We start from the raw sequence: 140,323 nt of genomic DNA on the forward strand, positions 1-140,323 counted from the left end.
AGAATGACAGAATGGTAGTATGTGAAAAACAAAACAAGGAGGTTGATTGGTTTTGCATTATGATTTTACTTGTAATTAAATAATGATGAATATCATTCAATCACGTTAAAGCACACACATACACAACTTTCTCAAAAGTGACTACCGTATTAGAGGTCAAGAGTTGAATAAAAGCTTATTTTCAAGAAATATATCAATACTAAACCTCAGGCTAATAAATGCTCTCTCACTCTCTCTCTCGCTCTCTCTCTCTCCCTCTCTCCCAGATACTCACATGCCTGCACACACACACACACACACACACACACACACACACACACACACAATATTGAATTGGCTCTTGACCTGAGCAGTCATTGCCTTACAGTAGATCAATGTGGACTGGAGCTCTGCAGCAACGGGGACATGACACTCCTATCTGGCTCTCAATGTCATCCACTGAAGAGGACATAAACTGCTTACACATGACAGCACATCAATATTAGCCCTTGTTCCAGCCCATCTGACCCCCCAGCACCACTCCCCCCTCTCATCTTCTCATGTATAGCACTTGTATCTCAAAGCCGGGCGCACCTCGTAACACTGATGTCATCAAACGAGAGCTGTTCCACTCCGATTTCAACCAGAGCCACGGTGAAAGATCCGGTGTCCACAGATCGTCTTGCACTTTCGGCTATATTACTGTTTCTTTTGCATGACGTTGCACAAATCCTCTTCAAACATCAACATAGCAATGAAAAATATTACATCTACAATTTCTATGACCAATATGACCCTTGTTGAAACCTATTAAGCCTTTCCATAAAATATCTAAGACGATCATTTAAGATGTTACAACCAAGGTGATATACAGACACCTTGAAGAAACCTCAAGCGAGGCAGCGAGGGTCAGCAACCCAACCTGCATCTTTTCAGAGGGAGAACACACAATCAGCTTTGGAAAGACCCATGGAAATACTGTATATCCCCAGTAGAGCCGTCAGGCCACCAGGGAATGACCCATATAAATGTAATACGATCAGAAAGTCTTTGGGGTATAAAGACCCACCTGGCCAGGATGCTTATATTGGCTTCCATTTGATTTTAGAATTGATTTTGGGATTTTATTGATTGCTTTTAAACCAATTAATAGAGAGAACAAATATGAGTCCATCAATACTTGACCACAGGTGTGTAAATTCCAACAGGAAAAATAGGAAAAAGGTCCTTTTCACTGAGGCGTTGGAAATATATATTTTTAATGATCCATGATGCTCTTCAAGGGTTAGGGTTAGGGTTAGTCTGTGTCAAACGTTTAGAACTTTTAAACCAATAAATTAGTTCGTCCCAGTTTATATATTAAGGAGTTTTGGTCAGAAGTGTAATCTGACGGTTTCTTAGCATAGAAGAAGGTCAAAGGTGACCAAATATTTGCAGCCTGGAGCCCTGACCTTTGGGACAACTTTCCTGAAGGAATATGATCAGTAAACTGCACTTTCTTTACAGACCCTAAAAAAATATTTTTATGAACTTGCATTTAACTGCTGGCATATTTTTGCTCTCATTGTGCGATAGTAGTACTGTTAATTTTTTTGTTGATAGACCAATTATTACAGTTTTTTACAATTGGTTACAAGCATGTCTCAATGCTAGACTCACTTTTTCAAAACTCTTCACACTGTTAGCACAACAGAAGTCTCTGCGGACCAAACTGTGACTGACTCTTGCCTTGCTTTAACACAAAATGCATTGGTTTAACACAAAAGACACTCAGTGACCACAGCTTTCAAAATTCTTGAATTCTTTTCTCACTCAAAGTCAACCACCAGCAAAACCATGTGTATCTACAGCCCATTTTGCAAATGCTTACATATTCTTTTCAAAACTTAAATTTAAGTTCAAAACCTAACATACATTCAAGTGGACAGCAATTTGCCATCCCATTCCATTGAAATACATTCAAAATCCTAAAAAAAAGATGGTTATGGAGACAAATAGTGAAAAATTATTGATTGAAATTATGTAAATGAGACCAACCACAGGTGATTCCCATCTCAGTCCCATCTCATTACCACCTATAAAAGGAGACATCTTTGGAATGTTTTTTTTACACCTCAACTTCAAAATGGAGCCTGCAAGAGACAGAGGAGAAAGAGGGAGAGGAGAGGGAGAGGAGTCCGCAGAGAAGACCAAGAGCTGTAGTCCCTGATGAGATTAGGGCTACTGTAATTGACCATGCAACAAAAAATATATATACACACAACTAAAAACTAGAGAGCACAAATTTATTTACTACATCAAAGATTGCCATAAAATGACGCATCTACTGTGATGCTACCTGTTGTTAGTGTTTTTTAGGTAATTGTGTTATGAGTGACAAAGTGTTGCTGTTGGAGAAAACTAGTGCTGGTGTTTTGGTAGAATTATTTGATTTTGACACAAGTATGCAGTGTTTTGGTAGTTTTGGTGTATTTTGGGTGTGAAAACAAAAAAAAAGTGGACTCAGTATTGAGAAAAGTTTGTAACCAATTGTAAAAAACTGTAAATTTCACTGAGCAGCCCTATCAAACCAAGCAGCTGTCCTTTTTGCTTAAATTTGATGTCGACCTCAGGCGGCTGATATGGTGAACTGATAAGCCTATAGCAACAACCAAATTCAGCACAGGGAATACAAAGCAGATCGAGTGAACACTACTGTGAACGGCATCTTGCAGTCTTGTGTTAGTGCTGAGAGAGATGATGGAGTGCTGTGATGTGGTTTCCTGATTAAGAAGGCATCCGCTGAGCAGGCCGAGCTGAGAGGACGCCTCCTCCCTGACCCGCACCAAGGACAGCTGTCACTGCACACCGCCCGGCTTGATTTACACCTGTCTTATAGCATGACTTGACTAGGGGGGTGGAACGACCTCCACAGAGTAGGTGTGCTTATGTGTGTGTGATTATAGTCGATAACATGTGAGGTGAACCAGGTACTGAACTGGAAGAGAAGAATATCACAGTGCAAATTTCACCTATGCGCTCACAGTTGTTAGTTGTTTTAAAGACATCAAAAGGATCACAGCCTCGCTGCCGTCCTCACAGACCGATGCTAGGCAGGAGTTAGATTAGAGATACTTAGAGAGAGGGAATGAAAGATGTATAGGAGTAAGGGGAATTAGCATTGATTGCCCAAAAAAATAAAAACATTCACTTCTGTCCGAGGTCAGATTAGGAGAATTTGAAGAGCAAGGTGGTTAAAGGGATCTATAAAAGTCTGTGCATTTATCTGTCTGCCTTCATGTCTATCTGTTTGTCTGCTCGTCTCTCCTTGTCTCTTTCACTCAGACTGTCTGTCCCCCAGCTGGCGAGCGCAGGAAAGTAGGTCTATTGTAGTAAAGACCTTAAAAGACCTGTTATTAACATTAATACAGATTGACATACAAAAAAATGTGCACATACACTGACACTTTTTCCCTCGCACTCTCTCTCTCTCTCTCACACACACACACACACACACACATACACGCGCACGTGCACTCAGGCTCAGTGTGCTGAGAGAGAGGACCTGTCACAGACGGTCAGTGGCCCAGGGAAAAGCATTGCAAATTGACGTGAAGTAAAAGGAAACCAAGGCATTTTAGCTCCATGAGACTATGTGGGCTGACTAAGAGCTGCAGGGCCACACACACACACACACACACAAACACAAGCATTTCATGTCAGCACACAAGCAAACACACACTGGGAGAGTGTGTATATGCGCTGCGGGGAGGCAAACTCTGACAGATTGCGTCATTCTCCCGTGTTTCCTCTGATGCCGAGAGGCCTTCCTTCTTCAGTCTGTTTTTGCTTCTTTTTTTTTTCAAATCATGAGAAATTATGAAATTCATATTTGAGGAGCAAGGGGGAAAATCTGTGCTCACTTTGAATAAAAATAGGCACAGCGTCCATACTATCAGCTATATGGAATAACACATCTAACATGATCCATCATTTAATTGTATGGATAATTCATGGAGGAATGACAAGAAAAAGCTTTTGGTCATTTTTCTAGGTCAGGGTTGTATCATAATTTAAACACAGAGTCAGAATGTATGGGATAGCGGAAATGCCTCTACTTGGTTGATCACACTCTTTTCAACTATATGGCCACTGGTCATGAGCTCCAGGGCATCGGACCAGTGTTTGGACCTCAGATGAAGTTAGTCATCTCAGGGAAAGCTCAGGCAAACCTCGTCCACTACAACAGAAACATCCCAGTTATTTACGGTACACAGAACATTCCCTAAGGAGTCCGAACCCTCCCATCTGAATTAGCCTGGAACATTTCAGCACACCCACTCGCCCTCATCTATTCTCCGTCCCTTCCCTCCTTTTATCATCCCGTCTTTCCCTCACTCTCCCACCCACACAGCTGTCACTTCTCAAACCCGTCCCAGCGTCAATCCTCCAACTTCCCCGCCATCAATCTCCACAAAAAGCTGCACGTATTCACCCGTCCACCCATTCATCACGCGCGCTCATCCATCTATCCGTTCTCCCTGCTCTCTATCTCGCCTCCTTTGCATCTTTGCATCTTTCCACTCCTCCAATAAGGTTTGTCAGAGAGTAGTGAGGAAGCAGCTTATGTGGCTTAGCGCTGCACTCGCCGAGACCCATCACCACCTACTTTATCCCCTGTCTGATGACTCTCTGGGGACCCTTAACCCTTGCATACACACACACACACACACACACAAGCCCCTGTTTGATGATTCCTGTGTAATGCCAGGCATGGATACAAGAGAAATCTTAAGTCTCCAATCCCCAACATGGACAGCTGAAAGCCTTGACGTCACTGTGTTTTCAGGAGAAATACCTCCACAGTGTCCTAGAGGAGGTGGCAGGGCAACAAGCGTGTTCAGAGGGAAAAGACTAAATGGCTTTCAGAACACATTAGACACAAGTAGGTTGAGGGGATGGAGGGAGAGGGAGAGCACTCAGATGCCACATATGTGCACGCGCGTACATGTGCGCAGACGTCCATTACAATTTGCAATCAAGCCCGGGTGTCCAACAATTTAAATACATATTACAATTTCTCATATTTTCCACTGCATATTTGTCTATTATTTTTCCCGAAATAAAGCATAAAAAGAGCAATAGATGTAACGACAGAGAGGGAGGCGACTTCAGCCGTACACCGCTACTTTGACGCTCAAAGGAGGTGAGAAAGAGAGGAAAATTAGCAGTTGTCTGTTTGCTGCAGCCATCTGTATTTGTGCGTGCATGTGTGCGTGTGTGTGTGTGTGTGTGTGTACCACGGTGAGTGGTAATTGAGAATCACAGTGTCTCTCTCATATGCACCAGGGGCAGCACTGAGGCCACTACACCGGGCAAAACAGCACACAAACCTCCGGCTAATGAATGCTCCTCTCTCTCTCTCTCTCTCTCTCTCTCTCTCTCTCTCTCTCTCTGTGCGTGTGTGAGAGGGCAAGGCGAGGGGGGGGGGGTTGCGCATTGTTTGACTATATAATGAGGAGGTTGATTGCATGAGGGGAGAGCAGTAGAGGAAAGTAGAGGAAAAGCCAGAGATAGAAAGACGAAGGAGAGAAACGAGGTCAGAGGTGGGCGGACATCACCCCCCGTGAGACGAGTCATCACACACACGACATGCTGATTGGTCCACCTTCACTCTTGCACCTACACCGTGTCTCCCCTCCGTGCCTCCTCTCCGCCCTCGACTCCCTAAACACCGCCGTCTCCCTGTCAGTGACGGGCATCTCGCTCCCCTCTGACCACCGGTGATCTCAAACTGAATTTCAATGCATGTTTCAATGGAAATGCTCTCTTCACACAAAGGGATGTGCAACTTGGAATCAACGAAGCCGCCAACGCTTATTGAGTCACTGTTATTACTCAAGATGACTTTCAATGGCAGGGAAAACTCTTGTGGAAAAGCCTGTATTTCTTTTAATCCTGAACAAAAGAGTGGATGTCCGCTTTTGATCATTTCCATAAGTTTTTCCGGGGAGAGAAAGAAGAGTGTCATGCTGGTCTTCTGTTCTCAGCTCTCTTTCTCTGACACACACACACACACACACGCACACACATACATACCCTCGTAAACCCACACATATACACAACAATCTCACCACCCTTCACGGCTGGGAACACTCTAAGAGTACACATGATGTACCGCTAATCGATCGCCACTGGTCACCGTGGATTTCCAAAGCACATCTGCTATCCCTGCTGTGTTGTGTGTGAGAGAGAAATCCTGAGTGGGTGAACAATAATGCCTCAGCTGCAGAACTGAGGAGAAAGGGAAAGTCAATTACTGTACATTTCAGCCATCCAAATCGGAAAAACGCTGCTAATGAATGAAGCCGAGTGGAAAAGCCCTGACTGGAAGTAATGGGAAATGGCCCAATTGGTGAATTTCAATTGATTGCTTGAATGGATTAAGTTGAAATGGAGTTGACCCGGACCATGACACCGTTTTATGACGAGGGAGACGAGTTCACTCACTTCAACTTGACAGGTGCTCATATAACATGGATGAAGGATAGAAGGCAATTGTCTTTTATTCCCCTCAGCAGAGTATAATTGAATACAGTTGGTGTGTTTGTCCGTATGTGCATTTCTGTGTGTGTGTGGGTTGTAGTTATTAATTATACCATGGCTATACAACACAGAGCATCCCTCAGTCTCCCAGGTCACCAGGCACCAGCCGTCTTAATTATTTACTATTACAGAAGGATGACAGGGGTGACGGGGGAGGGGGCATTCACACACACACAATGGAAAACATGCAAATTAGTCCCTTTGCAACTTCTTCAGTTTGTCCCTATACAATCATTATAGATATATAGATTCCGTATTAATTTTTTTATTTATTTATTTTAATTATTTTTTTATAAAATCCTTTATGCGCAAGTAGTAAATAATATTACTAAATCAATGAAGTTCCCATTGTCAATTCTACACACTTAGAATCTTAGAAATCTTCCAATTTGTAGGGATTCATTGTAACTGATATAATGATATCTTATAACTTCAATATTTAGGTTGACATACTCTATATTTGAATCTAGGGCAACCCGACCTGCCATTGCATTGCCTGTATTAACTAACCGAGACACACAGGATATCTTGCACTCGGCAATTGTCTTATACATCCTGTAATGATGGTGAAGTTATCATAATGGCCCTATGTTTTTGTAAACTAATCAAATCAATCAATCAACCAAATTTCCCTGCAAGATTTTCCATTGATTAGCTGGTCTGGAGCTACACTGTTCCATAGAAGAATTTGAATATATTGTGAACATATTGTGAATCCCTGTACTATAATAGAGCACGAATTGTGGTTATATGAGCGTATGAGTCACATCACTTCTCACTAACAAAGTCAATATTTGTGAAAAGCAATATCTCAGAAGGAATAATAAAGAAAACGGTCGTAGTTCATCTAAATATATCTTCAAGCTCGAGAGCCCTATTATCTCTGCTCTCTGCAGATGAAAAGAAAAATCAAAGCAGCTGACCATTAGCCTTTTTTATTTCATAGTGTATTCATGCTCTCATAACAATACCTGAATTTAGCTCTTGTCTTTGCTATCCTACATACGCTGACATTGTGTCAGCAGATGTTTGTTTGTTGTTAATTAGACTTGAGTGGCAACATATAAAAAAAGCACAGGCATTTTCTTGCACTTTATAAAGACGGATCTGTCCATTAAGGCAAAAAAAACCCACAGTGGGAAGTATTTCCTTTGGGTTCAGCAAGCAGGGTGTTGAATAGGCGTGAACCGTGTCTGTCTCAGCACCTTACCCACACCAGTCAGCACCTGAGCACTCAGCAACCTGTATAATCCACCCACCCACACACACCCACCCACCCACACACACACACAGGATGCAGGCATGCATACACAAACTACAGTCAATAAGGCTGATTGGGGGTCAAAGGGATGATCAGTGGGGATTACAGGGAGCATGGGAAAGGAAAGATGATCAATAAGCTATAGGCATGTTTGGAGACCGTGGATGATAGAGCAAATAAAAAAAAGTGACAGAGTAATACGGTATTGCAAATCGATCACACACATACACACACACGTACGCGCACGCACACACGTGCACACGCTGACTCAGTCCATGCCTCTCTCTCTTTCTTCTCTCCTCCATCCCCTCCTCCTTAGCTTTGACTTCACTGCTGCCACTATGTGTTAGGCAGTGAGCTGCCATCCCCGCGTGCCCCTTCACTCTGTGTAATGAAGGTTTCTCTGGAGCCACACAGTGTCTGCAACAAGGAGATACAGGGGACCAGAGAACAGCCTTGATGTCTCCCTGCCTCTGCTGTGACACACACACACACACACACACACACACACTCTTTTGCAGTCGGGGGATATGTTAGATGGCAACTTTGTACAGCTAATATTCCCAAATCGTTCCTCTAGGCAAGGTGACAGAAAATACGACTTCACAAAATACTACTACTGCTACAAAAGTGCCTCATGTAAATAGGCCTCTGCTAATACAATGGGTTTGTCAATTATTAGCATATACATATCGATATTAATTTGCAGAATAGAGTTCACCCAATTTTTTAGGCTGACACAAATCTTTCTGAGGTAAATTCACTGTATGCATCATACTAAATAGCGTCAAACTGATTTCAGACATGAGGATATAGAGTCTTTTAAGGAAAAAGTATAAACTAATGCTCTTCTGAAGAGATTTACATTAGATGCAACAGATTTTTGATTTTATCACAGGTCATCGTCTTAGTTTACCAACCTTTTTATTTCTTTTTATGTACATCTATATCACTGATTAAGCCCAACTGGGTTGCTGGCTATGCATACTGCTGTAAACAGACATGAAATAAAGTGGGTGAAGCTAAAAGGCATGCATGTCAAATCAGTCATTTTTCAACATAATCACAATATCAGTTCAAACTCTAAACTATTTGATTAAGCCATACAGTTTTAACTATCATAACAACATAATAACTTCATTGTTTAATCAATAAAAAAGAGCATCTTGTCTTACCTGAGGCTTTCCAAACAGATGTATGTTTTTTTTTATGTCTCTCAGAATGACAGAAAGCGTTATTATGCCAGCAGCACTATCTCAGCATCCAGCATCCCCTCCCACTATCTCCTCAGTACCAACCTCCTCACCATACAGCGTAGTAAAACCCTCGCTCCGCCTCTCTCTCTCTCTCTCTCTCTCTCTCTCTCTCTCTCTCTCTCTCTCTCTCTCTCTCTCTCTCTCTCTCTCTCTCTCTCTCTCTCTCTCTCTCTCTCTCTCTCTCTCTCTCTCTCTCTCTCTCTCTCTCTCTCTCTCTCTCTCTCTCTCTCTCTCTGTAAATCCATATGAGAAAACTCATCAAGAAGAGGAGGCAAAATGATGATGCAATTACTGCCGGCAAAGCGGACCCTCTATGGCTATCGTTCAATCTAACAAGATGAGAAATAACCCATTTGCAGCACTTAACTACCGTTTACTGCCGCGCTGCTCGGCGCGCGGCGCTTATTAGTGATGAACACGAATAAACATTTCCTCTTGTAACCGCTTGATAGATGCAGCCCACTGCTGCCCATCTCAGTATGTCCCTCTGACTGTATGCATGTGCCTCAGAGGCTTGTATTCATGCACCATATGGGAATGCCTTCTAATAGATCTATTTTTGGCCCTTTATTTACCCTAAAGCAAAACAGCTGCACTTATTATGTGCGATACAATACAAATCCAATAGGCCTACTGCGCTGTGCCATTAAGGTCCATAATGATTACGTAATTCTATTATTCAGCAAACGTAGCCAAGAGTCAACGCTCAGCCGTTTTCGAGAATTATACGGTCACTGGAACAATAAAGCCAAGCACTATTACTGTCACACACATACAGGACATTACACTGACATGTTACATCCACCGCTGAAATACGTATCAGCTTCTATTTAGCCCTTTTGATTTATTGAATTCCTAGTGTGTCCCAGAAGAGCCCTCCTTGAGCACGAGAGGCTCTGCTATAATTAAGGCGCTGGTTGTCCAAGTGGTGCTGTGACAACACACAGTGGCCCGCTGTCGCCCTCTGGTGGCTGATAGACGGTAATGTCTAATAGTTCGCCACCAGCATCCCCCCTCTGCTGTGTGGTTACGGTACATTGAACACTTAATTGGCCAGACATTTCGCTGGCTACGAGATTTGCATGAAATTGAATGGTAACTCAACCTTGAAAGACCATGTGCCAAAACAAGCTGCATGATGGAGTGAGAGTATCAACTTCTGAAAGACTCCAAGGACTTGAGTTTGTGTCACCTTTATTAAAGACAAGTCAAACAAAGAGACACATATTCCAGTCTAAGGGTTGTTCTGTCACGCTCCAACGTGATCCCCTCTCAGTCGGAAAGCCACTCTGTAAGGTTTTGGTGACTGAATGCCCGCAAACACCGGTGTCAGGTCAGGGCTCGCCGCATCCTCGGGCCACGCGAACACGAAGTGACGTAGAAGAGTGACCAGGATGAGGAAGAGCTCCATGCGCGCCAAAAGCTCCCCGAGACAAACACGAGGACCTGGTGGTCAGGAGGAGAGGTACGACTGATTATCAGGGGCATCTCAGTAGCAACCCCCACCCTCTGTGTGTGTGTGTGTGTCCCGCCCTGATACCTTACACACACCACATGACTGGCTGCTAAATTAGTTGATGAGTAGACCTGGCCACAGATGTAGAAGTTTGCTTATTAAACGTCAACTGCTGGCCGGAGGTGTGTAACGTCTGACGCTTTCTACACACATTTACATAATTCAGCACTAGTTATGCAAACACATCATTACTTACATAAGCCCGGGAAGAGACCTGCATATCAGCTGAAGGAGTCTTAAGCCGTCTGAGGAGAGTACCTGACCGTTATATAACTAGAGGCCCGGCTGAGATAAAAGGTGAGGTAAACTAGTGCAGTGGTTCTCAACGTGGGGTCCGGGGACCACCAGGAGTCCTTGAGGGGGTTCCAGGATGTCGCCAGCAAACTGATGAATTATTAAACCTCACCATTATTTCATTTACCAGAAGTTAACACAATTAGAGAATGTAGAAGAAAAGACTATTTTGATCATAGTTTCTCTGTTATCTCTCTACCTACAATACAGATAGTCATGTAATTCTGGGCAAAATCATATCTAGCAATAAAAATATTCTCAGATTTGGGTCAGGGAGACAAAATGATGCATCAGTGCTTCAGGGACAAAACTAGAGCGGTGGTAATATAGTGGTTAGAGGAGCAGGCTTGTGACCGGAGGGCTTCCAGTCCAGATCCCCAGGCTGGCTTGGAAAATCTGGTCATCAAACCGCTGTTGAGGCGCCCATGAGCAAGTAACCGAACCTCCATTACTGCTGAGTGGGCAACAGCAGAGGACTGTGGCCGCACTGGGCAGCTCCCTGATACGAATGTGTGTAATTATAAGAGTGGGAGAAAGCATGGAGCTGCAGAGAGCATGCACGCTCAGGAAAATTCTTCTTCTTCTGGATAAATGAAAATCTTACCAGCAGAAAACGCCAGGAAGGCGTCAGGCTTCACAAACCGGCCATCCTCATCTAAGAAGTGGCCGGGGTAGAAGTCATTTGGCCGCTCCCAGTTGGTGCTCTCGAACAGCACAGAAGTAAGGTTGGTAATTATGAGGGTGCCCTGCGCCAAAAAGACATTTTGGAGAAGGAAAACGAAAAGCAACAAGGAACGAAAGACCAGCGGGATAAAATTAAGAAAGGAGAGAAGGGGAAATGACGAGGGGAAAAAGAGAATAAATGACAAATGAAGGATAAACGCCAAATTCATGAGCATGCATGTTGAGAGCTTAAGGTCAATGACATGTGCAGACTGTGTGTGTGTGTGTGTGTGTGTGTGTGTGTGTGTGTGTGTTCCTTTCTGCCCCGCATGCATACACATGTCTCTATTCAGTAATGTCATTAATAACCCTGGGTATGTACTGTAGACCTTCAGAGAAATTGTCCAGATGCTGCCTGTATGCTCTATATGCCTGAATGCCTGTGTGTGTGTGTGTGTAGTGTGTGTGTATGTGTGTGTCTACCTCAGGGATGTCATAACCCATCAACTCAGTATCCCTGGTGGTGGCATGAAACACCCCGAGTGGAGCGATGTTGGCGAGGCGCTGCGTCTCGTGAACGGTCGCCATCACAAAGGGCATCCTGTGGCGGTCCTCGAACGAGACGCTCAGACCCTGCCCCAGGACCCTGTCTATCTCTCTCTGACACTGGGCTGGAGGGATGGAAAGAAAGAGGCGGGAGCGAGAGAGGGAGGGAGGGGTGAGAGGAGACAGAGACAGGAGGAAAAAAACGGGAAAAGAGGGATTCACAGAGATATAGAGAGAGAGATACAGAGAGAAAAATGAAGTAGAAGAAGAGAGAGAGTTACGTTAATGTGATTTTTCCTTGAAGACCCTATCGCCATATAACTTACTAATACTAATTGCTATGATGTATTCTATGAATTTAGGTTAAAAAAAATCTGTCAGCCTAAAAATCTCCCTCTTCCACAAATAAAATGCTGTTTAGATGGGTTTACCCTCCTCTGCATCCCCGCCTGTATGTATGTATGAGAGTAATTTGCTTCTACGCACCGATTACTAGTGACAAGTGCTGCTGAGGTGGCAATAATCAGCTCACCCTGTTTGTGGCTGTGTGTGGCCAGGTAGAGTATGGCAAAGAGGATGCTGTTTGAACTGGTGTCAGTCCCGGCAAAGTGGAGGTCCAGCAGCAGCATCACCAGCCTGTCCTCCTCCAGCACACAGCCGTCCGGCCCCTTCTGGGACGGATAGTGACATGGAGTGGACAGGGTCACACTTATACATTCCATAGATGCTTAAACAAGATGGTTTAGGTAGGTATTGTTATTGTAAAATCAATAAAATAAATGAATCCTTCTCAAAAACATACACATCACATACATACACATACATACATCAGTCCTTGTCAAAAACACACACCACGTGCACACAAACACCTTCTCCATCTCGTCCAGATAGCAGTCTACGACGTCCCGGGGCAGTCCGGGAACGCGTGTGAGTTTGTGTTGGTCCACTATCGCCCGGGTGTGCATCTTCAAATTCCTGCAGTTCTTAAAAACCTTCTGGAAGGGCAGCGGCAAGCGTCTCAGGAGAGGAAACGTATCATAAATCTATGGAAGTCAATAGAGAGTGACGGTGTAAATACAAAATACAACCCTCATACAGTTTTCTAGCAGGTAGAGCGTCTTTTCCAGGTGAACTCACTGCAGTCCAGGGTCCGTTGGCGATCTGTGCGTTTTCCTTGAAGCTGCTGATGATGAAGGAAAGCACTTTGTCCTCGTAGTCATAGCGCTGTCCAAAAAGGACAGAGCAGATGATGTTGGACGCGGCGCTGTGGATCAGAGACAGAGGATCCACCGGTGTGCCTGACAAAAACAAGAAGAATTTCAACATGCTGCTCGGAGGACCTCACTTGGGATTCGATGGCTTATTTACCCAGACTCTTCTCCAGGCAGTGACAGATGTGAGCGGTCTCCTCCAGGATCCTCTCCTCCATGGATCTTTTCCCAAGACCAAAGTTTTTCATGGCGGTCAGGGCAAACCGTCTGTGCTCCCTCCACACCGCTCCATAGCTACCCATGATCAGCCCTGGGGAGGGGGGGAGGGGGGGGGTACAGTCAAGCTGAACCTCAGCACTGAGTTTTTTGTTCCTTCGCTGACACCTGCAATTACATTTCAGCCTTTAATACAAAGGAGGTGGTTTATTGCAAAAAAAAAAAAAGAAAAGTAAAATGCTGCATGAGTAGAATTGACCAGGAGTATTTTTGGCATGATCTCCATGGCTTGAAGGAAGCATGAGCATGTCTTGTCTGGAGCAGCTCCCCTCGGGACAGGCAGGTGACGGGGCAGTGTCTGGGTGGAGGGTGAACTGTTTGAATCAAGCACCAAGGCCTTTTTAAAAGAAGCGCAACTGAATTAGATTGGGTTGGAAACTGATGAGAAGGTGGAGAAAAGTTTAGACTCTTAGTTGAATTGTAATTACTTTTTTTGTGTGCTTGTACTTCTTGGGAGTATTTTTAAATCGGCAATTTGACTTTCATTTAAGCATGTTTTGACTCGAGCATTATGTTTTGTTCCGTTTTAAATTGCCTCTGTTCAGAGTACACAGTTTGTAGGTTCTCCATTGGCATCGCATCAGAAACCGGCCAGTGTAGGAGTGATGAGCGAGGGAAACACGGCTGGAGAAAGTCAGTGGAAGTCAGAGTATGTTGATGGAAAAAAAGAGGGATGGTCTGTGCAGAAACCTCCTCCAACATTACATTTCTGTGATCATGCACTTTATTTGTAATTTCTTTTTTTCTCCATTAAACAAATCTAGTTCTTTACGTTCCAACCTAACCTTGGCACTTTGTCCTCTCGTCCTTTTTGCATTACATGGGAAGGGCAGGAGACAATTTTTTTTATTTTGATTTAATATCATCCATTTGTTTGTCAGATAAAAAATATATTTTTCGTCATGGCAGGAAGGTCAAGCCATATCATCCTTTATTTCATGAATTCCTGGATGTTTCTTTATGATGTTGAATAAAGCATTAAAAAGGCAACTTCATAACTTCTGGACTGAATATACATCATTTCTGTAATGACCTCCATCTGTCAGACGCAACCCTTATTTGATAGACAATAGGTATTCTGATTGCACTTTTCTGTTTGTGTACTTTGTGGTGAAACAGTCTTAAGCCATGCTATTTCATAATCACTGTGGAAACCTGTTGCAAAAGTCCACAAACCCAGAAGCATGCGGTTGTACTTCAGCATGATTTCAATGGGAAGCTGCATGTAAAAATGTTACACACAACCTTTAATCATGCTACACTTTCTAAGGAGACGTACTAGAAAGTGTAGCCTACCTTTGTCCTCGGCCACATGGTTGAGCATCATGCCTTGTGGTCGTCCTGCAAAGTCCACCGCCCGGGTCACCAGAGCCTCCCTGACCGCCTGCAGGCCGTGGAGCACCACCGCTGGCCTCCAGCCCAGGAACAGGCTGTACACTTTCCCATAGCGCCTCGATAACTAGGAACCACAATATATCATAACAGTAAACCAGACTGTATATGAATGCTGATCATACCAGGATCACTGCCACGGACGCAGCACATACCAACAGCCTGTGACCCGACTCAGGAGTCGCCATAAACACACCGTACCTCATCCAGGTCTCTCACCGGGTTCTTCATGCTCAGCTGCAGCACATTCCCGAAGACTGGAAGAGGCTCCGGACCTGGTGGGAAATTCTTGGGCCTTTGTGGCTTCGGCAGAAGCATGAGGAGAACGCAGACGGCAACAATAAGAAGACAGATTGTTTCCATCATCGAGTGCACAGCTCCGCTCCGAGCAGCATCAAGCAGAGGCGATAAAAAAATGTGAATAAAATAGGAGTCCGAGGAATTATTATTTCTCTTCTTGCAAAATGTCATTATCCTCATTAAGCGCAGAGCTCAGGTCAGTTTCATTGTACCATGTCCCACGGGGTCGTGGTACAATTACAGTTGAAATGGGATTAGGATAAACTAATGCTGATCTCAGTTCAGTGCTTGAGGGCTTAATGGTGTCTAGACAAGGTCTAAGGTAATCCTGAAGAAAAGGCTGCACAATCAAGTTGCTCAACAAAACTGTGAAGGTTCCAGCGAGCTTTTAGTTTGAATTGAGAAGAAAAATAGAGAATCAGCAAAAAGGGATTCTTTTCTCATGAGATGTGAGCTTTTTCACAGGCTGTTAAAAAGATCACTCACATTGAAACCTCCTGGGACGTTTTGCCTTTTTGTCCATGGAGTCGGGCAGCTGGCCACGCATACCAAAGAATTTGTTTATGTGCATGAGAAACAGAGAACCACTTCTACAAATGTGCAAAACACACACAAAAAAAAAACAGCAAACGTAATATGAGGCATGAGCTAGCCATTTATTGTTATTGAGGAAGTTAACATGGTTAACTGCATTGAAAGTCATACAATACAATAAACCTCTTAAGCTTTTTGAGAGGTCCCCCTCTGTGTTACAGAGAGAAAGCTGTAGGAATATACATACAGTATATCTTATTGGCAAGTAGATATGTTTAGTAAGTACATTCTCCTCTACCAGGTATTCATGTACAATATACATGTTAAAAAATATAGTTTGTTTGCATTGCGATCACTGTTTTTCCTTTTTTGTTCAGGATGTTCAGGATGACAGAATTCACATTTAAGTGTTACAGGTTCTTGAATGGTGGTGGAACTAAAGAGCACTGGGTTTTTTTTTTAATAGCTATCACATACACATAGGCATATGCACAGAAGGCACATCTATGCATCTAAATTGCTTACATGATCAAATGGAAAGCAGTTTCATGATCTGGGAGGGAAAAATAAAAAAAAACAAGAAAAGACCAAGTATCCAGGAGCGCACGGCTGAAACGGCCGTATTCTCACAGCACACACACACACACACACACACACACACACACACACACACGTCCTCACACACACACACCACGAGACACAGAACACCACAAGCACTCCACGGAACGTTAGACGAGTACAAACAAAAACCATACGTTCTACAATAAATGGGGAAACTGCATACAGTACACCGCGCTGCAGAAGATCTCGTAACTCGGTCGGTGGATGGTCTTCACCCAGGAGGAAAAGAATCATTTCGAAGAACACTTATTAGCGGAGTCCTCTACTGAGCCAAGTGCACCGACAGTAGGAGGAGGCGGCCCTAAAACACTGATTTAAGGTCAATTTGTTTGTTCCCCGTGTGAAGCTCACAGAGGGGAGCAGAAAAGGCCGTTCGATCCTGGATCAGTGGTTGAAGAGAAGCTTGAGAGCTTTGTCCTCTCCTCGTCTCATAAATTCTGAGTTTGCGCTGTTACAACCGGTTCAATGGTAAGACTGCAGTTTCTCAAGGCGTTAACGACAGTGAGCGAATGTGCAGAGATAGGGAAAGGTTTGGCAAAATAAAATAGTTAGGCCACACATTTGAAATGAAGTCGGTGAGTGGAGTCTCACTAGAATAATGCATATACAAAACATCCGTTCTCCCTAAATACTGTAGTTGATGGTGAAGCATTTACTTCAGTATGAAGAAAAGTAGTTAAATGGTTTAGTGTGACAAACAGAAAGACAACATGAAAATACTTCTACCTAGTGGGTTTGGTAGTGAACCAGCCCCTGTGTAGAAGTGTGTGCACTTGTGTGTGCGCATGGGTGAGTGTGTGTGTATTCGTAAAGCTGGAGAGGGCAAACTATCGAGTCCAGCCGACCATCGTAGGGACTAAAATCTATAACAACCACAACAATGACTACTTATACTGCCAAAGCTCGGAGATGTGTGATTGCTTCTTAAAACAATGACTCTTAAAATTAAGTACATGTGGTGCTCACAATAGGCAATGGTACACAATAGGCAATTGTCTTTAAAAAAAGAACGAGAAAGAAAGAAAAATGGTAATATTATGCACTTGAAAAAAAAAAACTTAAAAAAAAAAAGTGTTTTTTTGGCAGCCGTGCGTCTGTGGCATTGCCTGCTAGGTCAACTGAGATACACAACAGAGACGCCCCTGAAACCATAACATGTCATCATAGTAACTTTGACACAGAAGTGCAGGAGTATAGGGGGTAAAACCAAACATGTGCCCCCCTCGAAAATCCTTTCTAACCCCTAGATTATATTATTACTTATATATCCATCAGGTGTATCAAGGCTTGACTGTAACTGCTATGCTGCTTAAAAAGTGCAGCATTAAGGACATTCGGCTTGAGCTCAGGAATGGTAACTAATAGATACTGAGTATCCCAAAAAAAACATAACCACGCAAATTAAACCCTCAGATGAACTTCAACAAAAAGTTAATTCATCCTCCTAACAACCTGAATGGGACTTTCTCTTCAAAGGCAGCTCTTGCGCAAAAAAAGAAAAAAAGAAAAAAGGAATTCATGTTTAGGGGTCAGTGGATTAGGAATCAACAGTAAATATGGAAATACACTACAATGCCAATAATTCTTCATTCAGTAACATTACACTATATAACACAGTGAAAACCTGACTTCGCATAATCACTGGGAAATTAGCCCCGTTTTTTGTCCGCAAATAAGGTCTCGTCCCCCGCCGCTTAGAAGGCTTAACGGGCCACAGGGAGACTTTTAATTGGCTGAGAAATGTGGATAAAATCATTTGTGGTTTTGGCACAGGCCTTTTTCTCAACAATCTCCTTACTTCCATCTAGAAACAATCTACATAGTTTTCCTTTGGTTAATAAAAAAACAACAAAAAAAACAGACAAAGTACATACAAAAATGAGAGATGAGCAAAAAGTTAGCTAGATTTTTCCCTCTGAGGAGAGCGCTTGCTAGTCGCAGCCCTTGTTGGGGTGAGTTTTAGAAAGGCTAAACCCAAACGGCGGTTTAGTAGGGGATTGTTAGGCTTCTCAAAGGCTCTTCTGACGATCACAGTGGTTTAGAATACAACTAGAGGGCAAATGTTCGTGTAGGATGAAGCGAGAGGAGGAGGACTCTAGTGTCCGGTCTCTCTCGCGTATTGTTTTTATGTGGTCTATTGTTCCATGTCATCGTCATGGTCAAGTCTCAGGCGTCAAGGTGTGGCTGGCAAAAAAACTATCAGGTATCAGGTTCCTAAAGGAGACAGAGGACAAAGAGTTGTTGTCACACGGAAAGTCCATATTAGCGTTTTTCTATGTGAGCGCCGTGTTGTCGCCTTTACCTGGAACTGGTGGAGCGCTGGGGTCAAAGTTGAATCTCATCTGTAGCTCTTCTGCTGTTGCATCAGACCCACGTTCTCATACACTCTAGAGCTGTCCTCCCTCATCCTGACACACAAACACACACATTGAGACACTTGAGAAACTACTGATACCGCTTTCTTGGGAAGGACACAAGAAAGCGATTTAAAATTGTTAAACGTCTGCGGTAGCATTACTCACTCTGTGCATGTGGGAGTAGGGATGGGAGTGCAAGGAGGCAAAGGGCTCTGCTCTCCTCCGGTCAAGTCCGACAAAGAGTACTTAATGTTGGTGTACTCGCGCCCTTTGATCTTACTCTTCTGCGGGGAGAGAGAATAAAGGAAGGTCAGGGGCGAGAGCAAGAACATGGGCGGGGGGGGGGAACAGACAAAGCGAGGCGCTGTCAGCTACACACCTGCTCCTCCTCTATGCGTCGCTGCAACGTTTCTATGTAGTGCTGCACGGCCATGTAGATGAATCTGTACTGGGCCTCGGTCTGCACCATCCCGGAGCGCTGAGAACGAACCATCTGGATGGTTTTTGGCACATCGATGTCACAGTCCACCCCTGCAACGGCAAACGTTATCATTTACATTGATATATCCTTAATATGTAGACATATTTGTGTGTATGAACCATGCAGGCTTACCTTTTTCTCTGATTACATCTATCAGGATGTCGATCACTATAAACGTTCCTGTTCGCCCGATCCCAGCACTGAAGGAAAGGAGAATGTCCTTGTGTTAACATGTTTACTACATGCCCACTGACAGTGACTCTGGTGAATGTGATGCCTGTGTGTGCGTACCTGCAGTGTACCGCTATAGGCCCGGCCTCCAGTATGCTCTCCTGTTTCAGATTAACCTCCTCCAAGAAGTCCAGCACACCGCCCGGGTCGGTGGGGACGCCATGGTCCGGCCAGGCCCTGAAGTGGTACTGCCAGACTGTGCGCTCTGTGTTCCCCTGCAATATGCAGATTAAAGACGCAGTATAACACACAGAGTATCCTACAAACTGCCAGAGAACTCCTAATACCATATGATCACCACCTCAATACATTAGTACTGTGATTCTTATGCGATGCTTTGTAACAATTGCAATTTAACACTGAGTTATACTGTGATTTCATGATATTTTTTTCCCATATGAATGCAGTAAAAAGCTTATAATTTGTGGATAAAAGATAAAATTAAAGGCTTTTCCACTCTTTTGAACATCTTTTCAAGGCTTCTATTTTTCTATTGTGGATTATCATTTGATAGAATATCATAAATTGGTTTTGAAACATGAAAAAAAATATTGATATCTTGTGTTGGTGTATCAATAGAATATTTTAGGGTATATTTTACAGTGTTCAGTTTGTAGAGCATATGGAAGCCCCATGGTGCTACAGTAATAAATATAGTTCTTTGATCAATTACTACTGAATAGTCAAAGATAAATTAAGCCATTCATAAAACAATTGAGTCAAAGTTTAAACGAGTCAATTAATAGTTCAAATTCAAAATACATTTCAAAGACCACATTCAGTGATAATCTGGATTTAGTTCATGAGCACAGCGCTTCTTTCATGCATCTGTTAAGTTCAGCTGGCAAAAAACAAGTCAGAGGCACAATGAGATGTCAGTCTACATGTTAAACTTAATTTCCATTAAGAGCGCCCACCAGTGGCCAAATGGTGAGACTGCATTCTGTCTATGAAGTAGTGCAGGGAGGAGCAAAGAATGGCAAAAAGAAAAGGCTAATGAAAACTTTACATCCACTGCAATCCTCTGCAGGAAAAAGCTCAGTTATAAGAGCGATCACTAACAAGACAGCATCATTACTCCCCCCCCCCCCCCCCCCCCCTTTTACTTAACAATTGAAAATAAATGCATTGGTTTAAAAATGTATTGATGAATGATGTGGGTCTGCCTGCCTATTTGCATATGAAATGCCCTGTCACGCTTATTTTGGATGGATTAAAAAAAAACAAACTCAAAAGGTTCTCAAATTTTAATTTCACCACTTTTTCAGGTCAAGAACCCCCAAACAGACATGCATTAGGTCACAGACACCCATATGATAAGGTTTTGTCCATTTAGATCCTACACACACTCTCACACTCGCACACACGTCTTACCTGTCCGACCTTGGACAGTTTGAGTTCTCTTAAGATGTAGTCATGCGCAGCCGTCTCTCTGACATTGCGAACACGCATGGCGCCGTACTCCTTCAGAGCCGACATCTCCGGCCAGTACTTCACACACTTACTCTAACGGAACACAAAAACATTTGTTGTGTATACATGACTTTCGCTTGTTGTATTTCAGGAAAAATCCACCCTCTCACACTGTTATATGTCATGAATCTGTGATGTTCAACACATTCCAGGAGTTATTTTGTGATGTAGTGTGGTAATTTGTCTTTTTGGTGTACATGCTTTCCCTCAACCCGCCTCACCTACTTCTACTTTAGTTAACGATTTCCTGCATTTCCCAGAATGCCTTGACAACTCCCAGAGAACAGCTGCATTGCATTCTGGTCTATTGAGCCTACTGTCAGTGGAGAAACTGGTCTCTCTGCCTCCTCTATGATGGATTTCTCCCTGTATGGCTGTTTAATGTCGGTGCAAAACGGAGAGTCTAGAAAGTAAGTTCTTGCTCTTTGATTTTGAAGGACTGACACCAAAACCTGATGTTTACTGTTGATGTTTTAGATAGATAATTTTTTTTTCTGCTATTAAGCTCCATTTCAGCTGCTGGAAGTATCTTGATATGTCGTCACATCGTCTACGTTTGGCCAGTTATCCACGGGAATAAGAAAAATACACCACCAAACAGCAAAATGGGTCCAGGAATGCAAGGTACATCGCCATTTCAACAGTGTTAAAGTGTTTAGGGTGGACTTTTACATCAACAAAATTACAATTCAGCACACTATTTAGCATTTCGGTTACCTTTCCCCTTTCCACCTCTTTGGTGGTCATGACAATAACCCGGGAGTTCTCCTGAAACACCATCCTCCAGAAGTCACTGATGGTGTTCTGCAAACAGCCCTGAGTGGCAATGTAGCACTTCTTCACCTTGGTGCTGTTACACTTTGACTCCAGCTCCGGCTACACACACACACACACACACACACACACACACACACACACACACACACACACACACACACACACACACACACACACACACACACACAGACCTGACAGTCAGTTGATCACTCATTATGAACAGAAAAGTGCAGCACAAGGACCACACATACTTGCCAGCTGCAGAATGGCTTTGAATACAATTATATGGCACAAGAACATCTGAGATAAGTCTGGAAACATTTCATTTACAGAAAAATTGTGTCCAATTTTGTGTGTGTGTGTGTGTGTCGCTTGAGGATGAAGTGAGTTTACCATGATGGCAGTTACTACCATGATGATATTGGCGTTGATGTAGTCGGAGCCCGGCTCGTTTGTGTCCCCGTCGTTCAGCACCACGCGCGTGTGGTCGACTGGAGAGAGAAACAAAAACAGTACAGACGGTTACAGAGAGAGAGATACTCATCAGTGCTTTGCCTTTACAAAATCCCCTCAGGTGATAACTGAACTGTCAGAATGAAAAGCGGTTATAGCGAAAGAGCAATCAAGGTTTCTCACAAGGCAGGATGTTCTTGTATCTGTTTTTGTTTTTGTTCTCCGCTCTCTGGCCCTCCTTGCGACTGTAGAGCAGCTTGCACTCCTGTTGCTGCAAGGTCTGGGTGAGAAACAAGAGTCAAATATCAGCATGCCGTTTCCAACCGACAACACTTAACACATCTTCTGTCTCGCCGCTTGATAATGTATTTAGTATGTTCGTGTTTACTAGTAACTAAGCGAGGATGTACGCGTCGAGGCTAAGTTGTTTCATCCGTCAGAGGTCAAGACGGATGAGCAGCGGAGAAGGAGAATGAAAATACTGTATCAAGGCCACAAAAGCTTGACCGCTCACCTCGAATTCTTCCCAGAAGCCCTGCTTGACCTTGTCTGTGGCCTCTGCTAGTTTGCTCAGCTCCCGCACTCGACTTTCAATCTCTGCAGCGTTAATACGAGTAGTGTTCAGGGGCTGGGGAGGAGAGCGGGAGTCAGCAAAGCCATCTTCATAGAAAAAAAAACATAGATCTGAGACGGCGTAGGACTTGCAGGTACCTGTTTGAGCTGAAGCACGGTGCCCAGGGTCTCCACCATAGGGTTCTTTTTGTAGTGCTCTACCAAGTCAGTGAGCGAGTCGAACTTCTCCCCTCCGCCCACGTCGTACTTCAAGTCATGCTAAAATAGAAACCACCACGTTAGCGACAGGCGAAACACACCGGTCTCATGCAGCTATCGCAACTTTCGCATGCTAAAAACGTCGCTGGCTGTCACTTTCCAAAATAAACCGTAGAACAGTAAGAAAGAACATCTTCTGGAGCGTTGTCAGAGTAACAAGCTGTTCAGCAAAGAGTCTGATTCCAAATATGCCACTGCCCAGCTTATTTATAAACCCAAGACCACACAAAGGTCTAATTATAGGCTAGTACATCCCATCATATAATCAGTATAAATCAGTGTCACACCATTCCAGAAAATGTAACAATCTCAAATTAGCGCTGAGGCATTTCAGACAGCCACAGGCATTAAATTAATACTTTTACCGTTCAACACCCATCTGTAACATTCTGAGGTGATGAAGACAGAAAGACAGAGGCAATGAGAACAGAGGAGCGGATGAGTGTATCACCTGGCAGCGGATCATGACGTGAGTGACTTTGGGTTTGCTGTCGCTGCTGTCCGTCTTGTCGTCCCCCGTACGGACGGACAGGACAAAATCCCCGGGATGGCTCTGGCTCTCCCTCACCAGGAAGCTGCCGTTCTTCCCTTTCTCTGTCAGCAGCTTCTCCGCCTCTCTGCCCGACAAGTGCCCATGGAACCACCTGCCAAGAGATACGCACTGGTGAAATATTGGCCTCAGCTCACTAAAGAGTATGTCACGTTACACAACATTTACTTGAAAGTTCCTTTTAGCAACAAGGAACTATTTTTTTTATTGTTGGAGGGACAAAAAAAGCAATGCAGCTTCCTCCCCACTGCTCCATTTTCAAACTAGATGAAGCCAAGGCTGACTCCTGCACCAATTGAGAAACTTTCTCAAGTTTGGCTTAGCTTTGCAAGAGTGTAAATTAACAATGCAATACCTGTAAAACAGTAATTTTCTACAACACAGGCAACAGTGAGTTGTAAAGTGAGAGTTTAGTTTTCTCCCAGTCCAACCAGTATGCCCCAAATGCATCGTATTCTCAAGTAGACTTCACAGCCTCAACACAAAACTCTAGCTAACAATGCAATCCTTTACTATGGCATACAAGTTAAAAAAAAAGGCAAAGTAATTGAAGTGAATTTAAGAAGTGGTAACAATAACTGATAATGGCATGAAATCAATAAGCAGAATCTGAAGTAGAATTGGTAACATCCAAACAACTGAATACATTCAACACTGAACAGACATTGAACATTTAAGCAGACAAACGTAACATCCAGCTTCACAGCTCACCTCTCTGAGGTGGGGTCCGCACAGTTGAGTGGATACTTGAGCTCAATAACATCTCCATTTTTCTCTTTCAGTTGCCCGTGATGCTCCATGTAATACTGCACCAGTTCTGCCAGAGTGGCAAACTTCTCCCCGCCATAAAGGTCATAGTAGTCCCCTGTGTTTTGTATCTTAATGTGGGTGACAGCTCCATTCCGCCTGCAGAAAAGCACATTTAGAAAAGCGTCATCATCATCAGCGGCAGGCAACACATCACAGACAGACTACAGTAGGTGGCTTATATTCCTGCATCAATGCTAAAATGCAGCGCTGAAGTGATACTTTTTTGATTGTGTGTTAGGGAACACTGTCGCTACACCAAATAATTGTCTTGGTGCAACTTCCTTAGTGCCAGTGATGATATCTTTGCTAATATGCACTAATCCAACCAATCAAACTTCAGACTCAGTATACTAACTACACTGCTGCTCCAAATGTATCGATGCGAGTCAGAATGAATCCACACCGAGTCAGAAAATGACTCAAAAATATCCAACTAAGCTGTCTAGAAGTCTAGATGATTTATCATTGCTTCATTATGCATGCATTGTATCCTCCTGGCCTTTCTGATACACGGTGCATGTATTATGAGTTAAATGAGACGAAAAGATAGTTTAGCTGTGAGTCACGTGTTCCACTAACAGCATGACAAAAACATAACAAATACTCAAAGGCAGTGCAACAGCACTTGAAAATATATTGAATATATATTTACCTTTTGCTTACAGAGATTTTATGTTGTCAAATATAGATCTTAAAGGAAAACACTAAGTTTCTGTTACACAGTCCCACTGTTCAACTTGCCCATTAAGTGAGAAGAACATACACACCAAAATCATCCACAGGTCCCTGGTGGATCATTTAACATACACTATGTTGAGTGTTAGTAAGTGAGTAGCATGATCTCAATTGAGCATGTGTGGGCCCGACAATGAGTTTCATCAATGGCACAGAAAAAAGTTGGTGCTACTTAAATTTAAGTGGGGGTTCCTACATTTTTACAGGCGCTCCTAACATTGAGTTTGGGAGCACCAGTGCTACCAAGTAAGAAAGTTCATTTGTAAGCCTGAAATGGCTGTTGACACAGATGCTGTATTGTATTGTAGACTACAATGTATACTATATTGTATTGAATACCACACTGAATGCCACCACTCACCGTACTGAGAGAGTGAAGTCCCCCGGGTTACTCTTACTGGGCCTGGCCAAGAAGCTCCCATCCACTCCACGAGTCAACAGGAGGTTTTCAGCCTCCACACCTGTGATGTTGGGGTGGAACCACCTGACAGAGGAAAACAACTTAGTGGGGTACATGTGTCGTTACAAGTCCAGCCTCTCCCCACAGTATCAGGACACATTGTGCTATACAATAGTCCATGTAATTCAAAGACAGAGATGACAGAGTAATGGCACGAAGTGAAAATATCAGTTAAAGTGAACGCACAGACCTAGTCCTTTTGGGGTTTGACAGCAGTTCATAACACAGCAAACATTTCCAATAGGCTTACAATGGCCACAGTCAGTGGGTAGCTAGCTTCAACTTCACTTTCTGCTAGTTCAAATCTGTGAATACTGTGTTAGATAGCCTTACTTGATTCACGGCTGTGGCACAGTGTTAACTGAACATCATCTGACTGGGCTGTAAGTTACCGGTATACTTGATGGACCCTTGGTGATGTAGTCACTGGCTAGTTATCCCATCCTTTAGTTAATTCCAGAAGTCCCGGGCATAGTCAATGCTTGTTTACCAACAGACTAGCTATCAAAACAGCCAAGCTTAATTAGCTAAGCTAACGTTATCACCAGACATTGTTTTCCAGCCCCCTTACCTCCGAGATGTCATTTTTTCGTTCCTCACTTCCTCGCCAGGAGTTAGCAATAGCTACAACTAGCTGGCTAACGTTTCCAACTGTTTCAGTTTTCTATCACAGGATAAAACGCCTCATCGGTCCACACCCGGTCAAAACGGGCACCGAAATCTAGGCATTGACGGCAAATTTTAATAACGAGAGCTACAAAAAGTCTCTAGGCCTCGGCCCCGGAGACTTCAGAGCAAGTCGATTATTGGACGTCACCAAACATGCGACAAAATACAGGGTGCGTAGGTTTTGTCACCCTGGGTAGCCGCCGTCCGCTGGCGCTTTTCCCTTTGTAATGAAACCAGAGAGCTTTGGCCATCCGGCAAACAGAGTGATATAAATTAAAGAGGCCTATCACTTTCACTCCGCGCATGCGTATTAAGGCACAGTCTTTGTGGACAACTCGCGGTGCGTTCGGGGTTTTATCGATTGTCGTAAATTGGTAAATTCCCGAGTTTACCACTGGGAAGTTGCAGGGAAACCTCTTTTAAGCTGTAAAGTGGTAATTATTCACCTCTATTTGCTACCAGTACGGTCCATATCCTAACAAAAGTCGGAAAAATACCTCTAAAATGTCACCTAACTGAGAGCTCAAAATCGGGGAGTCGGAATTTTCTTTGAGCCTCATTATTATTCATTAGGGTCAAGAGAGGAAGAAACAGACAAGAGGAAAATCCCGCACTCCGTCATTCCGTCGTTACTCGAAGACAGCGCAGACGGCTGCTGCTTTGGCTGAAAGTCAACTGGATTGTCAAAGATTTGGTGTAGTGTTTTTTTGTTGTTTTGGGGGGTTTTTCAGTTTCTTTTTTTTAAATTTTTTTTTACCTAAGATACCCTTCATCTCCAACATTTTATAGAATGTGGTATTAAAGCAACTCCTACAAGCAGAGAAAAGAAACTGCTTTAAAATTTGCAAACATCATTGAAACTGCTCCTCTCAGGAATACTAACGACCCGATGAATGCAGTGCTGCTTGAATTGTAACCTTCACCACCATCAATCATGCTATATTGAGAAATTCTGTTGGTGTTTCTGGGACTGCCTAGTCACTGGCTCTCATCTTAAACAGAAAATGTGAAACATTTCAGTGTCTTTTGGTCATTATGTTTCTACCGCTTCGTTGATTATGCGTGGTGTGCCTCACGAGGTCAAGGGTCAGTCCTTGGGCCAATAGTGTTTTCTTTATATATGTTAGGCATATGATCTATACTTTTGACTTGTCTTGGCAGAAAAAATGACTATTGAGACACATCACACATAATTAACACACAATTAAGATTTTTTTTTTTGACTGGTTAAGTGAGAAGCAGTTGGGCACACTATCAGCACTTTTCGTTGTTATGCTGATAATACTCAGCTGTATCTTTCAGTTACACCAAATGCCTCAGCCTCAGGAATTATGTCTTCATTCTCTCCTGTTGCACTTTGTCTTCGCTCTCTAAAACTCCTATTGCTACCCTATAGCTTAATGTCACTATTATTGTTATTTCATTGACCAAAAGGTAATACCTTGAAATAATGTATAAGAATTAATATTTTGATCGTAGGTTTCACTCTCTTCACTCTTCACCCCCAACTATAATAAAAATAGCTATGTAAATGTTCTAAATCAACAGTGTCTGGATGTCTGTCCCTAGCAACACTTACACCTGCATGTGGGAAACACTGTTTGTACTGTCTAGATTATTGCTGCATGTGTTCCTTAAAAAGTCTTTTGAGAAAAAAAATGTGCAGATTGATTTATAGCATTGATTTGATTTGAAACGTAAATGGGATTTTCAAACTGATTGATTTAATTGACTCATTTAAACTTTAACTTACTCCTTAATTACAGTATAACTATACATTGCTTGATTTATCTTTGGCTATTCAATAGTAATTGATCAAAGAACTAGAACTAATCCATATGATAGGGCGTCCGTGACATGAAAAAGAGTGTGAATTGCTGTGTAGTAGGTCTACTTTAACTGATGACGCTAAACAAGTGGGGAGCGTCATGGGTTGACAACAAGGAGGTTTTATGATCACAGGCTTTGCGCCACGCACTCACTAAGTTTGGCCCTCGTTGTTCGCCGTCTAAACCCGTACGTGGCAGTCAGAGAGCAGTGCAGCTCAGTGCGCTGATGCTGGTGCGGCAGCTATCCTGCAAGTACTCACACTGTCAACATTTAGCTCTATAAACTGCTGTCCTGGTACTTTGTATATGCATGCCGCTGGGATATACTGAAGCAAGGATACTCATTAACTCCACACATTGCGCGTAACACTAGCTAGTAAAAAACGAAACATGTTTACGGTGTCGGAGCTCGTTGTCCTGCTGGCCGTCTTGTCTGCCACTGCGTCCGGCTACTTCGTTAGCATAGACGCCCATGCCGAGGAGTGTTTCTACGAGCGGGTCAACTCCGGGACCAAGATGGGCCTTATGTTTGAAGTCGCTGAAGGGGGTTTCCTGGATATCGACGTTGAGGTGAGATATTACGCTGAGATGATAAACTAGCCAGCTAAGTTGGGCAAATAGGTGGGTTTTCCCTTTTTAACTGAAACTGCGGTGTGTACGGCCTGTTAGCCGGTGCTGTCTGCGCAATGTTAAGAGAGGCTAACCAACCAAACTAGCAACTGCCCGGGCTAATGACTTTCAACTCAGTGTCGGCTGTAAAACAGTTTAAACTACGGATTAAATTATTGGAATATCAACACATTAATAGATTTGCTTTCTGGTCAAAAGTAGATGTGACATTGTTCATTCAGTTATTTCTTGAAACGATACAGGAAGTGCAACGTTAGCGCTAGCTTAGTGTCTGGCTAAGTAATGCTAACTGAATCTTTAGCTAATCAGCTGTTTTACCAGTTCAGCTTGATCCTAAAACTGAAGAAGGCTGGGCCTCGTTTAACTAGCTATCTGGTTACATGCTGCTCTATTCTAAGGTGCATATTTGAATACGTTTTGTGTAGTCTGATGTTGCCATATGTTGCCAACAAGCCACCACTTCCTGCATGATATGTACTGCTGCATTGTTATTTAGTTGGATATGTTTCTGACACTCTTGTGTTCCTTGCAGATAACAGGTCCTGATGGTAAGCAGATTTACAAAGGCGACAGAGAGTCCAGTGGAAAGTACTCTGTGGCAGCACACATGGACGGAACCTACAAGTTCTGCTTCAGCAACAAGATGTCCACGATGACACCCAAGATCGTCATGTTCACCATCGATATTGGAGAGGCACCTAAAGGCCAAGACATGGAGACGGAAGGTAGACACAGGATGTGCTTATGTGTGTGTGTGTGAGAGAGAAAGAAACTCATGTCATATCCTTTTGTCTGTTTCAAGATTAATCGTACAGACCAGTTTACTTTTTGTACTCTGCTGTTTTATTGACCTTCTTTCACTGCTTGTGTTAGTCTCTTCCTTTTCTTGACTTTATTCTGGGCACTCTTCTCCTCTTTGTAGGTGGTGACAGCTGGGATGGTAGGGCACAGGGCAGGCCGCAGCAACACTACTGTTGTGAAATAGACTTTTGGCGTGTGATGCACTGCAGAGCTTTCTCTAACCAGTCTTGTTTCCCTCGTGTAAACTAATATTATGTACCGCTACTACACTTATTACATGTAGGCAGTAAACCCTTGTGTTTGTGAATGGTTTGAGGACTTTCACAGTGAGAAAAGATGGTCCTGTTTCCCCGGTGATGGGATGTTGCTCTTTCATAAAGCATGGGACTCTGCATAAATCACTAAGTGTGAGAATGTTATGCATGCATTCCATATGCATGTTTTTTTGCGCCAGGCTTGTGTTGTGACTTATTGTTGATGGGGTGTTGTTCGCCTGTTTCAGCCCACCAAAACAAGCTGGAGGAGATGATCAATGAGCTGGCAGTTGCCATGACAGCTGTCAAGCATGAGCAGGAGTACATGGAGGTCCGCGAGAGGATACACAGAGCAAGTGAGTCCCCCGGCCAATGAGAGCTGCTGCTGAGAGCCAGTTTGTCATGTTTGTTGTATCTGTGTGAATTTGCATGTTTACTCAGCCTGCCTGTTTTTCTCCTCCCAGTCAACGACAACACAAACAGCAGAGTGGTGCTCTGGTCATTCTTCGAAGCCCTCGTCTTGGTGGCGATGACACTCGGACAGATCTACTACCTGAAGAGGTTCTTTGAAGTACGGCGGGTGGTGTAGTGCGGTACATGATCCCTCTGTGTGCGCCGCCGTTTCTCCAACACCAAGACAGTTATTTACACTTTGGAAACGAGACTGTCAGTTTTCAGTAAAAGCCTAAATACAATTGGATCTCAAATATGTTTTTGTTCACCTGTTACCCATCTGGTCCCATCTTTATAAATGTGGTTATTATAGTTGTACATTTTGAATGAAAGGCCAAAACATTCTTGGATTGATGTCAGTTTTGATTAGCATTTTTCTCATTTAAATAAGTTGTTCAATTTGTTTTTCTACATTGTTTGCTAACAACAGTTAACCACCAATCACTTGCCAGTGCAGTTTTATGTATGTGTGAATGACTGTGGCTCATAATTTTAAGTAAAGTCAATGAGATGAATATGACTTATACATACACACTGATGGATAGGCATGTCAGGAGTCACCACAGGAGAATGTATCCCTTATTAACCTGTCTATGGGACCCTTTTCCAATCATAAAAATGGCAGACGCAGATACCGGGGTCCCAACCAAGTGAAACAATGCCCAGGTAGATATGTCAACGCTGTACACTGTGTAATGGTCTGCAACAACTAATTGCACTCCAGGCGAATAAGTCTCTAAATATCTGAAGGATTTTCATTGCAGCTGGTCTTAGAGGGAAACTGTACAGCTTCTAGCTCTTTTTGTTGTTGATTCATAGAAACCCATGCCACACAACGCTTCTGTGGATGTTTTTGTTAATAGGCAATGCGGGGGAAACTGTTTGACTCCCTCTGTAGTTCAGAAAGGTAACAATAGGCCAGTGGTTTGTCATCTTTGGCCTGCGAATTCACAAGTCGATTAAGTTTCAGCCACAGTTTAGTGTTCCAACTAGGCAACAAGCCCTTGAAGAGTTGAGGCAGTGTTGGTGTTGGGCTGGATTTTAAACTGAACTGTTCAGGTTGTAACTCCAAAGCCAGGGTAGAGAAATACTGAAACACATGTTACATGGTGATTGATGCTGGGTGGGGGGGGGTGGGGGGGGGTCTGAAACCTAATGACTGCTGTGTGCTTTAGTTGCTTCTACTATAGTAATTTTGTTTGGGTTGGGGATTTTAAGTTATGTGACGTTAAGCAGATTTGTACTGTTTATTTTTCCTGGAGCATATCCAGTGGGATGCAACATTTGGACATTGAGATGCCTTTCAAATTAATATCTTTTTTTCCCCCCCGAGCTAAAGAATTGTGTCCCAAGGCATTACCTACACATCCAGCACACATCTGCAACAACAGAAATGTTGCATGTTATTGAATATGCCCCAATTTTGTACTTAACAACTTCTGGTGAGCTCAGGCAGGTATAACTGCTCTGTACACAATCTCTCCTTTGTGTGATTAAAAACAATCTGATCAATGGATCTGTACAAATGTGGAATGTTTGTGGAAAATTCCCCAGGTTTCATAATAAATCCAATATTCTGTAAAATTCTTTGGGCGTGTTTCAAAATGGAAGGTATTCATGGTTTATTGTGAAATAAATAGACAGTTGAGGGCCAGGTGCTTAACAGGGTCACTCCGAATTGTTCATTGGCATTTACCACAGCCTTTCCAGCCCTTGGAAATTGGAATCATGGAAGGATTATCTCCCTCAAGCATTTATAATCGAAATCAAAATGAGTTGTAGGTGGGGTAGGGAAGCAGGGAGGAGCTTGCCTCCCACCTATCAGGACTGTGGATGGTACAACAACAATATAACTGCTCTTTGTACAAAAAGTCTGCTTGCCAAATTGAAAGATAATCTAGAACGGGCTGTCTAGGATGAGTCAGTAAACGCAAACCAAGAAGACAAAAGATCTGTTCTTCACCTGTTAGGGGAGAGAGCCCTATATGCTTCAAATTGGCTTTGCACATTAAGTAAAGCAAGAAAGTAAAGATTTTGTATAGAATAATCATAGGCTTTTGATTCAAAAATGCAAGCAGGCAGAGAAATGTACAGTCCCGCCTGAGTCAGCAGCACCACCTCAGTTCACTTGGGAAGCTGCAGATGAGGCAAATGAAAGAAAGATACACTGACCCAACCGCCAAGACGGAACAGCGAGGCTGGAAAGCTTTTGAATCGATAACGTCCCTGTTTCTCGTAGAGAGAACGGGACGCCAAAGGCCATTCAAAATCCTGTCAATTTAATGTTGCCTAGTTTATCAACAAAAGAATATACCTGGTAGATGTGGCTAAATACCTTTTACGAATCGGTAGGGTCTTCTGGTAAATACGGCATATAGATGATGCACCATGTAGTACGTTACTTCAATAAAATATCAACTTATATCAGTTGTTCCCACTGCTCGCTGCCGCCGCCCTTCACTGTCTACGCGGGTGGAAGTAGAATGAGAAGAGGAGACCTAATTCTTAAAGTGGTCATTTTTATTTGCATTAAGTGATGTTTGGTGTCTTTGATGCATGCCGAATTGAAGAGTGGCTTAGTACTGATTCGTTAAAGGTTTTCAGCCTTCTTCTAACCGGTATGTACCTTCGCCGATAAGCAAGGCAACATAAACTGTCAGATTTTTTAATAAAGTTTGGCATGATGACGTCTCATACCTGGCATCCATACTTGGAAGCAATCAGAATTTATAATTTATGGTCTTCGTTTATTTATTGTCTTACCGCTGGCAAAACGCGGCATAACGTGCTGTTTACTTACTCCTACTGTTACTATAAATTGTTTAGGGAAGTTAAAAAAGGAAACAATAAATACATGAGCGGAACCATACACATGTAGTGCTTCAGTTTCCACCCGGTTTGTAAACATCAATGTACCGGAAGAAGGAACAGCGTGGACAGTCTGTCTGTTTCCAACATGGATAATACAACAGAGGGGAAATGGGAGAGTTTACCTGTTAAACTCAACGAACATATTTTGCAAACGCTCGACGAATTGAAATTCACACACATGACACCAGTACAGGTAAAATAATCCTCAACCTAATACTTCTACTTGGTCTCCTCTGTACTTTTCACCAGTCCCCAGCAGGGGTTCGTTAGGCAGTAAACACATTATAATCAAATGTTTCCATTCTAGTCTGCTTGCATCCCGCTGTTCATGAGCAACAAAGATGTGGCTGCTGAGGCGGTAAGTGTACAAAATGCAATCCAGTTAAACTTGCTATGAGTTATTGTGACCAAGAGAAGAGGCTTAAGAAGATTGAATTTGCCCCCAAACAAATGTCTCATATCTCTGGAATATCCTATTCTAAAACAGACAAGATTAAGTTGCTTATCCAGTCATATGTTTACCTCCTCTGGACCATATAGCAGACCATATACCATACAGTGTTGTACACAAAAACATTTTTTTTCAGTCTGTTGTGTGCAACTTACCAAATATAATTGTTGCAGGTGACTGGAAGTGGAAAGACACTTGCCTTTGTCATTCCTATAATAGAAATTCTTCTGAAGCGGGAAGAAAAGCTAAAGAAAATGCAGGTATGGATTCTATCAATTGGACTGTTGTAAAAAAAAAAAAAAGTTATTTTCATGTGACACTGTGGAAATTTGGAGAACAGCTTAGGATGTACAAGGTAAAGGTCACTCTTTTGGCAGGTTGGTGCCTTGGTGGTCACTCCCACCAGAGAGCTGGCCCTTCAGATCAGTGAAGTGATGGAGCAGTTCATTCAGAAGTTTCCACAGTTCAGGTAGGTAGAGAGCCAGTGGAGACAGTCTGAATGTGGATCAGAGCCAACAGATCTTCAGCTGGTCAAACTATTTGAGAATACCTCGTAGTTTTCCCCGTTGCTATTCCAAGATTGTGATTCCATGTTTAAGATGGTACTGTATGTGTAGCATTTTTAAACATCTGTGTATCATTGGCAGTGTTACACAATGTAAAATGCAGTGTAGAGGCTGGTAGAGGCTGACAGTCTTCTAGTAATTATATTTACGTCTCAAAAAGAATTTGGTAACGATTTACTGATGTTAAAATGCTACGCGTTGCACCTTTTTAAGGTTATGATTAATTTTCAATGTGACATTTCTTTTGCAGGCAGATTTTACTGATTGGTGGAAGCAACCCAATAGAGGATGTGGAGAAATTTAAGGAGCATGGGTATGTAATGCGCTCAGTGAGTCACAAAGAAGGCTAAACTGAGACATTTTCTGTGACTATTAGAGTTAATGTGTTTAGTCCATTTAGTTTAACTTTAACTTGTGTTTCCCCGTTTCAGGGCGAACATCGTGATTGCAACACCGGGCCGCCTGGAGGACATGTTCAGGAGGAAGGCAGATGGCCTGGACTTGGCCAGCTCAGTCAAGAGTCTTGATGTGCTGGTTCTTGATGAGGCAGACAGATTACTAGACATGGGTTTTGAGGCCAGGTACAGCACACAGTTAAACCGATGAAACTTTATATGTGGCTGAAAACACAAGAACATTTTCAAACGTTATGAGACAATTTGCTTCAAATATTAGCATATTTTACCTTGTTGTCTCTCTGTGTCCAGTCTGAATACCATCCTGAGCTACCTGCCGAAGCAGAGGCGTACCGGCCTGTTCTCAGCCACTCAGACCCAGGAGCTGGAGAAGCTGGTGAGAGCCGGCCTCAGGAACCCCGTACGCATTACCGTCAAAGAGAAGGGCGTGGCTGCCACCTGCGCCCAGAAAACCCCCTCCAGGCTCTGCAACTACTATACTGTGAGTTAAGAGCGTCGCACACAACCTGGCAACCCAATCTGAAATCTCCTCTCACATAAATCTCTACAATCACTTCACAGTGAATACGAGGCAGACACAAAATGTAGTATGTAACCGTTACTTTTTGGCTTAATGGTTGTGTCATTTCAGATTTGTAGAACAGATGAGAAGTTCAACAACCTCGTGGCGTTTCTCAGACAGCACAAGCATGAGAAAAATCTGGTGTTTTTTAGGTATGTTACGCCATTAATTGCCCTGAAATTCAGTTGTCCGGTTTTAAGTGTGCCATTAGTGACTTAATGTTGTCTTGCTCTCAGTACATGTGCATCTGTGGAGTACTATGGTCGCGCTCTGGAGACCCTCATCAAGAACGTCACCATCCACTGCATTCACGGCAAGATGAAAAATAAGCGCAACAAGATCTTCGCCGACTTTCGGGCCCTGAAAAGGTGAGAGTTAGCTTACATATTTCTTGGCTCAAATGTAAAGATAATCTTTGTTTTTCTCCGTTTGAGTAACTTTAGTTTAATTCTGTCTTTATGTTACGTTGCAGTGGGATCTTGGTGTGTACAGATGTCATGGCCAGGGGGATTGATATCCCCGATGTTAACTGGGTGCTGCAGTATGATCCTCCCAGCAGTGCCAGGTGAGAATTGGATTTTGTGCAGTCCTTGGCCCGTCAAAAAGGTGCTGAGCTTACATTTTGAGAACGACTGATGAACTGTGGGTTCTCCCTTTGCTCAGCTGTAGCGTTCTGTCTTTCTCGCAGTGCCTTTGTCCATCGGTGTGGGCGCACAGCACGTATAGGTAATCACGGCAATGCCCTTGTCTTCCTGCTGCCAATGGAGGAATCCTACGTCAATTTCTTGTCCATCAACCAGAAAGTGAGTTCTGCTTTTTGTTTTGGAAAATTTCTCTGAAACCCGGATGCTAGTTACTCACCATATTCAGTCAGCTGTCCTTAAAATCAAAGGATCTTGCTGTTCTCTGCCAAAACTTGGTGCCAAGTTCTGCCTTGCCTAGAGCGACCTGGCCGTCACTCCACCTCCGCCTAGACCTTTTTACTCCAGTCTTCTTCAATTAAAGCCTTCTACCTTGAATTAGACTTTCTATCTTTTTTCTTGAGCTCTTATTTCTTAACCTAGGATAGCTCTAGCATACATACTTTCTAGACGGACATGAATATTTGCCACATGTATCTTCAAGGCACTGTGGCTTTGACTCTGGCAGTCCTTACTACTGCTTTCTTATAATACTGGTTATTGAAGCTTACTCAGTGTAATTTTAAATTGACATTGAATAAGAGGTTCAGCTAAGTGCCTGACAATCTGTAATGTTAACTTGTACACCCGGTATCTTTGTTTTTTTTTTTTGCCCTTTCTCCAGTGCCCGCTGCAGAAGATGCCCCCTGTCAGTGATGTCGTGGATGTCCTGCCCAAAGTGAAGGCCATGGCTCTGGCGGACCGTGCGATGTTTGACAGGGGCATGAGGGCCTTTGTCTCCTACGTCCAGGCCTATGCCAAACATGAGTGTAGTCTTATCTTCAGAGTGAAAGGTGAAAACCGTTACTTGAGGTCTTAACCCTAATGTATACAATTCTGTACTATGCACAGTTAAACCCCAGAAATGACTTTTGTTTTTTAAGATTTTGTGGTGCCTTTTTTTGTCTAGATCTGGACTTTGCTTCCTCGGCCCGAGGCTTTGCCCTCCTTCGCATGCCTAGGATGCCTGAACTAAAGGGCAAAACATTTCCTGAGTTTACCGAGGCAATAGTAGACACAGACACCATCCGCTACAAGGACAAGAACAGGGAGAGACAGAGACAGAAGTTGCTGGTTGAGCTGAGAGAGAAAGACAGGACCGCTCCACCCAGAAAGAACTTCGTGAAGAATAAAGCCTGGTCCAAACAGAAGACCAAGAAGGACCGCAGGAAAAAGACGGCCGCCAAGAGGAAGTTTGATGAGGTATTTGCATGAAGTGACTGACAATCCTATTGACACTTTGATAGAACCTGGTGTGTCCATGCACTACATTTATTTATGCCTCTCCTTAAACCATTATGTCTGCAGGGCTCCGATGTGGATGAGGAAGACATGAAGGAGCTTTTAAACGACACCCGGCTCCTGAAGAAACTAAAGAAAGGACAAATCAGTGAGGAGGACTTTGAGAAACAGATAACAGGTGAACCAAAGTCGAATCACAAAACAGAAGGACCATCACAAGCACGCAACAGCTCAGGTGATGAAGCCGTATGATAGAACAGCTGTAATCCATTTGGTCCATCTGACTGCAACACACCATTCTGCCTAGTTACTTTGATGTTGGAGATAAATCTGGAAAAGGAACCAAATGTATCAGTCAATCTTCTTGTAATATAATTGTCTACACAGAGTGAAGCTATACCTTTAACATTTGTGGCAAATAAACAGGTTTTTTTTCCCTTTTCAGTAATGGTTTTTATTTGGGAGTTGTGGGGCGCAGCAGTTATAAATAGAGTTTGATGAGTTCGTCGCTGACAGCAGACGGGGTGAGGACTCCCAGGTCAGTGAAGAGGAGGGTGATGAGGGAGGGAGGTGTATAATCAATCATGGGATGCTCCTCTGACAGGTTCTGTACAGTCTTCAGGGTGTCCGCCTTGTACTGCGGGGGAGAGAAGAAGAAATACGATGGAGCAATAGCAAATGAAAATACTGTGCCTTGGTACCGGCCACGACTGCTGGAAATTACATCGTACCTTAAATTTATCTGGCACATCCTGCTGGTTGAGCGGATAGAGACGGACGAACTTGAAACTCTCTGCCACAACGTAGAAGGGCTTGTTGTGAGCTTTAGAGCACACTGCCATCTGATACGTACCAATCTGCACAGGCAAAGAGATCAACATCGAGGGTTATGCTCATATCTTCATAAGCAACATCGATGGAGTAACAGACGCTTTACTGGAACACACCTTGTTGATGATCCCTCCGCTCTCCACAACTCCCTCCGCACCAACAATGACGAGGTCCACCTTCTCCAGGACGTACCTGTGGACAGTGACAAAACGAAAAATGTTCTGCATAAATACAGCTCAATTCTTGACATCTTTTTCCAAGAAAATCTCGTTACTAAATAATATTCACCCCACAGCTGCATCCAGGACTACTGTCACTGGAACATTGAGTTTCCTCAGGGCTTCTGCCATCTGTCGCCTAGGGGGAAAAAAAAAAATCAAGACTCAATGAGTGTGTGTCCCTTCAGAATAAATCTAGGACACAATTTAGTGACACTATTCACTCACCCAGCTGCGTCGGGCTGGGATTCAGTGACATACACAGAGAAGCGCTTCTTCTCGGCTGCAGCTTTTTCCAGCACCCTGAGCACTACTCTGGAGAAGGAGTGAGTCAGGATTTTCTGAGAGAGAGAAATATTAAACACAAAAGGAAATAAGGGAAATGGGAGCAAATATGACCGACAATCACTGGGTTGGCCAAACATGAACCAACAACAGTAAATACACAGTACCATAATATGTTAAATGAACCCATAATGACTGTGGCATCACTCACAGCGCCGTCTTTGATGAAGGTGTGACAGAGCTTGGCCACCTTAGTCCTGGACAGCGAGATCTTCTCTAGAAACAGTTCTCCTCTCTCCTCCATCACTTTCTTACAGCGTGACAGATCCTGGGACAGACAATATGGAGGTCAGTCTCCTGAACTACATGTGCATGTAGTGTGTATACTATAGTGTAAGTAGCATCCCATTCCAAAAGTGGCCTTGGAATTTCAGTTGAAGAGACGTTTCTCAGAGGCAGAAATACTCTCATTGGTTAAGTTAACCCTCAATGAGCAGAGCCAAAGAACCACAGATTTTGAGCTGGCAAACTGGCAAACTCGACTTGACAAAGAAGGAACGCTGGTCAAAAAATATACATGGAAATAACATTTCCATTTGACAATGGCATTCATGATCTGGTCAGCAGGCTAGCTGACTAGTTTACCTAGATAGCTGTGGGCTATAGGGTTTGAACTTGTAAGATAACTTAGTATGGTTAAATTGCATTTCTTTAGTTATTATCAAGAGCGCTAAGCTTCATAATATTAGCTTCCTCTTCTTTTATTCCTTGGTTTTTTCCCTGGGCTTCACCCTCACCCTTATCCATCTTTGGCTCCGCCCATTGAGGTTCAACTCAACCAATCAGGTTATTTCTGCCTCCAAGAAATGCTTGTACAACTAAAACTCCAGTCTGCTTCTTCTCAAAAGGTAAATACTTGGTATGTTGGTGTGATATTTCTCTTTCACAAAAATAAGCCAAGAAAGCATGTGAGGGACTCGTCCCATGCCACTGACCTGGTGCTCCAGTGATGTGAGACTGATGAAGCGCAGGAAGAGCTCTCCCCCCGAGGAGACGGCCACAGAGGAGTCCACTCCTGTCAGGCAGTCTGTGGCCCAGGTCAGGCTCTCCCTCAGGCCCAGGATCGTCTCTCCTGGAGGGGGACGGTACAAGTCATCAACCTGGCTGCTTCAGTCAAGTCAACCACTGCATTCATCACAGGTATGATAAATGAGCACTACCGTTATGTGTCATGTGTTTTATTATAGTGAGATGAGCACAGGGTGAACAAACCTTTGTCTCTCTTGAGGAACTCCAGCAGAGTGCGGATAGCGGCGACAGCAGAGGCCATGTCCGGGTCTTTCCTCATCTGGGTCCTGAAGTACTCCACCAGCTCTAGAGGGATGACAGTGGCCCACTGTTAGCTGAGTGATGTTTGTGATGCTAACGAGCTAACGTTAGAGGAGAGAGGAGACAAAAAAACTCACCGTCTTCGTTCATCTTCAGACTCACAGCACGGCCAAACGGCTTGGGCTTGCGTTAAATCAAACGGTAGTGAATGGCACTCGGCTGATGCTCAGTGAACTAAGTAAGCTAGAAGTGTTTGACACATGCCAGAGCTGGCTGTACTCCGGACTGCAGCCTTCGTTCAAATAAAACAAACTACAAGATTCAAACTAAACTGTCGCGTTTAAAATAAAGACTTTTAGCCAAACTCCTCAAAGTGTTTAATGTTACAACAACAAAGCACGTCAAGTACTGTCCACAAAGTTTTGCTCACACTATGATGTTACAACGCGTTAGCTCATCCTGCAAAGGTGGAGCTGCGGGTTGGCGTGTCGCGGATTGATGACGTTTTTTTGTCCTGAGTAGTGGTGTCTTCTGGTGCTGTCGGAAATATTGAGTTTACAATTTGAAAAGTAGCTCTGCACCACGCGATTTATAGAATAAAACAACAGCCACGATGTGTTATTATTTTACGCCAAAAGCGCCTTAATTTGTCGTATTGAGGACTTTCAAAATGGAAGGTAGGAGCTTATAGGAGAACCTGAAGGCAGCATCAATTACACACAAGCAAGCGATGGATATCAGCATGAAATAAATCTCCATTATTGCCGTTTTCCCGGGTTTTCCCAAAGCAGCAGAGATGGTTGCTATTATTATGCTTATTATTATTATTATGCTTGCAGTTTAGACTATTAAATAGCCTATGGACCTACAACAGATAACATTACAGTTAACATTATCTTAAGCACTGAAAGTGTGTTGATGACGAAAACCTCCTGTAGAGGAAGCCCTTCACCAGTACAACTTTTATGAGAAAATAACATGATCACTGTGCAGACAATGCAAAAGTTTGAAAAGTTCACTAAAGTTTCACTACATCCTGTGGCGAGGTAACAGTCACATCATCGAATATCGCTTACCATCAAAACTTCCAGTCCCGCCTTGAGAGACAGGGACTCGAGTCACATGACTTGGACTCGAGTCAGACTTGAGTCACAATTTTAGCTGCTTGAGACTTGACTTGATGCATGAAGAGAAGACTTGAGACTTGACTTGACTTGACTTGGGTTCTGGTGACTTGGGACTTGACTCTGACTTGTACTTTGATGACTTGAAAAGGTTTCTAAAGTCTTGACTTGAGATCTTGTGTTTGTGTAAATGACTTAGATTGAAAGTGATGAGATTTGTTCCAGCAGACGACTGAATTAAAATTCTGTTTTCTGAATTTGTATGGAATGATTGAATTTATTGAAGTTGAAACTGATTCTAGAAATCAAACTCATGATGCTCTTACCAAGTTTTTATCCTATTAAAACCATATTGCATTGAAAAGTCCTAGATATTTAGTTTTCTTTAAGATATTAAATTGATACTGGACTCTTGATTTGTTCTGACTTGACTTGCTGTTCTACATTTAGACTTGAGACTTGACAATGACATGGACTTGACTTGGTAATCTACATTTAGACTTGGGACTTGAATTGAGATTTGTGCGTCAAGACTTGAGACTGACTTGGGACTCGAGCAGAGTTGACTTGGCCACACCTCTGATATAGCCTAATCTCTGGGGACAAAGTGATGACTGATACTGACTGACAATATTGGCTATTATTTGGTCAGTGTGATAAATTATTAGATGTAGGTCACCAAACTATCAGTTGGTTGATGTGGGGTTTTTTTTGTTTTTTTTAGATATGGCTCCCAAATAAATTTCTAAAGGATTTTTGCTTGGTCTCTACTCTCCATTTTAATCATAACAACAATAACTAAGCTATAAATGTGGACTCACTTAGAGCAAGGTGTGTGATGACAGCCAGTACCACGCTGATTCCAGAGAAATGACCCATTCATTTCCCCATTGGCAACTACAAAATAAATGTCAAAATAAATGTCATGAACTGGAGATTTTATGTTCCCTTTAACAGACCGTGTGGGCTACAATCATGAACAAGGAGAGAGGATTCTTTTAGACAGAAATGGAGTCAGGCTCACGTTTCATCCACTGTTATGCAATATAATCTCATGTAATAGCCCATGACTTTTTTATCAAATCCCCCATAGAGGTCAAATCCTTTCTTACTGAGTTTTGAGCGACTACCAGAGGGCAATATGATAATTTTTCCAGTTTTATAAATGTGATTCAAGCTTCATTCATTCATTCTTAGTTCATTATCCCCCCCCCCCCCCAGAGCTTTAGGTACATGCAAGAGGAATATGAGCACAAACATTAGGCCCATGACAAGGATCACTTTCTTCATGAGCATAGGCAGGAAGGAGCCAACCAGGAGAACAGCATCAAAGACATCCAGTAATGTACGGGTTCCACATACACCTTCATGAGGAGCTCCATGGTGTATATTGCACCAAAAAATCCTCCCCAATCATGAAGATGCCCTGTTTTTTTTGTTTTGTGTTTTGTCCCCCTCCTTTCCTCTTCCCTTTAAACTGATATATTTCTGGCTAAACGAACCACTTCCATCCAGGCCTCATGGTTCCTCTGACTAGCATGGTTCATCCTTGCTGTGGAGAGTTCCATAGATACGTATAGTCCACTAGAGACTGGCACCATGGACGGGTTGATAATGAATTAGAAGGTAGCCATCTTACAGCAGTGAGCCCTAAAAGCCACCTCTGAGTTAAGCGTCAGACATGAGTCATCATCATGAAAAGTGGTGAACAGTCCAATTCTGCTCCTATTATATTATAGTGGACATATTTTGAGAGACCCTTTCCCAGAAAGCTTTAACCTCTCGGCACTCCAAAAACCATATGCATAAATGTAATATGGAGATAGGGATATTTTCATCAAATGTCTTTTATTTGTCATCAGATAAATGCACAAAGTTAAAGCTTGTAATTTGATTATTCAGGTTCTGTGTAATATTCTTCCATACTCTATCCCAGTTTATTGAAGAGCCACCATAATCAATGCATTTGTTCCTATATTCTTCTAATAGCAAGCGGGGATGTGATAGTGAGCAGCTATGGAGAGACTCATAAATGAACGATATACTTCCTTTTAAAACCTTTTTTTATCAACTCCATGAGTGGATGGCTGGTAGGTTGTATGTTGATGGGTATTCCCGCTGCCCGCATAGCTGAACCGCATAACTGCAAATACATGAAAAACTGTGATGTTGAAATAGCTGATTCAGCGGTAACAAGGAAGATTTTGCCCAGTTATAACTGGAAATATAGCAAAATATATCAAATATACTAAGGTCACTTGGAAGGGATTGCTTGATATTTGACAAAAACAACAAAACATCATCTGCAAATAAGGATAAATAAATGGAAATAATTCTAACTGGCTCAGCTGATTGTCATAGCCTGTGTAATTCTCATCCCAAACTGCACAGAATATTACAAGTACAAGTAATTCACAAGTTATTAAAATGTCATCAAGAAAAAAAAAGATTAAATTAAGTTTTGACACATTTGCATGATTTTAATATCAATCTACTCTGAATGAGTGAGACTCATTTGCTCACAGCAGATTTCTCTAACAGACTATGTTTTTAAACTATCTGCAGGCCGACCTGCTGACTTTTTTCCATTTTACTTTAACTGCTGGAGTCAGACAGGAGTGAATGAAACGTTTCCCAAAGTGCAGCATTCAAAAAATAAATTGGAAATTGTTTTAAAATACTGATTTATGATGGGAAAGACATGGATATAATTACTAAGATGGTGCGCTAGCTAAGATCAGTTCATCTCTGGAAACAAAGGTGTGTTCGTCGATCTTTTAGCTGTTAACATATCTGATTGGAAATTGGACTCCTTTATGAAAGTTGAATAAGTAGTTCCTCTTTTTTAGTCTGACTTTCCAAGATCCTTTAACAACAATCATCCTCAGAGTAGGTGTGGAGCAGGTTGGTCCTAGGATGGCAGGATTTACTGTTGATCCCTCTGGGGGAGTTGTGGGCCTAATTCAACCAAACATCTGTGATGGGAAGTTCCTACTTGATCACCCACTTGTCTTTTCATCTAACATCCAAGCCATTTTTCTAACAGAGGCACTCGCCCGCAAGGGATAGATCCATCCAAACCTGTGTATTGGCAAATTGGAAAAAGACGAAACCTCATTTGGATGAGCTAGTGCAGGGCTAACGCTGATCCTATATGGGTGTAACTACAATGAGGCTAGTCCTGACTCCTGACAGGGAGTGGGGTAGGGTCATGGATGGGTAGGATGCCTATTTGGGTGCCAGCATGCAGTGGACTGTGGGCTACTCAAATCCTAACAACCCACCTACAATGTGCATGTGACCAGTGGACTATGACCTTTGCCATTTTGTATTTGCATTATTTGAGGCATTTGTCACTGCAGTCTGTTGTTAACACTTGTTTCCAGGATCCCAGAACAATAAACAATCCTCACCTGACTGTTAACGTGGGCCTGGTCAGTGTCTGTCTTACGGTTCAGCCAATATCTACTGGTTGTGTCCACCCTACTTTCCTGGGAAAATTGGCAACAAATGTTGAGATAGCAGGACTGACAGATACATCAATCAGCACTTTCTTCTTTTCTCTTAACTAAAAATGACCTTGCATTTTCACTCCACTTTCCTCTTGATCTCACACATGAACCTCTGTCTTATTTATAGATATCTTCATTTTGATCCCACTGAAAATCAAACCACTCTGGTTCCCTAAATTGTGTATCAGTTGAATTCAGTGATTTGTTGTTGTTTTTTTTTCTTAATTTTGTCAATTCTACATCCCCTCCTTTGATATGCTTGTTGCCAATTTTTACTGTTAATCTCCTAATCTCATATATATTTCACAGTATTCACCAATATCAAATACCAGTACCAAATGCTTTCAGTTGTAGGACCAAGGTTCCCTGCCGAAGTGCCCCTGAGCAAAATATTGAGCCCCCACCCCACTACCTCCAGAGGCACTGTTCTGTGACTCAGTGGTTCTCAAAGTGAGATCCGGAGGCCTCCAGGGGTCCTTGATTGGGCTCTCAGTAAAATGAGGAATTATTTAATTTCACCACAAATGATCCCAATGAGAGAATGTATAAGAAAGACTATTCTAATCACAGATTTCATTGTCACTACTATTATCTCCCACACATGTAGACAGTTTTTAGGCTGACATGTTTTTTTTTGACACAAATACACAGTATACATCATACTAAGCAGTATCAAACGAATGGGAGTTATACAAGTATATGTTATTTTATGTTAAAAAATAAAAGCATAAATGAGTGTTTTCTGAAAATATAATTGACTTTTGTTCATATTGGTAGTTGCCCCAACTGGAGGTCATAGCTTAGCCTCCGTTATATTTACCAGTACATCGCTGTAAAAAGAGAAATTCCATAAAGGGATTATTAAAGTATCACATTATTATCATTATATACTATGACTTTACCTCTTTAAGATCTATGCTGAAAAGGTGGGTGAATTATTGTGCAGATAAAGCTGAGTTGAGGCGGGTTTACCCTCCGCTACATCCCCGCTGAATGTTACAGCGTGCAGGCGCTGAAGTTGCAAGCAAAACTTTTTATTGGATGAGTGCATATCCAGGCTTTTTGCAGGCTCTTTGTTCTCCCACCACACAGCAGGGAGACAGATCTCTCTCCATAGTGCAGCTGCAGGCTCCCCAACACCCCTCCCGTCCGCGCTCTCCGGTCTGCGCAGGCGCAGTGGCTCCTCTGTGCGCTCTACTGTTTGCATTGTGTCTGAACTGCCGGCGAGCTTTAAAAATATTATACCCACCGCGGCAATGTCGGGCAGGTCGGTCCGAGCTGAGACCCGGAGCAGGGCAAAAGATGACATCAAGAGGGTTATGGCCGCTATTGAGAAAGTACGAAAATGGTAAGAGAAAAGAGAGGCAAAAACACCCTTTCGTTATCTAACACGAGAAAGCCTTGCTTGTTGGGGGAGGAGAGGGAAGGAGCGAGAAGGAATACGGGATGAAATTGAAAGAAAGGGCAATTTTTGAACGGGATTTACAGCAGATGTACTTGCAACTCAGGTGCACCGGGGCGCACTAGTGCGATGCAGCATCCTGTAGTCCGGGTGCCAGTGAACACACAACCTGTGTCCTTTTTTTCCGCAGATTTTAACAGCTAGGGTTGAACCCAGAAGCCATTTCGTTGCAGTCACATGAAGCCATTGCTTTCTCCTAACCGCTGTTGTGCTTGTGTCTCCGGCGGCAGTTTAAAGGCAGCAGGATGAGTCAAAACGTCCAATAACTCCGACTTGGAAACAATTTGACGACGGCGCTCTTGAGTCGGAGTAGTTTAGTCCGTCTGGAGTTTTAAATTAAGCGCTTTGAGTCGCCCTTTAGGTCTGATAGAGACTAAGGCACGGTGGGGGTTGGGAGAGGGAAGTAGGCTACTGTAGTGCATGGCTGAACACGCAATGAGTCAGTCTTAACGTTTAACGGATAAAAGAGCCGGTTTTATCAACTTATAGCACGAGGAATCTCATTTCCAGAGGAGACATGACCGCGGATACCAGTTGTATAAGCCCGCTCGGCGGTGTAATTGAAGGATAGATATATAAATATATAAATGTGATATGTTTTATCTGGTGGGTTAATCAGACCTCCCCGGGTCCAAATCAGTGTACTAGTAGAAGTTGTGGTCTTCAGTTCTGAAAACTACTTTGCCTCAGGTGTTTTAGGTGAAGTCTCGTGCATGCTTTGGGGCATTTAGATGACGTAAAATTTGATGTATCTTTTTGGTTGCTTTTTTTTTTTTTATGTTTTGTTCTCTTATGAGTAACGAAAAATTAATATATATGCACATTGTTGTAGGGACTCACTGTGTGTCTGTGGTACTAAAGGTGACTTTAAAGTGACCCTGTCATCATTTATGGAATTTGTTTTATTTTATTTTTTATTTTATCTCTCATGATATTTAATATTGTAATTTTCCTCAAGTGACTTCTAGTGTGTCTACGGTGCTCAATAGTGAGTTTATAGTCACCTTAGCATTTATTTGTTCTGCTGTTGTCTCTATAATATTCCTATAGAGATTTAAAGTGTTGCTGTGATATTCAATAGTGAGTTTATAATGACCTTATTGAACTTTTTTAACTCCTATGGCATCACTATAATATTCCTACAGGGACTTAGTAGTTTTACTGTGGTAGTTATATAATATCCATTTAAAATGTATTTTAGGATTACAGTAGTCCTTTTTCACAAGGGAGCTGTTTGTGTTATTGCCTTTAGCTCTTGTTTTGAGTCAGTTCAGTACAGCTGGGTGTCTCTCTACACAGGGAGAAGAAATGGGTGACTGTGGGAGACACGTCCCTTCGCATCTACAAGTGGGTGCCGGTGACAGAGCCCAAATCAGATGATGTAAGTCCAGCTTACTTGCTGTCATGATGTGTTGTACCCACACATGTTGCACAAGTAGTTATATACAAACCCAAATGTCTTGAACAGATACTTTATGCTGACGATGTAGAAAATGAGTACGTACACTGATTGGTTTTGTATGTTTGTGTTCATGTCACTCTTTTGCATTTGAATTGGATTTTAGTGGAACTGTTTTCTTGATATCCTCACGCTCTTTTGTTGTGCTTGAACGCTGTTGCTTCCTCTCGTTTGTTTTAGAAGAACAAGAACAAGAAGAAGGGCAAAGATGAGAAGTACGGCTCAGAGGTGACCACTCCAGAGAACAGCTCTTCCCCAGGGATGATGGACATGCATGGTGGGTGTGACGCTCAACACACACCTACAGCCAGAGGGGTTGTTTAGGGTAGAGCTGAACAATTAATCGAAGAAGAAAAAAAATCTAATCTTTTGCAATTTCCAAATGGCAGAGGCAGCAGTTAATTTCTTAAGAGAGAGTTTCGTCCAAAATGGATTTCTAAACAAGGAGTTTTAGAGCTGCAGGTGATCTTTGGTCCATGAATCAAAACCTTTCATCAGACACAAACTCAGTAAATTCTGCACGCTGACATCTATTTTTTTTTTTTTTTCAACAAAATCACTTTTCTTTAATCAATTTCAAAGTTCTAAAAAATGATGACAAGAAAAACGTGTAATGATATGAATCGCAGTTTAAATCGCAACTGCAATATTCTGTCAAATAATCACAATTCGATTTTTTTTGTCAGTATCTTTCAGCTCTAATTCAGGGTATCCATGGATTCTTAGAGAGTCTGAAAAAGTCTTAAACTATTTAAGTTTAAGGCCTACAAGTATGGAAATATCTTAAATACAGATATTAGAGGACTTACTCTTTTTGTCTGCTCTTAGATTAATACATTGCATATTGTAGTACTAACAGAGCTAGTGGTACCATATGCAAAACATGTTTTTTATTTTTATTTATTTTTTTCATTGTATCTCTTGCTTTACTAACTGTAATTGTAGTGTTAGAATCCAAAACTCTTTAAAAAAGCATATATTTTCTGAGCGCTTTTCCTTTTTATGATGACCATGGGATTGTTTATAGGGAGTAGTGTGATTGTATACAATTTCACAATCAAAGTACAAACTCAAATCACTCGTCTTTCTGTCCATGCTAGATGACAACAGCAACCAGAGCTCCATCGCTGACTCGTCCCCGGTGAAACAGGAAAACAGTTGTAGCACCAGCCCCGCCCCGGAGCCCGCCACCGTGTCCCACCGCGACAACAGTGAGACCAAGAGTGACCAGAGCCCGGACAGCAAGAGGGGTGAGACATGTGCACACACACACACACACACACGCACACACACAAGCATACGATCTCAAATGCTGTAGTTAAACACACTTACAGCGGGACACAGACACAGTGCAGCTGTGGTTATGTTATTCCCCTCGGGACTTTAACTGTCACCCCTCCGTTGGGTTTCTCTGTCTCCCTCTCATTCTCTCTCTCTCGCTCTCAATTTGTCTTTTTTACTGTGTCCACTTTACTCTCCGTCTTTCCTGATCGGTCTTTTTCTCTCACATTGATTGGACAGAATTGACTTCTCATATAAACGTATAAAAGTAGTATATCTCCCCTGGCTTATATAGTTTTGTTCACATCTCCGTCCCTTTTCAGAAATTTCATCAGAGTGCAGTTACTCTGTGCGACCACACAGCGGCACTAATGTGTCTAAAATGGCTGTGTTTCTTGTTCTTCACTGATGAAAAACTACCTCAAAGTTTAAAATAACCTACTATATACAGTCTTTGGTCCCCTCTGAATCTGGTGCCGTGTGTTGTGTTCCTCAGGTAAGACCACCCCTTCTTCAGAGACCTCAGAGAGAGCACAAAGTGCCAAGAGAGACAGCCTGTCCTCAGGGGAGAAGGACTCCTCAGACAGCAAAGCCACTCAGGTATGGACATCTGTGCACATCTGTCTTCAAAGCCTAGCCTCACAAAGGGATCAGTCTGGTAGCCCATGTAGTAGTGATGGTTAATGGTAAAATGGCCACAGAATGCAGATCCATTAGCCTATTATCAACAGTTCTTGTGTTGCTCTAGATCAAAGTTATTGCTAACTTATTCCCTAAACCAGTGGTTCTCAACGTGGGGTTCGGGGACCACCGGGGGCCCTTGAGGGGGTTCCAGGGGGGTCCCCAGCAAATTGATGAATTGTTAAACTTCATCATTATTTAATTTACAAGAAGTTAACACAATTAGAGAATGTAGAAGAATGACTGTTGCAACCATATTGTGTGCTGCCTGAATGCACATAGTCAATGTTTGGATATTTGTAGAGTGACATAGATGGACTGTCTATTGTCTTGTCTGGTTTGCACTGTAGGTGGGGTCCTGCTGTCCTTGTCCAGCAGTGGTGGAGCCCACTGTTGAACCATGTGTGCCACCATGTACTGTTTCACTGTGCAAGTTGTCGATGTGTCTCTGCACCCAAACCACAGAGACTACCTCCTGTATATTCATTGTACTTGTTGTACAAAGCAATTCTGACCCTCTCTTTGCGTTTTTATCCGGTAGGACCTGGAGGAGGAGGCCCCACCCAGCAAGAAAAGCAAACAGGAGTCCTCATCTCAGGACTTTGAGGAGAGTTAAATGTTCTGGGCTGAGTCATTTCTCTCCTTCATCCTCCTCTCTTCCTCCCTCTGTACCTCCCTCCATTAACCCTAGATAATTTGGGGGTAATGGACTCACCAGTTCTCGTCCCTCTCCTCTTTTTCCTCCTTAGCCACCCCACCCCACCCCCACCCCCCTGCCCCACTTGTTAATACCAAAGGGAGAACGGACATCTCTCTTCCCCTCCTAACCCCTCCTAACCACCCCCCCCCCCCCCCCGATTTACCATATTTGCCCTAACACTCCTCTGCCACAGAGGGAGAATGGATATTACCTCTATTCGCTAATCCCCTCCGTGCTTCCTCACACTTCTCCACACTCTCTCTCACTAATGCCAAGAGAAGCTCTGAACCCAGGCTGCAATTCCCCTCCATGACCAGGGGGTGGCGCTGCCAGCCCAGCCCAGCCCAGCCCAGCCCAGCCCAGGCCAGGCCAGAAGAGAAACACTGACCTGCATCTGTGACTTAAAAAGAATAACACTGGGGATTTGATGCTGATGTCCACATCAGCGAGCGTAGGACGAGGTTGATCCTAGACTCTGGTCTGAGACCGTTTGAAATGTTTTACTCCCATCGGTTTAGCTCAGGACACGCAGAGGCTAACCTGGTCCTAGATCAGTGGCTACGGGAAACCTCCACCTAAAGACCACATCACTTCAATCCTCCCAACTCGCCTCCTGTTAGACTAATGTTCTATATTTGTTTAGGAAATGTTTAGGGTTTTTTTCTCAGGAGGGTCAATGCACTGTTATGGTATATCACAGTCGATCACAGATAGATTTGCTGCTGTAGTGGATGTGTCTTTTTTCTCTATCCATGAAAGTTCTCCATTCACTTGTTTTCAATGAGTTAGTTCTGGTATGTAGAGGAAGAAGACAACGGTACTGGTCAAGTTAAACTCTTTAGATGAATAGTGAAGACAGGCATAGGTAGCATAGGTCCTGAAGGTGTGCCTTGTGTTGCTATGATCAAACATACTTAGGTCAAACAGTTTTTTGAATTACACTTTTGGTGCCATGTTTTGTTTTGCCTTATAATTGTCACTAATGAGTTTTTTTCAATATTTATATTCAACCACAAAAGTTTCAGTTTGATTTTTAGTTGCAAACAATTGGAGACTGGAATTTAAACACTACCCAGAAGTAATATTGTCTCCTGTAAATTCAACATCTGCAAAACCTCATAAGTCCAAATTCATCTTGAGAATTTCAGCGGTTTCTCTCTACACCCTGGTTACTGGTCTGTTTCCGCTTGAGGCGACACTCTGTTGTTTTCTGGCTGTGTTTTTCCTCTAAAGTCGAAACAGACCGGTGCTGGTACTGGTTTCCTGTCTGGTCCGCCGTCATGACGTACATTTTCATCACTTCTCATCTCTGTAAATGTTCTGTGTATCACTACTTACCTATGACCTACAAAGTTTTGTGTAGCTCACAATAAGAGGGTCCAGTCTTTTAGCTCGAGCATTGGTTCTAATCCTCCTTCAAGGTGCTGTCTATTGGCTGAATCCATACACGTCTGGCATCAAGCTCTTGGTTTTGTGCAGATTTGTCATCGACATCAATGTGCGATTTACTTGAACTTAATGGTAAGGATTCAGACCTATGACCTCTAATGTACAACCTCACACATGTAAGATTTAGTTGCAGTAATTACTATTTACTGGTGAATATTGAATGAAATCAATTGAATCACAGTAAACCAAGGACTTCATATAACAGGGGCTAGATATGAGTACTTAATGAATTACTTGATCAGATGATCTCAGCAAATCAGCAGTCACATGGATGGAGAGAAAAGAAAATAATAAAAAAAAGAAAATTGTCTCAGTTTAGAGGATGGATTAGCATATACCTCATTCCCAGTCCAGCAGCGCTGGTACTTAAAATGCTATGTATTGACATTAACAGTTATAAACAGCATTATGTACACTCAGTTAAAAAAAAAATCTCACTTATGTTGTAGCTTTCACCTGATCGAGCCGATTGCTTATAGTTTGCTCATAACTGTGTGTAAAAAAAGAGCTGTGAGATATGTTGTTTTTCTTGGGACCATGTTGTTTCACTTTAGATCTTGTACAGATTTATGGTTTGGTTTGACTTATTTATTCCATCAGTAGTGCTTGGTTTTTATCATGTCCAATGGTTTTGTTTTCTTAATAAAAGTCACAAAACTTTTACCTTTTTCTGTGTGTTTTGGCGGACTGATCCGAGCATCAGACAATTGGAAGGGAGCTGGTGTTGATGATCTTCAGTACAAGCCTCAAAGAGGAACCTCTCATGTTCTTCTGCAGGTTATTTAACAGCACTCGTTTCCCAGATGTACGACAACTGAGAGCTCATGAAAAATGGAGCAGGCTCTTTCTGCTGCCCGAGCCTGTCGGGGGTAATGGATCCGGGGATGAAACAGTCATGAGCAGTGCCACCGCTAATCTGTATTGTCCTGTGGGATAATAAGTGGGCTTTAATGCTGTTTGAGAGGCAGTAGATCTGCTCGCATTGCCCTGTGGGTAGAAGGCAAAGGCCTACTTTGTGCTTCTGCCTTGGTTAAATAGTATCGCAGTAAAATGAAAGGCTGACAGGAAAAAAAAGTGCAAACGACAACCAGAGACTGTGTATTTTTCATAGTATTTCTATTGAACTGTTAGGAGTATACAGTACATAGAAAACAGTGACATGTTACAATACGTCCACATCTGTAAATGGTTTGAACACTTTGCGAAATGTTAAGAAACCATTTATAGACGTGCCTGAAAGTGTTACATATAAAACATTGCACTAGTTAGACGCATCACTTACTGAAGTAGAAAGTACACAATGTGTTAAAAGTCAATATCTATACAGGTGGGCTTTTCCCCGGAGTGGAAACATCCGTATCATACAATGTCAATCTTATCAACACGGCAGAAAAATAAAATACAGTACACAAAAGAGATATTTTTTGTTCCATGGCACTATGTGCACATTTATCAGAAGGAAACTTCTGATCGATATTTACAAAGAAAAGTGTCAATTAGTTAGTCACATATACTATACATTGTTATATCGGAAGATTCAATATGATCCAAACTTGTGCTTAAGAACATTAAGATAATTCAAATTGACGTCGCTATACAGGTAGAATTTTAAGAGGACAATATATGAAATCCACAGGTAATATAAAATGGGACAGTACATATTTTACTAATCTGTATTGACCTTTGATAAAATCCCAATGTTTTTTGCTTTAGAATAAGAGTTTTTAAGTGTCTTGGATGCTGAATCTTTAAAGTGGACAGTGCAATACAACGTTACTAGAGGCTTCTATAGTCTTCATCTGGGTGGGTTCCTCTAACATGTAGCAAGACGTGTTTTAAAATCCCATTTATAATACAGTAGTCCTAGTATAGACTATACACTAGAATCAGTGCTAGCTTATTTCCCTGTATGCATATCACTGTGGTTCGTGACAGATCTCGAATACACCAACCTCATAACCAGACAGAATAAATAACATAACACAACAACTTCATCGCCAGCTAAAACAAACCCTCAGTATCTACTTTACAGTGGCCTTATTCTAGTATGTTAACCTGTATATTAACCTATGGAAAAGGAGTGTAAGTACGCAATAACGCTGTATAGTTCCTTCATGAAAATCTCTCTAATACATAATGTGCTTAAGTATACGAACGCAATTGTTTGTAATTAAACTGTGTTGTTAGATATACTATCTATTAGGGGAATTTACGCTAAATACTTGCACAGTATTGTTGTGTCCTCCAATACTTTTCCACAGGTTAACACAGAAGGCCTTTGTAAAACATCTGACATGGCAGTATTGTTCTCTGATTGGTTTTCAGCCGTAAAGACAATGGAATGTCATACAGAAGACAGGAATGTCATGAGGCATTAAGCGTCAGTCCGGTGCTTCATTCTCCCTTCGTTTTTAACTGTGCTGAACTGTGTTCCCTCTTTTTTTGTTACTTAACAAATAAAGCCCGATAAGAGCGGATGTCGAACATCACCCATGCTATATTTAAAAACAAAATAAAATGCAAAAGAACACACATTAAAAACAAATAAGTGCAGAGGATGGATCCCTTTTCTTACAAAACATCGATATTGCACCAAAGCAGCATATTTGGACAAGCATTCTGCGTTATATTCAGAACAGTTTAGCTTTTTGAGTCTTTTAGTGGGATAGAGGATTTAGATCGGGACGGTGGATGACAGTGATATACATAAATACAATATAAAAATACATATGGAAAATCTGTTGTTTGGCTGTGCGAGGCCTAGTGTCAGGCATGAGCTGGACGGTAGGAGCTGTAATAAAGGGAGAGGACAACGGGTTAAAATGGAGTTAAAGAGTTCACCGTCGGTGTGGAAACCTCTAGAAGGTCTGATCGTCGTTGCAGGACTCGGTGGCGTGTCCGAAGGCCTCGCAGATGTCGCAGTAGGGCCTCTGGTCGGCCGGGTTGCCGTGGTAGGTGGAGTGGGGCACCGAGTCGGGGCTCTGGGCCTGGGTGGGACAGTCCTCCGTGTCGTGGAGGTCGAAGCAGTCGCAGATGTCGCAGAACAGGCGCGGAGGGGGGGGCTTCTTCTCCCGCTTCGACACGCCCTCGTCCAGCCTGGACCACGAGAGGGGAGGGAGAAGAGAGGAATAACGGGTGTCAGTCTGCTCAGTGCAATAGAGATGTCATCATTACAATTATGGGTGTCTGTGTGTCTCACCCGTCTGTCCCGTCGTTGCCGTTGAACTCAGCCAGAGCCATCTTCTTCAGCTTGATCTTCAGCTCCTCGTTCTTCCGCTGCAGGTCCACAATCACACTGTTCAGAAAGTTGATCTGCGGGAGACGACCGGACAACGGTCGCATAAACTCAAAATTAAAACTGGATTCTTGCACAGAAGCAAATCGTCCAAATCACTGTACAATCCACTATGGAGATATTCTGTATTATGCATTCTGCCCCTTCCGCTCTAAAGCCGCTAGATGCAGTTTATCAATACATTTCATACTCACCATTGTGAAATAATGAGTTGGTCTTCTTTAAGAACAAGAAGGGATTTGCACTGCATTATATTCATCTATAAAACTCTACTTTCAAATCTCCCACAACGTCTTTCCCCTCTGCTTGCTTTTAAATCCATTAACTACAGCACCAGATCACAGGACTGGTTCGATTAAGATACTGCACCCATGAATACAGAACTTGGCAAGGCTGGGTCCCATTACTATGCACCTTATAAACTGAATGATTTGCAAAGGGCTTTGAAGTGAGACTTTGTTGTTCCCCTGAGTGTTTTTAAAGCATTAATTTCTGGCATATTCTTGTTTCAATATAGACTGATTTTGAAGCTTTTATCTCTAACAACCTTGATTCATGTGATTGTCTCTTACAGTCTATCTCTGTTGTTCGAATGTTTTTGTGACTGAACTTGTCTGTCATTTTTGTAAAATACATGTTTTCTTGTCCTTTCTTGAAAAAGAGATTTTGATCTAAATCAGACTACCTGATTAAATAAAGGATTCAATCCATGAACCAAATCGCACTGATGTGAAGGTTTACATGGCGCAAATGAGAACATGATCAAGTTTGATATAGACATGAGATGCATTTGGATAAGCCGTACCTGTCCCTCAGCAAACTCCTTCTCTTCTCTCAGCCGGTCCAGAGCCGCGTCACCTGCAGAAGCGAAAGTGAAAACCAGAAAACAGGCTGAAACTCAAATATCTCTTTACCAGAACAGCGCGGACGCTCTGATCAAACCTCGGGTAATGCATCATTCGTGGAGTTGTGAAGAATCGCAGCTCATCTCCTCACCTGCGGACGGAGCTTCTCTGTCTTCTCCCTCTGAGGCCTGCGTTCCCATGAGCCTCTGCTCTAGGCTGTGAACGCGGCTCTGCAGCTGGGCTTTGTCTCTCTCCAGGGTCTCCACGGCAGACTGCAGGGTCTTGGCCACGGCGTTTTCTCCTCGCAGCACTGCAATCTACGGGGACGAAGCAGCAATAACCATCAAACAGATAAGTCCCTCGCACGGTTCAGTTTACATAAGATCAAAGTGGTGTTCTTAAGAAACAGGAAGACAGAGTGAAAGTGTGTGTGTGTGTGTGTGTGTGTTGTACCTCATTCCTCAGAGTTTCCAGCTCCTGGTCCTTGTCTGAGATTAAGGCTCCAGTGGATTTCTGGAAGTTTATTTCCCCCTCTGAATCTCTGTAGAAAGAGTGAGAGAATAATTTGATGCAGAAGTCCGCACTAAACCCCACTCTGGGACTGACAGAAACAGATCACTACTCTATAGGTGTGTGAGTGTGTGTATATGTGTGTGTGTGTGAGAGAGACAGAAAGAGAGAGAAAAGGAGCTTGCAAAAATAGACTTCAGTAGGTTTGGAGAAACTAGACTGCTCCCAAACTGCACTGAAGTCAAACTTGAGATAAATGCTGCACAGAAACAGCTGGGAAGGAACCCCAAATAATGAAGAACAAGGCTGTTTATCAAAGGTGAAATTCTAGGAGAGAAGGAGGGCTTTAGCGCCCACTTGGATTTTCTCATTTCATCTGTGCCAAGTCAACTCTAAATTTTATATGATACTTATGAAGATTTCCTTGGAAACAATATATAATATGGCACATACAGGTCCTGTGATTGTAGTCATCCAAGTCCAACTTGTTCCTGAATCGAACCAATGTTTATGGAGTTATAAAATCCAGCTTCTGTGAATAATTTGCTGTATTTACTTATGCATAAGTAAATAATAAAATGGCCAGAAACTTAAGTGCTTTGTTGATTCAACATAAATTTACTGCTTTAACAAATCAGACAGGTACAATATGACTTTGCTCGCAGCTAATATTACACAAGCAAAAATCAGCTTAGTTGTGGCTCAATGGATCAACAGTACTGTGGATCTTAATTCCATTATCAATTATAAAGGGCAATGGCTGAGCTTTCACATCTTTTTCTGAACCAATCTTATCAGATGACATACCTACAATACCTCAGTTAGACCCATCTTGATACATGTTATTGGATGTGAAGCAGGTAGTTGTGTTGAATCACAGCTCCTGTCTGTCTGCCTGTCTCTTCATCTTCTCTTCACCTGAGCAGGGAGGCACGCTCTCCCTCCGCAGCTGTTATTTCTGCTCTAATTGTCCATCACCTCTTAATTTCCCTCTGGCCAACACAACCGTCCTGTCAGCTCCTCTTCATAACCCTCTCTCTTCGCTTCTGTCTCTCCGAGCTTCTATCACAAATCTGTGATCCCTAACTGTCATCTTGCCTCATCTATCTATCATTGATCTATCATTTCACCAGTCGTTCAACATTCACTCTCCGCCTCCACCGCTGCTCTGGCATTAGCAGTGTTAGTGGTGGGATATTTTAAGGAGGGCTTAATCCTTTGATTACAGACCAGTCAGACTACACAAAGACTGAGTGTCCATTCTAATTGGCAGAAAATACAAGTGCAGACTTAAAATGGGCTTAAAAAAGGCGTTACAACAACAAAATGTAAAACTGTAGAAACTAAAGCCATATTTTTATTAAGCAAACTAATGGTTAGCATTAACTAGTATCAAACATATCTAGATACACAAGAGAGACATACATCTAAATGTCCTATCAGATGTCCAAAATTCTCAGAGGAAACACTGTTGTCCTTCAGATATGGCAAACTGTTTTTGTGATAAGCATTAATTAACATATAACATTGTAAATGTACATGGCAAATAAATTTGAGACCGACTGTAGTTTCTGGGGAATCTATCATCATTAATTACATGATAATGCCACATCCACATGGATTTCTAAAAAGGCACCAATATCCAATTTGTATACCTTGTGCCAGTAAAAGTCACATTAAAGTAAATCTGCAATGGAGTGCAAAAGCTGTGGCTTCCAGCACTAAATCATCAATCACAACATCAGAGCACATTAAAGGTCCATATTCTGCACTTTCCAGTGTTTTATTTTATGTCTTGAGGTCCATTAAAAGCTGTTTGTGTGGTGTCATGTACCAAAAACACTCTCAATCCATTTTTACACGACAAGAACAGGCTGTTTCTGTCGTTGTGTCTTTAAGGCTCATTAATATTAACGACCCTCTGTTCTGATTGGCTAACCGCTTCAAGAGTAAAACGTGAGACACCGCAGCCCGGCAGCTACAGGTAGGGAAAACTCTCTGGTAAAAAACAATGACAACCGCTCAACCGCTTTGAAAAAAACACTTTTGTTAGTCTATTATTTCTTACAAAAATGATAATGAGCGAACCTTTGTGACGCCACAAAGTTACGGAAGTCCAAACGGCTCATTTAGAGGCTCGCTTTTCTAATATGAATTGTGTGGATTTAGTTGCCGAACGTGCGTTTTAATACTTTCACCATGTTTAGATAGCACATCCAACTCCTTTATAATCACAGAGGCAAGGGGAATCCTGTTTTACATGATATGGGACCTTTAAAAGATCCAAAACAGTTGAGATAATAGAAACAGTGCATTTGGCAATGGCAGGATAATTCTGTGTAAAGATTGCATTGCTCATTGCTTGAGCATATAGGGCGCATTAATATAAGAAAGAATTTCAGTATTTGTCTTTCCTAGTTTCTTACCTGTTTCTCATGTCTGGCTGTTGGCTGTTACGGTCCACGTTGCGCTGAGACACAAACATACAATTATAGAGGCATTTAAAAACAGGCTAAAACCGTCTCAGCTTTAAGAGTTCAGCAGGTGGTCAATCCTCACTATGCCAAAACCTATTAATCAAAACAGGGTTTCTGGCTCAACAAACCATGATCTATTACAGGATGAAAGAAACATTGTTCCCATAATATGAATTTTTTATGAGATTTTAGGAAAGGTCAGTCAGTACCTCCTCAAGATGCTGAGACTTCTGCGAGGCCAGCTTCAGCTCCTCACTGAGTGGAGGAAGGAGAAAGGAGTAATGACATACTGTACTGCACTGAATGTACATTCAATTCTCTGTGATATCAATGTAACACATTCTCAGACTGAGAGCAAGTCTGCTCATCTGTTTAACTCTGATGTGGTGCCAGATGTTAACTGTCTGTTCACATCTGTTAAACACACACACACACACACACACACACACTTCAAGCTGAAACACTGAGGTCAGGATCCACAGAATGCTTGCTGTGGTGCTAATGCAGCTGCACCTGCTCAGATTTTTTGTGCATTTAACTTGGTCAGATTATATTCTGAAGTACGCATGTCAGGGTAATGTGCAAAAATGATGGGGGTTTTGACAAAACCCCCCAAATTAGGTAATAGAAACAGTAATTTTTTATATATGCATCTCTTTCTCCAAATGTTCCAGTGCCTTTTAAAGTTTCACATTTCATGCACATAAACATATTGCTGTAGAAATATTGCATCAAAGCAAACCAAGCCTATGGGAAAATGCATTGGCTTAGCAGTATATAATTTATTCTAGTCATTTATTTAAGTAAATAAGAAATTCAATTAAAGTCACGGGAAATAACAGTTTGGACTACAAACATCTTGAGTTGATTCTAACTTAATAGTAAATCTGTGTAGTTATCTCATCTTTGCTACTGCTATACCCACTGAAATAGCTTGGCTTTGCAATCTACAGACTAGTTCCCATCATTCAAAAAGCCATCTGTCTATCTATCTATCCCTGCTGCTCATGTAGCCTACTGTGCCATCTTATTTTAAACATCTTAAAGGATTTGACAACTGTAAAACCCAGGGTGGTTTACTCACTTCACAGTGCTAAGATCCAGTGGTGATATAGTACGTCTACTCCCCTGAATGCAAGATGCTATGATAGTAAGTCTGGTAATTTATGAATATGGATATTTTTGGATCGTGAAACCAAATGCTTTGCTAGAGAAATCCAGTTTAGCTCCATTCGGGTCATTCTTAGGATTTGTGTCATAGGGAGAACTCTGAAGCTGCGTGTGACAAATAGCCCAGTCTGAGCACCATCTGGGTGAAGAATTCAGCTGCCTGCTGTATAATTACATTCACCATGCCTCTGTAGCATCATCCCCTCAAATAGGGCAGGGAGGAGGCTGATTTAAAGGGGTATGCCGCCGAATTGCAGTGTACAAATATGTTTTCGTTTATACAGTTCAAATCTGTATAAATGAAAATTCCCTGCTGTTACTTTCTGTGAGGGTGAACAAGAAACTGATTTAGATGGATATTAAAAATTATTTTCTAATATAACAAGAGATGTAGTGGAGGGTAAACCAACTTGAACTCAGTTGCTCCACTATTTAGTTACATTTCCAAGCTAATCCAAAATTGTACAATGTAGATGAATGTATATTATAGCAAGTATCTTTTTATTCATGCAGTACATCGCTAACTGCAAAAGCCAAATGCAATTTCAGCAAATGGCTAAGATGGGTCACAATCATAATATAAAAAACACACTGAAAGACCATGGTCTCACTTCTCATCTAGGCTTTTTTATTGTCTCCAATAGATAAACAAATCTGCACTTCACACAGCACTAACAAATGCAAACACAAAAACACTCAGCTGTTCTCTCAGATGCCACAAAGCCACATTGACTCCACACAAACAAACACACACAAGCAGAGTCAAATAGAGACACACACACAGTCACACACACACACACACACTCTGAGGTCATAGTGAGAGTAGTGGCCATGTTGGAGCCAGGCGGTCCTAGGAGGAGAGACGGAGGGATTACATAACGCTCCCAGCAGGAGGCTGAGGAAGGACGCGCCTCAGATAGGATGGAGGAACACATTGTCAGGACGGGACGGGGAGGGGGGGGGGGAAATATAACCAAGCTACGTCTGTCATCATCAGACAGCCAAGGCATTTAACACCCTTATCTATATAGATTCATTTCTTATTGACATAGAAAAACAGACAAATGACAATCTAAACTGAGAGGATAATGGGCTATTCTGGAGGAAGATGAAATTGCTTTTTACTGTATGTAGTTACAAGCTATAGCTAACAGAAATGTGATGGCATCTCCATCTCCCGCTAGTCCTCCTTCAGGATGCTACATACTGATGACTACAATTCAGCCAATTATATCCATCTGGAGCTCTGACATCACCGCTCAGGGCCCTGATGACTCAGGGGAGGTGTGGCAGAATGACTGCTTAAAACACACACACACAAACACACACACACACTACATACCTCCACACGTGCACACAGAGAGGCACACATCCAGCTACACACCAGTCTATAAATAGACCTCCACATCAGGCTGGAAGATCCACCACAACCACAACAAAGCGAGGTAAAAAGCATGCGGTAAAAAGATGGAATATTTTTTACCCTGTACAAAAAACTGGTAATAAAGATAAGAATATGTTGCTTTTTATGATGCATCTGTTTTCTCTGTTGGTTTCCCATGAACCATCTCTAGAAACCACTTAAACACACCAAATCTAATGAACTGGCTGGCTGGCGTCACATTTGAAGGAGACACAAACGAGGAGAAAACACACTGGTTATCGTGAGCACTTACATTTCCTTGCAGAGAATTCCAATACGTTGGTTTTCCGAGCTGCTCCGCTCCTTAGAGAGACTGAGCTCTTCCTGGTATTTGGAGTTCTGCTGGTTCAGAGCCTTGAGCTGCAGAAGTCACAGAGACGGAGGAAAGGAAAGGGAGACAGAAAAAATACTGAAAAAAGAACAACAAAGCCCCTCACTGGAGGATGAATTGCTCTCTTCATGCTCCTCTTAATGCTTTGTCACATACATTAAGCATTCCTGCAGTTAGACTGATGTGGTTTACAGAAATAGATGCATCCTCATTTAACAGTCTCACACAGTCTCTGGAGGCTGTTTACCAAAGAAGACACTACAAGTATTTTTTATAGTTAACAACAGTATTTATCTTTCCATACACCACAAACAGAGTCAATCAACATCACATTCCCACATCTCATTTAAGACTTTTGCATCTTCCAAAAAGCTAGAGTTAGAACACAGATTATATTTAAAACAGATAATACCTTGAGACCCCATTCATAGGTTAAAATTAATATAAACCATATACCAGAGACATAACAGTTTCTTCTAGTGTATGAATACCTGGGGCAAACTTTTTTATTCTTCATTTTTCAAGTTTTACATTCTGTAGCTAAAACTCTTGCGTAATAGAGTCTGACTGTTCAAACTGCGTCTCAGACACGTGAAGTGCTGTGATCTCACCAGTTTTAAAATAGCACTGGTCAATAATTAATTTAAAAGACTAACAACAAGTATGGTTTCCGAATCAATGCCTTCACTGCGGCTGGCATCGGATAAAAATGAAATGAAATCCCTATGCATGACAAGCCAAACTGCAAGCCATCTGCAGTATGTTTCTCTTGCACATTAACACATTGTCAACGGTGTTATCCACACTGTTTCTGCCGCCTTCCATGTGAGTTTCTGATCAAAGTTGCTGCCTCTAACGTCAATATTTATGTGCATCTCAGAAGCAAGAACTAGTCTACAGAACACACACACACACGCACAGAGTTATCTGTACTGTCTGAGGTTGCTGTCAGTGCCAATCTGAGACTTCAGCGCTTGTTTATGGTACATGCCTGAATTAGGCATGACAACAGACTACAGTACACAATCCTATATAAAGTCCATCAACACCCACAATAGCACACTGATCGTATCAGCTCCACATTTACAAGAGCTCATTAGAGCAAGTGGAACAGCAGAGAGACTACACATAAACAAAGTGAATGCCTATGCCTGCTAACCGCCTCTTTCTACTCACACCGACAGTAAAATGTTGTCGTGGTGGAGAACTGCACAAAACATGTTTTCCTATCATGTGGATTCTTTCAAGTGTGGAACTTCAATAGAGTTGTCAGGTAAACCCAGTGGTATAAATATCAGGTTGAGTTTAATTCAGTAAAGGCACGTGTGGATCTCTATAGGAAAGGGATATTGAGGACAAAACATTAACCCTACCTGGTAGCGAGGGGAGTAGATGCTGCTGGAGTAGCCCTGATGCAGAGCAGCTATGTCCATACCTACAGAGCTGGCCCCAAGCTCACCACTGCCGCTTCTCACCCTCTGCTAAAGACAGCAGTGTTGTTGCTATCCCGCCACTCTCCCTCTACCTATAACATACACAGACTAGCACCAGCTAGGCATCAATAAACCATCAGCTCTCATCCCCCGTCGTGCACGCCTGAGAGGGAGAAAACGAGAGCGTGTCGCCTGAGCGCCCTCCCTCCCTCGCTCTCACACTCGCATTAAAGAGGCAAAGCACTGCCATTATGTAAGCCCTCATAAGCTCCTCCCACACTCACCCCCACCGTCTGCTGTTCACAATTTTGCTTCCTCTCCCTCCGACACCATACACGCTCCTCCAAAAGGTTCATTCATGGTCCCTAATCACAGATAGAGGCATCAGCTGCTATCTACTTGTCAACATTGCTATGCTTTACATTACAAGTGTACGACAAAACCGGCTGTCACTCATACCGTAGACTCCGATACTGTAATAATGATGCGCTGCAACATTGTGTTGTGGCATCTGTACACACATGTTCCAACAGAGGTCTGACAGCACGAGACAGGAGAAGCAGATCTTGGGTCAAACGTCCATTCACTAAAGCAATATTCTGCCCAACCAGGCATCACCCTCCCCCCCACCCACCCACCCACACACACACACACACACACACACACACACACACACACACACACACACACACACACACACACACACACACACACTACAGCTCACTCTGACATGTGCAGGATTACATCACAGCCTATGGGACCATGGATGCGCCAGGGAGAAAAGGGGGCAGACATAACAGCATCCCTGCACATCAAACGCTCTACAATGTGTGCCTTTGCGTCCATAAGTGTGTTTTTTACTCCACAGAGATAGAACTGCTGCTATCCAAGACTTTGTTAATGGTGATGTTATATTGATCCTTTTGGCGTCCTCTATGCATGTGCATCTTAAATATATTGAATTGTCATTCACTCCAACCTTTATGTATGTCATCCTTTGTCCCCGGACAGTTCAGTTGTGCCAATGAACACTCCTGCCTGTCTGTCAGAAATGAGTTAGCTTTATTTGTAAACTTAATTTGTAATGCCATATATATACACTCACCGAGCACTTTATTAGGAACACCATACTAATACTGGGTAGGTATCAGCTTTCAGCTCGATGTCAACCGGCTACCAAAGTGACATCCGCCTCAAGGTTCGATGTGTTGTGCATTCTGAAATGCTTTTCTGCTCACCACGGTTGTAAAGAGGTTATCTGAGTTACTGAAGCCTTTCTGTCAGCCTTTCAGTCAACCAGTCTGGTCATTCTCCTCTGACCTCTCTCATCAACAAGGCATTTCCGTCCGCAGAACTGCCGCTCACTGGATGTTTTTTGTTTTTCGCACCGTTCTGTGTAAACTCTAGAGACTGTTGTGTGTGAAAATCCCAGGAGATCAGCAGTTTCAGAAATACTCAACGGCACCAACAACCACGCCACGGTCAAAGTCACTGAGATCACATTTTTCCCCATTCTGATGTTTGATGTGAACATTAACTGAAGCTGCTGACCTGTATCTGCATGATCTTATGCATTGCACTGCTGCCACATGATTGGCTGATAGGATAATTGCATGAATAAGCAGGTGTACAGGTGTTCCTAATAAAGTGCTCGGTGAGTGATATATATAAATATATATATATATATATATATATATATATATATGTATGCCACTGTGACTGTGACAGTGCCCAAAAAACATTTTTTCTTGGAGGAAGAGGAATATTTTCTGTTAATTCTGATAACACTGTTATAACAGCTTGTAGGATTTACGCATCCAGATGTTGTACTACCTTGACGTACTGCAAGGGGCATCATTTCTAGGTGTAACTTAGAGCACTTTCTACATTGGAACTCGCCTTAAGACTAGGCAGAAAATTAAAGGATATTTCTGGTTATTTTCAACCTGGGCCTTATTTTCCTAGTTTTTGCTATCATGACGATTGATTGTGTTGAAGATTTCATCACTTAATTACAGTTGAATCCAAAAAACACTTAAAACACTTCCTTTCAACACAATAAAGCTCACACTGCAATGGGACCTTCCTACATCCAATGTCTGATTATCCAGTGCCTGAAACTTGTGTACACTGCGGTGTTAGATATGTTTTGTTAACTAGCATGAGCTCATTAGCAAGTAGACTGTTGATGCTCCGTTTATCGTTTGTTCTGTAAATACAAACTTGCTGACTGCTGTGAAAAGACGTCACGTCAATCTCCTAGTGGTAATTATAAGTGGAATATGTGGGACTTTTTGGTAGACTGTGATATCTCCCACCCGGCATTACAACTTTTGGAAGTGTGTCAACACAAGCAGTGAAAAATAGCTGTTGGCGGTCCAAGGTATGAAATCACAATTATCACTTATATTCACAGAACGGCAACAAGCAAAGTAAACAAGGAAGTGTTTGAGCAACGTTAGAAGTAGTAAATGGACTATTAGGCCCTATAACTGAAATATTGTGATAGATCGTAGCAAATTATTATTGTTTATATTAAGATTTATTTTCAGGCATTTTATGCTTTATTGGACAGAGATAGTGAGAGAGACAGGAAGGTATGGGAAAGAGAGAGAGGTAGGACATGCAGCAAATGACCGCGGCCACCGGGGCGCCCCAGATCGTAGCAAATTAAAGACATATGTAACTGTGTTATCTAAAAATCTGTTGAAATTCAAAGAAATTCCTCTTTAAATCATTACAGAAGCACAGCAGGAGAGTACTGTCGCGGTACTGACATGCGGTGTGAGAAAATGGTTAATGGAATGACAAAAATAGTACCAAACACAAAGCAGTCAGTAGAGGGAGGTAAAGCCTGAGGCTGATAGTGTGTGTCCCTCTACATTCTGTGTGTGTGTGTGTGTGTGTGCGTGCACTTATGGTCTGTCTCTATCTCCACTCTAATCTCCTATCCATTTCAACTGCTGTCATGAGACTGACCATCTGGAGCATACAGGCAGCTGGGGTCAGTATGTCCACACAATGGAGAGATGGAGGTAGGGTGGTTATGAGGGGGGGCGAGAGAGAGAGAGAGAGAGACAGAGAGACAGAGAGAGAGAGAGAGAGCAATAGAGAAATACACATATTATTGCGCAGACATTTAGAAAGGGGGCACTAGAGAGCACCAGATTGAATGAATTGAACATTTAGAAGAACAGTTTGGATTAAGTAGGAAATGATAAAAGGACCAAGGTACAGATAACAGTGAGGTTGGCTGAAAAGGACGCAAGAGGGTGAGAGGGAAGAGAGAGAGAGAGAAAAAGAGTGATGGCCCACAGCGTTTCATGCATGGCTGATTCAATGTGATGACCAGTGCTTGCACCGTCACACGCAGTCAATGTGGGAATCCTGATGTGAATATGAAATAAAAAGCCTGCAGGCCTGAGAAGCTTATCTTATGCATGTGCACATGCACATCCACTCACAGGGGTGCAAACACACATAAATACACATGCACACATACATACATACAAACATACACACACAACTTTACATAAGAAACATAGATAAAATGCCTGAACCGCCACTGCCATACAAACTAGAAGACCAAGGACTAAAATGGAACTTAATAAAAGGCTGATATTTGCATACGAATGACAACACGGTGACATCAGAGACAGTGGGATTCACAGTCTTCTATTGCAGCTACATGTCACCCCATACATTTCCATTTAGCTCCTGCTTACCTGAGTCTCCAGTGCCCTCTTCTCATTGGTCAGTTGCTCAAGTGACTGGTCTGTCCTCTCTGACTTCTCAGCAGCCTGAAAAACATAATGGATCATCAATAATAATAACTACTTTTAGCTTCACATCACCCTATAGTGGCCATTGCAAATTCTGAACCAAGTCTTTTTTATTTATTTAACTTTCATTTAACCAGATAGTCCCATTAAGATTTCAAATCTCTTTGCAAGGGATACCTGACTAGGAAAGCAATATCAAGACAATCCAAAAAGTTGCACATCAACAACATACAACAATGTACAAAAGCAAAAAACAATCAAACTCACACAGAAGTTAAGACCGAAGTCAAAATTTATAAAAATATAAACGGCTAAGAAAAGGAAAGACAGCTCCTCAAGATTCTTCAGCTATTTCACTTTTACATCCATTTGTAATGAATTCCATGAAGAGAGAGCAGAATACATGAAAGCTGTTTTGCCTGATTTTCTTCTGACCTTAGGGCAAAAGCCCCCACCCCCCGTCCCACCCCCCAGCTCCACTGCCTCTTTTCCCACTTCAGAAGTCCACTTCACAGTGGACTTACACTGGGCCCAAAGCACGCAGATTCATATAACAGACACTGAGAGAAGAAATGTCCCTCATTACTTAAACTTTGGAAGAATGTGCCTGAGGAAATACTTGTTGTTGGTAATGTTACTTTTAAATTGTCAACACACTTGCCATAATTTTATCCTTTTATATTACTTTGATTAATGGCTGATTCTGTAAATAACTTTGTTCATACCTTGCGAGTATTGCAAGCAACCATGTGAGAAATATACTTTTATATATTATATTAAACTCAAACAGGAGAGGGTAATGTGTGCATGTGTGTGTTCGTAATGTATTAACAGTGTTACACTAGCCTGAAGCCATAGTCAGCTTTAGAGTAGGAGTGCTTCAACAGGTCTGAATGAACGCACCCTGGAAGTGAAGATTATTTAAGGAAGGGAAAGATTACTTAAGGGTCCTTTGTTTTCAAACAAAATTTTATTTGTTTGTGAAATTTTCACATCTATGGCTAAAATAAACTTTCTAGAATGCCACCAATAATTGGTTGAAATCTGCTGACAGCCAGAAGCAGTTTAAGCTTGTCGAGTGGGTCTATCTTGGTGGGAGTCTGCAAATGCCAAAAAGCTGATTCATCAGCTACGGCATTCACAGACAGTTAGCTGTAGAGAGAGCCAGAAGTCTGACTCAATTCACAGACTGCAGAACAAGAAACATCCCCTCTCAGGCTCTTTTGTGTGCAGTGTACGCACGGCAATAAGGAGACCGATTAAATGAGGTTAAGGCGGATGGTATCATTGTGTGGCTTTTGTATGTTTCAGTGACTGTGTTTTTAATTAAGTCTTGTGTTGTACCAAAATCATGCTCTACTACATTCACTGAAAACTGCACACAAGAATGACTACACATGTAAACCTACCTGTGTCAGCTGGTCTTGGAGCTCTTTCTCTGTGCGATGGCTCTCCTCTTTCTGGGTTTGGTGGTCTTTATTCACCTGCTCCACACTCTTCTCTAGCTCTGACAGAAAACAAGGGGACAACATCAACTAACATGACTTAATCAGCACTTCTCCCAATGTAAGGGTGACTATAGGCCGTCATGACAAATAACAAAAAATGCATTTCGAATGTGCATAAAATAAGTCTCATGTGTTTACCTTGCATGGTCTTTGCTGTTCTTCTGCTCTCGTCCTCGGCTATGTCAAACTTTTGTCTCTGAAACGATGAAACGGCAGCTTCACTGCAAGCTAAACACGTGCATAGTAACATTCTTCCACCTGGAGCTAGCCAGGGAAAGATGACTATGTCCAGAAAACATGCGAGTTTTTGCGCATAAAACGCTGCCTCTCTCGACGGGGTCGCTTTCATGATGCCCGAGAGCAAACACTTTGACGTAAACATGGGAAAGGAATGCCTGGGCCACTCTACAGTTACAAGCATTATCCTCTTTTGAATGTCACATAACTGTCTCTGTACTGCAGAAACAATACATTATCAGATATTTCGATACTACACGCAATACTGAAGCAATAACTAATTTGTGTTAATGTGTGTGTGCATGTGTGTGTTTATGGGATTATTCATGATTATTATGTAGTGAATTTCTTGCCTTCTTATATCCTGTGTGTGTGTGTGTGTGTGTGTGTGTGTGCGTGTGTGTGTGTTCTCACCAGGCTAGTTAGCTGCTGTTCTAGAGAGCTCTTATCTTGCTGCACAGACTGAAGCTCTTTCTGTTTGCTCTCCAGGTCGACACTCAGCTCACTGATCTGTATGGGACATATAGAGCATACAGTAGGGGACAGGGAGACACATGCACACGTACATCCGAGCAGAGCTATACATTATGCATTATGGTGGTAGTTTAAACAAACCACACATATCAAGGACATTGTCCTAGTTACAATAATGGCTGAAAGGAGGGCTGTAAATAGAACTTGCTACAATCGTGCCATCATGGCATAAATTATATGACCATGACGCCGATGAGTAATGCATTTTACAAGCTAGCGTTATTGTGCAGTTGTGGTTCAGTACTGGCTCAGCAGAACATCAGTGTTGGAAAAATTTTCACTGTCTGTGATACCCTCCACCAACCTTTTTCTCCTGAGACTGTGCCTGGGCCTTGAGGTTGCCGAGCTGCTGCTGGGACAGAGACACGGCGTCCTCTGTCTGCTGGGACGCCCGGAGCCTGAGCTGGAGGTCCGCTACCTCCCTCTCCAACTCCATGATCCTGGAGCGCTCAGACACCGTGGCCACCTGCAGGCACGATGCAGAAAGGAAGCATGAGGGCAAGGCAGAGGGAGACGGACAGAGAGAAGAGAATAACAGACAGTAGAGCTGCAAATAAATATTTACAACTGCTTTAACCTGCTTGGAGTACGAGATGGGTGGGATTCACCAATAAAAAGACACAAGCAAAAAATTGGATGTCACTCACAAAGACTGCGAGTTTAAATTAACGAATTTGATAAAGAAACTGTTTCCTACTAATATGATACCCTAACATATTTAACAGCAAAGGGACACAATTTTATGCAGACAGAAACAGAAAAGTGCATTCATTATCAAACTGAATAATCTACACTGCATAGAGAATTAAAGAATCAAATAAATAGACATTCAGTGATGCCCTCGGTTTCTTGCCAAGCATTTTATTGACACATCAGGGTGGACCCTAATCATAGAAGGTATACTAAGTTTACTTTTTTTTTTCTTGTGAATGTTTAAACATTTTGGCATCCAAACCTGATGTCAAACTCCACCCATCTGGTACCCAGGAAGGCTAAAACAAACCATACTTTTTTTTTTAGACACTCTTGATCCCTGAGAAGGAAATTCAACTCTTTACCTGTCCCACTCCATAGGGAGACCAGAGCACAGGTTCAGCCACCAAAAAGAGAACCAGGTGCAACTAGGGGTCCAGTGACTTTCTCAAGAACACTTGTGCATGGCAGACACTTGACCTCACGGGAGTTCAAACCTTGGTCCTTCTGGTTAAAGGACAACCGTTTAGGCCACACTGCTGCAATTACAATTTGGTCCGAGTCTGATAAACAGATCAAATCTAATTTCACCAGAGGTTTGTTGTAGTGGAGGTTATTTCTTTACTGCCCTCTCCATTCAAGTGGAGCAATATTGGGGTGTTCAAGGCTTGCTAAATCTGTGAATTCTCTAATTTTAATATCCCTATGTCAAGGCTAATAATAGACTAGGCCATTAGGGGAGCAACTTGTGGTTCATCTGACAACTTGCATACTATATTGTGATGCCTTCAATATATGCTGCACATCATTACCATTTTTAAACCTACTGGGGAAAAGCGCATCACCCAGTCCTACTGTGGGACCGGGGCAGATTTCCAGCATTACCCTAGTGTCCTCTAAATCCCTCTGGAGTTTTTCAGCTTTGGTCTTTTCAAAGAGCAGGCTCTGCTCAAGCTCCTTTATGTGGGCATGCTCCAGTCTGGTCTGCGTCTGTTAGTAAGAGAGAGCAAGAGGAAGAGAAGGAGAACATACACCAATGCAACACTGACATGCCAGCTTTGTGCCACAGACAGAAAGAAGACAACAAGACGACTTAAAAGAGAAGACCGGTAAGTAAGAAAACACTGATGAGTCCCAGTGTTTCAATTGTATCAAAGGGTCGTGAACAATGGACTAGTGATGAGAATTGAGTCCAATAACAAACTTAATCCAAATCAGACTGATTCTTAAATAATTTGCTCAGTCTGTTCTGAAGACTCTCACTGAAGACTGACACCTGTTTGCTTCTATTCCAGTGTCCAGGGAGAGGCATAGATGTAAGTCTTCAGACATCGATTTCTCCAAAGAGTGAAGAGGATGCAGACAATACAGGCAAGAGAGCAAGATGAAAGCATGTGAAAAGACTCAAGGCAAGGCAGACACAAAGAGCTTTCGAGGACAGGCGAAAAGATGAAGTGAGAATGGGAATGCAAGCGCTGCAAATGGGTAGAAATGCGGGACAGGAAGATTATATGAATTAAGCACGAATGAATAATAGTAGTAAACGAGCAGGAAGAGAGACGAGTGTCCGAACAAGACATAGTGATTTAATGATTCAAAGAATGCAGGAAAAACAAACAGCTTGGCGAGAATGAGTGATTAAATCAGCAGTTCTTATCATTTAAAAGGAAATGCTCAGAGGTAATGCTAATCAGTGGCCAGTTATTTAGCATTTAGAGTCGTTTCATTTGGTATTAAACAACATTAGAACAGAGAGCAACAATAGTTGGGAATTAAAGTTAAACTGAAATAAATCCAAACTGAGGTTAAGTCATGTACACTAAGACTTGAGGTCGACCGATTTATGAGTTCGGCTGATTAAAGCTTGAATACATAATCAGTAGTAAGTGGATGTGAGCGCTGATTATGTGCTATGGCATTGAAAATCTATTCACTGGCACTGTTCGCTGGAGCTGTCTCTCAATAATATTTTTGTTTTTAGTGGGCTTAATCAGCGTAATCTTAATCTTATTTTGGGGTAAAAACAAATCGGTAAAGTACAATAAATTCAATGACTATATTCATCTAATTTGTCAAGCATTCACACAAAAATATTATATAAACAACTTGCTTGATAATTGTTTTAATTCCATTTAGACGTGGCTTGACAGTGTGCCGCTATATCTTATTCTATTTAATTCCAGAGGAGTATATTTAACATTTCATTCAGAGTAAACATAAACTCACAATTGTATTTTTTATTTAAAAAAGCTGATAAAGTATTATCAATTTTATTGTACTCAAAAAATCTGTAGCGGCCTTGAAAAACCCATAATCGGTCAACCTCTGCCTAACTCAGTTTTGAGAGAGAGACAGAGAGAGAGATAGAGAGATAGAGATAGAGATAGAGAGAGAGAGAGAAAGAGAGAGAGAGAGAGAGAGAGAGAGAGAGAGAGAGAGACTATTGGTTACCTCAAGGTCTCCTTTGGTGATGCATGCCTCTTCTACACGAAACTGTAGATCCTCCACTTTCCTGTCAAATGGGGATAGTAATATTCTGTCAATTTCGCCTCTATGAAAATAACAGTATCTGTACATATCTGATGGTGGCGCAGAGAAATGTGTTTTAAACCTAGTGTACCCATGTTAGTTGTAGTCCATTGTAGTTTAATGGTGTGACTGTACCGTGTTCAGACTGCAGGCTCACCCACACCACTCACCTCTTCTCCTCCTCCAGCTGGTTGAGCAGCTCTACCTTGTCTCGATCTGCTGCCTCCACCAGGGCTCGCAGCTGATCCAGCTTGGCCTCCATCTCCACCGCATACTAACACACACATAATACAATTCCATATGACATTAACATACATTCATAATATCATTATTATAATATTACAATTAATAAGTTCATATTTTAGTAGTAGTAGTTGCAGCAGAATTCATATAATTTGATATTAAACAGACTGACAGAGAACTTGAGCTGAGAATGAAATATACATAAATATATAATGCAGTCTAAAAGGAAAGATTCAAATTTAATTAATCTTGGATTGAAGTTTTCAGCTGTTCCACAAAGTGGAACAGGCATGGGTGTACCAATGAAGCCACTAATTAAAAGTCCTACTTTTCACATGATTATTACAGTGTGGTTCTACCTGCAACAGGCTGGGGACACTTTTACAATGACTTCCACTGTATTCTAATAATGCACTTTGTAGAAAACCTGACATTTATAGCATGATGACCTACTGACTCAGAGATAATATTTGCCAGGGCATAAATATTTCAAAGATGTAGCTCTAGCCTACCTCAGATATACCCTAAAACACAGTACACTGATATACTGTTGAAAGAAAGTAGTTTCACAAGTGAAAATTAGAGTTTGATTCTGTAGCTATAGCCATGTTTAGCCAAATAACAAAGTAGATAGACAGAATCTTTGAAATTGGCAAAGTGATTCTTCAAGCAATTCTTAGGATTGTGGTAGACATAAGCAATAAAAGACAAGGGTGAAAGTATCATGAATTGACAACTGCTTGATAATAGTTTTAGCATTATAAACAATTATTTATTTATCAAATAAATGGGGTACAAAATGTAAGTGAAATTCTTGCTAAACTGCATGTTTATGATTTAGTCATAATTGTTAGCCTTAATAAGCGCCATAATTGTTAGCCTCTTGTTTGACAGCAGCTGGCACACTGATGTGTACACGTATCGGACCTGATCCTGTCCCTTCCTCAGCAGGGCCAGCTCCTGCTGCACCTCTCCTGCGTGGCTAGTTGCCTTTGCGACCTCGCATCGCTCCAGGTCCCTCTCGGCCAGCAGCTGCTCAATGTGCTGCTGCTTCTCCTTCAGAGCCTCCTGCAGCGCCGTGGTGCCAGAAATCTTACGGGCGTACCGAGAGGACGTCTCTGTCAGCTGGACGGAGACAGACGCATTCACGTTTTACATTTCATGCATTTGGCTGATGCTGTTTTCCAGGAGCAACAAGAGATTTTTTAGAGTGCAAGTAGAGCGTTGCGTGCGTCTTACCAGTCCCGCTCGGCTGGGCTTGCCGCTGACAGAGGAGGTGACAGAGCTGAGCGAGCTTATGGAGGAGGCGCTGGGGCTCCTCTTGAGGGTAGACCTCCTCCGTGAGCTCTTACCCTTGGTAGGGGTGGTGCAGGGGAAGCCGATGCGTGTCACCTTGTGGACTGGAGCAAACAGGCCATACCTGGGCAAGCACTGAAAATATCTGAGAAGAAAAAGAAGAGGAGTTGCACCGTACAGCCAGGCACCGACCGAAACCACAACAGAACTGATATCTGCTGGTTTGGGAGGTTTTTCCGTAATAGTAATTACAGAATTGTCACAGGTTGCTACTTGACTTTATACATCTCAGTTCACGCTACCTGGTTCCTGCAACAGCTCCATCATTCTTGCCGAGCGGTTCGTCCAGTTCCACTCCACACCACTCTCCTTTGGCAAAGTCCGTCTCACCCAGAAACCGTACTACTCCTGCCTTGGTACCCCCCACCTACACACAAAGACACAAACCAGCAGAGACACAATGTTGAGAAAAAATTATAGTAAAACAGCATAATTGTTAAGCCTGGCTGAATTAGTAAATTGCTGCTCAAAAGCCAACTGTTAATCTTGGGTTCAAATACTGAGCGTCTCACCAGCACACGGTCTCCCAGCCTCAGCTCTCTTCTGTTCTTCTTGACCGAGTCTGTCTCTGAAAGGTTAGACACCGACTCGCTGGCGGTGAGCGTTCGGTTAAGTGTGCCACTTGTCTTTATGCCAGTGCCCTGAACTGAACCAAGAATACAATGTTTAGTGTGCTTACATGATGTAACAAAACAAGTACAAATCTTTGTTCATCTGCATTTTCACTAATAATTTTGCTTTACGTTACCGGTTGAGGTAGTGCCAGCAGGTGCAGGCTCGCTTGTTGCAGAGGCTGCTTGTGCTGGGCTGGCCTGCCCCCCGTTCGCCTCCTTCTCTGGAAGTGCAGTCCTGGATAGTTTTGAAGGCCGCGTGAATATCCCCCTCCCATCCTCACACTGGAAGTACCTGAACCCTGCCACCGACCCGTCGTTCTTCCCAATAGGCTCATCCAGCACAATGCCTGCCCACTGCCCGGGGGCAAACTGCGTGCCCCCAACAAACTGCACATACCCAGGCTTGTTGCCATTGACCCAGACCCTTTCGCCTAGCTGAAAGTCCCCAGCGCCATCCTGGGTTGGGGAGGTCCCGCCGCCAGGGGGCTTCTCTGGAGGAACCGGCTTTGGAGTACCTGAAATAGATTAAATAGATTCCTAGATGTTCCTATAAAATAAACTAGAATAGGTGAATGAACTAGGTCTACCTTAAGAATAAGGAGATACATACAGTCATCATTTGGACTGTCTAGATCAATCTCCCCCAACAAGTCTAGGCTCCATTAAGGATTTTGTACCCTCCCATCTAGATGCAGAATTCAAAAAGTGGTCTGACTACAGATTCTCCAACTTGTCCTGTGACAGAAGTCTGAAGTCATTTGAACAACTAAAAAACAAATTTCACCTCCCCAGGACTGATTTTTTTATTTACAGATGGAGACTTGAAATGGGTTTATTAATGCAATGAGTGAGAACTTTTATTATTTCTTTCACAATAATTACTGACCCCTTCAGTGTCTACAAGAATTTATTGTCAGATGCTCTCTCATACCCTCCCTTTTTATTTTATTTTATTTGTTTCTCTGTACTATATGAAGGCATGTTGATGAATGTGATAACACTGTTGCTACACTGTAAAAGTCTATATTGTACATGATATTACAACTGACAATAACAAGTAAAAACAAATACAGATAATCAAAGGTAACATGCCGCAAAGTATGACCACAAACCCATGCAACAGGAAATCACATTATGGTACAATAGAGGTGAAAAAGGAAGTCATCTTAAATAGAAAAAGCAGTATTTTCCTTTAAGTTTCCTGTTTAGGACTGTCTGTGGTTTATTGTGTGTGATAGGATTAGGCTGATTTGAATGTGATCATTACTCATTACATTCTGACATAACATTATGAAAGCTAAAATAATAGAGAATTACTCATCATGTCCTCCACGGTTACTGAACCTCATCTATTATTTGAATAATTTCTTGTGGTTCTCACCAGAGGAGGGGGATGTCCTCGTTGGCACCCCAGCTGGGCGGCTTATTTTGCTGGGAGGTTTGAGTCCACTAGGCTTCCCTGTACTCATGGCTCCTTGTCTGTCCAGGGGTGGGGAGCTGCGGGGCGTCTGGCCTGATCAAGGTGGGGGACTCGGCCTTCCCCACCATCCAACAATGCCCCAACTTGACGGAATAGAGCTGGAAAACCAAACAAAAATGTACACCGAATCAATTAAATAGGAAAAAACTACAGTCATCCTATAATAAAATGTTATATATAAATGTTTACTTTATAAAGTGTTTCTCTTTAATAACTACACATCTGTTAGAATAATCCATTTGTATGAATGCATCTGCATGGAATTAGAGTTGTCACATTACCAAAATTTTGACTTCTGTAAAAATACCAGTCCACGTACGACATAAATAATACAACTAAAAAAGTAATGAAATAAACTCAGAAAAACACAACATAGTAGAAATGCAACGAACCAACAAATAGAAATACCACCAAAGAAAACAACCATTTGGCATACTTTGAAAAGAGGGAACTGAAAATACAAAAAGTATTGCACCATAAGGTTTACTTTGTCACAAAGCTAGCTTGCGATGCTAATGTAACAAAGCAACACATTCATCAAAACTAAGCATATAACCGACATAAAGTATCTCACCTACTCATTTTAAAAAGCTATACAACTGGACACTTTCTAATGAAATATTTTGATGTGCATTCATTTGCAGAAGCAAATTGCAGAAATTTGAACCTGAAATGCTTATATTTATTCATGGAATCAAAAACATTGTTGTATATCGGTAGCAACTTCATGGTACCAATACCAGTATGAACACTGAAAACAACAGCCAGACAGAGCAACAACAATGCAGATTGCTTACTCACAAACACTACTCACACAACACAGAGAGGACACTGTGTACCAACACAAAGCAACAAGTAGAATTGCACTATACAACAAAAACACAGGACAAATTGGGCTCTGTATATGCATGTTATTGAGAAATTATTCCACATAAAAACCCTACCTAAATGCCTTTATGGAGGCCATAGTTGAGTGGAGTTTCAAAGACCTCTGTCTACTACTACCTATCAATAGGCAAAAAGTCACATATGATAATAATAATAATAATTTAAAACAAAAGAATTTGCAACCTATTACATCTGTGTCTGGGCATCTGGGAATGTGTATTCTCTCCCCTCTTTCACTCCATGTACACCACTGACTGTACATGCTGTCACTTGTCCATTACACTGCCATGTTTAAGGACAAAACCACCCGAGCGAGCCTAATGAGGAGTCCACACATAGGAGAAGGCTGGACCGTCTCACATCATAGGGCGCCAACAACAACCTGGGGATAAACTAGCTCAAAACTGTGGGGATGAAGACTGAGCTCTGAAGGAATCCACCTGCTCATCACCCACTGGAAGTCAGTGGCTCAACTGTGAACTTGAACTCTGAGTGAGCTGAATCATTCATGCTCCTAGTTTCCACTGTTACCAACACCCTCAAATGGGAGGAAAACACTTCCTGCTTAGAAGTCCAACAAAGTCAGTTCCTGCTGCTGCAAGCTCAATGTCTCACAGCAATTTTACAGGTCAACAATCAAAAGCATCTTCACAGACTGGTTCTCTTCTTCCTCCTACTATTCCAAGGACACGCTTAAATGTGTTGCCCGCACTGCTGTCAAATGCCATTACCAAGCTATTTATTATTACTCAAGACTGTTAGCACACTCATAAATGTCTGCATGTCTTTACATACTACACTACTTTTCTGTCTCTGGAATTCATCTCTTTGTTTCATAACGCTCATAACTTTTTAATGAATTTCATCCTATTCAGTGCTGTATAACCACCCCACTGTACACTGAGTGTCATGTATGGTTTACCACCTGTTGTATGTCTTGCACTGTCCCCTTGTAATGAATGTGAGGTCTTGCTGACTTTGTACCATGGGTGCCAGTATGTACAGTTTTACCCGTAACTGTAATGCCATACAGACAAATTCCTGCGGATTTATTGTACTTGTCTAATAAAGTGATTCTGATTGTGGCCTGCTACTTAATATAGAAGTGTGACTGTAATAACAGGTTGTCAGAGTTGTGTAATGTGTTCCAGTTCGTATTTTATTTGACAGCTGACAATGCACAAGTTTTTTTTAAGAAGAATGGCACAATGTCTGGAGCGCTGCCTGGGTTGAAAGAATGAGTAAAATAGTTGGAAGGTGCTCATTGGATGGGGCTCTGATGAGAAAAACATGAGGAAGGAAAACCAAGTCACTCTTCCTCTATTAATTAAAAATGCCTTTATCAGGGTGGCATACCAACAAGGAAATCTAAAAACATATTAGCCACACTTTAGCGTTTGGGATGAGTACCTTCATCATGGCTAATTTGTTATTAGATTTCCTTGTTGGTGTGCCACCCTAATAAAGACAGCTTTATTTTTTATTTTTTTGATAGAGGAAGAGTGCCTTGGTTTTTCCTACGTTTTTCTTTTGTTGTTAACATTACACGCGCTATAGCGTAATGATTACACAATAGCAGAATAATAACGGTAATGTCTCAGACTCTCAGACTGATCCAATGCAATGACCAGGTAAAATGAGATGGCTTGTCAGCTGTGTAGCTCAACGCTCCTCCCCCCGCCCAGCCAGCGCTGCCAGACCAAAACAACATGCACACCTACAGCTGTCAAAAATTGATGTCGTGCAGCCAGGGTCTGATAGCATCACAGACTAGTGTTCATTTGTCTCTAGCATTTGTGCTTTCCGATATTATCACAGATACGTGCATTGCTTTACATGACAAACAGATGATTCTGGCTCATGTTGTTTCTGTTTGGGCTCATTCTACTTGCTGCAATAAGGGCATCTCTGTAAAGGTGTAACTCATCCACAACACTCCTTTTCCCTCAACATACTGTAACTTTCATTTCACGGTGCTTACATTGATCGAACATGTCATTTGGTGGTGATTTACAATGCTTTCCAAGTGTTTAAGCCTCCCTCATGCCATATTTTGTTCCAGGTACTAGCCAGGGCCCCAGTCTGTAGCTCCCAGTCCCTGCTGGAATTCGCTCCTCGCTGCGAAAGCTAGCTAGCTAGAGATTAGCGAGATAGCATAACTGAGGTTAACGTTAGGCAACTAGCGAGCTACTCACAGAATATAAAAAGAAAATAAAAGCAGACGAGCATAAGAAAAGTTACTGTGATGGCTTACTTGGTCTTTCTGATGAAACGGGTTTCTGTTACGGACGCCGTAAATAAATGCAGCGTACCTTGTACCGCTAGGTTTAACGTTAATATCAAACCGCTCTTCCCTGCCCAGCCCAGCCTGACAGACCCTGACGTCACCTTGGAAACTTGTGCTGCCTTCGTGTGCTCATCGTAAACTGCGAAGTCGTATATAAGATTTGTCGCGCACTGAAGCGGTTTGTTTTTTGGTGGCTGTTCTTTTATGTTAGAAATCAGGCGACACAGAGCTGGTCTGTCCTGCAACGCCAGAATGAAGAGCAGAATCTGCACATCAGATAGTGATGGTTAATTGATTTATTAAATAAAAATAGTGACAATTAAGATTCAAACTAAGAGTGAAAATTGAAACATGCAAGAATAATAATTATGTAGACTCAATGACAAACAACAACATAGAATAATAAATTGCATCGCTTTCACATCACTTGACTCGACTTCCATGCGTTCCGTCCCTTAAAGCTGGCATCTCAGTAATTCATGTATCACAGAAATTTATCATTTTCCCATACTGTGTTGTGTGTTTCATGTGCGTTTAATCGGAATACCGATATTTCCTTCAGCACTTGAAGGCAGCCATCTGAACTTCACTCTGGCTGAGCCTGAGCCACAAGGCTGTATCTGTGACCAGCAGAAAAACACGGTCTCTGTTGTTGACAGTGGTTGTGAATAGTAGCCTAACTGAAGTGATTCTTTTAAAACCGTTTGACCTAGCGTGACAGGTGGATACCTACATTAAGTCACTTACATTTTGGGCATTTGATAGATGGAGAGCACATAATATTAAAAATAATTCAAGTTTATAAACATTTGCAGTGCATATAAATGAGACATCATCCTACAATTGCAGTGAAGATAATTTGAAGCCTAATTACTCATAGTCTTTAATTACAAACCACAAGATACACTAACAAATAATTATATTTGCTACATCAATACAAGTAGATAATGCTAAATTTTACAAAGTTGCACATTACCATTTTACATCCAAATATTTTTCTTGCTAATCCTACTTTCAACATTTTATTGTAGTTAATAATAATCTATGATTATATAGAAATTATGCCTGCAACAGCCAGGCCTCTAACATGCATTATGCATTCATCTAACAAGGTCAAACTTAAGGACCCTTCATCAGTGTATGAGGCACATGATACTTCAGCTTGCATGGTATACAACGCTACCTGGCTTCATATCCTTCTTGTTTCAATGGTGGAAACACCGTTCTCAGATGATGCCACCTGTTCCTTGTCTTGCTCCTGGTCTTCTTTCTTTCCCAGCAGTTTGTTAAGGACTTTATGGAAGCTGCCACTGAAGGCAGGGCTGGAGAAGTAATACACAATAGGGTTGAGGACACTGTTGAAGTATGTGAAACACACTGAGGTGTAGAAGGCCAGGTTGGCATCCCTGAAGTACTTGCACTCAGTGTACCATGCCTTGAGGATCCACACAGCGATGCGTGAGACCGTGCTAGGGAAGAAACAAGTAATGAAGATCAAAGCTACAGCTAAAACAAACTGGACGGCCCGTTTGATTTTCCCCCTTTTGTCCAGAGTCTTGTTTTTCAGCTGCCATGTGATGCTGATTGTGCAGAAGGCAACAATTGCAGTGGGCAGGAAGAACTGAACGACATAGAAAGTATTGTGCCAGGTGGAGAGGGGACTGAAGCCCATGCAGATGTTGAAACTCTCGCACTGTGTGCGGTTGTTGCGGTAGAAGAAATGCTCATCAGCGAGCAGGTATCCAGTGGCAAGAATGATGAGGCCCCACAGGCCGATGGAGACCCACAGAGCATAGCCCAGTCCCATGCGGTTGATGCGGTTCAGCGGGTGGACAATCTTGAGGTAGCGGTCAACAGCCACAGCGGTGAGGAAGAAGATCCCTGCTGCACGGTTGGCCGCCAGCAGGAACAGCAGGATCCGGCACGGCACATCGCCGTAGAGCCAGTTCTTTCCACGCCTGTAGTAGTCGGCCCTGAAGGGCAGGCAGAACAGCACGATGGAGTCCGCAACAGCCAGGTGGGTCAGGTACACAGAGTTGGGCTTCCAGGTGTCCATGTGAAAGATGAACATCCACAGGGCCACGAAGTTCCCCATCAGTCCACATATGAACTCCAGGACGAGGATTGGAGGCAAAAGCTGGTCCAGGATGGGAGACTCAAAGGCACAGCAGTGATCTGATGGAGTGAGGTTCATCTTGTGAACCAGCGGTGAAGCGTACACACAGCTGAGTACACCTCTGCTGCTCTTTATAGTGTCAACAGAGATATGCCGTACCAGGTGACTTCTTTAGTGGGGATATCGTGTTTGTGCTCATGCTAACGATTCTCTGACAAACATATAATTCATATAGTTACACACAAGTGGGCCGAGTATCCGTGCACTGTTCTCTTTAGGGAAGTGGTATTGACCCAGAGGAATACGGATACAACTGTAAACGCTATCTGCCTAGGGAGTGTGCCTTCATTATAAAACTATTATGCTTGGGAATAAGTTTACTCATGGGTACTGAGTGGGATGCAAGGGTCCCTGAAAAACAACTAACCCGCGGCCATATAAGTGACTCCAGTAGTCGATTTGAGGAGGGATGCGAGGGGATGCCATCCCCCTTGAAATAAAAATTGTCAAAAACCATCCCCTTTGTAACGCTGCCACCCCCCTTTCATCCCTCTTTATGGCACAAAGATATCATTTAATCAAGAAATGTGTGAGCCACTTGCATGTTTTTTTATTGGTTGATGGCACAGCAAAACCTGCAACGCGGCTATGACACCTTGAGGATATTATTTTGGCTACGGGCTGGTGGGCAGGTAGATCTGCGGGACTTCTTCAAAAAGAAGAAAACTACAGGTGTGGGAAACGTCAGGAGTCATAATGATTATTTTCTACAATTTAGCCTACACTGTTTGAAGCGGGGCAAAAGAGAAACAGAGATTAAACAGAGATTAGATAGCTAGTTGACATTTTAACACCAAAATTATATAAAATTATATAATTAAAAAAAACATTAGGCCATACATCAGGCTACATCATCCTCAACGGGATGTTGCCAGGCAACAAAATAAATGGTGAAGATTAAGCTAGTTTGAATTTTGTTGTTGACGTGGCAGGTAATAACCATCAAAGAGAGGAAGCCCTTTGTGTGTCGTTCTCAAGTAAGCCCAAATAAAATTTGACTAAGGACTTAGTGGACATAGAGCACAAGGGCGTTTACTGTAGTATGTGCTGAATTTTGTGCAGTGGCTCATAATTTACTGCTTAGGGTGATAATCTATGGTGGTCAAGGAAACGGATAACTGCTAAGGCTGAAACAAATGTAAACACACACACACATCATGTTCAGGTTGATGTGATGCAGCAGAGGCAAAGCAGGAGAGGATGACAAAGCGAGCATGAGTAGAGGTTTGATAACTATAAATTTAAAGTTTGGATAAGATAAAAGTGCCATGAGTATTAAGTTAAGTTACACTTGATTATTAAATATACAATGAGAGGATATACTGATAAGTTTTTTCATAGATGGCAACCTTTTTTTTATCATACTTTACAGACTTGCAGGTCCTGCCGGACTAAGGGCTGGTTTGCTAAATTCTGTTAAGTGTATGTGTACTCTTCACTCTTACTGAGCCAGGGTGGGGTGTGTAAATGTTGGTGTGTTTGGGTTCTTGGGGTTTTGTACCTTTGCTGTTTTTTCTTCCGTTCTTCTTTGTTTATAATGTGAGTGCTCCTTACTGTCATTTTTCTTTTCTATAGTAAAAAATGTAAAAATGTACACGCACATGCTCATTGTTATGTCGTTTAAAACTGTTTCCAATAAAAATATTTTGCAAAAAAAAAAAAAAAGTTACACTTGATTGTATTATCTGTATTTGACCCATCCTAACTACTTAAAAGCAGTGGGCAGCCACAGTGCAGCGCCCAGAGAACAGTGCCTTTAAGGGCATTGGCAGTATCTGATACCTAACATCCCTAACTTGCATGTCTGTTGAATATAGAATTACCTTTGTGTTGTTACAATATAAACAAAAAGGTAAACAGCTGGTCCCCCACCCTCCACGCTGTCTTCGCCACTATCAAATTGTTTGTCTTCATAAGACCCCACCATCCCTCTTGAAATTTGTGTAAAAATCGACTACTGAGTGACTCAGATAGAGGAGATAGCTGCAGCGATTCTGACTGACGAACAAACAAACCCTTAAATTCTTTGAAAAACAAAAGATACACTCATTCAAGAAGACTTGGAAAGACGACGTGAGTGTACAGGCGAATGAGACTGAAATTTATTAGCCTAGTTTGCTTGAGTGAAGAACATTTGGGAGGAATTCACATACCACACCTTTGGCAAATGAGAGAAAGCAGCTATCGATAACTAAAAATGCCAAGTGAGTGGCCAAGTCCACAGTTTTTATATACAGTAAATAAAATAGATATAAAATGACTTTTAATGTTAATGTGTACATTTGGCCAGGTTGTTGTTGTTACAGGTCACATCCATTTCAGTAAAAGTGCATATTGGGTCTTCACTTCTTGACTTCTCCCAGGTCATCAATGCTGTCATCATCCACCTGCAATGGAGAGATGCAGAGATTGATTACAATGAGTTCATATGTGAGTGTGTGTATTTAGAGTGGGTCTTTCTAATGACAGGAACATAAATCAAAATGGCTTGATAACTGAGGCTGTTCCACATTAAGCAGATTTTTAACAATTTCAAAAATTGTACACAGACAAAAACAAACACCCGAAACTCAGCGACAGGGAGCGGGATAACAACTAACCAATTATGGCAGAGCTTCAATAAAGCAGGATATATATCCGTGTCCCAATTTTTCCCTTTTGGTTTCCCCTTAGGGTGATCAGTATAATTCTGTAAATTATGGGCCGGAAATACCCCACACATCTAAATCAACTGTCCCAAAATCTGCTTATGACCAGTTCTGTCCCACTCAGACGATCAAAGTGAAGAGGAGGTAGAACAAAAAAAAAACAAACACTACACCAAAAAAGAAAAATCACTAGCCAAGATGAATTATTTTAAGATGCTTTTTCAGCAGTTGATACGACTTCTGACAGCTTACCTCAGGCCACTTCTCTTGAATGACATCAATTATGTCATCGGTAAAATCTCCCTGAATGATTATTTCATCCTCTGCTGTAACGGAGGCACCACAAGAGAACTTCTGGGCAAAGAATCGCTGAGCCTCTTTAAGATCAATGTCTGTAAGGTAAGAGTCAGAGAAGATTTGTGTTAGGAATAAAAACACATTGAGCATCTGATATTTTTCAGTATAATAATACACTAGACATTCAGCCTTACCAAATGTTGCCAAGCCACACACCCGTGTGACGTATTTCTTCTTGGCTCTTGGGATTTTTGCTATTGTAACTTTCTGAGGCACAGTCTTCTTTTTCTGTTTGATCTGGCCTCTCCCACCTATGAAACAGTAAAGTGAAAGATAACACTTTCCATTGCACTGCTATTGGAACAAGTCAGAATGTCACTCATTGACAAGGTTGGTACACGTGGAAACTGAAGATGGCATCATGTAATCATACAACAATTACACAAGCAGCTGCACCCAAAACTTGACATACAGACAGCAGTACAGAACTCCTTTCTCTACCAGGTAGCTACACCGGAATACAGGAATAATATTTGGGGGTATAATTAGCATCATAATACCTTACAATAAACCAACACAAAACTGATTCTGAATAGTTAAGACTCGACAACAAACCTCTCTTCTGTTTCTTCTTCTCCTCCTCCTCGCCTGTAGGGGGAGCCTCTCCAGGGCCGGTTTCCTGCTTGGGCGCGTTCCCTCCCAGACCAGTAGGACAGAAGTGACAGAGGAGTGGTCAGTACCACAGCAGATCATATAATGCTTCCATGGTCAGTGCAGCAACATCCATTAATGAAGCCACTCACACAGCTCTTAGCTTTTGGATGACTGCTATGTGGGTAGCTACACGCTGACTCAGTGACAGAGTAGGACAGCTGCTGACCAGTATGTGTTTCTAACATTTCACCTTTGAGGTTCCCATCACTGCATCCATACTTAATCTTCAACCCTGTAGGGTAACTGAAAATTCTGTCCCCGGTGAAGCCATTTTTGACTGCAGATTTGATGTGTCACACCTTATTTTTTCAGTACACTCAACTAAATGGTCAGTACCTCTAACTTACATATTCTGTCCTCAGAAATACACATTTAGTCAGAAATGAAGAGAAAACACAAAGAGTGTATATTTGTGTTTTTGTTATTTTAGTCAAAATACACAAAATATTAAGCAAACTTTTCTCCTTATGTTAGAGTGACTCAGTGCTTGGGGACATCTTTCCCAACTTTAGGGACAATTAAACAAACCACTGTACAAATACAAAGCATTTCTGGACCCGTGTCCATGGACATTTTTGCACATTTTTGCATAATTTGTCCCAATACCCTTGTGGTGTCTTTACCATCATTATCCATTCAATCACCACTCTGTAACAATTTCTCCTTTACACTAATGCAGAGTGGGACCTGGCACACTGCACACACACGACCTGACTTGAGCATCTGTGCTCCAAGTGTGCTTCTAAAGGTCTGTCTCCAGATGCGCTCCAGTGTAGTGAGGTCAACGCCTATCCATTTACTGTCAGAAAGCTTTCCGATTGGCTGGGAGGAATCAACACTTGTGACTGGTCACAGAAAAGCCGATCAATATACATAAAGATGTGGTACTCCAGTAGGAGTCAACATGGGTAGTCTGTACACAACTTTGACAGAACTGTTTTGGACTGATCCCATCGTTATAGCTGTGCAAACGATGCACCATTTTAACGGGACAAGAGGGTCGTTTCTTCTAGCATCTGGGGCAAGATAGCTGAACAAACCATTCAGAAGTTATTGATGTTTGAGTAAAGCGTGTGCATTTTCTGGGACACCAAAGGCACACAAGAAAAAATGTCTGGGTACTCACCTACACTCATCCTGGCAAAAACATCTGGGAAGTTCTTCTCAAGCCACTGCCTGCATTTGGCTGGCTCAGGCATGTACTCACAGTACTGCAGAGAGTAGATTAGGTTACAATTTATACACAGCTTAAATATCTAAACAGGTATATTTTATGTGTACTTTAGTAAATTGGGCCATCAAACTGTGTAGGACATGCAGTCAATATATTTGATTTTAAACTTACCTCTGTAGGTAAGGAGCACACTACAGAGAAAATAAATGAAAAAACATTAGAAACATTACACAAACAGATCCAGAACAATTTTGTCAGTAGCAACATAACACTAGGAAAGATGCAAAACCCAGTGAAAATGTATTGTACCTCCGCAGTAGAGAACTTTCAATGGGTACTTTGAATCAGAGACGGCTGTCCCATGGTCCCCTTTGTTCTCCGGAGAACTTGATTCCATTTGTTCAGTAGTAGCCATGACAAATCTGGACACAGAAAAATAAAATGCACAGTTATTGTCAGTTATTGCTGACTTACAAGCTGAAGTCAGCTGCAAAAGCCTAAAACTTCCATTCTCCCACATCAAATTCTACCAACCAATGCAGCAGTATCTTGAGATTTGTCATTATTACATTGTCCATTTGATAGTACCAGTGTAGGCATAAGCTAACATGGTCTGCTATTCTGCCTTGAGCTGGTCAGAAAGCTGATATTTCATCACTCCCAGATTCACAGGCCCCCTCTAGGCCAGCTTGCCCTGGCAACACAGCGCCCATATCGTGACTGGAAGGACAGATTAAATACGACCAGGAACTGACATTACGAGACAGGTTCAATTATCAACTGGAAGTGCACTATTATTTCACAATCTCTTCCCTACAAAGGCTACTGCACCACTGCAACTGACTTATACCCATGAGCAGTCGGCCTGATGACATCGAAGAAGTCAGTACAACAGCTAGCGTTAGCTGGCTAACACATGCGGCTGTTTTAGTTGCGCGATTCAACAGACTGCTTAGTATACTATTACTACTTGCTCTAATTTCTACGGTTGTAATATCACTGATATCGCAGATAGTATCGCCATGGCGGCAAGACGTGCCGTGTTGAACATTTGGCCCGACTGTAGTTTCATTGGTTTCATTCATCAGGTAACTTACCAAGCTGTCACCCACAGAGCTAGCGGTAAAGCGTTACGACGTTAGCAAACGCAAGTAGTGAGCAATAAGCATTAAGCTAGCCAGCTAGCTAACGCACCGCAGACCAAACTGTCTCTGCTGGCTAGCTGAATACAAAGAGAAGAAATGCCAAGTTAGCTACGTACCCCTCGAAAGATACTCTATTACTGCTGTCTGTTCAACAAAGTCGTTCGCATTATTAACGTTAATTTGACTTTTAGAAAATCATTCTAATTGAATATGGTTTAGTTATGATAGTTGGCGCACACCTCTTCTAGTAGCGCTTCTTATTTTTTTCTTATTTTTTGGTGGGTTTAAAAGTGGTTGGTACCCAACCCTAATGCGCATTACCGCCACCTGCTGTTTCGGAGAGTAGGCAGACGTAATCTGATACAGGCATAGGTCGTGTTTTTTTAATGGTTAAAGACCCACAGCAGTGTCTGGACTTGTATTTTTTTATGCCACGAGAATTTACAGTCATAATATTTATTTTCTTATTTCCCAGCACAAATCCTGGCCTCCAAGAGGATCTGTGGTTGTCCATGTTATTGTCCATTTTATTGTTTTGTCCCAGCAACTAGGTTAGGTAGGCCTGTTATGTCTTCCAACATGGTATCTTGTGTCTGGGGCTTTGTTTTGTTTCCTTGTGTCTTATTTTGTTTGTACACTGAATTTCATTATTTTGTTCTGCTACTGATTGTTTCTTAGTTAGATCTAGGTAGCACTGTCTATGTAAAATCCTTTCAGACATGCTTTTGTGATGAAGGGCTATATAAATAAACCTGACTTGACTTTAACCTGACTGTGGTTGTTCGGGGATACATTATTATTCATTGTTGATATCTTTTTCTGACTGTCTTAAATATGAAAATAACACACCCAGTCTTCCCCCTCGTACAATTTACACAAGCCTTGAACTTAACCATCGACTGACCATGACACTGCAGATGCATCATCAGTATTTACTGCTGGATTGTCAGATTTATTTATTCCCACCCACCATCTTAACCATACACCTCACTTCTCCAGTGGAGGTTGATCTCCCAGTGGTATTACTAAATGTATAACATAAGCCTTCTTTTCCTGCCATACCATCCCTCAAACCAGTTCTTGTAATGATCACTCCCTATATTTGTTTCCTATTAGGTGGTAAACCCAATGGCAGATCGCAGCTATCACAACTGAAACTAGAGTACGATCAAGGGTGGAGTCATTTTCCTGTGCTTATATTTATCTCAGTCCCTCTACTATTATTCAGCCACTCCGTTTTCACCTATCAAATCTTCCATGACCAGTCACGCAATAAAATCTCAGTGGGAATCCTATGGGTGCCTTGGGGACCAAACATATTGAAATCAGATGGGATATTCTAAGATTGGACTTTCTCGCATCCTTTTTCATAAGAGAAGTGAGCAGTAGCTATCACAATCTTATTTCTGGTTTAACATTTCGACCTTCAAAATAAAAGTGTAGACGCCAACACTTGATTAGCACTGTAGGCTGCAGTGTCGCACTACTTCTCCCTTTAGTTAGTTTCTCCTCAATAAAACCATAACAGGAGTTTGGCTCAGTAGGTAAAGCATCAGCCTCTCATGGATTGTGGGTTCAAATCCAAGCTTGTTCTTTCTGAAGTCATAAATTGCCAAAAACAAGGGGCAGATTCTGCAATGGAATGTTTGGACATTACAAAAATCTTCACCAATGTGGTTGCAATGACAAACTTGACAGAGGTCACTGGCCAACACAAAATAAGTAATAGACTGACTGTGTGTCTGATCTATACAACTTGTGTGTGTGTCTATCTACCTTCTGTAATATTGTGTCATCTGTCTTTCTTTTCAAATTGTGCTTGGACCCCACAGTTGGCGCTTGCGGCTATATTTCTATTATTTGTTTTGGAAAATGTTCTTGTTTTGTTGCTCTATTTTTTCTTCCTTCTTTTTATGCCCTTCTTGTAAAGTTTTCTGCCATGGATCTACCATTTTTTGTAAAAATAAACACCTGATGACCGCAAAGTTGCTCCCAGAAGTTTTTTTCTCCCAATTCCCCCTTTGCCATCTTAACATGGACATTTTTATGAAAACATGTGAATGTGTGTAACGTATGAATGTGAAGCAGGACCGGACTGAAAAACTGCAAAATACTTGATCTGGCCCCCATCACTCAGATTAAATTATTTTGGCGTTTGGAGGGAGGTGGAACAAGTCTGAAACATTAGGTGGCACATCTTTTTAACTTCATTTCCACTGGCTTTGTGCAGTGTCTGCTGGACACTAGATGGTGCTATACTCTCAGTTTAGAAACACGAAGGCTGCGTGACAATGCACAGAATGCACAGAACACAACAGCACAAACTGGGCGATGCTGAGTCAGAGATGTAACATGGCTCTAGGAAAGAGGTAGATGGACATGCTGGTCCTTCTCCTGGTCGCTTGTTAGGTCCAGCAACCGAGGAAAACATCCTCAGAAGGGGAGGTTATGAGCTGCTTGACACTAAAAGGATCAGGGGGAAAAGTCTAATGCAAATGTTTGCCTACATCATAATTAGTTAATTATGTGGGTTGCACCAGCCTATGAAAATGATCTGTTTTTGACGCTCTAAAGTAACAATTAAAAATCCCTGCCTTTCAAATAATGAGATTAAGACATTTTTAATTCTCTAAGATGAGGAATTTTTTTTTGTTTTTGATACCATTAAGTAAACATTAACATCTGTCCCGGCCACTTAGGCACCTTGCCTTCCCTCCTAAATGTTTAGAGAAAGGAGCCTTTTCAGGTCAAGTCCTTTTCAGCACTGGCATATGGGCAATTACTCCAGTTTACATTAGTGGTTTTATGAAACCATTCTTAAGAGAATGCATTAGGTCCATTAGAGAAGAATTACTTTCCTTTGACAAATACATGCTCTCTATACTAATCACCCTGCATTTTCCTGGGTGATTTGTTTTGCTGTAACCTGATTCAGAGGGCAAAGGAGAGGCTCGCCACTCGAATAATCATTTGTTTATGTTAGCTTAGACAGGTCCTGACTTTATCTCCTTAAGAAGTGGACCTCAACTTGAACTTCATCAGGCATTTTTAATGGGAAAAATGGATGTACTAAGCAGCACAGTAAGCAGTGCTGTAAAGTCCATCCCACTGTTTGCTCTCCTCTCCAGGCATCCCAGCAACCTCTTGTTTGCCACTGCTTGTTTTCTCTCATTCCTAACATTTAATACACTCACAGCCTATCTGCAGCACTGTTTTTTCCCCAGTGTTTTGATCATATGTGCAAATAAACTAAACTTAAACCTAAAAACCTGTAACGTCCTTACATTAAACTACATAGTCTGTGTGTTTACAAGCACAACAGTAATCTAGGCTTTCTACAACAAGTCACACACAGGCTGTAAACACACAAATGACCACTATTCACATAGTACACAACATTGAAAATAGTACTTCAAATGATTGCACAGAAACATTTATAATGCCATGCTGGACTTCATAGTAATGCACAGACATCAAGAGCTTATAGTCAGCCTCGGCAGAAGTAGTATTTGCATTTTAAAATGTGTTGTGTTAGCTCAAGAACCTCAGTCAATAATATAGGTTATTCTTCCCACTACACATGGGATGCACCTGCCATGCTAACATCTTAATGTTTTTAATGGAACCGTTTGGCATGAGTCAAACACAGAAGCAGTTCATACTACCTGGAGACTGTGTCAAAGATAATGTAAATGAGAAGGTCAGTATCATCTATTCCACTCCATAGGAACGTGTGGCCATTTGAATGTGAGTTTTGCATAATGTGCACACATCCACATACAGAAGACATGATGAGGTACAAAAACAATGATTGCACATTTGTAGTTCATATGACAATGGAACATTATTTATGAGGGGTGGAAGTAGCAAAAATCACATAAAATAAAAACAAAAATACATTGACACTCCTTGTGCACTGACACTTTGAAATGTCTGAAATTCAAAACAGAGGACATCTAGCGGAAGATGCCAGAATTGAAGACTGGACACTTCTGTATACAGGAACAGAAAGCTGGCTGCCAAAGATCAGTGCTATCAGTGATTATCATTTCACCATTTACTTCAAGGAACAAGGAATGGGGAAGGAGAAACGCTCTCTCTGCTCCCTCAGCAGCTACTGTTGAGGTCCCCTTGAGCAAGCTAGGCACTCCAGCAGAGCTTTTCAGTGGCCAGCAGATGGGTTGTAGGCTACAGGGCAACTCCAAGGTGTGGCTGTGTGTAACTATATGAATAATATATGCCATTTGTATGTCACTTTTATTCAAAACACCAGTGCCATGAATAGGCTATGCTACATACATTTTCAGCCAAAGTGGTCCCAGTGGGAAATGAAGCCCCTAACCTTGGATATTGCTGCTAAAAGATAGTGAACTTTCCTTGGATAAAAAGGGTTATAAAAATGTTTCACTTTCAGACTGACAAGGAAAATGGTCATTGAAAACTCAATGACCCTCAATAGTGTCAGTCAAGGTAATTGGGGCAGGCATGCCAGATGGAGTTATGAGAGAATCTGACAGGTTGATGTTGCAGATGTTACGAATCTGATATATTTCTCAAAACTATTGATCAAGATGATAGATATGACTGACTGTAGAATTAATTTGTGCAGCCTCAAAAAATTCAGTGCACTAAGCCAGTGGGGGGACAGATCTTTAGGAAGTCAGTGGGCACGATCCATCTGGCTGATCCACTATATGTTGGGACTAAAAATAAATATAGCCTAACAGTTTGTAGTAACCCGGTCACAAGTGCCGTAATCCGGAACAAGTGTAGGCTCTGGGTATTGTATGATAGCTACATAGCTATGACATTAAACTGCAGGCTGGCTTCCCAGTGTGGAGTGTGATACTGTTAGCAGATCCTGTGACCTCCCTACAGTCTGTTCAAGATGGCCGCTTGAGTGGAGAAACTACACATCTTCAATAAAACTAATCTAGCTTTCCAACTTTTGCTGTCAGAAGAATGGAATTAGAAGAATGAAATGACAAAAGCGACATTTGTTCCTTTCTTAAATCGGAAGAAGCGCATAACCGCTGAGGACGGCGGCGGAGTTATGGAATAAAACAGTGCTGGTAAGGACTCGAAACAACCCAGGTTAACCAACAGTTAGCTAGCTGCATTAGCCAGCTACCGTGTCCAATATCTAACAAGCCAAGGTTAACTTCAGCTATATCCACCTGTTTTATACGTTAAATCTAAAATGAGAAACGACAAGCTATTGATGGCTGATGTTCCAGAGCTGCTAACGGTTAGCTACGGACAGTCAGCCATAGCTGTCCAACATTTAACGCTTAAGCTAAATGTTAAGTGTCTTTTGTTTATGATGTAGCGTTGCTAACGTGAACTGCTAGCTGTTTCATATGTTGGTTGTTTGGCTGTCTAGTTGCTAGCTTTGTGTTTGCTAGTGTTGTAAAGCGTTTTAACAGATAACCCCAATTCGCCTTTATGCTGACGTTGTGAAATGTAATCAAAGCTGCTTTGTCTCTGATGTGGACTATAGTCGACGGTTCAGAATGGAGTATGAGTTTTACAGTTCAATGCTATTTAACTGACATAAAGCAGAAAAACTGCGAAATATTATCTTGCCCTTGCCTATAAGCCATCGGACCGGCTAAGTTACCTCTGCATCCACCTTTCCTCCGCCGCAGAGAGACACTTTTAACCCAAATCTTCACCTGTGGCCGGCTTTTAAGGTGATGATACATGGGCAAACACTGTAGAAAAATGTGGAGAAATTGTCACAATAAATTAATGAGTATAAGTGACTAGGATGGTGATGGCGGAGGGCTGTTGGGCTATGGAAATTTTCAGCTGAGAATAGGGAGCCGTGAAAATGGACTAAAATACATATTTCACTGTGATTGATTTATAGCCTTGTCTTGAGTAAGGTTGACTTCCTCATTCTTATCACTGGTGAAGTGATAAGTTACTGTATGACACCACAGTACAGAGTGGGTTTCCTGCTATTGCTGAGAGGTCTGTTGGGGACAAGGGGAGTCAAGCTGGATATTCTGTGGATACTTGTTTATGAATAACATGTCCATGAAACATGTAAAAGTATATTGATCAATATATTTGTAAGATTACAAATTCCAACCTTTTATTTTGAGAAATCTCATTTCTCATTTCTCACTTCCAAATTCAAACCAAATTAATTGTCATAGCTGACATCCTCTCTTTAATTTGCAATAACTAGTTTTCTCCAGTTTTTATTTTCTACATTGCATCTGAATTACTGTGTATATATATATATATATATATATATATATATATTCATACAGTATATATATCCATCTTGCTTTTTTCATCCCACAATGTTGCAGGAATTTTGAGATGAGAATGGAAAAGAAGTGGTTTCTGAAATTTACCATCACATTTTGCTGACACATTCATTCACACCACCTCTTTACATCTCTTCAGTGGTCTTGGGAGGTGTGGGGCTACTACAACCTGCTGCCTTCACACCTGTTGACCCAGTTGTGGAGGCACACATCAGTTGATCTCTATGGAAAAGGCTGCAGTGCTGTGCTACCCAGGCGTGACGGTCACAGTAATTGAAAGTGGCCTGGAGAAAGCACTTGCTTGCCTCAGTGTCTCCCAGGTAGTTGTAGGTGTTGTTCAGTTACACCAACTGCAGGATTTTCAGTCAGCATTTGTATGACATCTGATAAAAACTCGGACGCCTGAACAGTGATCTGGTTATTGTCATTTTTGGCCTGATTCCTGTGGTCAAGAACATCTAAAACTTTAGTAAACTACAATGTCTTACCTCCTGCTTCTCTTTCTAGTGCGTAGAGCGTGGGTTTAAGGCAGCTGGTTGTCATTTTGGGAAAAAGTGTTGGCTAATGGGTAGGGATAGCATTCATCCTAACGTTCATGGCGCACTGTAGTTGATAGTGATAGTTTAAAAACATTCAGACTTTGCCATCAGTTGTTTATTCCATCAATAATAGAGATTTTTTCATGAAAACGGACCCATTTTCAGTCCCAGTAATGTAACCTCTCTCCTGGCATTCCAGGGAATCCCGTTCAAAATTATCATATAGCCTATCATGGCACTTAGGGGTGTGTTAGAGTCAGAATACCATATTTGCCAATGTACAAATAATGGGTCATAAGCAAATCATAATTTTAATAATAATATGTTTGAATAGTGTCAATAGTATTCATATTTGTTTAATAGCAATTACTTTATGCCAGTATGATCACTAGATTAACATTATTTTTCTGAGGCTTGTTAGAAAAATGTGGAGCATACGTTTTAGAAATGAAGGAGTGAGACAGAGCTAGAAGAACTGGTGAAAGAGACTTACATGGGGGGTGAAGAAGAGAAGGCCTGGATACTGTAGTTTTCTCCCCTACCTGTGTTACTGTTGAGTGATCAGTGTCGTGGGGATTCCTATGTTTGTTATCGATTGTGTGTACATTCGGAGTCAGGCTTTGTGGGAGTGACTACATTATCGATTTGCACTTCCAGAGACTGTGAGCACCATGGGTGCATGGCTGGGTGCTGTTGGAGGCAGCTAGCTGCTCGACAGTGCATCATGGAAGCAAATTGTCATTACACACTTCCCATTTAGTCCAAATCACTGTAAATGTGCAGCAACAGAGTTATAGTTTAGTTAAGTAAAACAAAGCACCCATCTTCCTTTTACTATTAGCTTGTTTGGTCACTGTGGCACCTACTAGCTGTAAAATAGCCTGTTAGCCCTCAGCGGTTAAGCCGTCTATTATTTTGCAGAGGTGGAGTTGCGGATGTGACTATTATGATTTCCTGATTTCCTTGTATTGGGTGGCGAGAACACACAGACATTCATATTTCCTTGTGACAACAGCTGACACACAGTCATGCTGCACTCATTGCAGTTTGCCACTGCTTGGCATCCGTGGGCAATCTGAAACTAGACAGAGTGACTCCTGTGGGACACGGGGCAGCAAAGTCATGAAGAAGACATTTCTTGAGAATAATGGTGATTACGTCATATTGAAACTCCATTAATATGGAGTTTCAATATTCATTATCAATTCAATATCCATTCATATTGTTTTCTCAGCTTTTGATTTTCAGAATAGACAGTTAATTTAGCATTAAACTGCATAGATGTAGTATGCAATATGGCTTGTTCTATAGGACTGCTGGTGTCAAGCTTCATAACTTTGTGAAAGTTCCTCCAGAGAAGGATGTTTTGTAAAATGTGAATGTCAAGCAGGCCCTTCTTAATGTGAGATCACTCTAACAGGTGCTGTATAGAGTTTATTTTACTCCTGACTGACGCTTGGTGGAAAGCATAGCTAGATGAACTGTGTCCCTAAGGCTATGAGTTTATCAGCTTTCCCAAGACCAGATCTCACTGCAGGGTTTATTTGGTCTATTAACAACACTGAGACCCTTGTATGTTTTTCTGTCATCTCACATCTACTGCTGTGATGCCTTATTCTCTTGTCTCAATTGACAAGCAGGTGGCACAGCTTTAGATTGTGTAGAATACTGCCGCTAGGTTATTGACAGACTAAATGCACATCATGGGACCATATTGCCTCTATTATAACTTGTCTGTTTTAGAATTGATTTCACTGTTAATTGTAAGCCTTGGGTATGTCTGTTACCTTGCAATATCTCTGATTATGTAGCCTCTTTTGAGCTGGAGTGCAGCCTCAGCCCGAGCCCTCCTGGTAATTCTAAAGTCTAGGTGAAAAATCAAAGGTGACAAAGCCTTTGGCATTGGGCCCTGCCTCAGGAGCTTAGGCTGGTGTAATTGGTATCATCTTTTGAGGTTATTACATGCTTTTAATGTTTATTTGAACCTTTTTTGTATTCTTGTTGTATTTTCACGTTATTCTTTTTTAATTTCACATTTCTGTTTATCATTTTCTTTCATTGTCTTCATCTGTGTTTTGAAAAGTGCTATAAAGGTAAACTGCAGGTAAACACATACAATAAGTGAAAAAGGATGTTACATCTAGACTTGGTTTGAGATTTGAAATCAGTTAATTGGCATCTTATTAAATATTCAAGAAGATTTCTCCACCAATACCCAAACAGCAAAGATGTTAGTCTGAAGTACAAAACCATTTTGTGGTGATCTTTTTTTCCAGCATCTGCTTTCCTGCAAAGGAAAAATAAAATTCACTCCAACAACACTCTTTTTTTTTCTTCTTTTTTTAGGAATTGTAGGCGTGAGACGGGCCCTCTGTTTTAGCCCAGCATGGACAGCTTCTTCAAGGCAGCTGTGTGTGATCTGGACAAACTGCTTGATGACTTCGAGCTCAATACAGGTAAGATCATTAACAAAACAAAAATGCTGCAACACTGATGATGTGACACAGATGTGTACTCCTCCAACAAAAGTTTATTTGGGGCAATTAGAGTGCACTGAAACTGGCCCAAATAAAGGATATTTATCCTTTTTAACTTGCTCTGTTCTTTTTCTTATCTTGTTGCAGATGAACATGACTGCAAATCTGTTTTCCTGAAGCCTTCTGCATACCCCTTCTCCTCACTGGGCTCTCAGTGTTTATCCTCAGAGGCCTCCACGGTCCCGAAAAACCTCCCTGACCTTAATTCTCTTCATTATGGCTCTGCCCCAAGCTGTCCTGACCGTCCTGCCAGCCATAGCCGCAGCGCTGGTGACAGTGAGGTCAAAGGCCAACCTCTCACTGCGGTAGACCTTCTCTCCTCTGTGGATCGCAGGCCAGCAAAGAGCTCTGCACCTCCTTGCCCAGATCGAGCGCTGAAGCCAGTGTGTGACCTCGTCAATGACACGAGCTCTGCCATCCTGGTCAGGGCCAACAGCCATGACGCTTTCAGCGAGCTGGACATGGTGGAGAAGCAAATGGAGGCAGAGGGGCTGCTTGTGGACTTTGACAGCCCTGTGGTTACTGTACTTGGCGAGGAGGTAGGGGGGTTAAGCCTGGGCGCTGGATATAGAGACACTGAGGCACAACAGGCCTCTGTAGGTAAAGTGGAGCTGCTGGGACTAGATTCCCATGAGCCAGTTGGTGGATATTCTGCCTCACTCAGTCTGCTGGATGTCATTCTCCCAGCAGCAGTGGAGAGGGGCTGTGAGTCTGCAGATGATTCGCTGTCACCAAGGACCGCTGAGTCTGCTAACAGAGAGGAGGAAGAAGAGGACGAGGAGGTGGCTTGCATAAACCAACAAGTGGATCACTCCTTAGACCACTGTGAACAAGAGGCAACCCTGCCTACTGATGTCATGAAAGACAACACAACAACAGCAGACAGTAAAGAGGACAATTCACAAGAACCCTTGGACATAGGTGAGGCAGAGTCTCCTGCAAGTCTCAACACCTCAGACAGTGAACCGGTGGGCTTGTCCTGCCTGCCCATAGCTGTATCCATGTGTGGAGCTCTGGTGAACCCAAAAAACCCAGATGATGAGTCTGGGCAAGCTGCAGGGCAGGATAATGACGCAGAAATATCTGAGAGCTCAGAGGCAGACTCCCTGTCAGCCTTGGAGGCCAGAGAGCATAGGTCCCATTCAGGGGAGCCTATTAACTTGGTAGTCTCTATGTCTCAGCGGACTGCAGAGGGCAGGGTGTCGCCGGAGGAGCAGCATCCCTCTCTTGGATCTCCTGGTGCCCCTTCTTTAGACCCTGCCTCTTCCCGTCTCTCAGAACTCAGCCCAGTCGATCCTCCTGAGTTTGGCTTTGAGTATCTGCCTGAGAGCGACCAGGCTGAGCTGCTGGTTACAGATGAGGAGTTGGATGCATTCCTGCAGGCCCATACAGAGGCAGAGCAGGTTGAAGGTGTCTCTTATTGCAGCAGGTCCGGAGAGTGGAGTCAACATGAGGGTCTGTCAGAACTGAATGGGGATCTGGAGGACAGGCTGGTGGAAGAGGAGCTGAGGAGCTGCGGCCGGGCCAGACGGGAGGGACTGGAGGATGCGGCTTCTCCAGAAAGTGACAGAACAATTTGTATGTCTGGAGAGGGGAGTTTTAACCCTGCTCTTCCTTCACTGTCGCAGGACTCCTGCAGTTCCTACCAACTAGAGCCAGAACTCTCCTCCAGAGTAAGCAACTCTTTGACCAGCAACACTAATCAGTCCCAGCACAGTGGTAGCCCTGATCCACAGTCCTCCTATGGAGGTGCAAGACCTAAACAGCTACACTGCCAAGCCGCTAGATCTCCCCCAGCAGGAGAGGTAGGAGAGGAGCAGGCTCAGACGCCCAGTGGTTCCTCAAAAGGGCCAAGTGCAATACAGGATGAGGGGAATTCACCCACGTCCCCACCAAGCCCCAATCTTACAGAGGATTATTCCAACAACAGTGGTCCTAGCCCTATATACGCCCCTCAGGAGCATCAGGATAACAGTGTGGGGTACGACGAACTCTCAGAGCCCCCACCTTACCCCGGGGAGCCGTCCAGGGATGGTGCCGGGTCTGTGGATGACAAGGGAGAGGAGCTGGAGGGGCTGGGGTGCAGGCAGCCTGCTTGGGTGCCCGATTCTGAAGCCCCCAACTGTATGAACTGCTGGCAGAGGTTCACCTTTACCAAGAGGCGGCATCACTGTCGAGCCTGTGGGAAGGTACGTAATCCAGTCTGTACTTAAGACATGTCATTGCATCCCTTATATTTTATAGCGCAGCCCCTTTCTCTCAGTGTTGTTCCTCTGTGCCTCATTTTGGTCTCATAGCATAGCTCAGTTGTTGGCTGACTTAACAGGAAACTATGTGAACTCCTCCTTGAATGCTTCCTTGTGCAGTGTAGTCCTGCCTGTATGACAAGACAATGGAAAAGTCTTCTGAAAGCAGTATTTCGCAGCCAGTGGGATATTCTAAATAAACAAGTACAGATCCTGTACAGGCCCACGGCCCACTTACCTGGGTCATCTTCTCAGCTGACTGTATTTGGAATCAATGGTGATAGTGCCTTATGCTGCCATTATAATGCTAAGATTTTTTTTATTGAAACATCACTACTACTTTTTATTTAGCTCACTGTGTGCAAGACAACTGTGACTGTCTAAAATGGTACCAAACATGAGCCGTTTTTGTAGTTTGTAGATCAAAATAGCTAAACTATGTGAAGTAATTATGTTTTCAATCATAAAGATTATCTTCTGGAAGTATTTTAGTGGTGTATTTACTTTACAGAAACCTTTATGAATCCTTTTTTCAAGAAGACTTATAATTCTCAGATGTCTTTGGTACTCTGAGTGGTTGTATTAAGAGTATATATGAAAATTTGCTTATTATTAATGTAAAACCCCAAAATTATCTGTTGTTGTAGCAATAGATGGATGTTGGCAGCAATTAAATATCACCAACACTGAAACACACCTAACAATACACCCAGATAAAATATACAATAAAAGGCAAATGTAATGCCATTAAGTGGTTAGTGTGACAGCTTTAAGCCAATTTAAGCAGGTAATAATGGACATAGGCCCTCGCTTTTTTTTCTTTTACTTTATTGGCATGGCATCTTAGCCTACAATTAAGATTACAATCCATAAAGAAATAATTTATATAGATGCCATCATGTAAACAAGTACTACAGTAAAAACAAACATTTCTACACTTGAATCAACTTAAAATCCACAGTAGCCTATACAGATATGGAAATGAATGTCCTCTCTGTCTGCGACCACACGCCACTATTTGTCACTTCCATCATTAAGGTATGTCTTGGCAGAAATACATTTAAATCGGCGCATTTTCAGCAGCGGTGCCGCTACTGAGTACTATACAAATACTATAGAAAACACTATAGAACGTGTCTGGTGTCTTTGGTCCTTTTAGTGCAGCAGTTAGGTACAAATCAGGACAACAGTGGTTGCTTCCCATAGGTAGCTGTTGTAGTTACAGGTAAACTGGACCCAGGTAAGATAGCAGACGATTATCCCACGCTTAATGACGTAATGTCCCCTCTACTGTTTTATCTCTATGGCGGCCACACTGATCCATCAGAAAACGGACAGAATTACTGACGGATAGATTTCTGTCCACTGGGCTGTTTTGGAACGTCAACATGGTGGAGAGGCAGAAATACAGCAGCCTAGCTTCGCTCATAACGGAGCTACTTCATAGAAACAAGTTGAATTCACTTGAACACATTGTACTTACATTGGGTTGAAAATAGGAAAGAATGTGTAGTTTCTTCTTTCTAGACATTTTCACAACACAACCTGTCAGCTCCGCGGCTCAGAGTAAACTGTCTGTGCTTGTCGTTTGAATGCGCGTTTGTTTAATGTCACCCGGCATCCCGGTTGAGTGGAGTTTTCAATTTTTAAGCGCTGTGATTGGCCCGAAGGTCCAAACACCGCCCAGCCGGAAAACTTTGGTCATAAAACGAACCAAGCCAGTAGTTTAAGCTCCTGAAACAGGTACAACCACCGGTACTGCTCTGTATTCATTTTTTCAGAACCCCATTCCTCTGTCAAGAGACTCTGGGCCATCTCTTAGTCAGAGACGCCCTCTAGAGGCCATCTCACGAAGCGACATCTCACTAAGCGTTACCTGACTGACTGACTGACTGCCTGACTGCCTGACCTGAATTTGCCTTATGATGCCTTCGCTGCGCCGTGGGAAAAACCTCCCTCTTTGCATATAATCGTAGGAGCCAAAATCTAAAATCTCTCTGCAATTGCGGGACCACTGTGAGCATCTAATTTGTAATGTTTTTGGTACATTTGAAAAGAAAAACATATCTTTCATTTGAGGCTACTTACTTTTTGATAAGATGAATACACAGGTTGCTGGAGCACTTAGAAGTGGTTATTCCCCCATTTCCTTGTCTATTTTTGCCTACTGCACTGTCACCTCTAGGAATGTCTCAGATAAAAAAGTGGACCATGTATGTAGTCTTTTAGGCAGATGTTTTAGGCCTTCTAGTCTATGAATATGATTTTGCTGATTTTTAGATTGTCTAATCAGCTTGACCCACTGAGGACAGAAATGGTCTGCAGTTACATGCATGTGTGCTCGTTTTAACTGATAATGCTGATTGCATTATTCCTGCTCATTGTGTAATTGTAGAAGTGGTATGATAAATGGATAATCCTATTATCCATCATATGTAAAATGAGAACAGTTCTCATGAAGACTCCCTGTTTCAGAAAGGGTTAAATAAAAAAAGATTACCTCCCAGGACCAAATATAGCTTAGTGGATTCGCTCAGAAGGAGAGGCCATGAGTCAGCAGTTATTTTTTCTCTCTCCCTCCTCTATAGATCTCCACTGAGCCATGTGCCCTAAAGCAGGAGCTAATGAGTTTAAGGGCAGTGATTAAAGCAGCATTAGAGAGGACTGTTGAGGGTGTTTCATTGTCCATAACACAACCTACTGTCGCCAGTGGGACTGGGTAGACAAAGAAGTTTAGATAGCCTATATATTGTCGTATTTGTGTTCTTGTTCATGGTGACAATCTTAAAACCCAGTTCATTGCATTGAGTCCTGCAGTCTCTTTTCTGAATGATGAAGAGCAGGGTCACAGCTAACCAGACCAGTTTTGTTCATTGTCCAAAATGGTTACTCTGTAGTATAGGCCTATCCGTTTCCTCACTATCCTCCTCTCCACTGTGGCAGGTTTACTGTGCTGTGTGCTGCAACAGGAAATGTAAGCTGAAGTACCTGGAGAAAGAGGCCCGTGTGTGCGTCATCTGCTTCGATACCATACACAGAGGTAAGGCCCTAGTTTTGTCTGTTCGGGAGATCTGGCTCAGCCATTTAACTTTAGGTTCAGCTGAATACATTTCTACAGACAGATGAGAAATGATGAAGTCAAAACAAATTTTTAAAAGTACAAATCTGAATGTGGAATCTGTGGAGTTGATTGATAACACTTGTATTTATAAGCCTTTAAGGAATGGCTGAGTCATATTTCAAGGGACACTGGAGCTGATCACCTGAGCTTTGATCAGTTGAGTTATTGACAAACCCCTAAGTGTTATAAAAATTGCCATTGCACCACTTGCCATTGCCATTGCACCAAGAGACACTCAAAATTGCAGTTTTGGTTTGCACCTTTGACAGGTGTAACATTTGAGTGTTGTGAAGTATGCTTAAGTCATGTATACTTGTGCACCATTATCCTCCTGGAAGGGCATGGTAGAAGCCTTTGATTTTTGGTGGGTGCAGATAGGCTTGGGCCGGTGTGAGAACTTCAAAACCGGTCCGGTATCCATCAAAATAAATGCCCAAACCGGTAATTTTGACTTTTAACCACAAGATGGCATACTACATTGGCATGTTAATGCAATATGTGCAGGCATGTTAAACGCGTGCAACCCAGTCATCATGACGCTGGGTCGTATGGTCTCAGACTGAGACAGATAAGCCCCTTCCACACAAATGAAGAAAGCCATGAAGCCGGCTTATTGTTGGTTGTGAGTTCTGTGTGAAAGGGTCAGAGCAGCATTTTTCAAAACACCAAAATGCCTTCTGACCATCATGAAGCCGGTTCAGAGCGGCTTTCTGTGGTGTGTGAAAGCAGAACTTTAAAAAGCAGACTTTCTTACGCAATATGCGGTGTACCTTGTTATGATGTGTTACTACATCGCAAAGATAACCAGTCAGAAACTACGACACGCTGTCACCTATCACGCATCTTTCCTGTCCTACTAGCCAAGAGGCTAACATCTTGGACCAGTCCGTGCCTGTAGATCCCTGTAGCGTTGAAGTCTCCTTTTTTACGTGATAATCTTCTCCTGGCCTGCAGGACGGCAAGACTGCTCTGCATTAGGCTACTAGTAGCTGTACGCACCATCTTGAACAGCTGAACAGTGTAAACAAACTCTAGTGCGTGTCCTGCGTTGCAGCAACAAAAGCAGTTGTGATTTGTGTGTGAAAGGATAGGCTACAAGCCAGCAAATTATCTCCTTTGATAACAAGCATATTGTATTTATCATGTTATCTCGTTAATGCAATAAAAGTTAATATATTTAGCGTTGCCGCAGTTAGCTGATGTAGGCATAGGATACTTTTTGATGTGCCTCCTAATGACAAATGCCGGTATAGTCGGTATGTAGAAATTAAATCTGTGTAAGCTCGTACATCAAACCTTTTTACTATTGTGATTATTAAGGAATTCGTTTTTATGTTGAAAACACTTAAGATCACACAGTTCATGGGCTGCCCACAGAGTCTCCAAGAAGCATGCACATGTGTGCGCATGCATATGCCTGCCTCTATTGTAGAGAGAGAGCCTTTCCCATCCTGTGTGTGACTGATCCTCAGAGCGGTCATGTTTTCCCTTCCTGCTCTTGTGATGAAGAGCCCTTGTTTGCCATTGGAGAAATAACTGAATGTATAAATAGATAGTAGTGAACACAGAAGTTGAAGTGGAAGTTGATGTAGAAATAGCCTGTTGTTGTCAAGTGTATTCTTAGCCATGCTTCCCTTTTTACCATGGACATTTTTGTCCCACCAAATGCATGTACCGACTATACCAAATTGATATACACCTCAAATTTTATTGGACGGTTCATATACAAAACACTGGCTGTGAATATGTGAAATGAATTGTTTGGAAGATTGGCATTTTCCCATGGCATTTCCATCCACTCACAGGAATAGACTGAATTTACCAGTCGTCTTTAAAACTTCATAACTTTTTCATTATGCAGTGGATTCATATTTAAGGCATACAACACAAAAATGGTCCGCAGAAAGTGGCGGTTCAGAAACATGATGAAAAAGAAAGACACAGCTTCCTAGCATAGGGGCTGTGCCCTGTAGTTGGATGAATAACTGTTTGAAAACACTCATTAAAAATTCAAACATTCATTTATAGCATTGTTGTGTGTCTTCACTAACATAAATAGCAAATGGGTACACTCTACACATTCTTACAATTTAGAATGATGCTTTTTACTTAATACATGGGTTTTAAAATGAGGTGTCTATTCTTTCTATTTCTGTGGTTTGCTTGTCTGCTTTGATGATAAAAGGAGTGCTTCAGAGAGGCATCCATTATAGCTAGAGAGACTGCAGCGTAGAGATGGAGAGGAGGAGGGAAGCAGGAGAGAGACGGGAGGGGGGAAGATGGATGGAGAGGGCAAGGGAGAGGGAGGAGGAGAGTTATAGCAGGACACTGGCATTTGTCCTTGACTGTGTGTGGTACATGACCCACCTAACGCAGTGGACATGTGATGCTCACACAGTCTGCCTAGGTCGGGGAGAGTAAGAGGAAAGTGTTCGTCTACTTTTTTTTTGGCTGGTGGATGCTGGAGCAGCGTGATGCGATCCTTCCCTCCTTCCTGTCACCCCTCTCCTTCCTTCTCTCCCTCCCTCCCTCCTTGCTCTCCATCTCTCATATCAGTATGGTGAGCTGCCTTTGAGGCTCACCGCACACACCCCTGCCCAGAGCTAACAGGCTATTAGGGCTAACAACAGAGCTAAACTCAATGAAATGAACAGAGAGCCGCTTCAGAAAGGCTGTGATGGGACTGTCTAGAGTAAAGCTAAGGAATAGAGTCAGCATGATGAAGTGGACTGGTTGAGTTTTGGCAGAGTGGATGATGAGTATGAGGTAAGATTCGTCTGACTTCTAAATGACTAGCATCAACATTGTGTACTGATATGTCTTGTTTGTTTTTGTGTTGCCTATGTGAGTGTGTTTGTAGGCTAGGCAAATACTGAAAATGTTTATCAAGAGACCTATTTATGTATTTCAGTGCCAGACATAAAAATGAGGTCACTTCTTGATTCATTGCTTATACCTGAAGTAGTTTGCTACAAGCTCTGGACGTTTCTTTTTTTGTGCCTTGTCATCCCCACCTTGCAGATCAAGGTGAAACAACTCTCCCCTTGTAGTGATATTGATTCATAAGGGACTGTGTGGTTTTGCATTAACAGGGATCTGATTACTTGTAACGTTCTTTTGCATTTTGCTGCTGTTTGATGTGGCTGTGTTCCTGTGTTTTGTATTTGTAAGCTGTACGCTAGTTGTTGTCAGTATAACCAGGTCGATAAAGATCTATGATGCTTAATCAATATAATGTAGGCGAGTGCCACATCAGCACTTCTGGGAGTACAGGCGGAAGGCATTGAGTGACCCACTCAATCATAGCCAGCTTTCCTGGAAGCCACAACTCATGTCTGTCCTACTTGCAATATCCCATCTAACTTCATTCATCTGCACTATCCAATATACTGTAGATAAAGCTGTGAGTTGTCCAATGTTCTGTTTCATTTTGTTACTGCTCCCTTATGACTGTTTATAGTCTCTAGGCTACTTCTGCCAGGGGAATGGTATGGTTGAAATTTATTTAAGGGAAGCTCCAGAAATTTCAGAAGCCTATCTCATTGATCTCAAATCAAGCCTCTTCTAAGGCCATACAAAATTATTCCATGCTAGGGTTTTAACACTAGAATGAACAAATTAACAAGATAAAATTACAAAAGGTTGTTAACGGTTGACACAAATGAAAAGCTCTACCTGGATCCACAGAGACCAGACCCTTGTGGCTCCTCTATGGGGAGTCTCTATGAATGACAGGAATGAATAAGTTCCTAGTCTTATCGGACATCATAAATCAGTCAACCCATATCATATAGACAGAGCAGCAAAGTGGAATTATATCAAGTCAGGGGTGGGCAGCCTTTGTGGGATTGAGATCTCCTTTTTCTTTGACTAGGCTGGAGATCTTTCGCTGACAGTCAAGCGCAGTCAGTGAAAAGCACAGTGGAGAGTAAGGTGAGGTACATAATCATGCAAGGTATTGGCTGTACGCCAGTCAAAACAAGCACAGGCTGATATGATAACCTTTCTACAATGCTAATTGAGGAGTGGTCAACAATGTGAATACAGTGTATAAAAATACACACTATCAACCATCAGTGAAATGCAACCAATACAATGCAGTATTGAACAGCCTATTCACTTTCTTGCAAGGTTACTTGTATCTTGCTTGAGTCAATGGTGCAAAGTGTAATGAGCAACACAACCCAAATTGTCCTTGTTAATGCAGTCTGTAGTAGCCACTAGCCTGACCTTCATTTTAGCACCGCATTAGGAAAGGAAGCACTAAGCAAGGTACCTACCTAATGGGATGACTACTCCAATTCAAGTTGCAGCCAAAGCCACGTTGTTAGCCGACAACACTAGTCTAGAGTCTCCCAAACTCCCCAGTGTAATCACTTTACCTTGACAGCTACTTTGACTGTCAGCCTCCACAGTAAGTACGAGGAGGAGGGCAGGAGGGAGACTGTTTCAACTTTGAGTGACCTTCACTGAAGTGTGCCCGCTGTCTACCTCATCTTGTTGCAGGTTCTCAGTAGTAAGAAAGAAAGAAATCACAATAAAGAACTGCATACTGCCACTGAGTCACCTCCACCCTGCGACCCTCTCATTTGTTAAACTAACAAATTTAATAAAATGACATAAAATCAGCGCTGCTGTCTACACCGGCTCCAGGCAGCATTTCAGCATTTCTTTTTACGCCTCAAGTCTATTCTTTTCTACCTACGCACATAAACGTGCCATTTATACACCATTTTAACCACCAGAGTTCCCGGACATTAAACATGGGACATTCATTGCACTTCTGTATTTCTGTGGTTCAATATATGGCGATATAAACATGGATATCGACAACGACTGGTCAGAAAGCTTTGAACAGACTTCTTTCAGACAAACCAAGGAACCCCATATATGGATCCCGATTTTACCCTAAAGATGATAATACCTTTCAAGTGTAGTACACAAGTAGTACACAAGTACAGAGGACTAGCCTAATCATTTTTGGTAAACTTATGAATGACAAAGGAATGATGACATTTGAAGAACTTCAGAAAAAGTATAATTTACTACGGATATCTGATATCTCTAAGTTAGAAGTTATTTATCCAAAAATGAATTGATCTCAGAGACTATTATAAAGTTTCTATGTAGAAATTACGACAGTGCTCATGTAAAAAGTACCATTTATACAGTTCTAAAGCACAAGAGTAATAAAGTAAGTAATAAAAAAGAGGAGGTTAAAGCACGGGAAAGATGAGAGGTAGAGCTTAATAGGAATATACCAGATGAGTTATGGGACGATATAAGCTTGGGGGTTCATAAAACTACAGCTTCTCTCTTTTGGAGAGAGTATGCTTGGAACATACAGATGCGCTATTTTCTGACGCAGGTTCAACAAGTTAGATTTGGCTTATCTGTGTCTTCCAAGTGTTGGTGGGAGAGTGTGGCGAAAATCAAGCGGACTTTAGTCTCATCCTCTGGTCATGCCCTATAGTTATATTGGAAGGGTATTCAGAAAGAAATGGCACTCATGATTAAAATCTCTTTGCATATGAAATCAGACTTTATACTGCTGGGAATCATGCCAGCTGAGATAACCGATAAGAATGATGAATATCTATTGAGGATACTAAGGATAACGGCTTTGAAATTACTAACAAAGAATTGGTTACAAAAGTCTGGTCCTTGCTTAGCCAAGTGGAGAACGCTCATAAAACAAGTTAAATGTATGGACTCATTTTACAAAGTTTGTCTAATTATTATTGTTGTTTTTATCTGTACTTTTAAGTTTTTTTTATTACTACACATTCTAGTCTAATACTCACTTTCGAAAAAACATTTTAAAAACCCAAACTTTTTGTCATCACCGTAAGTCCGCAGAAGTAATGGGTTGTAATGTAACTATGTGTAATAGAATGACAATAAAAAGTATTAAAAAAAAACATGGCATGGACCTGCATGTTGCCGTGTTGACTGTGGGTCGGAGGAGAGACAAGACAGTAGACAGAGCTTATTATGTATATTTATACATATTTGACATTAAGCAAATCTTATCCATACTGGTTATGTCATATTATTTTATACTATATAATACTACAAGGTATAAGAGGAAATGTGAGCGTGCATTAGTAAAACTGCATTCTAAGTATTCCATGCAGTAAATTCACGATGACTGATGAAATCTTTTTTCAAATACCTTATACTTTGCTGCTGTTTAGCATTTAACTGCTTAGTTCTTTTTGGTGTTTTGCTTACTCAAGAGCTTTTGGCGACGTGCCTGTAATATATTGTTTAATCAAGTAATGGCTTCACCTCCATTTTCCCCCTATATAGACTGACATATTACAGAAATAAATACACAGACACTGATTTGGTTGTGTTGTTTTTATTCCAGAGATGAAGTTTTACAGTATGGCGTTTTATTTCCTTTGCTCATTAGGTTATTAGATTGCTGTGGATGCCGACATTTGTTTGTCACATGCTGGAGAAAGTACATTTGTCTGTTCCATGGTTCCAAACCTTGCCTTCAAGTTCAATTAAGTATTCAATGACTTAAGTGTTGATTATACATAGATATATCAATATTTGATAGGAAAAATGAAACTAGGCATAATTACCCATATCAATAATGTATTTTGAATTTCTGCTTGTGTATTTCATGCTTTTGAATGCACGTCTAAAATGCAACTAAAAGGGAACCAGTGTGGACACAAATGGAGGCACTGTTGATGTGACGCCACTGGTGTAGACTACATGTCAGTGTGAATGATGAGTGAGAAAGGAGTTTTACCAGAGGCTTTACTAGTTGTAAAATGTGTGCTAACTTCAGGCTGGAATATGCCCCAAATAATACAAATTATGATTGAATAGCTATAATTTCAAATAGATTTGTCAGATTTGTGAGAGAATAGCTACAATTTTGTGTCATTTCTTAAGGTATTGCAGAGATATCATTTTTGCAAAATATGCACCCAGAATGATAGATCCTGATAGTGTTTGTACGGTGGCTGCCTTGACTTCTCCCTGTCAGAAGCTCCAGGCAGTGACAGCTCACATGGGGCAGCACTAGGGAACACTGTTTTTTAATTATTTTTATGGCATTTGTATTAGACAGTTCATATTGGAGAGAGACAGAGAAGATTGGGGGGGGATCCAGGACTTTGCAGTTATGTGGTACACATTCTAGCTGAGTCCCATTGCCTCACCCCAGTTCTATTATGTATAGTTTATTTCCCATATCCACAAGCACAGAGAGATTCTGAAAACTTTTTGGAAACTTTTAGTGGGCCTATTGCAGCCAGTATAGATACTGTAAAGCATCCAATAATGGCCTGGACATTTATTTACCTCAACAAAAGAGAGCACCAGGCCTTCAGAGAGACAGGCTATTATTTCTTTTGGCACGTCCACTGTACCTGCTCAAATTTATATGATTGCCTTTTTAGGCCTATCAATCAATCAATCAATCAATCAAAGTGCAGAATCACCATGAAGCATGGTCCCAATACACTTTACAATTAAAAGAATACATAGGACAAAACATACTGCAAGCAAATAAAATAGTTAAAATAAAACAACCACATTGAAAACATCAATGTTAAAAGGATGTTTGAATATAAAAATAAAACAACCACATTAAAAACATCAAAGTTAAAACGGTGTTTGAATATAAATAATACAAATTAAAGTAAAACAACCACATTAAAAACAACAACATTAAAAGGATGTTTGAAAAGGTGATGGACCCAACTAAGTTGTAATTCTAGGGTAGGCTGTAATGAAGCGAATAAAGGTGGGTTTTCAGTCTTGATTTAAATATTTCAACTGAGCTTGCTTCTTTAACATGTAATGGAAGTCCATTCCACAGATAAGGGGCACGGTAGGCAAATGCTCTGAAGCCAGCTGATTTTTTGTTAGCTGAGGGAATGACCAGGAGACCAGCATTGAGAGAGCGAAGAGGGCGTGCCGGTATATATGGTATAATTAGCTCAGATAAGTAAGGTGGTGCAAGTCCATGCAAAGCCTTATAAGTTAAAAGAAGAACATTAAAATCAGCTCTAGCTTGCACTGGTAACCAGTGAAGAGAGGCCAGAATGGGTGTTATATGATCACATTTTTTAGTCTTTGTCAAGATTCTAGCTGCAGCATTCTGAACAAGCTGAAGACTTCTAGTAGCACAGACCAGAGAGAAGAGCATTACAATAATCAAGTCTGGAAGATACAAATGCATGGATTACAGTTTCAGCATCACGCAATGATAGAATAGGTCGGATTTTAGCAATATTACGAAGATGAAAAAATGCTGTCTTGGTAATAGCCTTGATATGAGACTGGAATGTCAGACGAGAATCAAAAATCACTCCAAGGTTTTTGATGGTTGAGCTTTCAGAAATAATACAGCCATCAATGTTAACACTCAAATTCGCAAACAAATGCCCATATTTGGCTGGTCTAACAACTAATAACTCTGTTTTATCAGCATTTAACAGCAAAAAGTTCAAACCCATCCATTTTTTTATTTCTGATAGACATGCCTCTAAATTTAAGAGTTGGGAGAGGTCATTTGGCTTTACAGGTACATATAGCTGTGTATCATCAGCGTAGCAATGAACATTAACACCGTATTTGCAAATTATATTGGTTTAGGCAACTTATGTCAGATACTATTGCTACTGTTACTAATAATAATAATAATGATAATAATGAATATCTGGCTAAAATCACGGCAAGCAGTTATCAAAAAATGGGATTTGTTATTGGTAACATACTAGTAGGCTACCAGGTCATACTGGGAAATTCATATAACTGAACAAAATTTGTGTGCTTGCTTCAGTTTGAATGGTAAAAAGTTAAATTCATTAGAAAGAGTTTAAATGTGTTTAGAATTTGATTACTTGGAGCTTAAGCAATTTAATGAAATGGGATGAAAGCTGGCTTTTGTAAATACAGTGAAATGAAAGTCTGATCATGCTTTATGACTCCTACAGTTGCTAGGAAATTCTGAGTGGTTGTTAGGGTGTCACTAGTTGGTTGCTAGGTGATTACTGGTGGCTGCTAGGGTGCTACAAGGTGGTTGCTTGGTGATTACTAGTGGTTGCGAGTGATTACTAGTTTCTGCTGGGTGTTACTAGGTGGTTGCTAGGTGATTACTAATGGTAACTTGATGGGGTGTTTTACTAAGTGATTAACAGTGGTTTCTAGGTGATTACTTGTGGTTGCTAAGGTGGTACAAGGTGGTTGCCAGGTGATTGCTAGCAGGATTAGTAGTAGTAGTAGTATGTGTATGTATGTGAGCACTGGGCCAGTGTTCCATGGCAGTTAACAACATCACCTGCTCTGAATATTCCACCATTAGTATGTAAAATAATGTGAAATAAAAGGTAAATATCTCATAAAGTATAGACAGTTTCTAGCTGCCAACAGTAACATAACTTAGGCGAATGTTCCAACCCTTGTGAACTTCCGGTCTGTTGCCTAGATACGATGTAAACATTTAGAGCCAGATGGTTCTTAGCTAGCTAGCCAGATCTGTAGAGGAAGCGATGTAAAGAAAAGTGGGATCTTCTCTCTGACCCTTTTGACCACAATACAAGGCTTTCTAAGTTTGCCACCAACTGGAAGATCTGCCTGATGTTAACCGGGTGCATTTACTAGAATATCTGGCGGAGGCAGAGTGTGTTTACACTCAGGAAGCTTTCAAATTTACAGGAGCCTTGATGCTTTCAACTATTTTCTGTCAGGGAAGGTATCGAACCTTTGTTGTTGTTGCATAGCACTATAGCTATATTGTTAACGTTTTGTTAGAGCCATGATGTTATGGGTAATTTAATGAATTAAGATGCATTTATTTCTCTTTGTGTTATTTATGCATTTTGTGGTGTACATACTGTACTTGCATTTACACTTACCTTACTCTTATACTAATGTTGATATTGGATGCCAAGCTCCCCCTAATCTGCAATATATATCTATATCTATCTATAATCTTCATAATATAATATATATCATATAATATGAATGGCAATTAAGTGAAGCATCAGCAATTGATGACGGGGCGAAAATCAGCAGAAGGGGTGTGTGGAGCTTACATAGCTATATTTAATATTTAGGCAGCCATATGTTGTGAACTTAACTGTAAATTCTGCGTATAATGATCTGGTTTTGTAACTTTACCTGTGATAAAGTGAATGCTGTAAATGCGGTTTCTGAGATCCCATCCCTCCCACCCCAGTGCATTGATCCATACATGAGCCTTTCGTCGTCCTTATATAAACATTCTTACTTTTGAGAATGCGTTTGTCCCAGTCCTTAGAGAACACCCAACCGCACAACAACATGAGCCATAGGATTCTCTTTTTATCCATGATCCAATTTCAAGTTGTTTTCAACTTGAAAAAAGCGTGCCACTTCTTAGTGTAAACAGCTGACCGGAGGTGTACAAGGGTTTTCACTTGTCTCCTAGCAAAGTGTTTGGATAAAACTGTCTATTAGTAGTATGAAAAAATAGCATAAATAAGCTTAATTTGCTGAACATTTCAGACGAGACCAGTCAAGTGCCAAAAAAGTGCACAGAAGATATAAAGGAGAGATAGATAATAGCATAAGTAAGATCATATACTAATAATGGAATAATAATGCAAAACCATTACTTATATTATAGTAATTCTAATGATATTTTAGGCTATAAATATTGTATGAATTTAGAGTCCTTTCTGGTAATTCTACTATATATATTTTTTAACCCAGCTTTTATTGGAGATCGGCCTTTATTTGGCACACACACAACACTCCCCGTCTATTGGCGTAGATCTGGCCACTATCTGAGACATACATGAGGTCTTTATTGGAGGTTTTACAGCATTAATAGAGAAACCGATGACAAAAAGGAAACTGAAATTTCCATAGTTTTTTCTGGCTAAAAACAAAAAACTAAAAATGAATTAATTGAAGAAAACTAACATTTTAGTGTAACAGTAGACTAAAATAAGATTTTAAATTGGTACCAAAATTATCACTGCCTCTATGACTGCCTCTATGACGTCTTTCTCCCCTTTAGCCCAGGCCCTAGAGCGGATGATGAGTCCTACGGGTCCCAGCCCAAACCCCAACGTCCCATCTGAGTACTGCAGCACCATCCCCCCTTTGCAGCAGGCCCGTGCCGCAGGCACTCTTAACTCTCCTCCACCTACCGTCATGGTGCCTGTGTCCGTTCTCAAACACCCAAGCAACGACAGTATGACTACTCTCATATACACAGTCTGTAGTTTGCTGAAATGAGACTCATATTAGATTTTAATGTTAGTGCTCACTTAAGGTTTCGCTGAGCTCCGGCCTTCAAAAGACTTTCTCTTTCCCTGTGTTTCAGGTTGTCCTCGTGAACAGAAGCGCGTGTGGTTTGCTGATGGCATCTTACCCAATGGAGAGGTGGCAGACACAACCAAGCTGTCGGTGACGAGCCGCAGGAGCCCCCAGGAGTCCAGTGGCATGACCCCAGACACAGTAAGTCAAAGCCATGAGTTGCTATCATAGTTTATCTTGGGCCAGTTTGTTGGATGTTACCTAATATTTTTGTTATTTCTTTTAATTGGATATATCTGTATTTATCTATCTAAACCCTCCTCTCTCTAAACTGTTAGCCATTAAAGTATGATAGGACTGGTACCAATCGACCCTCTCTTTCCAGTGTGGCCCAGCAGGCCCGGAGCTTGGCGTAGGAGGCTCATCTGCCCCGGAGGCCTCTGGGGCTGTAGAGGTGGTTCGACCCCCAGTGTCTGGACCCTGGGACTACGCCTTGCTGTGCGGAATCGGCTCTTCGGTGCAGAGGATCCCCAGTCTGCTGCCAGAGAACGAGGAGGAGCTCCCCCCACTGCTCATCACCACCGGAGAGGATGAAGCAGGAGGTATGTGTGTTCATTCCAATGTATTTACATCATTACAATGTGTTAATTTCTCAGACCATTGCCTCAGATTGTGTGGATGAAACCCAGCATGTGCTCTGCTGTATTTCTTTCAGATGTATTAGTCGAGGAAGGGCCCGCCCCCTGCCAGATTCTGCTCCTATTAGAGGAGGGGGGACCCCGGCCTTTGACCTTCGTTCTGAATGCCAACTTGCTAGTCAACGTCAAACTGGTTACATGTGAGTGGAACACGGTCTCAAACCCTCTCTGGGACTTCTTTGATTGTTTTCACATACATTTATATTGAATGAAGAGGATAATCGTGGATATCTCGACATGCCCTCCCACAGACCTAGTCCCTAGTGTTTACTAACTCTGTGTATTTCCTCTGTCAGACTGCAGTCGGCGGTGCTGGGTGTTTGGCTCCAATGGGCTGCAGGCTCTGGGCCAGAGAGAGCTGGTGTTTTTGTTGGAGTGTCTGCCAGAGGAGAAAACGCTGCCAAAAGACCTCTTCACACTCTATCTCAACATCTACCAAGATGCCCAAAAAGGTAGACATACACTTGCACTAATTTTCTCACTCATTGTCTTTCTTGGCCTTTAGTGACAGAAATAAAGTTTTTGTACCTTTATGTTTTCCATAGTCTGCAAGAGTCGATAAAGAATCATTACCCTCTGTGCTATAGGGAAGTTTGTGGAGGACTTGGGTAACGTGACGTTCACCAGCAGCTTCCTGGGCAGCAAGGAACACGGCGGGATGCTCTTCTTCTCTCCCACCTGTCAGCCCCTGGACGGCCTCACTCTCCCCCCCCAGCCTTTCCTCTTCGGCCTGCTCATCCAGAGACTGGAGGTGCCCTGGGCCAAGGTCTTTCCCCTCAGGCTGCTGCTACGGCTGGGAGCTGAACACAGCGGTGTGTGGCTTCCTGTAGATTATTCTTGTCCTATAATTTGTTTTTGCTCATTGTCCACATTGGTTCACAACAATGCATCAGGCACTTCACACTGTCAAACTTAGATTTAACAGTCTTCGTCACCCATTTGTGTCGCTCCAGATACGAGTCTCAACAGTATCCAAAACTCTTTGCAGAGAAATGTTATCCCTGAATGGCATAATCCGTCAATGCAAAAATGAACAATTGATTGCTCTATTGTGTTAGTATCAGCATGTTTTTATTTCTGTTTCCAGCTCTGCACTGTTATTTCCTATAGTTGAGACTAGTACAACAGTAATGTTTGATAAATGTATTCTATGCTTTTTTACAATGATGGATTAGGCCTTTCAAGCAAGCAGTGTGGCTCTGTAAATGTTTTGATGTTAAGAGAGACTGGAGTCTGGTAACACTGATGTGAGACGTAAACTGTTAGTTCAGGTTAGGGTTTGTTTTTTCTACTGGGGAAGACTGATGTTGATGATGTGCCAAATGATACATTTTAAGGGTGTGTAAGGATGTTAAACTAAATATTTTGTGTTTTCTACAGTGTATCCCACTACACTGACTAGTATTCGCTTCCGGGACTCTGTGTATCGAGAGACGGGACACACCATTATGAATTTATTGGCTGTAAGTACTAGAACACAAGCAGATGCCTGTGTATTTTGTATTAGGCTCACCTAATAGAGCCCAAGGTTTTGCAGTGAAACTCATATCTGTTTACTTGGGTCAAGGGGATTGTAACATTTTAGTGTGAGTGACGTTAGCTCTTTAATACCCTCTGGTGGCTGTGTAATAACTGCACCAAATATAGCACCTCTCTCTGCTCCGGTGCTAAAGCGGTGAGAGCTCACTGATCCTCACATTGGCAATCACTCAGTCGTGCTGTGCTGAATTGAGCTCAGGGTCTGTGCAGGTCAGAGATTATACACAGAAAGATCAAGGCTCAGCTGCCCTGCCTCAGGTAGACTGCAGCAGTTTGGGCCATCAGGCATTCTGTGTAGGTAAACAAACTGTCATATTTTTCTGTCACTTCTGGGCTTCAAGGTAAATGTTTTTTTGAAAGTCCTGCACAAAAACCCTAATTAAAATATAGCTGCCAGAGGCCGTTCCGGGGTTCAAGCCCTAATGACAATTAAGCTCAATACAAGCTACATGCTATAGGCCACGCCCACATCACCAACCAAAACCAAATCAGTATGGTGGGCTATGGGTGGTCCAGGAGGCAAATTTGTAACGCAAGGATTGCTGGATCTGCCTACCAAGTTTGGTGTCAGTCAGACTTATTTTGTGTAAGATATGGCCTTTTAAAATTTGAAATGTCACTACAGTGCCTCCTTGTGGTCAAATTGCATGAAATTTGATGCACCTTTTTGAAATGCCTTTTCAGACAAGGCTGCCAAATTTGATACTGATTTTGCAACTGAACTTAGATCTGCAAGCTGTTATATTTTATTACATAAGTCTTATGGGCTAGACCACACCCACATCCGCCAATCATGACCAAACTTCACATTTTGACCAGCACATGGTTCAAATTTCATGCGATTTCAATAACTGGATTAAGAGAGACATTTTTGTGACATTTGTTGCATCTCCTATGCGTTGTTTTCAGAATCCCATTGGGTCTTTCTTGTTGGCCTCTCTTGAATGTGTATACCCGGTTTTATGTTGATTGGTTCTCAGAAACGTTTAGTGCTAGCTCGCCATCTAGCTATTGAGTTGGTGGCTGATTGGACAAAGTCACTCATTCAAGTTACAGGACTGCCATTAAAACCAAAATAATGATACAGCAATCCATTTTGAGCGAGGAAGACTGAGGGGGCATGAAGGCTGAACAATTAACCTTAATTTTTCCATATATCGGGAATGCGTAAGAGTCGCACAATAATCTAAAGACCTATGTCTTTTGTAATTTACTTAATTTAGTGAACAAATACTTCAGCGGACAGATCAAACTTCTCTGATGAAAACAAGTAAAAACACATTGACACCAACACAATCCTCGACTTTTTATGCCCCATTTTAGAGCGGGAGACGTATGTGGTGGCCTTACACCACATACCTTAAACTCAACTTTTTAATGTGCCTCTCACGCTCTGCAGGAGGTAAAAATGAAGTGTAGCTACTTGTGTTTCCACAGCAAGACATATTTTCGATTATGGCTCAATCTACTAATACTTTATGGAGTGGAAAGTTCTTGTGTAGCTACCTACCTAGCCAAGCATAATGGTGGGAGTGGCTTGTTTATCACCCAGAAGGGGGCGTGGCTTAGATGCCGGTTGAATGTATTACAGCCAGACTATATTACTTGACGAATACTTGCCTCTAAAGCATGTGTTCCATCAATCACAATAGCAGATACACATTGTTGGCCTTTGTAGCGCCCCCTAAAGGCCAATTTAAAAATGCTTATGCAGACATGGTTCAGTACCTCTAAACCAGGGGTGTCAAACTTCCCTGACAGTTAATGAGCCAGGTGCGTAAACTGTTTCACCACAGGACCTGAGGAACTACCAGTACAGTCTACCAGTTGTGGAGGGGCTGAGGATCCACATGGAGATGGGCCACAGCTACATCGACATCCCCAAGAGTAGGGTCAATGAGGTAAGACATACTTGGAGCAAAAGAACAGGTACAGCTGCAAACAAACTGTAACGCACACAGAGAAAGTTCACTGTGGACGATGTGTTTGTGTGTTTTGCAGATGCTGAAGGTGGTAAATTCCTCTAATGAGCACGTCGTCAGTGTTGGAGCCAGTTTCAGCTGTGAGGCCGACTCTCACCTAGTCTGCTTCCAGAACGAGGAGGGAAACTACCAGACCCAGGCCAACAGCATGCCTGGGAAGACCCGCACAGGTGAGTAAGGCCTGGTACTTACTCATCCCTCATCTCTTTATGTCGACTTATAATATGATGCAATGGGTATCGCTGTCTCTTAATGCTACTGCTTTATAATGCTACTGCTTCTTCCTTTATATGATTAATAACCCTCTGATTGTGGCTTGCTCTTGTGTTTTGTTGCAGTGACTGGAGCCAGTTTTGTGGTGTTCAATGGAGCGCTGAAAGCCTCTTCTGGCTTCATTGCCAAGTCCAGCATTGTTGAGGGTAAAGTTGCCAATTTATTGACGCTTATTACATCGTATCCCCGAATCACAGGCTGTGAATCAAGCAATAAAAGAGTCCTCTGTCCTATATTCTATATCTAAAATCGTTGGCTACCTCTACGTGTCTTACTTCGGCATTATTTTCTTTGGGGTAAATCATCTTTGTAGCTCATTTTATTTTACTTTTCTGTATACATGAAAGATGATGACTGCTTTGCTGCGGTTAAATGCCACCCTGCCTGGAAAAAAATATTGTTTTTGGAAGAGCTAAGAAATAAAACACTGTCACCTGATATGCATCCACCAGCATAATTTGCTCATTTAATGTACTCATCCATAATATATGTCTGAAATCTGAAATGATAATGTTATCAGTGATTGTTTGTTCAGCTACAGTGAAAATGGGCCCCAAGACTGAATTACTTTTTCATGTGGCTGTTGTTGTTGTGGTTTGCTGTTGGACTAGTCTAACTGGTGTGTGTGTGTGTGTGTGTGTGTGTGTGTGTGTGTGTGTGTGTGTGTGTGTGTGTGTGTGTGTTTGTGTGTCAGATGGGTTGATGGTACAAATTCCTCCAGAGACCATGGAGTCTCTGCGCAGCGCCCTGAGGGAGCAGACGGACTTCCACATACCCTGTGGCAAGAATGATGGAGGGGAGCTCAGAGAAAATGTCACTGTCCGCTGGGTCGACTGGAGTGCACCTGTCAACACGGGGTGAGAGCACTGTCAAACAACCATTTACACACTTTTGTGCAATTTATACACTAATCCCTCAACCCCGTGTTCAGGAATGTTGTTGATGGGTCTATTTGACCGATTGTGGGCTGCACGAGAGGCTACGATTGCATCCATGTAGTGGTCTAAAAAAAATCACATATTTTTTGCCTGTCATAACATTGTTGTTTAGATGACATAATCATTAGAGGTACTTGAGAGCTTACCGTCAGCTCCAATGAAGTTCTCCAAGCATCATTTTTGAGACGTTTATTCCTGTAGTTTTACAAATGAAAGTTGTAGAGAAATGGGACGCTCCGTATTCAACTTCTCGTCCGTTTTGCACTTGCCAGGCGGAACTGTTGTTCATGAAATGAAATCACAGTGATAGGGAAACAAGGAAGCACAGAAATCTGATTGGTGGTTGATGACGGATGACTGTGAAAAGTTCAGCCGTGGCCAACATTTCTCGGTCGACTTCCTTGTTGACTGTTCACACATTGGCTGAGCTTCCCTGGTCGGAAACTGATAGGAAATAACTTGTGGTGATTTGTTCATCGTGTTGCTTGCAGTGTGAATGCGGGGTCACTGTTTATGAGCCACAGTTTTATCACGACTGCATTAATTATCAACTTACCTGTAATCTGATTTTCTGGCTATGATGTGCCCCTGCAGCATAACCAGTGGGGTTGATGGGAGGCCTCTCGATGGAGTGCACAGTGTTAAGATGCAGCAGGACACGGAGTTTGAGTCGGAGGGACGCACCATTAGATGCACTGAGGTGAGTTTCCCTTGAGTTGGATGTTTCTTAGTTTTCTCCCATCTCGCTCTCTCTCTACACTAGATAGGGTCTCTGGTTTAGAGCCGTTAGTCCAGGTGTGTGACTGTACCTGAACGTCCCTCTAGGTTTTCTACCAGTTGAAGAATCCCGACTGTTGCCTTGCGACAGTGCTGCCGTCCTGCAGCGTGTTTCAGAGGGAGATGGCTTTGGCCGCCAGCAGCGCTCTGAGTCCTCACCTCGCTGTGCTCACCTCCAGCGGCATCAACTGCCTTTCCCTCCGAGTCTCCACACAGGCTGACATGGTAACAAACTCACAGCGCTGCACTGTATAACATGAAAGATTTAATACCAATGGTTTTAACATATAATATCAGGGTTTCCTCCAGAAAGGTTGTTAGGCCAGGGGGCAAGTGCGAGGCAGTTCCAGCTCGAGACGAAGCCATCCAGCAGCTGACATTTGGGTCCTATAGTTACCATAGCGACAGAATTGTGGAATATTCCATAAGGCCTTAACTTAATTAAAAAACTGAAACCCATACTAATAATGCAAAGTTTTTTCTTTTTCCCTGAGAACATAGATAAAATATTAAATTATAAAATGTAATTTAACTCAAATGAGTTTTGAACAAATTATTCAATGCTTTTTCTTTATATTTTTCTTGGAGTTCCAATTGCCTAAAACCCAGCCCTCCGGTGGTACTGCTGCCATGCTTACAGTACGCCTTCTTACAGCTTGATAAGTTTGTACCACCCTACTTTTTGTCATACAACCTCAAGTTTTATTGCTACATTCCATTTGTCTTGCACTTTTGGAAGAGCGCCTTGAACGCCCCAAGTTGAAAAAAGTTACGTTTTTTTCTCTACTGTCCAATTGGATCAGCAGAGAGAGTTACCATGATCTAAACAGAAAACAGCAGGGCTGGAGGCAAATTAAAGCTGCACTGGAAGTATCTGGTAACTTTTTATCATGGATTTTTATTGTTTAGAATTATTGTTAATTTAGCTAAATCACCTTGAATAAATGACAACTGGTTGAGTGACTGGCAGCTGATCGTCAGCTGATTCTGTGGTTGCATAGCAACAACAACACAAAAACGCAGCAGACTGCTCTACTTCAAAACACATTCAGTGTGATCGGGCCCTAAAGCTGCTATCTGCTACATGTAGCACAATTAGCGTTATTGACACTGTTAATATCACTGTCCACACACAACATTGCTGACTACAGTCCCTTTGCTGTTGGCGTTCGCTGAATGAATGAAGTAATGTCAAATAATGTGATGTTAGATGCATTTATGTGTTTTTCCTTCCAATGTGCAGACAGGGCGTTTAGGTTAAGTAGGCCCAGCCAGTAACACACTGGGGGAAACCCTGAACATGTAGAATATCCTCTCTCACCAGTCACTACCTGAAAACTGTCTCTCATGGTTTAGTTTTTGAGGTGAGTTTTTCTTCATGTTTGTCTCCCAGGTGGAGTACCAGGCCGGCTCGGGAAGCAGGCTCCTTCCCCAGCGCTACATGAACGAGCTGGACAGCGCTCTGATCCCAGTCATCCATGGAGGTAGTGCTAGTGTCCCACAGACTGCCATGGACATGGAGTTCATCTTCTACATCACACACACCATCTAACGCACACGCAGACTCTCTCGCGCTCTAATTCAAACAAAATATTTAACAGAAAAAAATACACTTAATAAAGAGAAAGAGAAGCCGTTGATTGTGGCAGGACATGCGAATGCAACAGCTAGTCGGACATGCAGCCCATCACCCAGAGGACAAACAGCCAGTGGCGGGACATTCCCGCATCGCTCCTCTGAGGCCGGGGATGTCTTCGCCCCTCGCTGGACTTCGGAGGGATGTAAAACTAACATGTGACACTGGTTTTCTGTCGAGGAAACGCCCTATGTTTGTGTGTTTTGTGGTCACCAAAGCTGCTTTAATCCAAGAGGCCAAACGCTAAATGTGGAAAACGACAAGACGACCAAATGCAACCAAACCATTCTGACCCGTTCTCTTCTGCTCTGCCTTCCAGGCTTCCTGCTGGCTCCTGTCAGCCAGAAGCGTCTCAATGAATGTTTCCCACAGACTCTCTGTCTCAATGTCTTTGATTTGGATGTATTTATTATAATTTTACGATGGTGATATTGAATGAAAAGATGAACATATTGAAGCAAGTAACGTTATTAACAGCCGTAGTCAATACTTGAGAGGAGATACATGTGATCAGGTGTTACTGTAAAGCCACTTTACACAGCGGGCCCATTTAAAAACGCACAGAGCAGGGATGAATAGAGATCTGATCAACTTCCTCTTCCTTTCTCCTTCCACATGGTATTTTATCTTGATGCTGCACAGGAAAACTTCTGCTGAACAATAGATTTGTTTGTTTTTGTGGCTGGATGTAACCAGGGAAGGAATTTAACACCAGCTACTCGCCGAATGCTGGTTAAGTTGGGCTGTGGCTGGTAAGTTAGTCTGGGAAGGTAACCAGCCATGGCCTAGAGCTCCTTTTTCATTCTCTAATTATTTTTGGCTGGTATGTATTGGAAAAAAAAGATGGTTTCATGTCCTGGATGTAACTGGATGAAAACTAAGGTTAACTTGCCATTATTTTGTCACTTAGGTTACCATTGGTCTCTGCCAAGATACTTTCTGCTTTATTTATGTTGTCCACTATCTAAATTTACTTTGATTTTTAGACAAGCAACTGTTCCCTTTCACTGCTGATCAGTATTTACCAGCTATCACTCAAATACCAATGATTCCTTTCATGAAGGGATTTAGCACGTCTGCTTCAATGTTTCAGCCTGTCAGTTAAATAACCACCTTGGAATATTTACATTACGCTTTATGGTTACTATGGCGTTTGCATTGGCAATATTCAGCTTTACTGCACTCTGAAGATTTGCTGAGTGAAAACATCCGTTTTTAATTTTACCGTTGGTTGTGGATGTCCTGTCGGCTTCTCAGGTGTCGGTCGGAGCAGGAGCAACTGTCCACACACAGATGAAAGTATTTCACCGCACACTGAGAAGCTTCAGACCTGATTCATATTTAAATCTATTAAATGTATCTCTACTATAGCATAAGGACACAATGAAGCACTTCAGAGCCGTTTAAACATTAAACAGGTCTGAGGCTTTTCAGTGTGGTGGGGGACACTTTCATCTGTGTGTGAGTTTTTCACCAGGTCAAAGGGTGATCCACCCTTTGACCAGAGCAGGGGAAACTCAGCCCTCCTTTTCCACCAGCTCGCTGTCTTTACGCAGAATTTAAAGCTAGATCAGAACTGCCGATTTCCTGGTACGAGTGCTCTGTTTAAAGACGGCAGAGGAGGGTCTCATGGTTAATAAGTGTTATGTACGTTTTGGTTCCAAACCTGTAAAAGCATACGCAGATCTGCACCCAGGCTAACATGTACTGTTTCCTGCACTCCCCAATGAGTCTAGATCAGGTATCTTATGTTTTCTCCATTTTAGGGCAAAGTGCAGCATCTCACATCTTCTCAAATTCCATGTCAGGAATTTTCCACCCTGCTTTGTCCAAATGTATAGAAGATATATGCATAGAGATTGATTGTATCAAACTTTTTTTTTTTTTTTTTTTAAATATTCAAAGAGTTATTTTTGGAGCCATTGGTATAAAAGTTTTAACAAATGGAATAAAAGTCAATATTTTTGATAGGAAGTGAGCTACAGAAATTTTGCAGTTTTAGTGTAGCAAGTTCCTTGAGCACTGAAAGGAAAAACACTAGCCTATTAATTCCTGACATACTGAAATATATGTGATTTTTCTTTTTCTTTTCCAAATAATAAAAATAACTAACCCCAGATTCTAATGCATAAAATTGCTTACGTTTGAGATTGAATATGTAGACAAAGATGTAAAAATCGGAAGGATACACATATGCAGCTTTACACTTTAGCCATGACACTCAGTGGCTGATGATATTTTAACTGATATACTGTATTAGAGATAAAGCAATATTTCATAGCTAATACAGATTAAGGGTTCTCTACTTTTTATGTTGCACACTGCTTTTGGGGATTTGAACATGTCCTACCCTAAGAACATATAGATGCTATGTAGGCTGACCTGACTTAGGCTTTGCTGAATGTTTGTCACCTTTCACACCCACAGCCCCATTTCTGTTGTCGGCGCTACTGAGCACTAAAAACTGTAATTTAATATTTAGTGACAACCAAATGAACTCTGGCATGGGTTACAGATTCATCCTATAGAACAAATGAATGTGACCGGTAACCTAAAAGATTCCTGCTCTTTTTATGCCCTTTAAACCTATAGAACCATATTGAGTTGTTGAAAGAATGGCTCCTTCAGTAATGTGGTCTACTGTTGATAACGCCCTGACATTATGAATTTGTTACATATGACCATCCGACGCTAATAACTGGATTCCGCTGACCACAGGTGCAGGAGGGGCCTTTTATCATCAGGAGGTTTGGACAGAGCAGTGAAAGGTTAGTTATGTAAAATCAATCAATTCAGAGCAAACTTCACTTTTTCCACACACACCTGGAGTTAAAACAAGCCCTTGTTTATTCTCGCCCACTGTTTGTGCCTCAGTTTCACTTTGTTCTCAATTCAGAGGTTTTGAGCTGATGATTAGCTATCTGCAGCTAAGACATGTATGTTTAGTGAACATCAATTGACTGCTATTTTGAATTTTAGCATTGTATTATCTCAGCTTTCAAAACACCCTTCCACTCTCTGTACAAACCAGTGTTTAGATTTTCAAAATCATAGCAGTTGTAACTGTATTCATCCCCTTCATTTGACAGCTTGTTGACCTCTCCTTGACCCCTAAGATCCATTGGTCTTCATAGTGTAAAGTCATCGTTTACTTGTTTTAACAGGCAAAGGTAAAATAGGCATCTTCCAAAGCTTTGCTGTTATCCTTTTCTGTTTGCTTAATGTGGATCTAGTGTTGCCACCTTCACTTTACTCTTAAATTATTGCTATTTATTGCAATTTCTTCTTTCCATATAGGCCCATTCATCTAGCTGGTGCTTTATGACAATTTAAATAGTTTTCTAACATTAGAATAAAATAACATGAAAGATATGGAGCAATCTGAGTGAAGACCAAGGGGGAACTCGGTGAGTTTTGAGTCAGATTTTACTGGTCAACAGAAAGTGAATGGGAAAGTCAACATGTTCCACTTGTGCAAATAGCCTGTACTGCTGGCAATGATTTCTCAAAAGCAAGCTTGATAAAAATAAACACCACATTGTTTTCATTATTTGAACTTTAAATCATTGGAAACCGTATGATTAAGTTCTGAAATATTTTCCTAAAGGTGGTTGTTCTCTCCATATATCAAGAGAGTAATGTTTTGGGAGTTAAATTATTTTTCTCTCCAGGGTGATTAAATAGAACTTTCCACAATGTCAAAATGAGAAGTATTTTTATGCTTTGTAATAATTGTTTTAAAGTGTTGTTTTGTGTAAATCATCTATTTATTCATAAGCACCAGCTTTATTTGGTGAACCTGGTATCTGGGTCTCTTGATCTCTGAAAAAAATCAGTTTCTAAATAGCTTGTATTTAAAGAATAAAATGAGTTTTATGAAATCGGTTGTCTGCAATCTTGTGGATTACACACACACACACACACACACACACACACACACACACACACACACACACACACACACACACACACACCACCTGCTAGCCCAGGTGTTTGTCATGTTAAAGTCTCCCATTTATTTTTCAGTCTCTTCTAGCCCAAACTGGCTACTCTTCCAAGAGTCATACATAAAAAGTACACATACTAATAAACACAATATACATACATGTAGCCTACAGTTTCGCTTGTTACTGCGTCATTATTCTACAAAAACTGCTAAATCTAATTAAGACCCATTGATCTTATTGATTTTAAAGTACAGGTTTAGAAAGCTTATTACATAAAGTTACTGCTGAATAAAAGGTTTACCACATTCATGTTTGAATCTGAAGTCATAACTGGTGCTGATTGAGTGGCTGCTTTTTATCAGTTTGAACCTCTGATTTATCAATCTTGCTTTACTTTTCTGTTGTATCTGAAATAGATTAAGAGTGTGTCTGAGTTAAATTTGCAGCCTCATTATTTCCAGAACTGTAGCATTGCGGCAAACATCGGCACAATAATTTCAGAAGATTTTGATCCAAGAAATCCCATCTGAGAAGATCTTTTTGTTGTTGGTTATGATTTAGTATAATAGCATAACTGTCTACTGCAGATGGACAGTCATCCTAATGTATTCTCTCGCTGGGCTAATTTCTAGGAGAGAAATAAAACTTCCTCACTTTGCTGGGGACCCACTGGTTCCCATTCAAGCGCCCCACTGTGGTCCCTGGATCCCAGTTTGGGAACCACTGCCCCACAGACGGAGAAGGAAATCCTTCAGGTTAACCGTATGGAAGAATTATTTGGACTAAATTAGATTGTGAAGGCATAAATAAATATACTTTATGTATGTCAAAATAATAAAAAAAAAGAAATGTCAGCATAAATGAATACACGCATTATTTCATAAATAGACAATCATACTGAGTGCATCATACTGAGTGGTTACTAGTAACCACCTTTCCATTAGTTCCCATGTAGGGTAGGGTGATGCTCTACTTTACTTGAGGAGACACAGAAATAGTAACTAATATGGAGGTAATTAGGAAGTAATGGTTTGTTATTGGTTAAGTGCCATTTAGCACCTTATTCAGAGCTAATTAGGAACGATTCATTAAGTAAGTGCTCATTATGCAAATTCACAAATATCCAGGAAGATACTGGTTCATTAACATGGTATCTAACAGTCTGATCTTAAGTAACACTACCAAATGTGTGCTGAATACCCTCCATATAAAAGCGTAGAGCTGAGAGCGCCTCACCTGTGCGGCGGAGGGGGGCGGGGCCAGGCCGGGCGGGGCCAGGTCGGGCGGGGCGGGGTGTTAACTCATCTGTCCTCATATCACTCCAGTCAAGACTTCATTCACAGAAGTTTCTGTGCGTCAAAACACCATCAGCGACATGAGCGGACGAGTCGGAGACTTAAGCCCGAAGCAGGCAGAAATCTTAACTGAGGTTGGGAACGAAAAATCACGATAATGCCTAGAATGTAACCATAGGGTCTGTGGTACTATAATGAGTTTATAGTGACCTTATCGTGCTTTATGGTATTTTTATGGTATCTTTTATCACCATAATAGGCCTACTCTTACTATATTCATTTAGGGACTTAAAATGTGTCAGTAGTGAGTTTATAGCAACCTTATTATATGGTAATTGTATCTCCTATGGTTAGGGTATAATATTCCTAAAGTATGAAGTTATTGTGTGGCTGCGATATTTGCATAGCCTACTATCCAGGTTGTGCTGAAACCTGTAGGCTAATGTTGATATATGTGTATCATTATGTCAATGTTATAACTGCTTTTGGCTTATAGCCTAGGCTACCATGTATTATATGTAGCCTATTATTATTACTATGTTTTAGAGCTGGCCTAGGCTTTGTATTGTTTAACCTTTCCATCGTTGTGTTGATGTCACATTGTCCTGCTGTATTTAACTGTGTGATGCGTGGTGTGTGTGTGTGTGTGTGTGTGTGTGTGTGTGTGTGTGTGTGTGTCCAGTTTCGGGGCAGGATCCAGGACATCCTCCCCGACCTGCCTGCACAGCACGACCACTACCTGCTCCGCTGGCTCAGAGGTGAGACCGTGCAGCCTCCACTCTGCTGCCCGCCTGACACTCAGCACTTGTTTTGCATTTCCACTGTGGGCAGGATGCTGGCAAAACAGCAGTGATGTTCAAGGTCACTTCAGTGCACTTCCAATTCAAATAAGCTTTATTGGCGTGAAGGGAAGAGAACCAGCACTGCCAAAGCGTTTCAGCACATTGCAAATTTTGCAAGATAGTCAGTCCGTTAGATAGGAAATTGCAAAATAACTACTCTCTACAGACAGAAAAGAAAAACAAAACACAGTGAATATAGGAGCTGAAGTGGTGCAAATCATTTTCATCAATTGTTCAAAAACAAATTAAATAATTCAGTAATTATTTCTGATTTTAAACACTGGATGGCTCTTACAGTCTGACACTTAATCTGCCATGGAGGGAGATTCTCCAGCTTGTTTGTGTGGCTGGTTGCCTAAACCTTGTTTATTCATTTGTTTATTTATAGTATGTCTAACAGTCAGGAAACCAAATGCAACATGGGATATATGCCAGTCATCTGCACCACGCCGGGATGTAGTGGAGGGAAAACCCATGTAAAAATATAATTGATTTTGGTATTTTGGTGGTTGTTGGACTTGAAATTATCAACTGTAGGTAAAAGCTGAGCCACCTGTACAAAATGTGGTAATTCTAATTGACTATAATACTATATCATACAACTATAATATACAAAATAATGAATATAAAAATGAATGAATTGATAGGTAAAGATACCATAGTCACAATCCTTGAATGAAACTCGCTGTGAGGTTTCTGCTCATGTGGAGCAGCATGGGAACAGGTTCCCGCATGGGACTGCAGAGCAGAGTGTGTGTGTAGCCTCTCCGGCAGTTTCTGCTCTCTGCCCTCAGGCTTTAATCTGCCACAGGCATCTGACACAATAGGTTGTTTCACGGTGACAGCCAATACACAAGCATTGTTTTGAGAGGAAAGTTAACTGTTTGTAACCTCTAATCAGGTGGCAGGTTTCTCTCAGTCTGTCAGTGACAGTGTTAGGTGATGTTAAATACAGGCTGTCTGTTAGTCTGTTGCTTTCCAGGTAGACTGAGTATAGCCTACTGACACGTATTAGACCATGATTCACCTGTTCTGGCTTGAGATTGACTTTTTACCGGACTAACTGGTGGAGATCCACCAGTACAAGTCCAGCAGATTCTGTAAAGCATTCTGTAAGCATGACCATTCTTAATCTGAATCATGCATGAAATAAGGCAATAATTAAATGTTCATTATAAAGCATTAACTCTGGCTATTTGAAGAGACACAAATTAGTAACTAGATCCAAAATAATAATTAAAAATATGTACGTTATGGGGCCTGTCTTCTCATTTTCCTCTGATGTCTTTCATTCAAAACATTCAAAACATCAAGCGTTGGCTATTCAGTTATTCAAATTCAAATGTCTTAGGCTACTAATGAATGTTGATTTGACTTTTTTGTTGGACTAGCCCACCAAAGGACAAAGTTATTGATTCTGCAGAACGGCTTTTTACATTTTAACCCAATTTGTGAGAGTGTGTTAACTCTCATTGCCCCACAGTCAAAAAGAATCTTGCTTTGCCTGGATCTCAGATGAGCAGAGTGTGAAATACCAACAGTCTCTCCTGTAAAATTTCCACTTGTCTGGAATTGTCCAGTTGTGCTTCACCAACATCATATTTAACATGGTTGAATATCATTAAATTATTCTTTGAAGAATTATTTTGCACATGTAGGAGTTGACTGCATGATGCAAAATGGAGGATTTAATCTCTTTGATGCTGAAAAAAAAATCGAGCAAATGAGTCTATTTTGAAACATTGACAGAGAAGATGAAGTCTATTCAGCCTTTAGTTAGTTGCCTTTAATTAGTATCATTGGCTGTGAAGAGGAGTGTTGAATTTGAAAGTATTATTTCCCTCCCATCCACTCCAACCCATCTGACCCAGTAATTAACCCACATATTAATGAGAGGAGCAATAAGAATTTAATCACTGTTTTCTTCACCAGATGAACCGTGATTCATCTTCAACCATTCAGGTTTTGTAGAGTGTTTTATCAGATGGTTGTTAAATTCATCACCATTAGTTTTTTCCTGTAACACTCCTCCTGCTGCCCCTATGCCCATGACAACATACAATATTTATTCAGCCAGAAGGGTTTGAATTACCTGGAAAGTCAGCTCAACTCACTGTTCATATCCCACATGAAGTCTGATTTTATGCTGTATGAAATTAGTCACTGTTTTTAAGATTTCTGATTACTTCATACACAAGTTTTAGTGTATTTCTGTACTTATTTCCCTATTGTTCCACTATGTGTTTTCATTTATTGAAGTGGACCAGACTAGAGTAGGTATAAGAGTAGGATAAAATATAATATGCATAGGCTGGTATCTATAAAAAAAAAACCTGGATTAAAAACTAGTAACTACACATTGCTACATAGACATAGAAATTGCTGTTATACTAATTTGATTATCATTGCATTATCAGAGATTCCTAAGTATTTTTAGTAATCATTTTAATGATTCTATTGGCTTCTGTATGCAGTCTTTTTGTGTATGTTGTGCTCAAATCAGAGCTTTATAGTTTCTCAGGTCTAATAGTACACTCAGTGTTGTTGAGCAGGAAGTGTGTGTGCTGCAGGACACATCTAGGACGTCCTGTGACTGTTATGCAGAGGCCCAGTAGTTCAAGGAGGGCTGAATCGATAGGGGACCCAGTTAGTTCAATATTTGCATTGGCTGTCGACCTTGGTCAAATTCTTCGCCTCACTGCAAAAAGGCCAAATGTATTCAACTGTGTCAGGTTTGCTATTGTACTGTCAACAGACATTGTTGCACTGGAGCTGGTACAACATGATACAATTTGAAGAAGTAGTTCATAACCCCATTATTTTCTCTTCTAATCAAGGACTTTTTCTTTTCCCAGCCCGCAGCTTCAATGTTCAGAAAGCTGAAGCCATGATCAGGAAGGTGAGGTCTTTGTTTCATTAACACACTGTCATCACCCAGTTTATTCTCTATCACTGGGTTGATGACAGCCCATTTCCCTTGCATTGGTCATATGTACACCCATCAGTTATACCTGGTGATATGCATGTGATCTGTGGGCTGTAATAACTGAAGCAAGTATATAGACTGTATGTGCAACACAGTAAGAGATGGTAGAAATACTGAGAATACAGGCTGGGAAAATGTTGCAATGAGAATAGTTTTGTATCAAGGGGATTATGAATTATCTCCTACAAACTCTGTTAGTCTTAAAGCTACTAAAGGCTAATTCTCATCTACGGACACAAACACACACACACACACACACACACACACACACACACACACGCACGCACACGCACACACAATACATCACAATATATTGAAATTCAATATATCGCAATGCAAAAATGTGACAATACATATCGTGGGGCAAAACAAAAATAATTGTGATATTAGCTACATTTTACTCTGCTGTAGTAATCTCATATGAGACACCTTGACCATCACAATTTCACAAGCTCTCCATTGAAATTATATTATTTGCATTGTAATGACATTTTTAAATTGTTGTTTACATTCTAGATAGATAGATAGATAGATAAATAGATAGATAGATAGATAAATAAACAGACGACTAATGACAACAACAACAACAACAACAACAACAGCAGCACCACCCAACCGCAACAACAGGACACCCCAACATTATATCACATTTGATTTATTACATCAATCTCAAGGATACATTGGAGATATTTAATACTGAAGGCATCAAGATGTCCAATGTGCTGATGATAGATGCGCAGGCTTCAGCTCTATATAGTAGCATTCACACTCATATTGTTCGGTAGAAATACATAAACACCTGTTAGATATTATATTATCAAGCCTGACTTTTGCTTGCTTTGCTGACTACCAAGTGACTTCTCCCCCTACCTCCCCCCCTCTGTCTGCAGCACCTGGAGTTCAGGAGACAGGTGAAAGCAGACACCATCATATCTGACTGGAATCCTCCCGAGGTACAGACGCTGCACATGAAACAAATTATGATCATAACTGTGAAAGAGTTTTGTACGAAAGAGGATTAGGGCCACATGTGAAAAATGTATTTGAGTTCTGACTTTAAACTCAGAATTCTACCTTTTTTCCTCAGAATTCTGACTTTAATCTCAGAATCTCAGAATGATGAATTTAAACTCAGAACTCAAATACATTTTTCACATGTGGCCCTAATCCTCTTCCGTAGTTTTGCCTTGCTTGCTTGGCATTATTATTAACACAAGCTTGTCTGCACCCTGCACTTTGACATCAGAAATGTGTCTTTTGTCCTTCATCATAACCCATGGTGCGGTCACCAGGTGATTGAGAAGTATGTGTCCGGTGGGATGTGCGGGTACGACCTGGAGGGGAGTCCCATCTGGTACGATGTCATCGGCCCCCTGGATCCCAAAGGCCTCATGCTGTCGGCCACCAAGCAGGACTTCATGAAGACCAAGATCAGGCACACAGAGATGCTGCGCAGGGAGTGTCGGAGACAGTCTGAGAAGGTCGGGACAGAGAAATCTTCTCTGCTTCTGCACTTTCTTTTGTTATTTCATATTTGATCTCTTATTCTGTCTCTCCTCTCCTCTCCTCTCCTCTCCTCTCCTCTCCTCTCCTCTCCTCTCCTCTCCTCTCCTCTCCTCTCCTCTCCTCTCCTCTCTCTTAGCTGGGGAAGAATATTGAAGCCATCACTCTGATCTATGACTGTGAAGGCCTGGGGCTGAAACACATGTGGAAGCCTGCTATTGAAGCCTATGGGGAGGTTTGTCAGCGACTCACACCACAGCCATGATGTAGCATCAGTGGATCGATGTGCATGGAATGAGTGTAGAGACAACTGTGAAACTCTGATACCAAAGTTCAAACAAGTTAAACATGTCAACATCTCTCTGACAGATCCTCACCATGTTTGAAGAGAACTATCCAGAAGGGCTAAAAAGACTGTTTCTTATCAAAGGTATGTTACCTCAGTGTGTGTGTGTGTGTGTGTGTGTGTGTGTGTGTGTGACTTGGTTCCAGGTCTACTTCTGTGTCACGGCTATGTTTCTGATTCTAGCTTTTATCGACGGTTTTTCAAATTTCTGTCTTCTTTCTCTCTTTGCTGCAGCTCCCAAGATTTTCCCCATGGCCTATAACCTGGTCAAACACTTTCTGTGTGAGGAAACACGATGTAAGATTATCATTTTGGGAGGTGAGACCGTTTTCTTATCCCAGAGTAGAACAAAAACATTGCTTATGACGTGCATGTTGACAAAAATCAATAGTTGTATCCCTCCTAATCTCTCCTCTGTTTACAGATAACTGGCAAGAAGTGTTACGTAAACATATTGACCCAGCGCAGCTTCCAGTGGTCTACGGAGGAACGCTCACTGATCCTGATGGAGACCCTCGCTGCCGAACCATGGTGAGTCCAAGTCAACTTTGCTCAAGTCCCAAGTCAGTCTCAAGTCTTGAGGCACAAGTCTCAAGTCAAGTCACAAGTCTAAATGTAGAACAGCAAGTCAAGTCAGAACAAATCAAGAGTCCAGTATCAATTTAATATCTTAAAGAAAACTAAATATCTAGGACTTTTCAATGCAATATGGTTTTAATAGGATAAAAACTTGGTAAGAGCATCATCAGTTTGATTTCTAGAATCAGTTTCAACTTCAATAAATTCAATCATTCCATACAAATTCAGAAAACAGAATTTAAATTCAGTCGTCTGCTGGAACAAATCTCATCACTTTCAATCTAAGTCATTTACACAAACACAAGATCTCAAGTCAAGACTTTAGAAACCTTTTCAAGTCATCAAAGTACAAGTCAAAGTCAAGTCCCAAGACACCAGAACCCAAGTCAAGTCAAGTCTCAAGTCTTCTCTTCATGCCAAGTTTCAAATCCTGACTCAAGTCCAAGTCATGTGACTCGAGTCCCCACCTCTGCTGTCTTTTTGAATATGTTTTTTGGTGTGTTGTGGTTGCAGATCAACTGCGGCGGCACGGTGCCCCGGTCCTACTACGTCCAGGACTCTGTGAAGGTTCAGTATGACAGCAGCGTGACCATCAGCCGCGGCTCTGTCTTCCAGCTGGAGTATGACATCACCGCACCCAGCAGCCTTCTGAGGTAACACTGCTGGTGCATAATCAGTGGTCCAGAACTGGGTGAGATAGATCTGAGCAGGCCGAAAATCTGCACAAAACTGACCGATGACTGCAGAAGGCCTACAGCCTCTGGTCTGTTCTGCAGTTTTGGACAGAGGATGCAGGACAAATTTGTGTGTAAAGAAGCAATTACTCTGATTTTATCTTAAACTGATGCTTTTGACCATCACTTATCAGACAACCTTGCATCAACATATATACATTTATAACCTCTCTCCTCTGCCCCCGCTTCCTTCACAGGTGGCAGTTTGCCAGTGACGGGGCAGATATAGGTTTCGGTGTGTACAGGCGAACCCGGGAGGGAGGCGGTCAGAAAGTGGCCGACATGCTCCAGGTTCTGCCCAGTGAACGTTACAATGCGCACCTCGTCCCGGAGGACCGCTCGCTCACCTGCCCCGAGCCTGGAGTCTGTGAGTAATCGCACACAAACACAAACACACTCGGTTCCTGATCGTCTGAGACAAACCCGCAGGACTCATTCTGTCCTTCGTTTTGTGCAGACGTGCTGCGGTTTGACAACAGCTATAGCTTCCTCCAGTCCAAGAGGGTGAGCTACAAAGTCGAGGTCGTCCCTCCTCCGGACGGCCAGATGCAGAGCCGGGGCAGAGGAGACAGCAGGCTGCAGTGAGACACACAGCCTGTGACAGAGGGGTCCCACCTGGATCAAGGCAAACTGTTGTCAACTGCTCTGAACCCTTGGCTCGTGATAACGGTGACTGGTTGGCACTGATCATTCACAACAAAATCAGCGCTCTTGCATTGTGTTGTGGCAGGACATATGAAAATAATTCCTAGTCCAAATTTTTTCATCATTTTACCAACATTTCATACCAGAACCACTGGCTGTGCAGCTTTACCATATAGCAGAAGGAACAGTTTCTAATGCTGCATGACTACATCCCCACCCACTGGCTCCATGCGGCGCCTACAGGCAGCTCCAAGGTGGAACAAGCTGCAGGCGGATCAGACACATGGAGCTGGTTGGGTTTGTTAGCTGGAGCTCACCAGAAACAAAGGGCTGCTGCTCTCAGTGTGTGGCTGGCTGTTTTAGGAGAAATACCTCATGGATACTGGAATTACTGGCTTTCCAACGGCCGGGGTCTGGAGCCCAGACCCCTAAGTGCAAATCTATAGCAGCTAAGCCCCCGAGGGACCAGAGAAGTTAAAAGAGAGAAGCCACAAAGGGAACCAGACCTTTTTATTTCTCTCTTGCCTAGTTTCTGTTTTGCTTTCCACAATAAAAGCGCCTGGTCGTTCAGTGGTGGAGAGCTGTATCTCCTGCCATGTGTTTGATTATTATACAGCCACACTGTTCTCACTACCTGCCCATTCCCGTTACAATCTGAAAATGACTGTTGTACTATAATGTGTTGGAATGAAGAATATTAATGATGAATTTTGAATATGTGCTATCTGAACACAGCCTTGAAAACCATTGTAAAATCTTCCTCAAAATGACAGTTAATGTATATAAAATGAAGAGGACATAATGATTTCTTTTTTTAATTTATGGAAACTCTTTAGCTTTTGATATATAGTATGTAGCCTATACATGAATAAAGAAGAATGAAGGAAATTAAGAAAATGTGATTTTTTTAAGTTGTGTCATCAGTGTCATATTCTTTTAAATTTATATTCTAATCTCCTTTGGTTCACCTTAGAAGCCAAAGTTTTTACCTCCAGCTGATTTTGACCACTAGGTGGCACTGTAAGCAGGGACAAAGGGAAATCCTACCCAGCGTTCATATTACATAGTTGGTCACTGATATATTATGATTAAAAAATAAATGCATTTTTCAGAAAAATGTTGAGACTAGTTCACTGGGGATATTATCAGAAAAATGAATGGAGCTTGATGCAGTGAGTAGGTTGGCAAATAGCCAACAATGTAAAGATAATTAGGAGTCCAATTGAGCCTTTGGGTTCGACTCCTGTCTTGTCTTAACCCATAATAATTATACATTATTCAACTAAATAGACAGACAGACAGACAGACAGACAGATAGATAGATAGATAGATAGATAGATAGATAGATAGATAGGTTAAATGTCAACTCCATTGACTGAGACTGAGACCCCTAGTGTAAACCTCGGCCACCAGACTCTGTGTGGAGAAACCTCGCACTTCAGATTCACAGAAATCATCACAGGAGAAATGCTGAGTCGACTAAAACGCGACAGACCAGCGACTGCCTGTGCCGCCTGTCTGCATCCAGCAAGCTGAATGTGAGCGGGCACGGTGCCAGAGAGATGCAGGGTGGTGCAGGAGGGGGGAGGGGAGGGGGGGCACAGATGCCATGTGCCTTTACATAACAGATGGGTCTGGATACAATTGGATAAGAAACCGCTGGCCACAACAGCATCCGCTCTGCCGCATTGCTCTGGGCCCGTCGGAGAGACTAACAAGCTCGGCTCCGCTGTGGGGTAAAAAAATGAAGGATGACGCAGGATGAATGCATTTTTTTTCCGGGCTTGTTTACCTTGCGTGAAGCATGGCTGCTGCTGATGTAGCCTTGCTGCAGTCTATTTTGGGTGAGGTGTTGTTGTCAGGTATAGAGCATCACAATAAAGGACTGTAGTAATCCTGTTACACATTTGAGAAGGATGCTACGCAAATATCACACAACTATGAGTCCCAGCAGGAACATCGTAGGCATATTATATCATACCTAATTAATGTGTGTGTGTGTGTGTGTGTGTGTGTGTGTGTATGTGTGAGTGAGAGAGAGACAGAGAGAGAGAGAGAGAGAGAGAGAGAGAGAGAGAGAGAGAGAGAGAGAGAGAGATTGTGTGTGTATTGACCCTATACCTGCCGCTGTCCGGTAGGCGGTGATAACGGGGGGGTGGGTGGGGGTGGAGGGGCGGAGCCGCTCGGACATGAGTAAATGACGTCAGCTCCCAGGTCGCCGAGGAGTGAAACAAACATGGCGACAGAATGGAGCGGACAGCAGGGCTATGTTCTCACTGTAATCATATTTCTATGGAGTGTGGTCGGCGGGCGCACCGAGGCGGCGACCTCCGGCGTCAGCGGCAGCGGCAGCGGGAGCCAGGTGCTCGGCATGCGGCTGGAGAGGAGCGACAAGCCGGCCGCCACCACTGACGACGGTGTCATCCAGGTAACTGAGGAGAGCGCCGTCCAGCTCCGGTTTTACGGGGTGCAGCTTCACTCGGGTACCTGGACGCAGATCCGCTTCACCGAACTTACGGACGGCGACGAGGAGGAGGAGGAGGAGGAAGAGGGCGAGAGGGAGGAGGCGGCGGCGAGGGAGGCGAGGAGCGGCAGCGGCATGGACCCGCCGGACAGGACTTGTGCCGATTTCACTAAAGACATCAGCATCGGGACCTTCATGAACGTCAGCAGTCGAGGGACGTCAGGGATTCTCGGCATGAACATTAAGCCGCTTCGCAAGAGCGAGCCGCAGAAGGAGTATGCCCTCTGCATCCTGAGCGCAGACGGGAGCAGGTGGGTGCGGATGGGAGACAGTGACGGCAAGCTCCTGGTGGTGGAGGAGAAGAAGTCCCTGCTGCCCATGTGGCTGCAGGGCATCCTCATCTCCTGCCTGCTGGTGCTCTCCGGGATGTTCAGTGGGCTGAACCTGGGGCTGATGGCCCTGGACCCCATGGAGCTCCGCATCGTCCAGAGCTGTGGCACAGACAAGGAGAAGAAGTACGCCCGCAAAATCGAGCCCATCCGCAGCAAGGGGAACTACTTGCTGTGCTCCCTGCTGCTGGGCAACGTCTTGGTGAACACCACGCTCACCATCCTGCTCGATGACCTCATAGGCTCCGGGCTGGGTGCCGTGGTCGCCTCCACCATTGGCATCGTTATCTTCGGTGAGATCGTACCCCAGGCGCTGTGCTCCCGCCACGGGCTGGCCGTGGGTGCCAACACCATAATGGTGACCAAGCTCTTCATGTTTCTGACCTTCCCGCTGTCTTTCCCTGTGAGCAAGCTGCTGGACGTCTTACTGGGCCAGGAGATCGGCACCGTGTACAACCGGGAGAAGCTCGTGGAGATGCTCAAAGTGACGGAGCCCTACAACGACCTGGTCAAAGAGGAGATGAACATGATCCAGGGCGCCCTGGAGCTGCGGACCAAAACCGTGGAGGATGTGATGACGCCCCTGCCGAACTGCTTCATGATCCAAGCGGACGCCGTGCTCGATTTCAACACCATGTCGGAGATCATGGAGAGCGGGTACACTCGCATTCCCGTGTTTGACGACGAAAGGTCCAACATTGTGGACATCCTGTATGTGAAGGACCTGGCGTTCGTGGACCCGGACGACTGCACCACCCTGAAGACCATCACCAAGTTCTACAACCACCCTGTGCACTTTGTCTTCCACGACACCAAGCTGGACGCCATGCTGGAGGAGTTCAAGAAAGGTGTGTCGGTAGACCTGTGTCTCTGAGTGACTGACTGATTTCTTGTGTGTGTGTGTGTGTGTGTGTGTGTGTGTGCATGCATATGTGGGCCTGCATATAACTGTGTGCGATAGTATAGGGTTTTCAATCATGCGCCATCATGACACCCCCCCCCCCCCCCCCCACACACACACACACACACACACAAACACACACACATACTGTATTGACCAGCGTATTGACGAGTGGAACATCCAAGCCCCCATGTACACACACATAACAGGGAACAGCAAGACAAATGTGACCCTCCATATAACAAACATCCCATCAAAGCAACATTTCATCCAGGTGCTCATCTGTGCTCCTGTTGATAATAACAAGTCCGTGTTCAGCAGAAGGCCAGAGTGCAGGCTTCTGCCTCAGTAGCACCAGCACACCTGACTCAGGCCTGCTGACTGTGACTTGGCACAGATGGGTTTCAGTCTGGCTAGGCTACAGAGTGCTGTCATCAAGGCTAGAAGCTATCAGGAGCTATTATTATTCTTCTTATTATTATTATTAACCAGTCAAGTCCCGATATGTTTCATTAATGCTGTGGCTACACCTCATACAGCCAGGGGAGAGACGGTACATAAGGGATTTCTCACTTTGGTCTTTCACAGCAGACTCCTGTTCTGCATTTATCATGACTTCTCAGTCAACATTTACAGCTTATGACAGCCACTAACTGTACATTGCATGGCAGGCATTTATTTATTGGCCACACCAGTGTTCCCACTAAGCCAGCGGGTGTCCAGTTCAGTGCCGTGAAAGACTCTGCAGGTTTTCATTACACCTAAACACCACAGCAGCTGGTTTCACTGATTATCACCTTCAACCAGAGAGGAGGAGCTGATCAGTGACTTTTCCATAAATAAAAGATTATTATGTAATGCAACAGCCTAAATGATTAGACTATACCAAACTATGTGTCCTCTGCACAGCCACGCATTTCTTCTAAAGTGCTGGTGATTGCAGGAACAAACAATGTCCATGTGGAAGTAGGTTCACCGCACACTAGACTGGCTTTAATCTCTCTATATTGTCATGAAGCTCAGCAGAAAACAGGTGTGTTCAAAGTAAAAGGAACTATATAAGTGAGTAAATAAGTACATAAATAAGTAACTAAGTCTATAAGTAAATGAGTGTATAATAGCTAAATAAGTAAAGTGTATAAATTAGAAAATAACCGCGTAAATAAGTAAATAAATAAATAAGTCAAGGTAGATATTAAGTAGTATATAATTAGGTAAATAGGTATGTAAATGAGTAAATAAGTCGCTAAGTATAAAAATGGATAAATAAGTACGTAAATATACAAGTAAATATATGCATACTTGAGAAAGTCAATTACAATAACCAGGTTATACAAGCCTTTTCCCTAAATATATTGCAGTTAAGTTAAAATAGCTATAAGTGAAGTTAAATAGCTTCGAATGGAAGCTATCGAATGGAATGGAAAATAAATGCATTAATTAATAAACACATTGTGATAACACCAACACCAACAATTTTCAATTAGGAATCAAGTTTCTTGTGGATATGTAGTGTATCTAAGAAATTAGGCCATTCAATCAGCTAGTACTTTAGTCCTAATTGACGATTGTTGGTGTTATATCACAATGTGTTTATTTTCCATTCAATGTATCTTTATAGCTATTTAACTTTTGCAATATATTTAAGGAAAAGGCTTGTATCACCAGGTTATTGTAATTGACTTCCTCAAGTATGCATATATAATTATTTATTTACTTAATCATTTACGTACTTATTTACCTAATTATATACTCGTCTACATATAGACTTGTTTACTTATTTATGTGCTTATTTACTTGTGTGCTTACAGTATTTACTCATATAGTTACATATTAACTCTTATTTTATTTACTCATTTATATACTTTTCTTTATTCACATATTATGTAGTTGTGCTGTAAAGATGTGCATTTAATTTTGATATTGTAAGTAATCACGGTGCTTTTTGTCATCATTGTCAGCATCATTACCATACTTGGTGTTATTCTCGTATTTTTTGTGATGTTAGATATTGCTTTGTAAATATACGTCACATGATAAAGTGACAGGCACATGACAAAATATGACTTGAACACACCTGTTTTCTATTGCTGAATCAAGGCTAAATCTGAGGAAGCGGATGCGTTTCTGTAGCATTGTGTACTTGCTGACAGATGAAGGTGTGTGTCTGTGTTTGTGTTGTGGCAAACAATGACCTGGTGAGCCAATCAGCAGTCACTTTAGTCAAAGAACAGGTATGGTTATTGGATGAAAGGGGATGTAATGTACTAAACTGTGGCATTGAATGTTATAACATATTTTGCCAGTCAGTAGTACCGACCTGATTCGATCTGTGCCAAAAAAGCGCCGACCATCGGTACTCAGCCATTGTACCACATCATGCACTCAGGGTCACATAGTAGGAAAACCGCCCTTCAACTGGAAAGCCCAGTTTCAAGCCCTTTTGACAGCTAACATCCACCCTGTTGAAGTGTCCTTGAGCAAGACACTGAATGCCCACCAGCTCCAGACTGAGCTGCTCTGTAGCCGACCCTGACCTCTGACCTCTGACCTCCATGCGGAGGGGGGCAAGAGAAAGAGTTTCCCTACAGGGATCAGGAGAGTATCACTGAAATGCCAGAAGTAAGCGCTGTCATGGCGTTGACATCAGGTCAGTCTGTTATGTATTCAGGGGGAATGATGATGCTTCTTTGAGACGTGAGTCATGACCGA

General features: G+C 42.1%; 12 protein-coding genes across 17 annotated transcripts in view; 6 read left to right on the forward strand and 6 right to left on the reverse strand.

Annotated features, from left to right (window-relative positions):
• Positions 1–10,274: 10,274 nt before the first annotated feature.
• Positions 10,275–15,345, reverse strand: LOC139911404 (cytochrome P450 2C3-like). Its single transcript, XM_071898935.2, has 9 exons — positions 15,181–15,345; positions 14,884–15,046; positions 13,469–13,621; positions 13,238–13,398; positions 12,970–13,143; positions 12,633–12,771; positions 12,038–12,225; positions 11,496–11,637; positions 10,275–10,527 (listed from the first exon to the last, which is right to left on the reverse strand). Exons 1-9 carry the CDS (start codon positions 15,343–15,345, stop codon positions 10,331–10,333), a joined length of 1,482 nt encoding a protein of 493 aa, XP_071755036.2. The 3' UTR covers positions 10,275–10,330.
• A 571-nt stretch (positions 15,346–15,916) lies between these two features.
• Positions 15,917–26,385, reverse strand: ptpn11a (protein tyrosine phosphatase non-receptor type 11a). Its single transcript, XM_071898908.2, has 16 exons — positions 26,164–26,385; positions 25,494–25,616; positions 24,299–24,493; positions 23,489–23,681; positions 22,918–23,037; positions 22,721–22,834; positions 22,390–22,486; positions 22,147–22,244; positions 21,694–21,852; positions 20,878–21,009; positions 19,564–19,718; positions 19,405–19,472; positions 19,171–19,322; positions 18,957–19,075; positions 18,737–18,842; positions 15,917–18,648 (listed from the first exon to the last, which is right to left on the reverse strand). Exons 1-15 carry the CDS (start codon positions 26,175–26,177, stop codon positions 18,773–18,775), a joined length of 1,809 nt encoding a protein of 602 aa, XP_071755009.1. The 5' UTR covers positions 26,178–26,385; the 3' UTR covers positions 15,917–18,648; positions 18,737–18,772.
• A 1,920-nt stretch (positions 26,386–28,305) lies between these two features.
• tmed2 (transmembrane p24 trafficking protein 2) lies at positions 28,306–31,742 on the forward strand. The gene is made up of 4 exons (XM_071898952.2): positions 28,306–28,660; positions 29,253–29,445; positions 30,024–30,131; positions 30,240–31,742. Exons 1-4 carry the CDS (start codon positions 28,481–28,483, stop codon positions 30,362–30,364), a joined length of 606 nt encoding a protein of 201 aa, XP_071755053.1. The 5' UTR covers positions 28,306–28,480; the 3' UTR covers positions 30,365–31,742.
• Positions 31,743–33,151: 1,409 nt separating this feature from the next.
• ddx55 (DEAD (Asp-Glu-Ala-Asp) box polypeptide 55) lies at positions 33,152–37,451 on the forward strand. Its single transcript, XM_071898199.2, has 14 exons — positions 33,152–33,292; positions 33,407–33,457; positions 33,724–33,810; positions 33,928–34,019; positions 34,367–34,429; positions 34,548–34,697; positions 34,824–35,013; positions 35,164–35,246; positions 35,331–35,462; positions 35,567–35,659; positions 35,783–35,897; positions 36,400–36,568; positions 36,685–36,977; positions 37,083–37,451. Exons 1-14 carry the CDS (start codon positions 33,185–33,187, stop codon positions 37,266–37,268), a joined length of 1,812 nt encoding a protein of 603 aa, XP_071754300.2. The 5' UTR covers positions 33,152–33,184; the 3' UTR covers positions 37,269–37,451.
• Positions 37,452–37,455: 4 nt separating this feature from the next.
• On the reverse strand, positions 37,456–40,143 carry eif2b1 (eukaryotic translation initiation factor 2B, subunit 1 alpha). The gene is made up of 9 exons (XM_071898211.2): positions 39,817–40,143; positions 39,623–39,724; positions 39,346–39,482; positions 38,562–38,678; positions 38,294–38,406; positions 38,136–38,204; positions 37,964–38,039; positions 37,748–37,873; positions 37,456–37,653 (listed from the first exon to the last, which is right to left on the reverse strand). Exons 1-9 carry the CDS (start codon positions 39,827–39,829, stop codon positions 37,498–37,500), a joined length of 909 nt encoding a protein of 302 aa, XP_071754312.1. The 5' UTR covers positions 39,830–40,143; the 3' UTR covers positions 37,456–37,497.
• Positions 40,144–45,511: 5,368 nt separating this feature from the next.
• On the forward strand, positions 45,512–49,990 carry bcl7a (BAF chromatin remodeling complex subunit BCL7A). 2 transcript variants are annotated; one of them, XM_071899029.2, is made up of 6 exons: positions 45,512–45,663; positions 47,077–47,158; positions 47,417–47,513; positions 48,337–48,486; positions 49,014–49,117; positions 49,740–49,990. In XM_071899029.2, the coding sequence occupies exons 1-6, from the start codon at positions 45,572–45,574 to the stop codon at positions 49,812–49,814; spliced, it is 600 nt and encodes a 199-aa protein (XP_071755130.1). In that variant the 5' UTR covers positions 45,512–45,571; the 3' UTR covers positions 49,815–49,990. The 2 variants fall into 2 exon arrangements, with proteins under 2 accessions (XP_071755130.1, XP_071755121.1); XM_071899020.2 differs by lacking the exon at positions 45,512–45,663 and adding an exon at positions 45,732–45,823.
• A 2,489-nt stretch (positions 49,991–52,479) lies between these two features.
• Positions 52,480–79,026, reverse strand: clip1b (CAP-GLY domain containing linker protein 1b). 2 transcript variants are annotated; one of them, XM_071898441.2, is made up of 23 exons: positions 78,950–79,026; positions 75,709–75,905; positions 74,462–74,842; positions 74,226–74,359; positions 73,956–74,080; positions 73,597–73,798; positions 73,285–73,482; positions 72,285–72,388; positions 72,037–72,097; positions 70,471–70,575; positions 69,197–69,358; positions 68,773–68,868; positions 68,260–68,317; positions 68,023–68,120; positions 66,557–66,631; positions 61,321–61,427; positions 58,684–58,729; positions 58,424–58,467; positions 55,941–56,028; positions 55,639–55,804; positions 55,448–55,500; positions 54,547–54,659; positions 52,480–54,443 (listed from the first exon to the last, which is right to left on the reverse strand). In XM_071898441.2, the coding sequence occupies exons 2-23, from the start codon at positions 75,794–75,796 to the stop codon at positions 54,206–54,208; spliced, it is 2,742 nt and encodes a 913-aa protein (XP_071754542.2). In that variant the 5' UTR covers positions 75,797–75,905; positions 78,950–79,026; the 3' UTR covers positions 52,480–54,205. The 2 variants fall into 2 exon arrangements, with proteins under 2 accessions (XP_071754542.2, XP_078145016.1); XM_078288890.1 differs by lacking the exon at positions 70,471–70,575.
• Positions 79,027–79,932: 906 nt separating this feature from the next.
• Positions 79,933–81,176, reverse strand: LOC139910801 (hydroxycarboxylic acid receptor 2-like). Its single transcript, XM_071898230.1, has one exon. It carries the CDS (start codon positions 81,174–81,176, stop codon positions 80,172–80,174), a length of 1,005 nt encoding a protein of 334 aa, XP_071754331.1. The 3' UTR covers positions 79,933–80,171.
• On the reverse strand, positions 80,372–87,407 carry denr (density-regulated protein). 3 transcript variants are annotated; one of them, XR_013507271.1, is made up of 8 exons: positions 87,253–87,407; positions 86,281–86,413; positions 85,941–86,028; positions 84,719–84,805; positions 84,298–84,414; positions 84,059–84,198; positions 83,449–83,545; positions 80,372–80,381 (listed from the first exon to the last, which is right to left on the reverse strand). XR_013507271.1 is itself a non-coding variant. In XM_078289300.1 (8 exons), exons 2-8 carry the CDS (start codon positions 86,404–86,406, stop codon positions 83,501–83,503), a joined length of 603 nt encoding a protein of 200 aa, XP_078145426.1. In that variant the 5' UTR covers positions 86,407–86,413; positions 87,253–87,407; the 3' UTR covers positions 83,239–83,500. The 3 variants fall into 3 exon arrangements, 2 of the variants coding, with proteins under 2 accessions (XP_078145426.1, XP_078145424.1); XM_078289300.1 differs by lacking the exon at positions 80,372–80,381 and adding an exon at positions 86,163–86,182 and having other exon boundaries at positions 83,239–83,545; positions 86,301–86,413; XM_078289298.1 differs by lacking the exon at positions 80,372–80,381 and having other exon boundaries at positions 83,239–83,545.
• Positions 87,408–92,035: 4,628 nt separating this feature from the next.
• Positions 92,036–121,354, forward strand: zfyve16 (zinc finger, FYVE domain containing 16). 2 transcript variants are annotated; one of them, XM_071898856.2, is made up of 18 exons: positions 92,036–92,208; positions 96,303–96,412; positions 96,581–98,682; positions 101,683–101,779; positions 112,896–113,072; positions 113,205–113,338; positions 113,523–113,739; positions 113,853–113,975; positions 114,132–114,287; positions 114,423–114,647; positions 115,216–115,298; positions 117,171–117,275; positions 117,376–117,526; positions 117,695–117,775; positions 118,324–118,486; positions 119,162–119,267; positions 119,393–119,569; positions 120,738–121,354. In XM_071898856.2, exons 2-18 carry the CDS (start codon positions 96,343–96,345, stop codon positions 120,894–120,896), a joined length of 4,326 nt encoding a protein of 1,441 aa, XP_071754957.2. In that variant the 5' UTR covers positions 92,036–92,208; positions 96,303–96,342; the 3' UTR covers positions 120,897–121,354. The 2 variants fall into 2 exon arrangements, with proteins under 2 accessions (XP_071754957.2, XP_071754965.2); XM_071898864.2 differs by lacking the exon at positions 112,896–113,072.
• A 4,937-nt stretch (positions 121,355–126,291) lies between these two features.
• Positions 126,292–135,032, forward strand: sec14l7 (SEC14-like lipid binding 7). Its single transcript, XM_071898875.2, has 12 exons — positions 126,292–126,356; positions 126,905–126,980; positions 129,920–129,963; positions 130,941–131,003; positions 131,343–131,531; positions 131,693–131,788; positions 131,923–131,983; positions 132,134–132,217; positions 132,324–132,430; positions 132,992–133,131; positions 133,410–133,579; positions 133,670–135,032. Exons 1-12 carry the CDS (start codon positions 126,303–126,305, stop codon positions 133,795–133,797), a joined length of 1,212 nt encoding a protein of 403 aa, XP_071754976.1. The 5' UTR covers positions 126,292–126,302; the 3' UTR covers positions 133,798–135,032.
• Positions 135,033–136,054: 1,022 nt separating this feature from the next.
• cnnm4a (cyclin and CBS domain divalent metal cation transport mediator 4a) overlaps positions 136,055–140,323 on the forward strand; it is a 19,540-nt gene continuing 15,271 nt past the window's right edge. The window contains exon 1 of the mRNA XM_071898186.2: positions 136,055–137,558. Coding sequence (XP_071754287.2) covers positions 136,055–137,558 — 1,504 coding nt within the window. The remainder of the gene's footprint in view (positions 137,559–140,323) is intronic.

This window comes from Centroberyx gerrardi, chromosome 2 (genome assembly GCF_048128805.1).
Source record: "Centroberyx gerrardi isolate f3 chromosome 2, fCenGer3.hap1.cur.20231027, whole genome shotgun sequence".
Lineage (NCBI taxonomy): Eukaryota > Metazoa > Chordata > Actinopteri > Beryciformes > Berycidae > Centroberyx > Centroberyx gerrardi.

Excerpts from the sequence above, each read along its gene's own strand:
- zfyve16 (XM_071898856.2), top strand. The coding sequence starts at position 96,343 with ATGGACAGCTTCTTCAAGGCAGCTGTGTGTGATCTGGACAAACTGCTT. Across the intron at positions 96,413-96,580 it reads TGACTTCGAGCTCAATACAG|ATGAACATGACTGCAAATCT; the intron begins GTAAGATCATTA and ends ATCTTGTTGCAG. Across the intron at positions 113,976-114,131 it reads CAACGTCAAACTGGTTACAT|ACTGCAGTCGGCGGTGCTGG; the intron begins GTGAGTGGAACA and ends TTCCTCTGTCAG.
- LOC139910801 (XM_071898230.1), bottom strand. The coding sequence starts at position 81,176 with ATGAACCTCACTCCATCAGATCACTGCTGTGCCTTTGAGTCTCCCATC.
- eif2b1 (XM_071898211.2), bottom strand. Across the intron at positions 37,874-37,963 it reads GCGGAGGGATCATCAACAAG|ATTGGTACGTATCAGATGGC; the intron begins GTGTGTTCCAGT and ends TTGCCTGTGCAG. Across the intron at positions 37,654-37,747 it reads ATGTGCCAGATAAATTTAAG|TACAAGGCGGACACCCTGAA; the intron begins GTACGATGTAAT and ends TCTCCCCCGCAG.
- clip1b (XM_071898441.2), bottom strand. The coding sequence starts at position 75,796 with ATGAGTACAGGGAAGCCTAGTGGACTCAAACCTCCCAGCAAAATAAGC. Across the intron at positions 68,121-68,259 it reads AACAGCAAAGACCATGCAAG|AGCTAGAGAAGAGTGTGGAG; the intron begins GTAAACACATGA and ends GTTTTCTGTCAG. Across the intron at positions 55,805-55,940 it reads TGGAAACTCTGAGGAATGAG|ATTGCAGTGCTGCGAGGAGA; the intron begins GTACAACACACA and ends TCGTCCCCGTAG.
- LOC139911404 (XM_071898935.2), bottom strand. The coding sequence starts at position 15,345 with ATGATGGAAACAATCTGTCTTCTTATTGTTGCCGTCTGCGTTCTCCTC. Across the intron at positions 13,622-14,883 it reads CCATGTGGCCGAGGACAAAG|GGCTGATCATGGGTAGCTAT; the intron begins GTAGGCTACACT and ends CCCCCTCCCCAG. Across the intron at positions 13,144-13,237 it reads CCAACGGACCCTGGACTGCA|ATTTATGATACGTTTCCTCT; the intron begins GTGAGTTCACCT and ends TGACTTCCATAG.
- tmed2 (XM_071898952.2), top strand. The coding sequence starts at position 28,481 with ATGTTTACGGTGTCGGAGCTCGTTGTCCTGCTGGCCGTCTTGTCTGCC. Across the intron at positions 29,446-30,023 it reads CCAAGACATGGAGACGGAAG|CCCACCAAAACAAGCTGGAG; the intron begins GTAGACACAGGA and ends CGCCTGTTTCAG. Across the intron at positions 30,132-30,239 it reads CGAGAGGATACACAGAGCAA|TCAACGACAACACAAACAGC; the intron begins GTGAGTCCCCCG and ends TTCTCCTCCCAG.
- sec14l7 (XM_071898875.2), top strand. The coding sequence starts at position 126,303 with ATGAGCGGACGAGTCGGAGACTTAAGCCCGAAGCAGGCAGAAATCTTA. Across the intron at positions 126,981-129,919 it reads CCTGCTCCGCTGGCTCAGAG|CCCGCAGCTTCAATGTTCAG; the intron begins GTGAGACCGTGC and ends TTCTTTTCCCAG. Across the intron at positions 132,431-132,991 it reads ACCCTCGCTGCCGAACCATG|ATCAACTGCGGCGGCACGGT; the intron begins GTGAGTCCAAGT and ends TTGTGGTTGCAG.
- ptpn11a (XM_071898908.2), bottom strand. Across the intron at positions 22,835-22,917 it reads CCGTGCTTCAGCTCAAACAG|CCCCTGAACACTACTCGTAT; the intron begins GTACCTGCAAGT and ends TCTCCTCCCCAG. Across the intron at positions 22,245-22,389 it reads ATACAAGAACATCCTGCCTT|TCGACCACACGCGCGTGGTG; the intron begins GTGAGAAACCTT and ends TTCTCTCTCCAG.
- ddx55 (XM_071898199.2), top strand. The coding sequence starts at position 33,185 with ATGGATAATACAACAGAGGGGAAATGGGAGAGTTTACCTGTTAAACTC. Across the intron at positions 34,430-34,547 it reads GAGAAATTTAAGGAGCATGG|GGCGAACATCGTGATTGCAA; the intron begins GTATGTAATGCG and ends TCCCCGTTTCAG. Across the intron at positions 35,247-35,330 it reads AAAAATCTGGTGTTTTTTAG|TACATGTGCATCTGTGGAGT; the intron begins GTATGTTACGCC and ends TCTTGCTCTCAG.
- bcl7a (XM_071899029.2), top strand. The coding sequence starts at position 45,572 with ATGTCGGGCAGGTCGGTCCGAGCTGAGACCCGGAGCAGGGCAAAAGAT. Across the intron at positions 47,159-47,416 it reads CAGAGCCCAAATCAGATGAT|AAGAACAAGAACAAGAAGAA; the intron begins GTAAGTCCAGCT and ends CGTTTGTTTTAG. Across the intron at positions 48,487-49,013 it reads GAGCCCGGACAGCAAGAGGG|GTAAGACCACCCCTTCTTCA; the intron begins GTGAGACATGTG and ends TGTGTTCCTCAG.
- denr (XM_078289300.1), bottom strand. The coding sequence starts at position 86,406 with ATGGCTACTACTGAACAAATGGAATCAAGTTCTCCGGAGAACAAAGGG. Across the intron at positions 86,183-86,300 it reads GAAAGTTCTCTACTGCGGAG|TGTGCTCCTTACCTACAGAG; the intron begins GTACAATACATT and ends TTTTCTCTGTAG. Across the intron at positions 84,415-84,718 it reads GAAGAAGAAACAGAAGAGAG|GTGGGAGAGGCCAGATCAAA; the intron begins GTTTGTTGTCGA and ends ACTGTTTCATAG.